At 59.5% G+C, this 137,254-nt stretch overlaps 25 non-coding genes across 25 annotated transcripts; 11 read left to right on the top strand and 14 right to left on the bottom strand.

Moving 5' to 3' along the window:
* Window positions 1-39,038: 39,038 nt before the first annotated feature.
* TRNAN-GUU (transfer RNA asparagine (anticodon GUU)) lies at window positions 39,039-39,112 on the bottom strand. Its single transcript has one exon. It is a non-coding gene; the product is annotated as a tRNA-Asn (tRNA).
* A 1,551-nt stretch (window positions 39,113-40,663) lies between these two features.
* On the bottom strand, window positions 40,664-40,737 carry TRNAN-GUU (transfer RNA asparagine (anticodon GUU)). The gene has a single exon. It is a non-coding gene; the product is annotated as a tRNA-Asn (tRNA).
* A 1,560-nt stretch (window positions 40,738-42,297) lies between these two features.
* Window positions 42,298-42,371, bottom strand: TRNAN-GUU (transfer RNA asparagine (anticodon GUU)). The gene has a single exon. It is a non-coding gene; the product is annotated as a tRNA-Asn (tRNA).
* A 105-nt stretch (window positions 42,372-42,476) lies between these two features.
* Window positions 42,477-42,548, top strand: TRNAM-CAU (transfer RNA methionine (anticodon CAU)). Its single transcript has one exon. It is a non-coding gene; the product is annotated as a tRNA-Met (tRNA).
* A 1,383-nt stretch (window positions 42,549-43,931) lies between these two features.
* TRNAN-GUU (transfer RNA asparagine (anticodon GUU)) lies at window positions 43,932-44,005 on the bottom strand. Its single transcript has one exon. It is a non-coding gene; the product is annotated as a tRNA-Asn (tRNA).
* Window positions 44,006-44,110: 105 nt separating this feature from the next.
* Window positions 44,111-44,182, top strand: TRNAM-CAU (transfer RNA methionine (anticodon CAU)). Its single transcript has one exon. It is a non-coding gene; the product is annotated as a tRNA-Met (tRNA).
* Window positions 44,183-45,565: 1,383 nt separating this feature from the next.
* On the bottom strand, window positions 45,566-45,639 carry TRNAN-GUU (transfer RNA asparagine (anticodon GUU)). Its single transcript has one exon. It is a non-coding gene; the product is annotated as a tRNA-Asn (tRNA).
* Window positions 45,640-45,744: 105 nt separating this feature from the next.
* TRNAM-CAU (transfer RNA methionine (anticodon CAU)) lies at window positions 45,745-45,816 on the top strand. Its single transcript has one exon. It is a non-coding gene; the product is annotated as a tRNA-Met (tRNA).
* A 1,383-nt stretch (window positions 45,817-47,199) lies between these two features.
* On the bottom strand, window positions 47,200-47,273 carry TRNAN-GUU (transfer RNA asparagine (anticodon GUU)). Its single transcript has one exon. It is a non-coding gene; the product is annotated as a tRNA-Asn (tRNA).
* A 105-nt stretch (window positions 47,274-47,378) lies between these two features.
* Window positions 47,379-47,450, top strand: TRNAM-CAU (transfer RNA methionine (anticodon CAU)). Its single transcript has one exon. It is a non-coding gene; the product is annotated as a tRNA-Met (tRNA).
* Window positions 47,451-48,833: 1,383 nt separating this feature from the next.
* On the bottom strand, window positions 48,834-48,907 carry TRNAN-GUU (transfer RNA asparagine (anticodon GUU)). The gene has a single exon. It is a non-coding gene; the product is annotated as a tRNA-Asn (tRNA).
* Window positions 48,908-49,012: 105 nt separating this feature from the next.
* Window positions 49,013-49,084, top strand: TRNAM-CAU (transfer RNA methionine (anticodon CAU)). The gene has a single exon. It is a non-coding gene; the product is annotated as a tRNA-Met (tRNA).
* A 1,562-nt stretch (window positions 49,085-50,646) lies between these two features.
* TRNAM-CAU (transfer RNA methionine (anticodon CAU)) lies at window positions 50,647-50,718 on the top strand. The gene has a single exon. It is a non-coding gene; the product is annotated as a tRNA-Met (tRNA).
* Window positions 50,719-52,101: 1,383 nt separating this feature from the next.
* On the bottom strand, window positions 52,102-52,175 carry TRNAN-GUU (transfer RNA asparagine (anticodon GUU)). Its single transcript has one exon. It is a non-coding gene; the product is annotated as a tRNA-Asn (tRNA).
* A 105-nt stretch (window positions 52,176-52,280) lies between these two features.
* TRNAM-CAU (transfer RNA methionine (anticodon CAU)) lies at window positions 52,281-52,352 on the top strand. The gene has a single exon. It is a non-coding gene; the product is annotated as a tRNA-Met (tRNA).
* Window positions 52,353-53,735: 1,383 nt separating this feature from the next.
* TRNAN-GUU (transfer RNA asparagine (anticodon GUU)) lies at window positions 53,736-53,809 on the bottom strand. The gene has a single exon. It is a non-coding gene; the product is annotated as a tRNA-Asn (tRNA).
* A 105-nt stretch (window positions 53,810-53,914) lies between these two features.
* On the top strand, window positions 53,915-53,986 carry TRNAM-CAU (transfer RNA methionine (anticodon CAU)). The gene has a single exon. It is a non-coding gene; the product is annotated as a tRNA-Met (tRNA).
* Window positions 53,987-56,958: 2,972 nt separating this feature from the next.
* TRNAN-GUU (transfer RNA asparagine (anticodon GUU)) lies at window positions 56,959-57,032 on the bottom strand. The gene has a single exon. It is a non-coding gene; the product is annotated as a tRNA-Asn (tRNA).
* A 105-nt stretch (window positions 57,033-57,137) lies between these two features.
* Window positions 57,138-57,209, top strand: TRNAM-CAU (transfer RNA methionine (anticodon CAU)). Its single transcript has one exon. It is a non-coding gene; the product is annotated as a tRNA-Met (tRNA).
* A 17,800-nt stretch (window positions 57,210-75,009) lies between these two features.
* On the bottom strand, window positions 75,010-75,083 carry TRNAN-GUU (transfer RNA asparagine (anticodon GUU)). Its single transcript has one exon. It is a non-coding gene; the product is annotated as a tRNA-Asn (tRNA).
* An 18,813-nt stretch (window positions 75,084-93,896) lies between these two features.
* TRNAN-GUU (transfer RNA asparagine (anticodon GUU)) lies at window positions 93,897-93,970 on the bottom strand. Its single transcript has one exon. It is a non-coding gene; the product is annotated as a tRNA-Asn (tRNA).
* Window positions 93,971-94,075: 105 nt separating this feature from the next.
* Window positions 94,076-94,147, top strand: TRNAM-CAU (transfer RNA methionine (anticodon CAU)). Its single transcript has one exon. It is a non-coding gene; the product is annotated as a tRNA-Met (tRNA).
* A 1,374-nt stretch (window positions 94,148-95,521) lies between these two features.
* On the bottom strand, window positions 95,522-95,595 carry TRNAN-GUU (transfer RNA asparagine (anticodon GUU)). Its single transcript has one exon. It is a non-coding gene; the product is annotated as a tRNA-Asn (tRNA).
* A 1,730-nt stretch (window positions 95,596-97,325) lies between these two features.
* Window positions 97,326-97,397, top strand: TRNAM-CAU (transfer RNA methionine (anticodon CAU)). Its single transcript has one exon. It is a non-coding gene; the product is annotated as a tRNA-Met (tRNA).
* Window positions 97,398-98,771: 1,374 nt separating this feature from the next.
* TRNAN-GUU (transfer RNA asparagine (anticodon GUU)) lies at window positions 98,772-98,845 on the bottom strand. The gene has a single exon. It is a non-coding gene; the product is annotated as a tRNA-Asn (tRNA).
* Between the last annotated feature and the right edge of the window lie 38,409 nt (window positions 98,846-137,254).

Here is a 137,254-nt window from a genome sequence, read left to right as displayed (position 1 = left end):
GAGTTGCTGGGAGTGGCTGGCTGCCGTGGTTCACACAGCCTATGGGAGGGAATGGCTCCGGCCTGGCAGGATGGACCAGGCTGAGGAGCGTTGCCTGGCTTGGGCATTTCATGCCAGTGCTACCTGCCATGCCCTTGCCCTCCCTCCCACCAGGTTCCATAATCAGCCTGGCCTCTTATTGCCACAGGGAGCACCTCCAGGGTCAGCCTCCAGCCACTGCAGCTCGCTCCCTCGGCCTGTGACACCTCCCTGAACCTTACCGGCACCGCTCTACAGACTGAGGTGCATGTTCTGGGAGTGAGGTGTTGTGTCATCGTCTGCCCTGGAACTCTGGGTGCCTTAAATGCTCTGCTGCTGGGCTCACAGCCTGACACCCACAGCCTCCGACAAGCCCACAGAGCCCTGTGTGCGCCAGCCTGTGGCTTCCTTCTTCCCTCCAGAGCTGAGTTTCCCCCAGGCAGGCTTTTCGCAGGAGTACGAGGTGCAGGCTTCCTGTCTCCTCCTTGCTGGCAGGGCCCATCCCACTTAGCTCTGACTCCTGCACTCCCCACACCGCCAGCCCCCTGCCCTGAAGGACCCGAGCAAGGCCAAGTAAGTCTTCTAGTAAAATATTACAGCTTCAAAAGAGAAGCAATGTTTTGGTAAGAGAGTGAAGGAGAGAGGTACAGATTGGCCTTTCTCACCCTCGTTGTCTGAAGAAACAGTTCAGCATTCAGTAACTAAAGGGTTCACCCTGGAAAGTGGGTGACCAGGAAGTGTTGGCAGGTAGCCAGGAGAACCAATGGGAAGACCGTGTTAGAGTTGGCTTGAAAGGGAATCTGCCTGCTGCTTTTCCTTTGGGCATTCAAACCAAGAACTGGGGGGAAGGGAGATGAATACCCATGCCTAGAAATGGACTAGACTTTGGAAGTACAAACATGTGAGTAGATAGGGAATGTTTATAGTTCTACACAATTTTCTTTGTTTTGGTGTTTAGTTAACCCCCCCTTACGCTGTAACTAAAACTGAATCCCAGGGAAGCAATTCTCTGTGTTTTAATCTATTCTTTTCTCAGCTGCTCTATAACACCTAGCAATGAAGTATCCTTTATCAAGAATATCTTTTTGTTTTGTTAATAAGAACACCCTTTTAAAGACTAGGATCTGATTCTTGTGTCCTGGAAAGTAACAGGAGGTGGGTGAGTGCATGACTAAGACTGAGAGGTCAGCTATCAGAGATTATTGGGTTTTCTTCAAGCTTGCTAGTGGTAGCAGAGCTTGGGATACCCCTCTGAAGAAGTTCCCAGGAGCCAGCATCCCACACCGGCAGCTCCTCATAGTTGTGCCATCCTCAGCTGTGGCATCTCCTGTCTGGGATCGGATCTCTCTGCTTGGGAAGAGGGAGGACGTGGCTTTGGAGGTCACTGGGGGGCCTGGTGCTGTGCAGAGGCAGCAGTTGGGCCCCACACACACTCCCCACATCAGTAGGAGCCATGGGGAAGCAGAGCACAACAGAGCAAGTGCATTTGTCCAGTGCTGTCTGACTCCGCCATGGCTCCTGCCACACAGAGAATAGAGGGGGCATGACTGCTGCCTCCATGTGGTGCCAGCCCCCCAGTGATCCCCAAAGCTGCATCCTAGGGTACAAGATGCCACGCAGGGAGAGGGCGGGGTGATGGTGGGAAAGAGCAGGGCATGGGGCAGTAATGGACAGGAAGTCCCAGGCCAGATTGTGCAATTGCTCCAGCTGAGGATGGCCCATGGGCTGGGGACAGTGCTGCTGAACACGATCTGGGGGTTATCCAAGATCACAAATGGGCATATGAGTCAACAAGGTAATACAGCTGCAAAAAAGGGTTTGTCTAAACAGGGCTCTGGCTTGTCAGATCTGGCCGGTGCCTGTCCTCCTCCACCAGTCTCAGCTGACGGACTCTGTTGGGTTCTGGCTGCCACACTGTAGGGAAGATGTGGGCCAGGTGGAGCGAGTCCAGGGGAGAGTCACAAAAATGATAAAAGGTGTAAAATACCTGACCCATGAGAACGCCATAGACAGTCTTGAGAAAAGAAAAGGTAGGGAGGGCCGATAACAGGCCTTCACGTGTGTTACGGGCTCTTCTAAAGGGGCTGATGATCACTTCTCTCTATGTCCACTGAAGTTGGACAATGTGTGAGGGACTTTACCTGCACCGAGGGAGATTTAGGGGAACTTTCTGTCCCTAAGGGCAGTTAAGCTCTGGAAGAGGCTCCCAAAGGAGGCTGTGGAATCGCTGTCGCTGGAGGCGTTTAAAAAGAGGCTGGGCAGACACCTGTGAGGAATGGTCCAGGGTGACGTGCTCCCCTCACAGCTCAGACTTGAAGATTTCAGGGGGTTTCTTGACGCCCTGCCCCTCCAGGGCTCTGTGCTTTCTGCCTCGCTGCTCTGAACGAACTCCCCGAAAACATCCATTGAGCTGCCTCATCATCCCTTCCCTCCGTAGCACTCCCCGTCTCCATGACGCCTGCAAAGCCAGGAGAACCCTGGGGCTGATGGTGTGATGAGACCACTGCCTCTCCTGGAGACGATGACTCCTTGTGCTGCCCTCCCAGGCAGTCTGGGCGCTGAACTTCTCTTCACTGCTCAGGTGCCCAGCACAGGGCGGTTCTCCTCATGGCGCAGCAAACGGCTTGGCTGGGGCTGTGACAGACCGGACTGTGTCTGGGCACAGCTGAGGGCTTCCACTCAGGGCGAATTGCTCAACTTCGGGGCTCCCTACAGTCCCCAGACTGGTTACCTCTCCAAACAGGCCACAAACCAGTCCCACAGAGTGCTTCAGCTGCCTGCCTGAAGCCTCACGAGCAAAACCCCTCCGAAACCCCAGCAATATCCGTGCCCCAGATGGCCCCGGGCCTCATACACCGGTGGGGGGGTCTTAGCACCCAATCCCACCTACCCCGAACAAGTACTGTCCGGTTCCAAGAAACCAGCCACAGATCCCTGGTCAATTTACCCTCTGGACCTTACCCACAAATCATGCTGAGCCAATCCTTTAGCATCTAACATCTAAAGGTTTATTATTACAATAAAGAAAAGCATGAGAGTAAGGTTGTTAAAGGATAGTACATTACATGCATCAAATTTCCCGGTTCTCGATGCAGCCTCTAGCAGAGATGTTACAGCTGCTGGCTTACAAGTCCTTGCTGCGCATCCTAGGGTCAGGATGGGCACACAGTTCTTCCTGGCTCTTCGATCCCTGCACTGCTGCCTCTGGGATGAAGTGCTGAGCTGAGTACCAAGATGGAGTCGACCACATGGCCTATTTATCCCTCCTTCCTGGTCTCTTCTTGGCTACAGCAGGTCACCTGGCCCATGGCTTATCCCTGTGTTCCCTGCTGGTAGCCACTAGGTATGAGTCACCACTCTTGAGGTGTGTCCTTGGCCTAAAGAGGGCTATTGTTCCAGAGCTTTACTCGTTAGCATATCCATAGGCTGAGCTGCTTTGCCCATAGTTCAACCACATACAGAGAAACATTTGGTATCCACACAAAATACATGCTTATAACTTCACATACCAACATTATACAATCACATGAATAGCATATATGGAATCAGAAGAAAGTAGGCTTCTACTGGACACCTCACGTGGCCCCCCTTTGTGCCACTTTTGGGGCCAACACCCCCACATGGGTGCAGCAGTGATCTGGCTGCTCCCCTCAACATCCAGTAACATGACTGGGGGCAGGGAGGAAAAGTTGCTTTCCTCTCCCCCACATTGTTTCCTAAAAATCCCCCCTCACTTTCTGTGTCTAGCGTCAGGAGTGAAAGCAACTTAAAATTCTTACAGGTACTGTGGTACCACACCTCCCTTTGTGGAGGTCAAGGCAAGAGCTTGAATCACAGAATCATAGAATAATAGGACTGGAAGGGACCTCAAGAGGTCATCGAGTCCAGCCTCCCGCCCTCAAGGCAGGACCAAGCTCAGTCTACACCATCCCTGACAGATGTCTATCTAACCTGTTCTTAAATAACTCCAGAGAGGGAGATTCCACCACCTCCCTTGGCAATTTATTGCAATATTTGACCACCCTGACGGTTAGGAATTTTTTCCTAATGTCCAATCTAAACCTCCCCTGCTGCACTTTAAGCCCATTACTCCTCGTCCTGTCCTCAGAAACCAAGAGGAACAAATTTTCTCCTTCCTCCTTGTGACACCCTTTTAGATATTTGAAAACCGCTATCATGTCCCCCCTTAATCTTCTTTTTTCCAAACTAAACAAGCCCAGTTCATGAAGCCTGGCTTCATAGGTCATGTTCTCTAAACCTTTAATCATTCTTGTCGCTCTTCTCTGTACCCTTTCCAATTTCTCCACCTCTTTCTTGAAATGTGGCGCCCAGAACTGGACACAGTACTCCAGCTGAGGCCTAACTAGTGCAGAGTAGAGCGGCAGAATGACTTCACGAGTTTTGCTTACAACACACCTGTTGATACAACCTAGAATCATATTTGCTTTTTTTGCAACAGCATCACACTGTTGACTCATATTCAACTTGTGGTCCACTGTGACCCCTAGATCTCTTTCCACCATGCTCCTTCCTAGACAGTCGCTTCCCATCTTGTATGTATGGAACTGATTGTTCCTTCCTAAGTGGAGCACTTTGCATTTCTCTTTATTAAACCTCATCCTGTTTACCTCTGACCATTTCCCTAACTTGCTAAGGTCATTTTGAATTATGTCCCTCTCCTCCAAAGAAGTTGCAACCCCACCCAGTTTGGTATCATCTGCAAACTTAATAAGCGTACTCTCTATCCCAATATCTACATCATTGATGAAGATATTGAACAGTACGGGTCCCAAAACAGACCCTTGAGGAACTCCACTTGTTATCCCTTTCCAGCAGGATTTAGAACCGTTAACAACAACTCTCTGACTACGGTTATCCAACCAATTATGCACCCACCTCATCGTGGCCCTATCGAAGTTATATTTGCCTAGTTTATCAATAAGAATATCATGCGAGACCGTATGAAATGCATTACTAAAGTCTAGGTATATGACATCCACCGCTTCTCCCTTATCCACAAGGCTCGTTATCCTATCAAAGAAAGCTATCAGATTAGTTTGGCATGACTTGTTCTTCACAAACCCATGCTGGCTATTCCCTATCACTTTATTACCTTCCAAGTGTTTGCATATGATTTCCTTAATTACCTGCTCCATTATCTTCCCTGGGACAGACGTTAAACTGACCGGTCTGTAATTTCCTGGGTTGTTCTTATTCCCCTTTTTATAGATGGGCACAATATTTGCCCTTTTCCAGTCTTCTGGAATCTCCCCTGTCTGCCATGATTTTTCAAAAATCATAGCTAAAGGCTCAGATAGCTCCTCTATCAGCTCCTTGAGTATCCTGGGATGCATTTCATCAGGACCTGGTGAACAGTGGGATGGGGAATGTGGGAGTATGGGGAGCTCAGGGCGGGGGATGAGGAGTGTGAAGATGTGGGGGAGCTCAGGGCAGGGGGTGGGGAGTGTGGGAGGATGGGGAGCTCAGGGCAGGGGTATGGTAGAGCTCAGGACAGGGGGCTGGGGAGTGTATGGGTGTGGGGAGCTCAGGGCAGGGAGTCCAGGAGTGAGGGGGGGCGCAGTGCAGGGATTGTGGTGCAGGAGTCAGGGGTAGGTGGTGAGGGGTGTTTGGAGGCTCAGGGCAGGGGACTGGGAGTGCAGCCACTACACTACTTGGCCACCAGATCCCTGGAGTACACTGTGGCTGTGCAGCCCAGCGTGCTGACAGCACCCAAAGCCCCGCCCCCAGCCCGCCAGGCTTAGTGGGGCACCCCAGAGCGGCTTCCTATCGCCCTTGTCTAGCACAACATGGACAGTTGGTTCCCACTACCGTGATCTCCTAGGAGACTGAGACACCATTCTGCCAGGACGGCCCAAGCTGCTGAGGGAAATTGCCCCTCACCATCCCGTCTGTCCAGGTCCCTCTGCCTCTGGGTTTGTTCTTCAAGGGCCAGACGCGTGGGGCTGGGACTGTCCTTGTTCTGTGTTTGCAGAGTGCCCAGCAGAATGGCTCCTGCTTCACCCCTGGCCTAGAAATAACCAGACCAGGCAGTTTGGGGAGGGAAGAACCAGGGAAGGGAAGGTTTGGGGCCGGGGGCTAAGAGGCGGGGCTGGGAGGCAGGGCTGGGGTGGAGATGCAGATGGAGGGAGTTGGGGTGGAGGCTGGAAGAAATGGAACTCAAGGAGCTGGAAGGGTTGGTGAAGGATGGAGTAAAGGGAGGGGGGCCAGTCTACAGGACATGGAGGTGCCAGCCACAGGAGGGAGGAAGAGACGTTTGTTTGACAGGACCCCAGGGATTTGGGAGCGAGGAACAGTGGGAGGGGAGTGGGAAACATTTGGGGAGAGGAACCTTTGGGAGACCTGGTGGTGAGGAGGGCGGCAGTCAATGGGAGAGGAGACAAAAAGGAGCAGGTGCTGCCTGGGTCCAAGGAGGTGGGGAGAGATGGGATCTGGGTGTCACGAGTACCAGAGTTAGCTGCACCTCCGTCCTCCTCCCTACCTGGTATCTCTGCCCCCTCCCTCCCGAACTTTCCTTCTGCATGTCTCTGGGCCTCTCTGTCAGTGCCAGAGGGGATCCCTCCCCCCCCCCATGGCTGGATTCTTCCCTTCCCGAGACATGCAGTCACCATCTCAGTGGGGTGGGAGCCCTTTGATGCTTCGCCTGCGTGTTCCCAGCCGAGAAGGGGCGGCTAATCCCGCAGAAGCAGAGCCCTGCACTTTTGAGTACCTGGACCCAGGGTTTTGCTGCTTTATAGCGGGTGGGGTTAAAATAACGGAACGTCTCTTGTCCCACCAATCCCCCAGGACTCACCCCTCTTCTCTGCATTGCCCGTGTCCAAGGGGCATTGCCCGTGTCCAAGGGGCTGTCCCGTAGCCTATGTCAGTGTGAAAAGCATTAAAGGACCCTGCCCCAGAGGGAGAGCGTCTCTGGGGGCGTTGTCCCGGGATGACTGCAGTGCTTTGTCCACACCAGAGTAGTGAGAGGCAGCCGCAGCCAGGGTTGCCAGATGGTCAATAAAAATACCAGTCATACTTGCCATTGCATCACAACCTAGAGTACATCTTATTTAGAAAATTGAGATATTTTCTCAATTTATCTCCTGGACAGAAAGCTCAAATACTGGACTGTCCGGTTCAAACGGGACACCTGGCAACCCTAGCCGCAGCCCCTGCCCGGAAAAGCTCCCAAGCTAAGCACCTGGGGGATTTAGGAGCACCAAGCTGTGGGCACAAAGCACAGTCACACACTTGTGCTCCCAACTCCCTTAGGGCTTTGAAAATGCTCCCCTTAGACGAGTTAGAATCAGTGTCCCCGTTTCACAGACGGGAGCTGAGGCCCACTCAGGGGAGTGGCAGGGCCAAGGGCTCTGCAGCAGACCTGGGACTTGAACCTCAGTCTCCCAGAAGTTCCACAACCAGCCCGCTCTGCTTTGCTAAAGGAGCAGGCGGGACTGTTTGTGCAGGAGGAGGAGCCGGGCTGGCTGGCTGGCTGGGTGGGGCAGGCCACAGCAGGGCTCAGCCCTTGGCCTGGCTGAGAGCGAGGAGAGGCCTGCAGGCTGAGGGGCAGTGTGACGGACCGGGCCGTGTCTGGGCACAGCTGAGGGCGTCTGCTCAGGGCGAATTGCTCAACTGCGGGGCTCCTTACAGCCCCCAGACTGGTGACCTCTCCACACAGGCCACAAACCAGTCCCACAGAGCGCTTCAGCTGCCTGCCTGAAGCCTCACGAGCAAAACCCCTCCGGCACCCCAGCAATATCCATGCCCCCGATGGCCCCGGGCCTCATACACCGGTGGGGGTCCTAGCAGCCAATCCCACCTACCCCGAACAAGTTCTGTCTGGTCCCAAGAAACCAGCCACAGATCCCTGGTCAATTTACCCTCTGGATCTTACCCACAAATCATGCTGAGCCAATCCTTTAGCATCTAACACCTAAAGGTTTATTATTACAATAAAGAAAAGCATGAGAGTAAGGTTGTTAAAGGAATAGTATGTTACATGCACCGAATCTCCCAGTTCTCGATGCAGCCTCTAGCAGAGATGTTACAGCTGCTGGTTTAAGAGTTCTTGTTGCACATCCTAGGGTCAGGATGGGTTCACAGGTCTTCCAGGCTCTTCGATCCCTGCAATGCTGCCTCTGGGATGAAGTGGTGAGCTGAGAACCAAGATGGCATCGACCACATGGCCTATTTATCCCTCCTTCCTGGCCTCTTCTTGGCTGCAGGAGATCACCTGGTCCTCAGCCTCTCTCTGCTGGCCGCTCTTAGGTGTCCGCCCTCATGCTTTAGGTGTGTCCTTGGCCCATTCAGTGCCATTGTCCCACAGGGCCTCGCTAATTAGCATGTCCACAGGCCGGGCTCTGCCCAATGCTCAACCACATGCAGAGAAATATTCAGGATCCACACAGACTACAGATTCCTAACTACACACACAGACGTTATACAACCACATAAATAGCTTACATAGGACTATCAGATAATAAGCTTCTATTCAGCACCCCACATGGCCCCCTTTTCTACCATTTTCTGGGGCCAACACCCCCACCTATGGGTGCAGCAGTGATCTGGCTGCTCCCCTCAAGATCCAGTAATGTGACAGGCAGTGACTGGAGGAGCTGCCTGGGCATAGACTGTAACCCAGGGGCCCACAGTGCAGCAATCATCAGCAGTGTCTGTGTCTCCCCAGCCCCCATTCAGAGCTGAGTACAGGTACCTCCCCAGCCCCCTCCCCACCCCCGTCTCCTGCTCACAGCAGGTCAATAGGGTTCTCCCATTCTTGGGCCTCTGGTTCCCATGCAGCTGCTCCCAACAGGAGTCCCTTGCAGCCCGGCAGGCTGGGGCAGGCCCCATCTCTCCAGCACCAAGGTGATGACGGATACAGACACCAGGAGGAGCGAGACGAGGGTGCAGCCAATGGCCTAGCGGGCAGGAGATGTGGCCGGCCCTGCAAATGGAAAGGACCTGGTGACAGTCGGGTGCAAAGTGGCAAATGGCTCTGCAGTGCCAGCACTAGGCACAGAGCAGCTGCCGTGTAGAGACCTTGGGTGAGTGCCCAGAGGGCTAGATCTACAGGGGATCATGCTGCAGGGGGCATGTTCCCCCGACAGGAGGCCGAAGTGACAGAGGCTGTTGGGGACTCTCCTCCCTTTGCCCAGGTGGTGTTGGAGGAGCAGGGAAGGACCCAGGTTTGCTCAGGCTGCACCAGGACTTGGTGCAAAGGCCTGACAGGAGCCAGCAACGGACACAGCAGCCCAGACCCTCTCGCCTCTCCCCAGTATGGCTGGCAGCTCACAGGGGCGACCCCGCCCTGGGCACGAGGCCTTGGCACCGGCTGTGGGCTCAGGAGGGGGCGGACATGGGACATAAGCGATGCCGAAGGGAGGGGTGTGGGCATTAGAGGCCACTACCATTGCCCCGCCCCCTTCCCCGCACCTACCCCTGCCCCTGTTCTGAGGCCACGCCCCCACTCATTCCACTCCCCCCTCCCTCTGCTGCTTGGGCTCCCCCACCCTCACTCAGGTTCGCTGGCCTGAGGCTGGGGTTACGGTGCAGGATGGCTGGGGAGTGGGGCGCGGGAGAGGCTGCGGGTTGCAGGCTCTGGGACAGGTTCAGGGCAGCGATGGGAGTTTGGGTGCAGACTCAGAGGCAGTTAACTGTGGGAGGAGGATCCAACAGGAGGCTGGGGGAGGAGGATCCAACAGGAGGATCCAACAGAAGTGTGGTCCCCAACTGGTTTTTCTGGGGGTCAGTGGCCCTGGAGACAAAAAAGGTTCCTCATCCCTGCCTTTAAGAAAGAAAACTTTGAAACCCTTTGTGGTAGACAGAAATTAACATTTGACCTTATTTAAAATGAAGTTTCCTAAAGTTAAAACACCTAATCTGTGTAAACATTCAAATTAAACCAGTCACCCAAGCTCCAGCACTAGCACAATGGCGCCGCGTGATGATGCAATGGACGGTGCGCACCCAGGCTCCTCCCCTCAGCTCTCTTCTGCACCCAACCGCCCCGTCCCAGACCCCAAACTCCTCGGTAGAAATGTGGCCCTTGACCACTTGCCAAAATGCCCCCCCCCCATTAAAAATTATTGACAAAGCCTGATCCAAATGTTTTTTGAAACGTTATTTAATCCGAATTTAAATACATTCTATACAATTGGGAGGGTTGGGGGGAGGGGGACGCAGCTGCTGGCTCCTCAGCTCCTTGTGCTCTCACTGGCTGTCTTCCTGCTGCAAGGGAAGCAGAATCCGTCACATTCATCCCTGGGGACTCAGGGGTACTGGGCCCCCCCAGCATTTCCACCCTCCTCCCCCCTGCGCTGAGACTTGTTCTGCTCTCTGGTCACCCCCCGTCAGGCCCGCAGGGTGAGCTTCTGACCCACCCAGCAGGGACGTGGGGTGGGGGCAGCATGAGGAAAGGGGCGGGGGACTCCCTGAGGGGATGGGAAGGAGACCCTGGCCCTGTCCCGCTCTCCTGCATCTGCTCCGGCTGCTCACCATGTATCCCAGGAGCTGATGGGCCTGCCCATGCAGGGCGTGGGCCAGGACCAGCCCGGCCTGGCTGGGGCGCCTCAGGGGGGAGCGGGCAGCGAGCAGAGCCTTGTCTAAAAAGCAGTTCTCCTGCTCTGGCGTGAAGAGCTGCCCAAAGACCTGAAATCAAGAGCACGGGAGGTTTCAGCTGACGGCCCAGAGCCCGGCCCCAACTCCTGGGGCTAAAACAGCTTCCTCCTTCTGCAAACTCCCTTCCAGACCCTGCACCCAGACGCTCTCCTCACCCTGCACCCCAACCCCTGCCCCAGGTCACACCTTCCTCCTGCCCCCAAGACCCTCCCAGACCTCACCCCCCTCCGCACAACAGAGCAGCCCTAGGCCACTGGCCAACATCTTGGAGCGACCTCCATCAAAAAGTGTTGCCCCCCCCCAGCCCTGCTTCCCCTTCTACGGGAGATCCGGGGCAAGGTGCGGCGCTGCCCCTAGGAAGCGCCGCCCCTTTGAAATGCCGGGACAGCATCACAAAGGGGCAGCGCCGCCCTGTCCACGGCTCGAATAGTCGAGGGAAAATGCATCGACCATTCGATCAGCGACTCCCCGCTCCCACCCCGCGTCCTACCCGCACGAGGGCCCCAGCCAGCCCCACCCCCGAGCCCTGCCCTGCCCTGGCAGCGCGTCCTTACCTCTCCCACCCGCACGGTGTTGCTGTGCGCCAGGACCCATCTCTCCTTATAGTAGTGCCTGCACCACAGGTCCTCTGCCTGGTGGATGTTGAGGCCTGCAAGAGACAAACCAGGGTGATTCTGCTGGCAGGTCTGAGCCCTTCCCCTCCCACGGGTCCCTGCAGGCATCCCTGGGCAAATGGAGGGGCACAGGGGGCAGAAGGGGAACACAGAGGGACGCATCCCCCCTTGGGCCAGTCTGGGGGAAAAGGGCTGGGTCCCCTCCCCCCGCCGCCGGCACCCTCAGGGTGTCCCTGGGGCCCAGGTCCCGGCTGGGTTCCTTACCCCTGTGGTGCAGGAGGAGTCGGTACAGGCTGTGCACCCCCTTCCGGGCCAGCCGGCTGACGTCTTCGGATGGGTCCGAAATAAAAAGGCCCAGCTGGGCCACGTGGTGACCCATCCTCGGCCAGTCGGCGGAGTTCTGAGGGGAGAGAAGAGGGGGGGTCCCTCAGCATCCTGGGGCTGCACGTCCCATGCTAACGGCCGCCGAGGCGGTTCTGAGCTCGGGGACGGACAGAGACACCTCCCGGGGCGGGGCGGGGCGGGGCGGGGCGGGGCCGGCCTTGCGAGGAGACAACCCTGAGCAATGGCCCCGACTGAAGGGTCACTCCGGGGGTGGAACAAGGGGATCCACTGACGGCCACTCCCCAGTCTGGGGCCCAGGTGCCCCCGGAAAGGCCCAGGGTCGCCCCTCCCCGGGGAAAGGAGAACGCGGCCCATTCCCGGCCCATTCCCAGCTCTGCCTCCCGGGGACGCTCCCAGCCCCGCGCCCTGCAGCCCCAGACCCCCCGGCTCCGAGGTCACTTACCTCAAACCCCGGGAGGGTGGTGGCGACTCCCAGCAGGGCCGTGGTGCTGCCAAGGGCCCTGGCTCGCCCCTGGGGCAGGCGGGACTCCAGCCACGGGCTCAGGTGCTGGGGGGGAAAGAGGCAGGTCAGGACCCATAGGGAGGCGCCGGTTCTGGGCAGCGCCTGGGGCTCCTCTCAGACTGTGCCCCCCCCCCCAGCCACTGACACAGCTCCTCTCTCGGCCCCCCGAGGAAGCAGGGACAATGGCCCCGTCCCCCCCACGGGGCTCACCTCCATGATCAGCTGCAGCCTGGCGGTGTCTGGGGACTCGGCGAGGAGGCTTGCCAGTAGGGCAACGGGAGGTCGACGGGAGGGGCCCGGATGAACTGCTGCAAGACAAGGGGGAGCCCTGGGTCAGAGGGGGGTTGGGGAATCCAGGCCACCCGCTGGCTCCGGGGTGCAGCCTTGAGCAGGGTCTGAGCCGCCTCGCAGAGCAGGGAGGAGCCCAGGCTGGGCATGGAAGGGACGGGCCCCCAGGGAGAGCAACGGGAAACCTGGAGGGAAGGATCCAAACCTGCAGCTTCTTCTCTCCCTCTGCCCCCACCCCCACTCCTCTCTGGAGCTCCAGCCCAGCCCGGGAGCAGGGCCCGGAGGGACGTACCTGTGTGTGGATGGGCTCCTGCTGCCAGTCCCCAGACACAGTCTGTCCCACGGCCGCCCTCAGCAGGGGGCTCAGGAGCTGGGCCTGTAGGGGAGGCTGCAAGGTGCTGGCGGGAGAGAGGGGCAGAGACTGTTAATTCAGCAGCAGGGCTGTGTCCAGACTCAGGGTTTTTTTCGGGAAAAGTAGCCTTTTTCCGAAAAAACATCACCTGCGTCTAGACTGCAGTCGCGTTCTTTCGAAATTAAATCGAAAGAACGCGGCTTTTCTTTCCACGGCGGTAAACCTCATTTCACGAGGAAGAACGCCTTCTTTGGAAAGTGCTTCTTTCGAACGAAGGCGTTCTTGAATGGAACTAGGGCTTCTTCGAAAGAGAGCATCCAGACTCACTGGGTGCTCTCTTTCGAAAGAGGCTTGCAGTCTAGACATAGCCCAGGAGACAGAGACTTTCCCACTCCCTGGTCAGGGGATCTGCTCTGGGGGGGAGTCGGCGGGGGGGGGGGGGGTCGGTACCTGAGGCTGCAGGCGGCGTTGAGGCAGTCGGCCAAGACCAGTGGGGGGGGGGAGTCCTCCATGATCTCCTGTGAGACCCAAGGAGACAAAGGGGCGTGTGAGGCTGGGGCCCCCAAGAGACGCTCACACGGCCAGCGCCCCCACCCAGCAGGATCCAACCCCACTGCCTCCCGCTGGCCTGTAGCCCCCCTGCCCGGCACAGGGCCCCTCCCAGCACCCCCCTCCCAAACCGGGACCAGCTCAATCCTTGTCCCCAGGCCGTCTCCTGCCCCTCACTGCCCTGGTGACCAGCCTCTGAACCTCCTCATCCCTGCTCCCCAGGCGCATCCTCAGCAGCCCGCTCTGCTAACCTTCCAGCTCCCCCCCCCATGGCCCGGGGAGACCCCTCCCTGTTCCGAATCCCCCTCCCTGTCCAGCACCCCAGACCTGCCCCATTTCTGTGTCTCTCCCTCCTCCAGCATCCCCACCCACCCTCCCCATGTCCACCTTCCCCTCCCCCTCCAGCACTCCTGGCCCCACCCATCCCATTTCCAGCACCTCCACCCGCCGCCATGGCCCAGGCAGACCCCTGTCCACCCCACGTATCCCCTCCCCTCCTCCCGGCCGCCGCGACTCGCTCACCACGATCCTGGCCATCATGGTGTCCTTGCAGCAGCGCGGCGCCAGGGTGTCCTCGCCCCTTTGGAGGGCGGCGAGGCAGGCGGGGGGGACGGCCAGGAGGAACCGCTGCAGGGCGGCTGGGCTCTGCACCCCAGAGAGAGTCTGTGAGCCTGGGGCCTGCCTGCCCCCCACGGACAGCTGCAGGGCTCAGGCCTCCCAGGAGTGGAGGTGGGAGCTGCCGGTTGTCCAAGCACCCACACTCCCCCCCCAACTGCTTCCTCAGGCTTGTGGGGGCCCAGCTGGTGCATGACAAGAGACCTCAGCTTGGGGGGCCCAGGTCATGCAGGAGAAGGGGCCCCAGGGGGATCCCCAGGGACAAGCCCCTCCCGGAGGGGGGGACGTGCTGGGAAGGGGCCGGACAATCTCGGGTCCCCCCCGTGTGGAGAAGGTTCCTACCGTGTCCCGGGTGTGGAGCTGCTCTTCAATATCATAGATGGCCCCTTCCTCCACCCGGGAGTCCATCCGCTCCTGGCAGAGCTCCGCCGAGGCGCAGGGGGGCTCTGTGCGGGAGGGAAGGGACCAGGGTGACTCCAGCGGCCAGCAGGGGTCACGCGCCCCCATGTCAGGGACCCAGGGCAGCTTGGGCCCCACACGCCCCTCGCAGGGACCCATCCCCCTTCCACCCTCACATCTGCCAACGCCCTCAGCAGAGCCCCCGCCAGGAACAAGAGAGCCAAGCAGCAGCTCCCGCCCCCATCCATTGCCCTGGCTGCGGGGCAGACACTGGGGCTGCCCCCCCGTGTACTGGGTGAGCCCCTGGGCCCAGCATGTTCACGGCCCCTCACCTGGGTCTGAGCGGCTGCAGGAGGTGGCCCGGCTGCAGCTGGAGGCCCAGGCGCTGCTGCTCACTGAGCTGGACCCACAGCTGCAGGGGCTGGTGCGGAGAGGCTGGGGGCTCCCGGAGACTGGCAGGTCCCCGGGGGCCGGGCAGGGCGATGCCCCCTGGTGGTAATGGGGGCTGGGCTCCTGGGGCAGGTGTTTCTCTCCACAGAGGAGGCCCCAGAGCCACCCTACCCGGCTGCCCCGCTGGGCTGGGTCCCGCCTTCCCAGCCGCCTCTGGAGCCAGGTCCGGAGGGGCCTGGCCGGTGGGCGAGTCGCCCCGAGCTGGTGGGATTCAGCTTCCCCGCCCGCGGGGACGGAGGAGCTGCTTCCCACCGGCCCTGGGGCCATCTTCAGGGCTTTCCGGAACCACAGCCTGATGTGTTTGGCCATGCTGCAAATGAGGGGAGCAAAGGGGAGCTTGGGGCGCAGCCTGCAGAGCGAAATGCAGGGGTTCCAGCTCCCCAGAGCGACTGCCCCCAGCCCCCAAATGGCCCCTTGCTTATCGGCTCGGTCTTGCACAGGCACTTCTGGCCCTTGACCGAGGGCTGGGCCTGCCTGGAACCCAGCCGGCCCCGGGCGGGATCCAAACCCCTGGGGGCTCTTACCTTCTGCAAAACGCTGTCCGGATGTGGAACTCACAGAGGACAAAGCAACTGTGAGCAGGAGACGCACCAGAGCTAAAGCAACCGGGGGTCTCCAAAGTCCCCTGGGCCCGCCCCCCCCTTTTCTCAGCCTGAGATGTGGGTTCCTCTGTGAGGTCACCACCTCCCCACCTGCCCTTTGCCTGATCTGCTGAGGGCTGCCCAAAGCCCCTGTGAGGTCACTGCCCTCCCCACCTCACCCTGCCAGGCAAATGTCCTGCCTCTGGCCACCCCTCTGGGAAGTTGGAGCCATTCCTAGGGGTCCCCCCCACTCCCTGACTGGGCATCCTGCAGCCAGCAGCTCCAGTAGCCCCATAGGCTGCTCCCTGCCCTACGCTGCAGGCTTCTTGCACAAGAACTGTTTCACACCGGAGTTCTTGCGCAAAAGGTCTCGTGCAAGAGCACCTCCACCCTGCCATGTGCTTTTGCACAAGAGTGTCCATGGCATTGTGAACGCTTTCTCGTGCAAGAAAGCTCTGATGACCATTTTAGCCATAAAAGTGTCTTGCTCAAGAAGCCCCTGGTGCCCGTCCACGCTGCCTTCTTGCACAACAGCTCTTGCACAAAAGGGGCTTATTCCTCGTGGGGAGAGGAATAACTCCTGTGCAAGAAGCCCTCTTTTCTGATGCTTTACTGCAAATTTACTTGCACAAGAATTCACGTGCAGTGTAGACGCGCCACAAGTTTTTGCACAAGAACAGCTGTTCTTGAGCAAAATGCCTGCAGTGCAGACGTGGCCTTGGTGTCACCCAGCACTGGACTTCCTGGCCAGGAGCAAGAGTTAGAGCCTCCCACTCGCCCCGCTGCCTCTCACGGGCTCCCGTCCGGCCCCAGCCCTGGGCTTTGCCCTAGCGCATCCCAGCAAGGCCTCTGGCCTGCACTAGACCCATTGACATGTGGAGACTCCACCACTGCCCTGGGGCGCTTTTGTCTATGGGACTCGGACTCACAGCTGAGCATGGAGCCCGATTTTAGTTCGAACTAGCGGGGTAGTGTAGACATACCCCCTGAGACTCACTGGTGCTGGCTCACCCCCTGTCCTGCTCGTGGCTCCGTTGTCCTCCTCCCCACAGCCCCCCCCCCAGCTCTAAATGCTGCTCACATCAGTTCCCCTTCCCCGTGGCCAGGCCCTGCAGGGCTCTGGGGGCTGGTTTGCTGCCCTCAGCCCTGCAGTAGCCTGCTCCCCAGTTTGCAGCCCCTCCCATCATGCGTGGGGTCTCCTGGTACCGGAGGGAGGACGGGGGCAGACCAGGAAGGTTAATTTGATGTTGCAGCGGCAGGAAGAGGAGGGGTGGCGCAGAGGAGCTGTCAGTACATTATCCCAATACGCCATCCCAGTGCAGGCGTCGCACTCAGCTCTACCTGCAGAGGAGTCTCTATCTGCGCTGAGCAGAAAGGGGGTCTAGGACACACACACAAGTAGCCCCAGAACCACGCAGGAGCAGAGTCGTTCTGCGAAAGGGAGAGGTTTATTGGGTCTGCGAGGGCGGCCGTAGACGGGTGTCGTGTGTGTGCCACTCATCTCCGTCTGGGCAGCGGCACCGGTCGGGCTCACAACTGGGCACAGGACCCGACCACGGCACCATCGATCTCCAGTGTATCGATCTGCTGGAAGCCGCGGCAGAGCTGAATTGCAGAACGGCTGCCCATTGGCAAAGACCTTGAAATGCTGGTTCCTGCAGCCGATGGAGAGGAACCCACTCCTCCTGGGGGGAGGAGCAGCCAAGAGAGGGACCCACTCAGACCGGTCTGGCAGCGTGACGTAGTGGAACCAGCGCTGCCTAGGTAGGGTTTTACCTCCCCCCAGTCTGCTTCTGAGACTGAGTTTCCCCCTCTGCCCCATGGGCTAACAACAAGGCACTTTACAAACATTCTCTGTGTCATCGGCATTGTATGAAGGGGGAAACTGAGGCATGGAGCGGCATCTGATTTATATAGCTCAACCCAGTCCCCACCCCTCTCGGTCTGCAGGAAAAGAAGCCAAGTGCTCTTGTTCCCACTACTCCTCCATTCCCCTGCTTCCACCTGATGTCAAATACACAAAGCTCACTACTTCTTCTTTCCTGCACTTAAGCCAAGCAGATCAGGATGGGGAGGAGACATGAGGGAGCCCCCAGGCTCTTGCTCTCTCTCGCACATACACACACATATATTACTTTAGAAAATGCCAGGTGTGAGCTAGAGGAGAATCTCCATTAACTGTTAGCACTATAGGGCATATGATACATACATAAAGCATTTACAGTCCATCCAGCAGAGGGCAACAATACACCCCGCACACATGTAGCTCCCCCTCCTTTTCCAAATGCCCCAAGATTTAAACTACTGGAGACTACCCATTAGCTGCTAGTTGTATAGGAACTATGGGTATGTCTACACTACAAAGTTAATTCGAACTAACAGCCGTTAGTTGGAATTAACTTTCATAGGTGCTACACATACAAACCGCTAGTTTGGACTAGCCGTTAATACAAACCGTTAATTCGAACTAGGTAAACTTCATTCTACCAGGAGTAACGCCAAATTCGAATTCAGTAGTTGGAATTAAGGGCTGTGTAGCCACTTAATTCAAAGTAGCTGGAGCCCAGCCCTCCCCAGGTTCCCCTGGTGGCTGCTCTGGGCCAAACCAGGAAAACTCCTCTCCTCTCCCCAGCCCTGGGGCCCTTAAAGGGGTAGACTCTGGCCAGACGGCACTTGCCAGAGCCAGCCCTGCCAGCAGTCTCTGCCCCGAGCCAGCGGCTGCAGGATGAGCCAGGCAGCCAGTGCCAGCGAGCCGTCCCCCCGCCCAGTCCCCCAGCACCCAGGGGCCAGCCAGGGGCCGTAGATGGCGTGCACCCTCCTGGTCTAGTGTGGAGGTCATGGACCTCATTGAGGTTTGGGGGCAGGGCCCCAGCGTCCATGATCTCTGTACTAGGAGGAGGAACGTGGCCGTCTACGGGCGCATAGCGGCCGCCATGGCCCGAAAGGGACACAGGCCACCCAGGAGCAGGCGAATCCTGGTGTTCTGGCTGTGGGGGAAAAAGACAGCCACAAGATGGCGTTTGGAGTCACACGGGCGAGTCGCCTGTCCAAGCGGGACCGAGTCCCTTCCAAAGAGAAACCATGGCAGCCATGCAAGTCCAAGGCTGCACAGGAAACCTCTGGAGCTGCGACTGGGGCTCAGTTCGCGCGGCCACGCTTCCCAGGGGAGGCATGAGACAGGCCCAGAGGTCTGCGCAGCAAACAGGCCCGCAGGAGGGAGGCGGCTAAGAACCCGCGCGGCTCGTGCGTTTCTCCCTCTCAGCTGGCGTAGAGGCGGGAGGGGAACGACACCTGCCCGGCTGGAGCTTTCGCGCTTGGGCTCGGGGCTTAAGCCCCGAGGCCGAGGCCCCGGCGCGGTTGCTGGGAGACGGGCTCCTGTGGCACGGCACGGCCCCTGAACCTTGCCGGCCACAAGGTGACCTCACCGAGGCCGAGAGGGATGGCTTGGAGGTGGCAAAAGGGAGTCCGCTAGCAAGCGCCAGGAGGCCGAGCGTAGCCACGTCCCTGGGTGGGCTCAAAACACCATCCTTTCGGTTAACAGCCGAACACGCTGACCCATTGCGCCACAGAGTCCTCGAAGGGGTTTCCGAAACGCTGCCTAGCAGCCTGCTCCTCTGCCTGGCCGTGCCAGTGCAGCCCAGGTGCTAGAGTGGATTGCGGGCAGTCTAGCCCAAAGGGAGCAGAGTGGTGCAGCGGAAGTGTGCTGGGCCCATAACCCAGAGGTCGATGGATCGAAACCATCCTCTGCTACGTGTGGGCCGGCCTCTTTTGACTCGGCGCCTTCACTCCAGGCTGCAAGTAGCTAAAGGCCAGGCCAGGATGCCGCCTGCGGGGAAGCTCTCGGCAGCCCCCCGCTTCCTGTGTGGGAGGCACGGAGGCCTCCTCTTCTGTCCTCAGGCAACAGGGCTTCCTCCTGCCCTTTTCCCACCCACAAGGGCCGCCGGGACCCGCTCAGGGAGCGCGCCAGGGAGGCTCTCCAGACGCTCGTGGAACAAAGCACTTCTTGACCACGCTACCCAGAGCCTTCATTCAGGCCTAGACCAAACGCCTAGACAAAGAGCTGCCACAGCATCAACACTGGCCTTGCTCTACTACTCCCAGGCACGCCAAACCCCTCACAAAGAGAACTTCTGCCTTCGCCATACTGCTCAACAACAGGACACGCGAGCAATTCCCTCCGACGCGCCGCTTCTCCCGCATCGCCACCACCCACGCTCTTTAGGCACACGCCGGCTGACCAAAACCCATCTCATCCCATCAAAAGCTTCTGCCCAGCCCAAGAGGACCAGCTACGTTCCCGGCTCAATTCATCCCTTACAGTCAGAGCCAAAAATCACCAGCTGACGGTCCTTCGGAATCCTCAATGGAAAGGGGGAGAGGGAATTGTGGGAGCACTCGCCACGTTCTCGGTTGAGGCTTGCAGCAGTCATGGAAGAGAGAGCTGGCTTCAGTCAAGTCTCGGGAGTACGGCCACGGCTTGGACGGGTCCTTCAGTCCTTGGCTCAGAGCTTCGGTTGGTAGCCCACATCCTCCCGAGGTAAAAAAGCAGGAGGGCTTTCCTTCCAGGGCCTTTTGCATCTTCTGCCGTGGGAGCACCTGAAAGTAAAACAGCTGCGGCAGGCGTACGCCATGGCCACCAGGGGCGGCGCCGCAGCAGGGGCTGCCACCTGCCCCTACTTCCCTGCCCTCGACCGACTCTTGGGGGGCGGGGCGGTCCGTGCCAGCCCGGGAGGCAGCGAGCCGGGACTGGAGGGCCCTGACCTGGGCACACCGGAGGGGCCACCACAAGGAGTTCCAGCACTGGAGTCGGCAGGGTCATCCAGGGAGACCGTACCGGGGAAGTAGTTCCAATTAAGTAGTTCGGGGGAGGAGGCGGGAGGGAGACCAGGGACCGCGCACGTGGGCCATGCCTCCCACGGATCACACAGACACCTGTGCACGTGCAAGCACATGCCATGCCACGCTCCAGCTGCGTGACACCCAGGGGCCGTGGCCCAATAGGCACATGCATGTCTGAAGAGACCTGACATGCTCCTGACCCTGGGGCGGTACCACAACTTCACGAGTTTTGCTTACAACACACCTGTTGATACAACCTAGAATCATATTTGCTTTTTTTGCAACAGCATCACACTGTTGACTCATATTCAACTTGTGGTCCACTATGACCCCTAGATCCCTTTCCACCATGCTCCTTCCTAGACAGTCGCATCCCATCTTGTATGTATGGAACTGATTGTTCCTTCCTAAGTGGAGCACTTTGCATTTCTCTTTATTAAACCTCATCCTGTTTACCTCTGACCATTTCCCTAACTTGCTAAGGTCATTTTGAATTATGTCCCTCTCCTCCAAAGAAGTTGCAACCCCACCCAGTTTGGTATCATCTGCAAACTTAATAAGCGTACTCTCTATCCCAATATCTACATCATTGATGAAGATATTGAACAGTACGGGTCCCAAAACAGACCCTTGAGGAACTCCACTTGTTATCCCTTTCCAGCAGGATTTAGAACCGTTAACAACAACTCTCTGACTACGGTTATCCAGCCAATTATGCACCCACCTTATCGTGGCCCTATCTAAGTTATATTTGCCTAGTTTATCAATAAGAATATCATGCGAGACCGTATCAAATGCCTTACTAAAGTCTAGGTATATGACATCCACCGCTTCTCCCTTATCCACAAGGCTCGTTATCCTATCAAAGAAAGCTATCAGATTAGTTTGGCATGACTTGTTCTTCACAAACCCATGCTGGCTATTCCCTATCACTTTATTACCTTCCAAGTGTTTGCATATGATTTCCTTAATTACCTGCTCCATTATCTTCCCTGGGACAGACGTTAAACTGACCGGTCTGTAGTTTCCTGGGTTGTTCTTATTCCCCTTTTTATAGATGGGCACAATATTTGCCCTTTTCCAGTCTTCTGGAATCTCCCCTGTCTGCCATGATTTTTCAAAAATCATAGCTAAAGGCTCAGATAGCTCCTCTATCAGCTCCTTGAGTATCCTGGGATGCATTTCATCAGGACCTGGTGAACAGTGGGATGGGGAATGTGGGAGTATGGGGAGCTCAGGGCGGGGGATGAGGAGTGTGAGGATGTGGGGGAGCTCAGGGCAGGGGGTGGGGAGTGTGGGAGGATGGGGAGCTCAGGGAAGGGGTATGGTGGAGCTCAGGACAGGGGGCTGGGGAGTGTATGGGTGTGGGGAGCTCAGGGCAGGGAGTCCAGGAGTGAGGGGGGGCGTAGTGCAGGGATTGTGGTGCAGGAGTCAGGGGTAGGTGGGGGGGGGGTGTTTGGAGGCTCAGGGCAGGGGACTGGGAGTGCAGCCACTATACTACTTGGCCACCAGATCCCTGGAGTACACTGTGGCTGTGCAGCCCAGCGTGCTGACAGCACCCAAAGCCCCGCCCCCAGCCCGCCAGGCTTAGTGGGGCACCCCAGAGCGGCTTCCTATCGCCCTTGTCTAGCACAACATGGACAGTTGGTTCCCACTACCGTGATCTCCTGGGAGACTGAGACACCATTCTGCCAGGACGGCCCAAGCTGCTGAGGGAAATTGTCCCTCACCATCCCGTCTGTCCAGGTCCCTCTGCCTCTGGGTTTGTTCTTCAAGGGCCAGACGCGTGGGGCTGAGACTGTCCTTGTTCTGTGTTTGCAGAGTGCCCAGCAGAATGGCTACTGCTTCACCCCTGGCCTAGAAATAACCAGAACAGGCAGTTTGGGGAGGGAAGAACCAGGGAAGGGAAGGTTTGGGGCCGGGGGCTAAGAGGCGGGGCTGGGAGGCAGGGCTGGGGTGGAGATGCAGATGTAGGGAGTTGGGGTGGAGGCTGGAAGAAATGGAACTCAAGGAGCTGGAAGGGTTGGTGAAGGATGGAGTAAAGGGAGGGGGGCCAGGCTACAGGACATGGAGGTGCCAGCCACAGGAGGGAGGAAGAGACGTTTGTTTGACAGGACCCCAGGGATTTGGGAGCGAGGAACAGTGGGAGGGGAGTGGGAAACATTTGGGGAGAGGAACCTTTGGGAGACCTGGTGGTGAGGAGGGCGGCAGTCAATGGGAGAGGAGACAAAAAGGAGCAGGTGCTGCCTGGGTCCAAGGAGGTGGGGAGAGATGGGGTCTGGGTGTCACGAGTACCAGAGTTAGCTGCACCTCCGTCCTACTCCCTACCTGGTATCTCTGCCCCCTCCCTCCCGAACTTTCCTTCTGCATGTCTCTGGGCCTCTCTGTCAGTGCCAGAGGGGATCCCTTCCCCCCCCCCCCATGGCTGGATTCTTCCCTTCCCGAGACATGCAGTCACCATCTCAGTGGGGTGGGAGCCCTTTGATGCTTCGCCTGCGTGTTCCCAGCCGAGAAGGGGCGGCTAATCCCGCAGAAGCAGAGCCCTGCACTTTTGAGTACCTGGACCCAGGGTTTTGCTGCTTTATAGCGGGTGGGGTTAAAATAACGGAACGTCTCTTGTCCCACCAATCCCCCAGGACTCACCCCTCTTCTCTGCATTGCGCAGCGTCCGGGGGATACCGCCCCGCGGGGACACTCATGCCCGTGTCCAAGGGGCTGTCCCGTAGCCTATGTCAGTGTGAAAAGCATTAAAGGACCCTGCCCCAGAGGGAGAGCGTCTCTGGGGGCGTTGTCCCCGGATGACTGCAGTGCTTTGTCCACACCAGAGTAGTGAGAGGCAGCCGCAGCCAGGGTTGCCAGATGGTCAATAAAAATACCAGTCATACTTGCCATTGCATCACAACCTAGAGTACATCTTATTTAGAAAACTGAGATATTTTCTCAATTTATCTCCTGGACAGAAAGCTCAAATACTGGACTGTCCGGTTCAAACGGGACACCTGGCAACCCTAGCCGCAGCCCCTGCCCGGAAAAGCTCCCAAGCTAAGCACCTGGGGGATTTAGGAGCACCAAGCAGTGGGCACAAAGCACAGTCACACACTTGTGCTCCCAACTCCCTTAGGGCTTTGAAAATGCTCCCCTTAGACGAGTTAGAATCAGTGTCCCCGTTTCACAGACGGGAGCTGAGGCCCACTCAGGGGAGTGGCAGGGCCAAGGGCTCTGCAGCAGACCTGGGACTTGAACCTCAGTCTCCCAGAAGTTCCACAACCAGCCCGCTCTGCTTTGCTAAAGGAGCAGGCAGGACTGTTTGTGCAGGAGGAGGAGCTGGGCTGGCTGGCTGGCTGGGGCAGGCCACAGCAGGGCTCAGCCCTTGGCCTGGCTGAGAGCGAGGAGAGGCCTGCAGGCTGAGGGGCAGTGTGACGGACCGGGCCGTGTCTGGGCACAGCTGAGGGCGTCTGCTCAGGGCGAATTGCTCAAATCCGGGGCTCCTTACAGCCCCCAGACTGGTGACCTCTCCACACAGGCCACAAACCAGTCCCACAGAGCGCTTCAGCTGCCTGCCTGAAGCCTCACGAGCAAAACCCCTCCGGCACCCCAGCAATATCCATGCCCCCGATGGCCCCGGGCCTCATACACCGGTGGGGGTCCTAGCACCCAATCCCACCTACCCCGAACAAGTTCTGTCTGGTCCCAAGAAACCAGCCACAGATCCCTGGTCAATTTACCCTCTGGATCTTACCCACAAATCATGCTGAGCCAATCCTTTAGCATCTAACACCTAAAGGTTTATTATTACAATAAAGAAAAGCATGAGAGTAAGGTTGTTAAAGGAATAGTATGTTACATGCACCGAATCTCCCAGTTCTCGATGCAGCCTCTAGCAGAGATGTTACAGCTGCTGGTTTAAGAGTTCTTGTTGCACATCCTAGGGTCAGGATGGGTTCACAGGTCTTCCAGGCTCTTCGATCCCTGCAATGCTGCCTCTGGGATGAAGTGCTGAGCTGAGAACCAAGATGGCATCGACCACATGGCCTATTTATCCCTCCTTCCTGGCCTCTTCTTGGCTGCAGGAGATCACCTGGTCCTCAGCCTCTCTCTGCTGGCCGCTCTTAGGTGTCCGCCCTCATGCTTTAGGTGTGTCCTTGGCCCATTCAGTGCCATTGTCCCACAGGGCCTCGCTAATTAGCATGTCCACAGGCCGGGCTCTGCCCAATGCTCAACCACATGCAGAGAAATATTCAGGATCCACACAGACTACAGATTCCTAACTACACACACAGACGTTATACAAGCACATAAATAGCTTACATAGGACTATCAGATAATAAGCTTCTATTCAGCACCCCACATGGCCCCCTTTTCTACCATTTTCTGGGGCCAACACCCCCACCTATGGGTGCAGCAGTGATCTGGCTGCTCCCCTCAAGATCCAGTAATGTGACAGGCAGTGACTGGAGGAGCTGCCTGGGCATAGACTGTAACCCAGGGGCCCACAGTGCAGCAATCATCAGCAGTGTCTGTGTCTCCCCAGCCCCCATTCAGAGCTGAGTACAGGTACCTCCCCAGCCCCCTCCCCACCCCCGTCTCCTGCTCACAGCAGGTCAATAGGGTTCTCCCATTCTTGGGCCTCTGGTTCCCATGCAGCTGCTCCCAACAGGAGTCCCTTGCAGCCCGGCAGGCTGGGGCAGGCCCCATCTCTCCAGCACCAAGGTGATGACGGATACAGACTCCAGGAGGAGCGAGACGAGGGTGCAGCCAATGGCCTAGCGGGCAGGAGATGTGGCCGGCCCTGCAAATGGAAAGGACCTGGTGACAGTCGGGTGCAAAGTGGCAAATGGCTCTGCAGTGCCAGCACTAGGCACAGAGCAGCTGCCGTGTAGAGACCTTGGGTGAGTGCCCAGAGGGCTAGATCTACAGGGGATCATGCTGCAGGGGGCATGTTCCCCCGACAGGAGGCCGAAGTGACAGAGGCTGTTGGGGACTCTCCTCCCTTTGCCCAGGTGGTGTTGGAGGAGCAGGGAAGGACCCAGGTTTGCTCAGGCTGCACCAGGACTTGGTGCAAAGGCCTGACAGGAGCCAGCAACGGACACAGCAGCCCAGACCCTCTCGCCTCTCCCCAGTATGGCTGGCAGCTCACAGGGGCGACCCCGCCCTGGGCACGAGGCCTTGGCACCGGCTGTGGGCTCAGGAGGGGGCGGACATGGGACATAAGCGATGCCGAAGGGAGGGGTGTGGGCATTAGAGGCCACTACCATTGCTCCGCCCCCTTCCCCGCACCTACCCCTGCCCCTGTTCTGAGGCCACGCCCCCACTCATTCCACTCCCCCCTCCCTCTGCTGCTTGGGCTCCCCCACCCTCACTCAGGTTCGCTGGCCTGAGGCTGGGGTTACGGTGCAGGATGGCTGGGGAGTGGGGCGCGGGAGAGGCTGCGGGTTGCAGGCTCTGGGACAGGTTCAGGGCAGCGATGGGAGTTTGGGTGCAGACTCAGAGGCAGTTAACTGTGGGAGGAGGATCCAACAGGAGGCTGGGGTTTGGGGTGGGGGGTGTCTACCCCAGCTGCCTGAGAGATACTAGACTGACTCTGGTTTCCTTGTGTCTCCCCGGCTGGGCTCTCACTCCCACTTCTCCTCTCAGGGTCCCTGCCGGCTCCCCTGCTCTATCTGAATGCGTCCCTGGCGCCTCCAACCCCCCCCCCCAAGCCTCACGAATGTGGCCCCGACTGAGACATCTCACTCCCCTGGCACTCCAGCCCCAGCACAGATTAACTCTCCTGGGTTCCAGGGAGAGTGGCATTTGCGGGTCCCTCTCAATCTGAGGGGGGGCCAAAAATGAGGGATCCCCGAACCTCAGTCCTCCCTGTCCCTTCCCCTCACCTCAGTGAGGCTTGTGGGTTTTGGAAGAAGGGTTTTTGTATTTTGCTTTTCTCGTGTGTGGTCCCCAACTGGTTTTTCTGGGGGTCAGTGGCCCTGGAGACAAAAAAGGTTCCTCATCCCTGCCTTTAAGAAAGAAAACTTTGAAACCCTTTGTGGTAGACAGAAATTAACATTTGACCTTATTTAAAATGAAGTTTCCTAAAGTTAAAACACCTAATCTGTGTAAACATTCAAATTAAACCAGTCACCCAAGCTCCAGCACTAGCACAATGGCGCCGCGTGATGATGCAATGGACGGTGCGCACCCAGGCTCCTCCCCTCAGCTCTCTTCTGCACCCAACCGCCCCGTCCCAGACCCCAAACTCCTCGGTAGAAATGTGGCCCTTGACCACTTGCCAAAATGCCCCCCCCCCCATTAAAAATTATTGACAAAGCCTGATCCAAATGTTTTTTGAAACGTTATTTAATCCGAATTGAAATACATTCTATACAATTGGGAGGGTTGGGGGGAGGGGGACGCAGCTGCTGGCTCCTCAGCTCCTTGTGCTCTCACTGGCTGTCTTCCTGCTGCAAGGGAAGCAGAATCCGTCACATTCATCCCTGGGGACTCAGGGGTACTGGGCCCCCCCAGCATTTCCACCCTCCTCCCCCCTGCGCTGAGACTTGTTCTGCTCTCTGGTCACCCCCCGTCAGGCCCGCAGGGTGAGCTTCTGACCCACCCAGGAGGGACGTGGGGTGGGGGCAGCATGAGGAAAGGGGCGGGGGACTCCCTGAGGGGATGGGAAGGAGACCCTGGCCCTGCCCCGCTCTCCTGCATCTGCTCCGGCTGCTCACCATGTATCCCAGGAGCTGATGGGCCTGCCCATGCAGGGCGTGGGCCAGGACCAGCCCGGCCTGGCTGGGGCGCCTCAGGGGGGAGCGGGCAGCGAGCAGAGCCTTGTCTAAAAAGCAGTTCTCCTGCTCTGGCGTGAAGAGCTGCCCAAAGACCTGAAATCAAGAGCACGGGAGGTTTCAGCTGACGGCCCAGAGCCCGGCCCCAACTCCTGGGGCTAAAACAGCTTCCTCCTTCTGCAAACTCCCTTCCAGACCCTGCACCCAGACGCTCTCCTCACCCTGCACCCTAACCCCTGCCCCAGGTCACACCTTCCTCCTGCCCCCAAGACCCTCCCAGACCTCACCCCCCTCCGCACAACAGAGCAGCCCTAGGCCACTGGCCAACATCTTGGAGCGACCTCCATCAAAAAGTGTTGCCCCCCCCCCCGCCCTGCTTCCCCTCCTACGGGAGATCCGGGGCAAGGTGCGGCGCTGCCCCTAGGAAGCGCCGCCCCTTTGAAAAGCCGGGACAGCGTCACAAAGGGGCAGCGCCGCCCTGTCCACGGCTCGAATAGTCGAGGGAAAATGCATCGACCATTCGATCAGCGACTCCCCGCTCCCACCCCGCGTCCTACCCGCACGAGGGCCCCAGCCAGCCCCACCCCCGAGCCCTGCCCTGCCCTGGCAGCGCGTCCTTACCTCTCCCACCCGCACGGTGTTGCTGTGCGCCAGGACCCATCTCTCCTTATAGTAGTGCCTGCACCACAGGTCCTCTGCCTGGTGGATGTTGAGGCCTGCAAGAGACAAACCAGGGTGATTCTGCTGGCAGGTCTGAGCCCTTCCCCTCCCACGGGTCCCTGCAGGCATCCCTGGGCAAATGGAGGGGCACAGGGGGCAGAAGGGGAACACAGAGGGACGCATCCCCCCTTGGGCCAGTCTGGGGGAAAAGGGCTGGGTCCCCTCCCCCCGCCGCCGGCACCCTCAGGGTGTCCCTGGGGCCCAGGTCCCGGCTGGGTTCCTTACCCCTGTGGTGCAGGAGGAGTCGGTACAGGCTGTGCACCCCCTTCCGGGCCAGCCGGCTGACGTCTTCGGATGGGTCCGAAATAAAAAGGCCCAGCTGGGCCACGTGGTGACCCATCCTCGGCCAGTCGGCGGAGTTCTGAGGGGAGAGAAGAGGGGGGGTCCCTCAGCATCCTGGGGCTGCACGTCCCATGCTAACGGCCGCCGAGGCGGTTCTGAGCTCGGGGACGGACAGAGACACCTCCCGGGGCGGGGCGGGGCGGGGCGGGGCCGGCCTTGCGAGGAGACAACCCTGAGCAATGGCCCCGACTGAAGGGTCACTCCGGGGGTGGAACAAGGGGATCCACTGACGGCCACTCCCCAGTCTGGGGCCCAGGTGCCCCCCGGAAAGGCCCAGGGTCGCCCCTCCCCGGGGAAAGGAGAACGCGGCCCATTCCCGGCCCATTCCCAGCTCTGCCTCCCGGGGACGCTTCCAGCCCCGCGCCCTGCAGCCCCAGACCCCCCGGCTCCGAGGTCACTTACCTCAAACCCCGGGAGGGTGGTGGCGACTCCCAGCAGGGCCGTGGTGCTGCCAAGGGCCCTGGCTCGCTCCTGGGGCAGGCGGGACTCCAGCCACGGGCTCAGGTGCTGGGGGGGAAAGAGGCAGGTCAGGACCCGTAGGGAGGCGCCGGTTCTGGGCAGAGCCTGGGGCTCCTCTCAGACTGTGCCCCCCCCCCCACCCCCAGCCACTGACACAGCTCCTCTCTCGGCCCCCCGAGGAAGCAGGGACAATGGCCCCGTCCCCCCCACGGGGCTCACCTCCATGATCAGCTGCAGCCTGGCGGTGTCTGGGGACTCGGCGAGGAGGCTTGCCAGTAGGGCCTGGAGGTCGACGGGAAGGGCCCGGATGAACTGCTGCAAGACAAGGGGGAGCCCTGGGTCAGAGGGGGGTTGGGGAATCCAGGCCACCCGCTGGCCCCGGGGTGCAGCCTTGAGCAGGGTCTGAGCCGCCTCGCAGAGCAGGGAGGAGCCCAGGCTGGGCATGGAAGGGACGGGCCCCCAGGGAGAGCAACGGGAAACCTGGAGGGAAGGATCCAAACCTGCAGCTTCTTCTCTCCCTCTGCCCCCACCCCCACTCCTCTCTGGAGCTCCAGCCCAGCCCGGGAGCAGGGCCCGGAGGGACGTACCTGTGTGTGGATGGGCTCCTGCTGCCAGTCCCCAGACACAGTCTGTCCCACGGCCGCCCTCAGCAGGGGGCTCAGGAGCTGGGCCTGTAGGGGAGGCTGCAAGGTGCTGGCAGGAGAGAGGGGCAGAGACTGTTCATTCAGCAGCAGGGCTGTGTCCAGACTCAGGGGGTTTTTCGGGAAAAGTAGCCTTTTTCCGAAAAAACATCACCTGCGTCTAGACTGCAGTCGCGTTCTTTCGAAATTAAATCGAAAGAACGCGGCTTTTCTTTCCACGGCGGTAAACCTCATTTCACGAGGAAGAACGCCTTCTTTGGAAAGTGCTTCTTTCGAACGAAGGCGTTCTTGAATGGAACTAGGGCTTCTTCGAAAGAGAGCATCCAGACTCACTGGGTGCTCTCTTTCGAAAGAGGCTTGCAGTCTAGACATAGCCCAGGAGACAGAGACTTTCCCACTCCCTGGTCAGGGGATCTGCTCTGGGGGGGAGTCGGCGGGGGGGGGGGGGTCGGTACCTGAGGCTGCAGGCGGCGTTGAGGCAGTCGGCCAAGACCAGTGGGGGGGGGGAGTCCTCCATGATCTCCTGTGAGACCCAAGGAGACAAAGGGGCGTGTGAGGCTGGGGCCCCCAAGAGACGCTCACACGGCCAGCGCCCCCACCCAGCAGGATCCAACCCCACTGCCTCCCGCTGGCCTGTAGCCCCCCTGCCCGGCACAGGGCCCCTCCCAGCACCCCCCTCCCAAACCGGGACCAGCTCAATCCTTGTCCCCAGGCCGTCTCCTGCCCCTCACTGCCCTGGTGACCAGCCTCTGAACCTCCTCCTCCCTGCTCCCCAGGCGCATCCTCAGCAGCCCGCTCTGCTAACCTTCCAGCTCCCCCCCCCCATGGCCCGGGGAGACCCCTCCCTGTTCCGAATCCCCCTCCCTGTCCAGCACCCCAGACCTGCCCCATTTCTGTGTCCCTCCCTCCTCCAGCATCCCCACCCACCCTCCCCATGTCCACCTCCCCCTCCCCCTCCAGCACTCCTGGCCCCACCCATCCAATTTCCAGCACCCCCACCCGCCGCCATGGTCCAGGCAGACCCCTGTCCACCCCACGTATCCCCTCCCCTCCTCCCGGCCGCCGCGACTCGCTCACCACGATCCTGGCCATCATGGTGTCCTTGCAGCAGCGCGGCGCCAGGGTGTCCTCGCCCCTTTGGAGGGCGGCGAGGCAGGCGGGGGGGACGGCCAGGAGGAACCGCTGCAGGGCGGCTGGGCTCTGCACCCCAGAGAGAGTCTGTGAGCCTGGGGCCTGCCTGCCCCCCACGGACAGCTGCAGGGCTCAGGCCTCCCAGGAGTGGAGGTGGGAGCTGCCGGTTGTCCAAGCACCCACACTCCCCCCCCAACTGCTTCCTCAGGCTTGTGGGGGCCCAGCTGGTGCATGACAAGAGACCTCAGCTTGGGGGGCCCAGGTCATGCAGGAGAAGGGGCCCCAGGGGGATCCCCAGGGACAAGCCCCTCCCGGAGGGGGGGACGTGCTGGGAAGGGGCCGGACAATCTCGGGTCCCCCCCGTGTGGAGAAGGTTCCTACCGTGTCCCGGGTGTGGAGCTGCTCTTCAATATCATAGATGGCCCCTTCCTCCACCCGGGAGTCCATCCGCTCCTGGCAGAGCTCCGCCGAGGCGCAGGGGGGCTCTGTGCGGGAGGGAAGGGACCAGGGTGACTCCAGCGGCCAGCAGGGGTCACGCGCCCCCATGTCAGGGACCCAGGGCAGGTTTGGCCCCACACGCCCCTCGCAGGGACCCATCCCCCTTCCACCCTCACATCTGCCAACGCCCTCAGCAGAGCCCCCGCCAGGAACAAGAGAGCCAAGCAGCAGCTCCTGCCCCCATCCATTGCCCTGGCTGCGGGGCAGACACTGGGGCTGCCCCCCCGTGTACTGGGTGAGCCCCTGGGCCCAGCATGTTCACGGCCCCTCACCTGGGTCTGAGCGGCTGCAGGAGGTGGCCCGGCTGCAGCTGGAGGCCCAGGCGCTGCTGCTCACTGAGCTGGACCCACAGCTGCAGGGGCTGGTGCGGAGAGGCTGGGGGCTCCCGGAGACTGGCAGGTCCCCGGGGGCCGGGCAGGGCGATGCCCCCTGGTGGTAATGGGGGCTGGGCTCCTGGGGCAGGTGTTTCTCTCCACAGAGGAGGCCCCAGAGCCACCCTACCCGGCTGCCCCGCTGGGCTGGGTCCCGCCTTCCCAGCCGCCTCTGGAGCCAGGTCCGGAGGGGCCTGGCCGGTGGGCGAGTCGCCCCGAGGTGGTGGGATTCAGCTTCCCCGCCCGCGGGGACGGAGGAGCTGCTTCCCACCGGCCCTGGGGCCATCTTCAGGGCTTTCCGGAACCACAGCCTGATGTGTTTGGCCATGCTGCAAATGAGGGGAGCAAAGGGGAGCTTGGGGCGCAGCCTGCAGAGCGAAATCCAGGGGTTCCAGCTCCCCAGAGCGACTGCCCCCAGCCCCCAAATGGCCCCTTGCTTATCGGCTCGGTCTTGCACAGGCACTGCAGGGACCTGAGTCTCCTGCCCATCAACAGCCCCTGCTCGGCCAATCAGGGGAGAGTCTAAGGTGTGGGGGGGGTGGAGCGTTCTCCCCAAAGACACCGGCATAGACCTGGTCCAGCCCCACCTCCCCAGTCCCCACAATGGGGGCTGCATCCCCCGCCCCACGGCTCCTGCAAACCACCCCCCCTCCTTCAGCTAGTCTGTTGGGTCACAAGCTGGGGGGGCAGCAGGGGAAGGTCACAGAAGAGGCAAGAACAGAGCAGAAATGTGGGCGGGATGGAGGAAAAGGGAAACCAACCAGGAGAAAGCCCCAGTGGCGCTAAGGACACAGCCCAGGTGAGGAATCACCTTCTGGCCCTTGACCGAGGGCTGGGCCTGCCTGGAACCCAGCCGGCCCCGGGCGGGATCCAAACCCCTGGGGGCTCTTACCTTCTGCAAAACGCTGTCCGGATGTGGAACTCACAGAGGACAAAGCAACTGTGAGCAGGAGACGCACCAGAGCTAAAGCAACCGGGGGTCTCCAAAGTCCCCTGGGCCCGCCCCCCCCTTTTCTCAGCCTGAGATGTGGGTTCCTCTGTGAGGTCACCACCTCCCCACCTGCCCTTTGCCTGATCTGCTGAGGGCTGCCCAAAGCCCCTGTGAGGTCACTGCCCCCCCCACCTCACCCTGCCAGGCAAATGTCCTGCCTCTGGCCACCCCTCTGGGAAGTTGGAGCCATTCCTAGGGGTCCCCCCCACTCCCTGACTGGGCATCCTGCAGCCAGCAGCTCCAGTAGCCCCATAGGCTGCTCCCTGCCCTACACTGCAGGCTCCTTGCACAAGAACTGTTTCACACCGGAGTTCTTGCGCAAAAGGTCTCGTGCAAGAGCACCTCCACCCTGCCATGTGCTTTTGCACAAGAGTGTCCATGGCATTGTGAACGCTTTCTCGTGCAAGAAAGCTCTGATGACCATTTTAGCCATAAAAGTGTCTTGCTCAAGAAGCCCCTGGTGCCCGTCCACGCTGCCTTCTTGCACAACAGCTCTTGCACAAAAGGGGCTTATTCCTCGTGGGGAGAGGAATAACTCCTGTGCAAGAAGCCCTCTTTTCTGATGCTTTACTGCAAATTTACTTGCACAAGAATTCACGTGCAGTGTAGACGCGCCACAAGTTTTTGCACAAGAACAGTTGTTCTTGAGCAAAATGCCTGCAGTGCAGACGTGGCCTTGGTGTCACCCAGCACTGGACTTCCTGGCCAGGAGCAAGAGTTAGAGCCTCCCACTCGCCCCGCTGCCTCTCACGGGCTCCCGTCCGGCCCCAGCCCTGGGCTTTGCCCTAGCGCATCCCAGCAAGGCCTCTGGCCTGCACTAGACCCATTGACATGTGGAGACTCCACCACTGCCCTGGGGCGCTTTTGTCTATGGGACTCGGACTCACAGCTGAGCATGGAGCCTGATTTCTCCCAGGACTTGGGCTCTTTCCTGGCCAGGCCCTGGAACTGGTTCCACCTTTGTCTGCCAGGGACCGATACTGTCTCTCCAGGGAGGCCCTGCAGTGCAGGCACCTTCCTTTCCCCCCTCGGGAGCAGTCATTGTTCTGCACCCCACAAAGCAGGGGTTCGCACTAGCCGGCTTTTAAAAATGGCGGCGCCGGCTTTATGCTAATGAAGCCCGGGAAATTCAAATCCCGGGCTTCATTAGCAAGTTCGGTATGCATACATTACCCCCCTAGTTCGAACTAGCGGGGTAGTGTAGACATACCCCCTGAGACTCTCTGGTGCTGGCTCACCCCCTGTCCTGCTCGTGGCTCCGTTGTCCTCCTCCCCGCAGCCCCCCCCAGCTCTAAATGCTGCTCACATCAGTTCCCCTTCCCCGTGGCCAGGCCCTGCAGGGCTCTGGGGGCTGGTTTGCTGCCCTCAGCCCTGCAGTAGCCTGCTCCCCAGTTTGCAGCCCCTCCCATCATGCGTGGGGTCTCCTGGTACCGGAGGGAGGACGGGGGCAGACCAGGAAGGTTAATTTGATGTTGCAGCGGCAGGAAGAGGAGGGGTGGCGCAGAGGAGCTGTCAGTACATTATCCCAATACGCCATCCCAGTGCAGGCGTCGCACTCAGCTCTACCTGCAGAGGAGTCTCTATCTGCGCTGAGCAGAAAGGGGGTCTAGGACACACACACAAGTAGCCCCAGAACCACGCAGGAGCAGAGTCGTTCTGCGAAAGGGAGAGGTTTATTGGGTCTGCGAGGGCGGCCGTAGGGGGGTGTCGTGTGTGTGCCACTCATCACCGTCTGGGCAGCGGCACCGGTCGGGCTCAGAACTGGGCACAGGACCCGACCACGGCACCATCGATCTCCAGTGTATCGATCTGCTGGAAGCCGCGGCAGAGCTGAATTGCAGAACGGCTGCCCATTGGCAAAGACCTTGAAATGCTGGTTCCTGCAGCCGATGGAGAGGAACCCACTCCTCCTGGGGGGAGGAGCAGCCAAGAGAGGGAACCACTCAGACCGGTCTGGCAGCGTGACGTAGTGGAACCAGCGCTGCCTAGGTAGGGTTTTACCTCCCCCCAGTCTGCTTCTGAGACCGAGTTTCCCCCTCTGCCCCATGGGCTAACAACAAGGCACTTTACAAACATTCTCTGTGTCATCGGCATTGTATGAAGGGGGAAACTGAGGCATGGAGCGGCATCTGATTTATATAGCTCAAGCCAGTCCCCACCCCTCTCGGTCTGCAGGAAAAGAAGCCAAGTGCTCTTGTTCCCACCAGTCCTCCATTCCCCTGCTTCCACCTGATGTCAAATACACAAAGCTCACTACTTCTTCTTTCCTGCACTTAAGCCAAGCAGATCAGGATGGGGAGGAGACATGAGGGAGCCCCCAGGCTCTTGCTCTTTCTCGCACATACACACACATATATTACTTTAGAAAATGCCAGGTGTGAGCTAGAGGAGAATCTCCATTAACTGTTAGCACTATAGGGCATATGATACATACATAAAGCATTTACAGTCCATCCAGCAGAGGGCAACAATACACCCCGCACACATGTAGCTCCCCCTCCTTTTCCAAATGCCCCAAGATTTAAACTACTGGAGACTACCCATTAGCTGCTAGTTGTATAGGAACTATGGGTATGTCTACACTACAAAGTTAATTCGAACTAACAGCCGTTAGTTGGAAGTAACTTTCATAGGTGCTACACATACAAACCGCTAGTTTGGACTTAATTCGAACTAGGTAAACTTCATTCTACCAGGAGTAACGCCAAATTCGAATTCAGTAGTTGGAATTAAGGGCTGTGTAGCCACTTAATTCGGAGTAGCTGGAGCCCAGCCCTCCCCAGGTTGCCCTGGTGGCTGCTCTGGGCCAAAGCAGGAAAACTCCTCTCCTCTCCCCAGCCCTGGGGCCCTTAAAGGGGTAGACTCTGGCCAGACGGCACTTGCCAGAGCCAGCCCTGCCAGCAGTCTCTGCCCCGAACCAGGGGCTGCAGGATGAGCCAGGCAGCCAGTGCCAGCGAGCCGTCCCCCCGCCCAGTCCCCCAGCACCCAGGGGCCAGCCAGGGGCCGTAGATGGCGCGCACCCTCCTGGTCTAGTGTGGAGGTCATGGACCTCATTGAGGTTTGGGGGCAGGGCCCCAGCGTCCCTGATCTCTGTACTAGGAGGAGGAACGTGGCCGTCTACGGGCGCATAGCGGCCGCCATGGCCCGAAAGGGACACAGGCCACCCAGGAGCAGGCGAATCCTGGTGTTCTGGCTGTGGGGGAAAAAGACAGCCACAAGATGGCGTTTGGAGTCACACGGGCGAGTCGCCTGTCCAAGCGGGACCGAGTCCCTTCCAAAGAGAAACCATGGCAGCCATGCAAGTCCAAGGCTGCACAGGAAACCTCAGGAGCTGCGACTGGGGCTCAGTTCGCGCGGCCACGCTTCCCAGGGGAGGCATGAGACAGGCCCAGAGGTCTGCGCAGCAAACAGGCCCGCAGGAGGGAGGCGGCTAAGAACCCGCGCGGCTCGTGCGTTTCTCCCTCTCAGCTGGCGTAGAGGCGGGAGGGGAACGACACCTGCCCGGCTGGAGCTTTCGCGCTTGGGCTCGGGGCTTAAGCCCTGAGGCCGAGGCCCCGGCGCGGTGGCGGGGAGACGGGCTCCTGTGGCACGGCACGGCCCCTGAACCTTGCCGGCCACAAGGTGACCTCACCGAGGCCGAGAGGGATGGCTTGGAGGTGGCAAAAGGGAGCCCGCTAGCAAGCGCCAGGAGGCCGAGCGTAGCCACGTCCCTGGGTGGGCTCGAACCACCATCCTTTCGGTTAACAGCCGAACGCGCTGACCCATTGCGCCACAGAAAACTCGAAGGGCTTTCCGAAACGCTGCCTAGCAGCCTGCTCCTCTGCCTGGCCGTGCCAGTGCAGCCCAGGTGCTAGAGTGGATTGCGGGCAGTCTAGCCCAAAGGGAGCAGAGTGGCGCAGCGGAAGGGTGCTGGGCCCATAACCCAGAGGTCGATGGATCGAAACCATCCTCTGCTACGTGTGGGCCGGCCTCTTTTGACTCGGCGCCTTCACTCCAGGCTGCAAGTAGCTAAAGGCCAGGCCAGGATGCCGCCTGCGGGGAAGCTCTCGGCAGCCCCCCGCTTCCTGTGTGGGAGGCACGGAGGCCTCCTCTTCTGTCCTCAGGCAACAGGGCTTCCTCCTGCCCTTTTCCCACCCACAAGGGCCGCCGGGACCCGCTCAGGGAGCGCGCCAGGGAGGCTCTCCAGACGCTCGTGGAACAAAGCACTTCTGGACCACGCTACCCAGAGCCTTCATTCAGGCCTAGACAAAACGCCTAGACAAAGAGCTGCCACAGCATCAACACTGGCCTTGCTCTACTACTCCGAGGCACGCCAAACCCCTCACAAAGAGAACTTCTGCCTTCGCCATACTGCTCAACAACAGGACACGCGAGCAATTCCCTCCGACGCGCCGCTTCTCCCGCATCGCCACCACCCACGCTCTTTAGGCACACGCCGGCTGACCAAAACCCATCTCATCCCATCAAAAGCTTCTGCCCAGCCCAAGAGGACCAGCTACGTTCCCGGCTCAATTCATCCCTTACAGTCAGAGCCAAAAATCACCAGCTGACGGTCCTTCAGAATCCTCAATGGAAAGGGGGAGAGGGAATTGTGGCAGCACTCGCCACGGTCTCGGTTGAGGCTTGCAGCAGTCATGGAAGAGAGAGCTGGCTTCGGTCAAGTCTCGGGAGTACGGCCACGGCTTGGACGGGTCCTTCAGTCCTTGGCTCAGAGCTTCGGTTGGTAGCCCACATCCTCCCGAGGTAAAAAAGCAGGAGGGCTTTCCTTCCAGGGCCTTTTGCATCTTCTGCCGTGGGAGGCGAATCCTGGTGTTCTGGCTGTGGGGGAAAAAGACAGCCACAAGATGGCGTTTGGAGTCACACGGGCGAGTCGCCTGTCCAAGCGGGACCGAGTCCCTTCCAAAGAGAAACCAGGGCAGCCATGCAAGTCCAAGGCTGCACAGGAAACCTCAGGAGCTGCGACTGGGGCTCAGTTCGCGCGGCCACGCTTCCCAGGGGAGGCATGAGACAGGCCCAGAGGTCTGCGCAGCAAACAGGCCCGCAGGAGGGAGGCGGCTAAGAACCCGCGCGGCTCGTGCGTTTCTCCCTCTCAGCTGGCGTAGAGGCGGGAGGGGAGCGACACCTGCCCGGCTGGAGCTTTCGCGCTTGGGCTCGGGGCTTAAGCCCCGAGGCCGAGGCCCCGGCGCGGTTGCTGGGAGACGGGCTCCTGTGGCACGGCACGGCCCCTGAACCTTGCCGGCCACAAGGTGACCTCACCGAGGCCGAGAGGGATGGCTTGGAGGTGGCAAAAGGGAGCCCGCTAGCAAGCGCCAGGAGGCCGAGCGTAGCCACGTCCCTGGGTGGGCTCGAACCACCATCCTTTCGGTTAACAGCCGAACGCACTGACCCATTGCGCCACAGAGACCTCGAAGGGGCTTCCGAAACGCTGCCTAGCAGCCTGCTCCTCTGCCTGGCCGTGCCAGTGCAGCCCAGGTGCTAGAGTGGATTGCGGGCAGTCTAGCCCCAAGGGAGCAGAGTGGTGCAGCGGAAGCGTGCTGGGCCCATAACCCAGAGGTCGATGGATCGAAACCATCCTCTGCTACGTGTGGGCCGGCCTCTTTTGACTCCGCGCCTTCACTCCAGGCTGCAAGTAGCTAAAGGCCAGGCCAGGATGCCGCCTGCGGGGAAGCTCTCGGCAGCCCCCCGCTTCCTGTGTGGGAGGCACGGAGGCCTCCTCTTCTGTCCTCAGGCAACAGGGCTTCCTCCTGCCCTTTTCCCACCCACAAGGGCCGCCGGGACCCGCTCAGGGAGCGCGCCAGGGAGGCTCTCCAGACGCTCGTGGAACAAAGCACTTCTGGACCACGCTACCCAGAGCCTTCATTCAGGCCTAGACAAAACGCCTAGACAAAGAGCTGCCACAGCATCAACACTGGCCTTGCTCTACTACTCCCAGGCACGCCAAACCCCTCACAAAGAGAACTTCTGCCTTCGCCATACTGCTCAACAACAGGACACGCGAGCAATTCCCTCCGACGCGCCGCTTCTCCCGCATCGCCACCACCCACGCTCTTTAGGCACACGCCGGCTGACCAAAACCCATCTCATCCCATCAAAAGCTTCTGCCCAGCCCAAGAGGACCAGCTACGTTCCCGGCTCAATTCATCCCTTACAGTCAGAGCCAAAAATCACCAGCTGACGGTCCTTCAGAATCCTCAATGGAAAGGGGGAGAGGGAATTGTGGCAGCACTCGCCACGGTCTCGGTTGAGGCTTGCAGCAGTCATGGAAGAGAGAGCTGGCTTCGGTCAAGTCTCGGGAGTACGGCCACGGCTTGGACGGGTCCTTCAGTCCTTGGCTCAGAGCTTCGGTTGGTAGCCCACATCCTCCCGAGGTAAAAAAGCAGGAGGGCTTTCCTTCCAGGGCCTTTTGCATCTTCTGCCGTGGGAGGCGAATCCTGGTGTTCTGGCTGTGGGGGAAAAAGACAGCCACAAGATGGCGTTTGGAGTCACACGGGCGAGTCGCCTGTCCAAGCGGGACCGAGTCCCTTCCAAAGAGAAACCAGGGCAGCCATGCAAGTCCAAGGCTGCACAGGAAACCTCAGGAGCTGCGACTGGGGCTCAGTTCGCGCGGCCACGCTTCCCAGGGGAGGCATGAGACAGGCCCAGAGGTCTGCGCAGCAAACAGGCCCGCAGGAGGGAGGCGGCTAAGAACCCGCGCGGCTCGTGCGTTTCTCCCTCTCAGCTGGCGTAGAGGCGGGAGGGGAGCGACACCTGCCCGGCTGGAGCTTTCGCGCTTGGGCTCGGGGCTTAAGCCCCGAGGCCGAGGCCCCGGCGCGGTTGCTGGGAGACGGGCTCCTGTGGCACGGCACGGCCCCTGAACCTTGCCGGCCACAAGGTGACCTCACCGAGGCCGAGAGGGATGGCTTGGAGGTGGCAAAAGGGAGCCCGCTAGCAAGCGCCAGGAGGCCGAGCGTAGCCACGTCCCTGGGTGGGCTCGAACCACCATCCTTTCGGTTAACAGCCGAACGCGCTGACCCATTGCGCCACAGAGACCTCGAAGGGGCTTCCGAAACGCTGCCTAGCAGCCTGCTCCTCTGCCTGGCCGTGCCAGTGCAGCCCAGGTGCTAGAGTGGATTGCGGGCAGTCTAGCCCCAAGGGAGCAGAGTGGTGCAGCGGAAGCGTGCTGGGCCCATAACCCAGAGGTCGATGGATCGAAACCATCCTCTGCTACGTGTGGGCCGGCCTCTTTTGACTCCGCGCCTTCACTCCAGGCTGCAAGTAGCTAAAGGCCAGGCCAGGATGCCGCCTGCGGGGAAGCTCTCGGCAGCCCCCCGCTTCCTGTGTGGGAGGCACGGAGGCCTCCTCTTCTGTCCTCAGGCAACAGGGCTTCCTCCTGCCCTTTTCCCACCCACAAGGGCCGCCGGGACCCGCTCAGGGAGCGCGCCAGGGAGGCTCTCCAGACGCTCGTGGAACAAAGCACTTCTGGACCACGCTACCCAGAGCCTTCATTCAGGCCTAGACAAAACGCCTAGACAAAGAGCTGCCACAGCATCAACACTGGCCTTGCTCTACTACTCCCAGGCACGCCAAACCCCTCACAAAGAGAACTTCTGCCTTCGCCATACTGCTCAACAACAGGACACGCGAGCAATTCCCTCCGACGCGCCGCTTCTCCCGCATCGCCACCACCCACGCTCTTTAGGCACACGCCGGCTGACCAAAACCCATCTCATCCCATCAAAAGCTTCTGCCCAGCCCAAGAGGACCAGCTACGTTCCCGGCTCAATTCATCCCTTACAGTCAGAGCCAAAAATCACCAGCTGACGGTCCTTCAGAATCCTCAATGGAAAGGGGGAGAGGGAATTGTGGCAGCACTCGCCACGGTCTCGGTTGAGGCTTGCAGCAGTCATGGAAGAGAGAGCTGGCTTCGGTCAAGTCTCGGGAGTACGGCCACGGCTTGGACGGGTCCTTCAGTCCTTGGCTCAGAGCTTCGGTTGGTAGCCCACATCCTCCCGAGGTAAAAAAGCAGGAGGGCTTTCCTTCCAGGGCCTTTTGCATCTTCTGCCGTGGGAGGCGAATCCTGGTGTTCTGGCTGTGGGGGAAAAAGACAGCCACAAGATGGCGTTTGGAGTCACACGGGCGAGTCGCCTGTCCAAGCGGGACCGAGTCCCTTCCAAAGAGAAACCACGGCAGCCATGCAAGTCCAAGGCTGCACAGGAAACCTCAGGAGCTGCGACTGGGGCTCAGTTCGCGCGGCCACGCTTCCCAGGGGAGGCATGAGACAGGCCCAGAGGTCTGCGCAGCAAACAGGCCCGCAGGAGGGAGGCGGCTAAGAACCCGCGCGGCTCGTGCGTTTCTCCCTCTCAGCTGGCGTAGAGGCGGGAGGGGAGCGACACCTGCCCGGCTGGAGCTTTCGCGCTTGGGCTCGGGGCTTAAGCCCCGAGGCCGAGGCCCCGGCGCGGTTGCTGGGAGACGGGCTCCTGTGGCACGGCACGGCCCCTGAACCTTGCCGGCCACAAGGTGACCTCACCGAGGCCGAGAGGGATGGCTTGGAGGTGGCAAAAGGGAGCCCGCTAGCAAGCGCCAGGAGGCCGAGCGTAGCCACGTCCCTGGGTGGGCTCGAACCACCATCCTTTCGGTTAACAGCCGAACACGCTGACCCATTGCGCCACAGAGACCTCGAAGGGGCTTCCGAAACGCTGCCTAGCAGCCTGCTCCTCTGCCTGGCCGTGCCAGTGCAGCCCAGGTGCTAGAGTGGATTGCGGGCAGTCTAGCCCCAAGGGAGCAGAGTGGCGCAGCAGAAGCGTGCTGGGCCCATAACCCAGAGTTCGATGGATCGAAACCATCCTCTGCTACGTGTGGGCCGGCCTCTTTTGACTCCGCGCCTTCACTCCAGGCTGCAAGTAGCTAAAGGCCAGGCCAGGATGCCGCCTGCGGGGAAGCTCTCGGCAGCCCCCCGCTTCCTGTGTGGGAGGCACGGAGGCCTCCTCTTCTGTCCTCAGGCAACAGGGCTTCCTCCTGCCCTTTTCCCACCCACAAGGGCCGCCGGGACCCGCTCAGGGAGCGCGCCAGGGAGGCTCTCCAGACGCTCGTGGAACAAAGCACTTCTGGACCACGCTACCCAGAGCCTTCATTCAGGCCTAGACAAAACGCCTAGACAAAGAGCTGCCACAGCATCAACACTGGCCTTGCTCTACTACTCCCAGGCACGCCAAACCCCTCACAAAGAGAACTTCTGCCTTCGCCATACTGCTCAACAACAGGACACGCGAGCAATTCCCTCCGACGCGCCGCTTCTCCCGCATCGCCACCACCCACGCTCTTTAGGCACACGCCGGCTGACCAAAACCCATCTCATCCCATCAAAAGCTTCTGCCCAGCCCAAGAGGACCAGCTACGTTCCCGGCTCAATTCATCCCTTACAGTCAGAGCCAAAAATCACCAGCTGACGGTCCTTCAGAATCCTCAATGGAAAGGGGGAGAGGGAATAGTGGCAGCACGGGCAGCACTCGCCACGGTCTCGGTTGAGGCTTGCAGCAGTCATGGAAGAGAGAGCTGGCTTCGGTCAAGTCTCGGGAGTACGGCCACGGCTTGGACGGGTCCTTCAGTCCTTGGCTCAGAGCTTCGGTTGGTAGCCCACATCCTCCCGAGGTAAAAAAGCAGGAGGGCTTTCCTTCCAGGGCCTTTTGCATCTTCTGCCGTGGGAGGCGAATCCTGGTGTTCTGGCTGTGGGGGAAAAAGACAGCCACAAGATGGCGTTTGGAGTCACACGGGCGAGTCGCCTGTCCAAGCGGGACCGAGTCCCTTCCAAAGAGAAACCATGGCAGCCATGCAAGTCCAAGGCTGCACAGGAAACCTCAGGAGCTGCGACTGGGGCTCAGTTCGCGCGGCCACGCTTCCCAGGGGAGGCATGAGACAGGCCCAGAGGTCTGCGCAGCAAACAGGCCCGCAGGAGGGAGGCGGCTAAGAACCCGCGCGGCTCGTGCGTTTCTCCCTCTCAGCTGGCGTAGAGGCGGGAGGGGAGCGACACCTGCCCGGCTGGAGCTTTCGCGCTTGGGCTCGGGGCTTAAGCCCCGAGGCCGAGGCCCCGGCGCGGTTGCTGGGAGACGGGCTCCTGTGGCACGGCACGGCCCCTGAACCTTGCCGGCCACAAGGTGACCTCACCGAGGCCGAGAGGGATGGCTTGGAGGTGGCAAAAGGGAGCCCGCTAGCAAGCGCCAGGAGGCCGAGCGTAGCCACGTCCCTGGGTGGGCTCGAACCACCATCCTTTCGGTTAACAGCCGAACGCGCTGACCCATTGCGCCACAGAGACCTCGAAGGGGCTTCCGAAACGCTGCCTAGCAGCCTGCTCCTCTGCCTGGCCGTGCCAGTGCAGCCCAGGTGCTAGAGTGGATTGCGGGCAGTCTAGCCCCAAGGGAGCAGAGTGGCGCAGCGGAAGCGTGCTGGGCCCATAACCCAGAGGTCGATGGATCGAAACCATCCTCTGCTACGTGTGGGCCGGCCTCTTTTGACTCCGCGCCTTCACTCCAGGCTGCAAGTAGCTAAAGGCCAGGCCAGGATGCCGCCTGCGGGGAAGCTCTCGGCAGCCCCCCGCTTCCTGTGTGGGAGGCACGGAGGCCTCCTCTTCTGTCCTCAGGCAACAGGGCTTCCTCCTGCCCTTTTCCCACCCACAAGGGCCGCCGGGACCCGCTCAGGGAGCGCGCCAGGGAGGCTCTCCAGACGCTCGTGGAACAAAGCACTTCTGGACCACGCTACCCAGAGCCTTCATTCAGGCCTAGACAAAACGCCTAGACAAAGAGCTGCCACAGCATCAACACTGGCCTTGCTCTACTACTCCCAGGCACGCCAAACCCCTCACAAAGAGAACTTCTGCCTTCGCCATACTGCTCAACAACAGGACACGCGAGCAATTCCCTCCGACGCGCCGCTTCTCCCGCATCGCCACCACCCACGCTCTTTAGGCACACGCCGGCTGACCAAAACCCATCTCATCCCATCAAAAGCTTCTGCCCAGCCCAAGAGGACCAGCTACGTTCCCGGCTCAATTCATCCCTTACAGTCAGAGCCAAAAATCACCAGCTGACGGTCCTTCAGAATCCTCAATGGAAAGGGGGAGAGGGAATTGTGGGAGCACGGGCAGCACTCGCCACGGTCTCGGTTGAGGCTTGCAGCAGTCATGGAAGAGAGAGCTGGCTTCGGTCAAGTCTCGGGAGTACGGCCACGGCTTGGACGGGTCCTTCAGTCCTTGGCTCAGAGCTTCGGTTGGTAGCCCACATCCTCCCGAGGTAAAAAAGCAGGAGGGCTTTCCTTCCAGGGCCTTTTGCATCTTCTGCCGTGGGAGGCGAATCCTGGTGTTCTGGCTGTGGGGGAAAAAGACAGCCACAAGATGGCGTTTGGAGTCACACGGGCGAGTCGCCTGTCCAAGCGGGACCGAGTCCCTTCCAAAGAGAAACCATGGCAGCCATGCAAGTCCAAGGCTGCACAGGAAACCTCAGGAGCTGCGACTGGGGCTCAGTTCGCGCGGCCACGCTTCCCAGGGGAGGCATGAGACAGGCCCAGAGGTCTGCGCAGCAAACAGGCCCGCAGGAGGGAGGCGGCTAAGAACCCGCGCGGCTCGTGCGTTTCTCCCTCTCAGCTGGCGTAGAGGCGGGAGGGGAACGACACCTGCCCGGCTGGAGCTTTCGCGCTTGGGCTCCGGGCTTAAGCCCCGAGGCCGAGGCCCCGGCGCGGTTGCTGGGAGACGGGCTCCTGTGGCACGGCACGGCCCCTGAACCTTGCCGGCCACAAGGTGACCTCACCGAGGCCGAGAGGGATGGCTTGGAGGTGGCAAAAGGGAGCCCGCTAGCAAGCGCCAGGAGGCCGAGCGTAGCCACGTCCCTGGGTGGGCTCGAACCACCATCCTTTCGGTTAACAGCCGAACGCGCTGACCCATTGCGCCACAGAGACCTCGAAGGGGCTTCCGAAACGCTGCCTAGCAGCCTGCTCCTCTGCCTGGCCGTGCCAGTGCAGCCCAGGTGCTAGAGTGGATTGCGGGCAGTCTAGCCCCAAGGGAGCAGAGTGGCGCAGCGGAAGCGTGCTGGGCCCATAACCCAGAGGTCGATGGATCGAAACCATCCTCTGCTACGTGTGGGCCGGCCTCTTTTGACTCCGCGCCTTCACTCCAGGCTGCAAGTAGCTAAAGGCCAGGCCAGGATGCCGCCTGCGGGGAAGCTCTCGGCAGCCCCCCGCTTCCTGTGTGGGAGGCACGGAGGCCTCCTCTTCTGTCCTCAGGCAACAGGGCTTCCTCCTGCCCTTTTCCCACCCACAAGGGCCGCCGGGACCCGCTCAGGGAGCGCGCCAGGGAGGCTCTCCAGACGCTCGTGGAACAAAGCACTTCTGGACCACGCTACCCAGAGCCTTCATTCAGGCCTAGACAAAACGCCTAGACAAAGAGCTGCCACAGCATCAACACTGGCCTTGCTCTACTACTCCCAGGCACGCCAAACCCCTCACAAAGAGAACTTCTGCCTTCGCCATACTGCTCAACAACAGGACACGCGAGCAATTCCCTCCGACGCGCCGCTTCTCCCGCATCGCCACCACCCACGCTCTTTAGGCACACGCCGGCTGACCAAAACCCATCTCATCCCATCAAAAGCTTCTGCCCAGCCCAAGAGGACCAGCTACGTTCCCGGCTCAATTCATCCCTTACAGTCAGAGCCAAAAATCACCAGCTGACGGTCCTTCAGAATCCTCAATGGAAAGGGGGAGAGGGAATTGTGGGAGCACGGGCAGCACTCGCCACGGTCTCGGTTGAGGCTTGCAGCAGTCATGGAAGAGAGAGCTGGCTTCGGTCAAGTCTCGGGAGTACGGCCACGGCTTGGACGGGTCCTTCAGTCCTTGGCTCAGAGCTTCGGTTGGTAGCCCACATCCTCCCGAGGTAAAAAAGCAGGAGGGCTTTCCTTCCAGGGCCTTTTGCATCTTCTGCCGTGGGAGGCGAATCCTGGTGTTCTGGCTGTGGGGGAAAAAGACAGCCACAAGATGGCGTTTGGAGTCACACGGGCGAGTCGCCTGTCCAAGCGGGACCGAGTCCCTTCCAAAGAGAAACCATGGCAGCCATGCAAGTCCAAGGCTGCACAGGAAACCTCAGGAGCTGCGACTGGGGCTCAGTTCGCGCGGCCACGCTTCCCAGGGGAGGCATGAGACAGGCCCAGAGGTCTGCGCAGCAAACAGGCCCGCAGGAGGGAGGCGGCTAAGAACCCGCGCGGCTCGTGCGTTTCTCCCTCTCAGCTGGCGTAGAGGCGGGAGGGGAACGACACCTGCCCGGCTGGAGCTTTCGCGCTTGGGCTCCGGGCTTAAGCCCCGAGGCCGAGGCCCCGGCGCGGTTGCTGGGAGACGGGCTCCTGTGGCACGGCACGGCCCCTGAACCTTGCCGGCCACAAGGTGACCTCACCGAGGCCGAGAGGGATGGCTTGGAGGTGGCAAAAGGGAGCCCGCTAGCAAGCGCCAGGAGGCCGAGCGTAGCCACGTCCCTGGGTGGGCTCGAACCACCATCCTTTCGGTTAACAGCCGAACGCGCTGACCCATTGCGCCACAGAGACCTCGAAGGGGCTTCCGAAACGCTGCCTAGCAGCCTGCTCCTCTGCCTGGCCGTGCCAGTGCAGCCCAGGTGCTAGAGTGGATTGCGGGCAGTCTAGCCCCAAGGGAGCAGAGTGGCGCAGCGGAAGCGTGCTGGGCCCATAACCCAGAGGTCGATGGATCGAAACCATCCTCTGCTACGTGTGGGCCGGCCTCTTTTGACTCCGCGCCTTCACTCCAGGCTGCAAGTAGCTAAAGGCCAGGCCAGGATGCCGCCTGCGGGGAAGCTCTCGGCAGCCCCCCGCTTCCTGTGTGGGAGGCACGGAGGCCTCCTCTTCTGTCCTCAGGCAACAGGGCTTCCTCCTGCCCTTTTCCCACCCACAAGGGCCGCCGGGACCCGCTCAGGGAGCGCGCCAGGGAGGCTCTCCAGACGCTCGTGGAACAAAGCACTTCTGGACCACGCTACCCAGAGCCTTCATTCAGGCCTAGACAAAACGCCTAGACAAAGAGCTGCCACAGCATCAACACTGGCCTTGCTCTACTACTCCCAGGCACGCCAAACCCCTCACAAAGAGAACTTCTGCCTTCGCCATACTGCTCAACAACAGGACACGCGAGCAATTCCCTCCGACGCGCCGCTTCTCCCGCATCGCCACCACCCACGCTCTTTAGGCACACGCCGGCTGACCAAAACCCATCTCATCCCATCAAAAGCTTCTGCCCAGCCCAAGAGGACCAGCTACGTTCCCGGCTCAATTCATCCCTTACAGTCAGAGCCAAAAATCACCAGCTGACGGTCCTTCAGAATCCTCAATGGAAAGGGGGAGAGGGAATTGTGGGAGCACGGGCAGCACTCGCCACGGTCTCGGTTGAGGCTTGCAGCAGTCATGGAAGAGAGAGCTGGCTTCGGTCAAGTCTCGGGAGTACGGCCACGGCTTGGACGGGTCCTTCAGTCCTTGGCTCAGAGCTTCGGTTGGTAGCCCACATCCTCCCGAGGTAAAAAAGCAGGAGGGCTTTCCTTCCAGGGCCTTTTGCATCTTCTGCCGTGGGAGGCGAATCCTGGTGTTCTGGCTGTGGGGGAAAAAGACAGCCACAAGATGGCGTTTGGAGTCACACGGGCGAGTCGCCTGTCCAAGCGGGACCGAGTCCCTTCCAAAGAGAAACCATGGCAGCCATGCAAGTCCAAGGCTGCACAGGAAACCTCAGGAGCTGCGACTGGGGCTCAGTTCGCGCGGCCACGCTTCCCAGGGGAGGCATGAGACAGGCCCAGAGGTCTGCGCAGCAAACAGGCCCGCAGGAGGGAGGCGGCTAAGAACCCGCGCGGCTCGTGCGTTTCTCCCTCTCAGCTGGCGTAGAGGCGGGAGGGGAACGACACCTGCCCGGCTGGAGCTTTCGCGCTTGGGCTCCGGGCTTAAGCCCCGAGGCCGAGGCCCCGGCGCGGTTGCTGGGAGACGGGCTCCTGTGGCACGGCACGGCCCCTGAACCTTGCCGGCCACAAGGTGACCTCACCGAGGCCGAGAGGGATGGCTTGGAGGTGGCAAAAGGGAGCCCGCTAGCAAGCGCCAGGAGGCCGAGCGTAGCCACGTCCCTGGGTGGGCTCGAACCACCATCCTTTCGGTTAACAGCCGAACGCGCTGACCCATTGCGCCACAGAGACCTCGAAGGGGCTTCCGAAACGCTGCCTAGCAGCCTGCTCCTCTGCCTGGCCGTGCCAGTGCAGCCCAGGTGCTAGAGTGGATTGCGGGCAGTCTAGCCCCAAGGGAGCAGAGTGGCGCAGCGGAAGCGTGCTGGGCCCATAACCCAGAGGTCGATGGATCGAAACCATCCTCTGCTACGTGTGGGCCGGCCTCTTTTGACTCCGCGCCTTCACTCCAGGCTGCAAGTAGCTAAAGGCCAGGCCAGGATGCCGCCTGCGGGGAAGCTCTCGGCAGCCCCCCGCTTCCTGTGTGGGAGGCACGGAGGCCTCCTCTTCTGTCCTCAGGCAACAGGGCTTCCTCCTGCCCTTTTCCCACCCACAAGGGCCGCCGGGACCCGCTCAGGGAGCGCGCCAGGGAGGCTCTCCAGACGCTCGTGGAACAAAGCACTTCTGGACCACGCTACCCAGAGCCTTCATTCAGGCCTAGACAAAACGCCTAGACAAAGAGCTGCCACAGCATCAACACTGGCCTTGCTCTACTACTCCCAGGCACGCCAAACCCCTCACAAAGAGAACTTCTGCCTTCGCCATACTGCTCAACAACAGGACACGCGAGCAATTCCCTCCGACGCGCCGCTTCTCCCGCATCGCCACCACCCACGCTCTTTAGGCACACGCCGGCTGACCAAAACCCATCTCATCCCATCAAAAGCTTCTGCCCAGCCCAAGAGGACCAGCTACGTTCCCGGCTCAATTCATCCCTTACAGTCAGAGCCAAAAATCACCAGCTGACGGTCCTTCAGAATCCTCAATGGAAAGGGGGAGAGGGAATTGTGGGAGCACGGGCAGCACTCGCCACGGTCTCGGTTGAGGCTTGCAGCAGTCATGGAAGAGAGAGCTGGCTTCGGTCAAGTCTCGGGAGTACGGCCACGGCTTGGACGGGTCCTTCAGTCCTTGGCTCAGAGCTTCGGTTGGTAGCCCACATCCTCCCGAGGTAAAAAAGCAGGAGGGCTTTCCTTCCAGGGCCTTTTGCATCTTCTGCCGTGGGAGGCGAATCCTGGTGTTCTGGCTGTGGGGGAAAAAGACAGCCACAAGATGGCGTTTGGAGTCACACGGGCGAGTCGCCTGTCCAAGCGGGACCGAGTCCCTTCCAAAGAGAAACCATGGCAGCCATGCAAGTCCAAGGCTGCACAGGAAACCTCAGGAGCTGCGACTGGGGCTCAGTTCGCGCGGCCACGCTTCCCAGGGGAGGCATGAGACAGGCCCAGAGGTCTGCGCAGCAAACAGGCCCGCAGGAGGGAGGCGGCTAAGAACCCGCGCGGCTCGTGCGTTTCTCCCTCTCAGCTGGCGTAGAGGCGGGAGGGGAACGACACCTGCCCGGCTGGAGCTTTCGCGCTTGGGCTCGGGGCTTAAGCCCCGAGGCCGAGGCCCCGGCGCGGTTGCTGGGAGACGGGCTCCTGTGGCACGGCACGGCCCCTGAACCTTGCCGGCCACAAGGTGACCTCACCGAGGCCGAGAGGGATGGCTTGGAGGTGGCAAAAGGGAGCCCGCTAGCAAGCGCCAGGAGGCCGAGCGTAGCCACGTCCCTGGGTGGGCTCGAACCACCATCCTTTCGGTTAACAGCCGAACGCGCTGACCCATTGCGCCACAGAGACCTCGAAGGGGCTTCCGAAACGCTGCCTAGCAGCCTGCTCCTCTGCCTGGCCGTGCCAGTGCAGCCCAGGTGCTAGAGTGGATTGCGGGCAGTCTAGCCCCAAGGGAGCAGAGTGGCGCAGCGGAAGCGTGCTGGGCCCATAACCCAGAGGTCGATGGATCGAAACCATCCTCTGCTACGTGTGGGCCGGCCTCTTTTGACTCCGCGCCTTCACTCCAGGCTGCAAGTAGCTAAAGGCCAGGCCAGGATGCCGCCTGCGGGGAAGCTCTCGGCAGCCCCCCGCTTCCTGTGTGGGAGGCACGGAGGCCTCCTCTTCTGTCCTCAGGCAACAGGGCTTCCTCCTGCCCTTTTCCCACCCACAAGGGCCGCCGGGACCCGCTCAGGGAGCGCGCCAGGGAGGCTCTCCAGACGCTCGTGGAACAAAGCACTTCTGGACCACGCTACCCAGAGCCTTCATTCAGGCCTAGACAAAACGCCTAGACAAAGAGCTGCCACAGCATCAACACTGGCCTTGCTCTACTACTCCCAGGCACGCCAAACCCCTCACAAAGAGAACTTCTGCCTTCGCCATACTGCTCAACAACAGGACACGCGAGCAATTCCCTCCGACGCGCCGCTTCTCCCGCATCGCCACCACCCACGCTCTTTAGGCACACGCCGGCTGACCAAAACCCATCTCATCCCATCAAAAGCTTCTGCCCAGCCCAAGAGGACCAGCTACGTTCCCGGCTCAATTCATCCCTTACAGTCAGAGCCAAAAATCACCAGCTGACGGTCCTTCAGAATCCTCAATGGAAAGGGGGAGAGGGAATTGTGGGAGCACGGGCAGCACTCGCCACGGTCTCGGTTGAGGCTTGCAGCAGTCATGGAAGAGAGAGCTGGCTTCGGTCAAGTCTCGGGAGTACGGCCACGGCTTGGACGGGTCCTTCAGTCCTTGGCTCAGAGCTTCGGTTGGTAGCCCACATCCTCCCGAGGTAAAAAAGCAGGAGGGCTTTCCTTCCAGGGCCTTTTGCATCTTCTGCCGTGGGAGGCGAATCCTGGTGTTCTGGCTGTGGGGGAAAAAGACAGCCACAAGATGGCGTTTGGAGTCACACGGGCGAGTCGCCTGTCCAAGCGGGACCGAGTCCCTTCCAAAGAGAAACCATGGCAGCCATGCAAGTCCAAGGCTGCACAGGAAACCTCAGGAGCTGCGACTGGGGCTCAGTTCGCGCGGCCACGCTTCCCAGGGGAGGCATGAGACAGGCCCAGAGGTCTGCGCAGCAAACAGGCCCGCAGGAGGGAGGCGGCTAAGAACCCGCGCGGCTCGTGCGTTTCTCCCTCTCAGCTGGCGTAGAGGCGGGAGGGGAACGACACCTGCCCGGCTGGAGCTTTCGCGCTTGGGCTCCGGGCTTAAGCCCCGAGGCCGAGGCCCCGGCGCGGTTGCTGGGAGACGGGCTCCTGTGGCACGGCACGGCCCCTGAACCTTGCCGGCCACAAGGTGACCTCACCGAGGCCGAGAGGGATGGCTTGGAGGTGGCAAAAGGGAGCCCGCTAGCAAGCGCCAGGAGGCCGAGCGTAGCCACGTCCCTGGGTGGGCTCGAACCACCATCCTTTCAGCTAACAGCCGAACGCGCTGACCCATTGCGCCACAGAGACCTCGAAGGGGCTTCCGAAACGCTGCCTAGCAGCCTGCTCCTCTGCCTGGCCGTGCCAGTGCAGCCCAGGTGCTAGAGTGGATTGCGGGCAGTCTAGCCCCAAGGGAGCAGAGTGGCGCAGCGGAAGCGTGCTGGGCCCATAACCCAGAGGTCGATGGATCGAAACCATCCTCTGCTACGTGTGGGCCGGCCTCTTTTGACTCCGCGCCTTCACTCCAGGCTGCAAGTAGCTAAAGGCCAGGCCAGGATGCCGCCTGCGGGGAAGCTCTCGGCAGCCCCCCGCTTCCTGTGTGGGAGGCACGGAGGCCTCCTCTTCTGTCCTCAGGCAACAGGGCTTCCTCCTGCCCTTTTCCCACCCACAAGGGCCGCCGGGACCCGCTCAGGGAGCGCGCCAGGGAGGCTCTCCAGACGCTCGTGGAACAAAGCACTTCTGGACCACGCTACCCAGAGCCTTCATTCAGGCCTAGACAAAACGCCTAGACAAAGAGCTGCCACAGCATCAACACTGGCCTTGCTCTACTACTCCCAGGCACGCCAAACCCCTCACAAAGAGAACTTCTGCCTTCGCCATACTGCTCAACAACAGGACACGCGAGCAATTCCCTCCGACGCGCCGCTTCTCCCGCATCGCCACCACCCACGCTCTTTAGGCACACGCCGGCTGACCAAAACCCATCTCATCCCATCAAAAGCTTCTGCCCAGCCCAAGAGGACCAGCTACGTTCCCGGCTCAATTCATCCCTTACAGTCAGAGCCAAAAATCACCAGCTGACGGTCCTTCAGAATCCTCAATGGAAAGGGGGAGAGGGAATTGTGGGAGCACGGGCAGCACTCGCCACGGTCTCGGTTGAGGCTTGCAGCAGTCATGGAAGAGAGAGCTGGCTTCGGTCAAGTCTCGGGAGTACGGCCACGGCTTGGACGGGTCCTTCAGTCCTTGGCTCAGAGCTTCGGTTGGTAGCCCACATCCTCCCGAGGTAAAAAAGCAGGAGGGCTTTCCTTCCAGGGCCTTTTGCATCTTCTGCCGTGGGAGGCGAATCCTGGTGTTCTGGCTGTGGGGGAAAAAGACAGCCACAAGATGGCGTTTGGAGTCACACGGGCGAGTCGCCTGTCCAAGCGGGACCGAGTCCCTTCCAAAGAGAAACCATGGCAGCCATGCAAGTCCAAGGCTGCACAGGAAACCTCAGGAGCTGCGACTGGGGCTCAGTTCGCGCGGCCACGCTTCCCAGGGGAGGCATGAGACAGGCCCAGAGGTCTGCGCAGCAAACAGGCCCGCAGGAGGGAGGCGGCTAAGAACCCGCGCGGCTCGTGCGTTTCTCCCTCTCAGCTGGCGTAGAGGCGGGAGGGGAGCGACACCTGCCCGGCTGGAGCTTTCGCGCTTGGGCTCGGGGCTTAAGCCCCGAGGCCGAGGCCCCGGCGCGGTTGCTGGGAGACGGGCTCCTGTGGCACGGCACGGCCCCTGAACCTTGCCGGCCACAAGGTGACCTCACCGAGGCCGAGAGGGATGGCTTGGAGGTGGCAAAAGGGAGCCCGCTAGCAAGCGCCAGGAGGCCAAGCGTAGCCACGTCCCTGGGTGGGCTCGAACCACCATCCTTTCGGTTAACAGCCGAACGCGCTGACCCATTGCGCCACAGAGACCTCGAAGGGCTTTCCGAAACGCTGCCTAGCAGCCTGCTCCTCTGCCTGGCCGTGCCAGTGCAGCCCAGGTGCTAGAGTGGATTGCGGGCAGTCTAGCCCCAAGGGAGCAGAGTGGCGCAGCGGAAGCGTGCTGGGCCCATAACCCAGAGGTCGATGGATCGAAACCATCCTCTGCTACGTGTGGGCCGGCCTCTTTTGACTCCGCGCCTTCACTCCAGGCTGCAAGTAGCTAAAGGCCAGGCCAGGATGCCGCCTGCGGGGAAGCTCTCGGCAGCCCCCCGCTTCCTGTGTGGGAGGCACGGAGGCCTCCTCTTCTGTCCTCAGGCAACAGGGCTTCCTCCTGCCCTTTTCCCACCCACAAGGGCCGCCGGGACCCGCTCAGGGAGCGCGCCAGGGAGGCTCTCCAGACGCTCGTGGAACAAAGCACTTCTGGACCACGCTACCCAGAGCCTTCATTCAGGCCTAGACAAAACGCCTAGACAAAGAGCTGCCACAGCATCAACACTGGCCTTGCTCTACTACTCCCAGGCACGCCAAACCCCTCACAAAGAGAACTTCTGCCTTCGCCATACTGCTCAACAACAGGACACGCGAGCAATTCCCTCCGACGCGCCGCTTCTCCCGCATCGCCACCACCCACGCTCTTTAGGCACACGCCGGCTGACCAAAACCCATCTCATCCCATCAAAAGCTTCTGCCCAGCCCAAGAGGACCAGCTACGTTCCCGGCTCAATTCATCCCTTACAGTCAGAGCCAAAAATCACCAGCTGACGGTCCTTCAGAATCCTCAATGGAAAGGGGGAGAGGGAATTGTGGGAGCACGGGCAGCACTCGCCACGGTCTCGGTTGAGGCTTGCAGCAGTCATGGAAGAGAGAGCTGGCTTCGGTCAAGTCTCGGGAGTACGGCCACGGCTTGGACGGGTCCTTCAGTCCTTGGCTCAGAGCTTCGGTTGGTAGCCCACATCCTCCCGAGGTAAAAAAGCAGGAGGGCTTTCCTTCCAGGGCCTTTTGCATCTTCTGCCGTGGGAGGCGAATCCTGGTGTTCTGGCTGTGGGGGAAAAAGACAGCCACAAGATGGCGTTTGGAGTCACACGGGCGAGTCGCCTGTCCAAGCGGGACCGAGTCCCTTCCAAAGAGAAACCATGGCAGCCATGCAAGTCCAAGGCTGCACAGGGAACCTCAGGAGCTGCGACTGGGGCTCAGTTCGCGCGGCCACGCTTCCCAGGGGAGGCATGAGACAGGCCCAGAGGTCTGCGCAGCAAACAGGCCCGCAGGAGGGAGGCGGCTAAGAACCCGCGCGGCTCGTGCGTTTCTCCCTCTCAGCTGGCGTAGAGGCGGGAGGGGAGCGACACCTGCCCGGCTGGAGCTTTCGCGCTTGGGCTCGGGGCTTAAGCCCCGAGGCCGAGGCCCCGGCGCGGTTGCTGGGAGACGGGCTCCTGTGGCACGGCACGGCCCCTGAACCTTGCCGGCCACAAGGTGACCTCACCGAGGCCGAGAGGGATGGCTTGGAGGTGGCAAAAGGGAGCCCGCTAGCAAGCGCCAGGAGGCCAAGCGTAGCCACGTCCCTGGGTGGGCTCGAACCACCATCCTTTCGGTTAACAGCCGAACGCGCTGACCCATTGCGCCACAGAGACCTCGAAGGGGCTTCCGAAACGCTGCCTAGCAGCCTGCTCCTCTGCCTGGCCGTGCCAGTGCAGCCCAGGTGCTAGAGTGGATTGCGGGCAGTCTAGCCCCAAGGGAGCAGAGTGGCGCAGCGGAAGCGTGCTGGGCCCATAACCCAGAGGTCGATGGATCGAAACCATCCTCTGCTACGTGTGGGCCGGCCTCTTTTGACTCCGCGCCTTCACTCCAGGCTGCAAGTAGCTAAAGGCCAGGCCAGGATGCCGCCTGCGGGGAAGCTCTCGGCAGCCCCCCGCTTCCTGTGTGGGAGGCACGGAGGCCTCCTCTTCTGTCCTCAGGCAACAGGGCTTCCTCCTGCCCTTTTCCCACCCACAAGGGCCGCCGGGACCCGCTCAGGGAGCGCGCCAGGGAGGCTCTCCAGACGCTCGTGGAACAAAGCACTTCTGGACCACGCTACCCAGAGCCTTCATTCAGGCCTAGACAAAACGCCTAGACAAAGAGCTGCCACAGCATCAACACTGGCCTTGCTCTACTACTCCGAGGCACGCCAAACCCCTCACAAAGAGAACTTCTGCCTTCGCCATACTGCTCAACAACAGGACACGCGAGCAATTCCCTCCGACGCGCCGCTTCTCCCGCATCGCCACCACCCACGCTCTTTAGGCACACGCCGGCTGACCAAAACCCATCTCATCCCATCAAAAGCTTCTGCCCAGCCCAAGAGGACCAGCTACGTTCCCGGCTCAATTCATCCCTTACAGTCAGAGCCAAAAATCACCAGCTGACGGTCCTTCAGAATCCTCAATGGAAAGGGGGAGAGGGAATTGTGGGAGCACTCGCCACGGTCTCGGTTGAGGCTTGCAGCAGTCATGGAAGAGAGAGCTGGCTTCGGTCAAGTCTCGGGAGTACGGCCACGGCTTGGACGGGTCCTTCAGTCCTTGGCTCAGAGCTTCGGTTGGTAGCCCACATCCTCCCGAGGTAAAAAAGCAGGAGGGCTTTCCTTCCAGGGCCTTTTGCATCTTCTGCCGTGGGAGGCGAATCCTGGTGTTCTGGCTGTGGGGGAAAAAGACAGCCACAAGATGGCGTTTGGAGTCACACGGGCGAGTCGCCTGTCCAAGCGGGACCGAGTCCCTTCCAAAGAGAAACCATGGCAGCCATGCAAGTCCAAGGCTGCACAGGGAACCTCAGGAGCTGCGACTGGGGCTCAGTTCGCGCGGCCACGCTTCCCAGGGGAGGCATGAGACAGGCCCAGAGGTCTGCGCAGCAAACAGGCCCGCAGGAGGGAGGCGGCTAAGAACCCGCGCGGCTCGTGCGTTTCTCCCTCTCAGCTGGCGTAGAGGCGGGAGGGGAACGACACCTGCCCGGCTGGAGCTTTCGCGCTTGGGCTCCGGGCTTAAGCCCTGAGGCCGAGGCCCCGGCGCGGTTGCTGGGAGACGGGCTCCTGTGGCACGGCACAGCCCCTGAACCTTGCCGGCCACAAGGTGACCTCACCGAGGCCGAGAGGGATGGCTTGGAGGTGGCAAAAGGGAGCCCGCTAGCAAGCGCCAGGAGGCCGAGCGTAGCCACGTCCCTGGGTGGGCTCGAACCACCATCCTTTCGGTTAACAGCCAAACGCGCTGACCCATTCCGCCACAGAGACCTCGAAGGGGCTTCCGAAACGCTGCCTAGCAGCCTGCTCCTCTGCCTGGCCGTGCCAGTGCAGCCCAGGTGCTAGAGTGGATTGCGGGCAGTCTAGCCCCAAGGGAGCAGAGTGGCGCAGCGGAAGCGTGCCGGGCCCATAACCCAGAGGTCGATGGATCAAAACCATCCTCTGCTACGTGTGGGCCAGCCTCTTTTGACTCCGCGCCTTCACTCCAGGCTGCAAGTAGCTAAAGGCCAGGCCAGGATGCCGCCTGCGGGGAAGCTCTCGGCAGCCCCCCGCTTCCTGTGTGGGAGGCACGGAGGCCTCCTCTTCTGTCCTCAGGCAACAGGGCTTCCTCCTGCCCTTTTCCCACCCACAAGGGCCGCCGGGACCCGCTCAGGGAGCGCGCCAGGGAGGCTCTCCAGACGCTCGTGGAACAAAGCACTTCTGGACCACGCTACCCAGAGCCTTCATTCAGGCCTAGACAAAACGCCTAGACAAAGAGCTGCCACAGCATCAACACTGGCCTTGCTCTACTACTCCGAGGCACGCCAAACCCCTCACAAAGAGAACTTCTGCCTTCGCCATACTGCTCAACAACAGGACACGCGAGCAATTCCCTCCGACGCGCCGCTTCTCCCGCATCGCCACCACCCACGCTCTTTAGGCACACGCCGGCTGACCAAAACCCATCTCATCCCATCAAAAGCTTCTGCCCAGCCCAAGAGGACCAGCTACGTTCCCGGCTCAATTCATCCCTTACAGTCAGAGCCAAAAATCACCAGCTGACGGTCCTTCAGAATCCTCAATGGAAAGGGGGAGAGGGAATTGTGGGAGCACTCGCCACGGTCTCGGTTGAGGCTTGCAGCAGTCATGGAAGAGAGAGCTGGCTTCGGTCAAGTCTCGGGAGTACGGCCACGGCTTGGACGGGTCCTTCAGTCCTTGGCTCAGAGCTTCGGTTGGTAGCCCACATCCTCCCGAGGTAAAAAAGCAGGAGGGCTTTCCTTCCAGGGCCTTTTGCATCTTCTGCCGTGGGAGGCGAATCCTGGTGTTCTGGCTGTGGGGGAAAAAGACAGCCACAAGATGGCGTTTGGAGTCACACGGGCGAGTCGCCTGTCCAAGCGGGACCGAGTCCCTTCCAAAGAGAAACCATGGCAGCCATGCAAGTCCAAGGCTGCACAGGAAACCTCAGGAGCTGCGACTGGGGCTCAGTTCGCGCGGCCACGCTTCCCAGGGGAGGCATGAGACAGGCCCAGAGGTCTGCGCAGCAAACAGGCCCGCAGGAGGGAGGCGGCTAAGAACCCGCGCGGCTCGTGCGTTTCTCCCTCTCAGCTGGCGTAGAGGCGGGAGGGGAACGACACCTGCCCGGCTTAAGCCCTGAGGCCGAGGCCCCGGCGCGATTGCTGGGAGACAGGCTCCTGTGGCACGGCACGGCCCCTGAACCTTGCCGGCCACAAGGTGACCTCACCGAGGCCGAGAGGGATGGCTTGGAGGTGGCAAAAGGGAGCCCGCTAGCAAGCGCCAGGAGGCCGAGCGTAGCCACGTCCCCGGGTGGGCTCGAACCACCATCCTTTCGGTTAACAGCCGAACGCGCTGACCCATTGCGCCACAGAGACATCGAAGGGCTTTCCGAAACGCTGCCTAGCAGCCTGCTCCTCTGCCTGGCCGTGCCAGTGCAGCCCAGGTGCTAGAGTGGATTGCGGGCAGTCTAGCCCCAAGGGAGCAGAGTGGCGCAGCGGAAGCGTGCTGGGCCCATAACCCAGAGGTCGATGGATCGAAACCATCCTCTGCTACGTGTGGGCTGGCCTCTTTTGACTCCGCGCCTTCACTCCAGGCTGCAAGTAGCTAAAGGCCAGGCCAGGATGCCGCCTGCGGGGAAGCTCTCGGCAGCCCCCCGCTTCCTGTGTGGGAGGCACGGAGGCCTCCTCTTCTGTCCTCAGGCAACAGGGCTTCCTCCTGCCCTTTTCCCACCCACAAGGGCCGCCGGGACCCGCTCAGGGAGCGCGCCAGGGAGGCTCTCCAGACGCTCGTGGAACAAAGCACTTCTGGACCACGCTACCCAGAGCCTTCATTCAGGCCTAGACAAAACGCCTAGACAAAGAGCTGCCACAGCATCAACACTGGCCTTGCTCTACTACTCCCAGGCACGCCAAACCCCTCACAAAGAGAACTTCTGCCTTCGCCATACTGCTCAACAACAGGACACGCGAGCAATTCCCTCCGACGCGCCGCTTCTCCCGCATCGCCACCACCCACGCTCTTTAGGCACACGCCGGCTGACCAAAACCCATCTCATCCCATCAAAAGCTTCTGCCCAGCCCAAGAGGACCAGCTACGTTCCCGGCTCAATTCATCCCTTACAGTCAGAGCCAAAAATCACCAGCTGACGGTCCTTCAGAATCCTCAATGGAAAGGGGGAGAGGGAATTGTGGGAGCACGGGCAGCACTCGCCACGTTCTCGGTTGAGGCTTGCAGCAGTCATGGAAGAGAGAGCTGGCTTCGGTCAAGTCTCGGGAGTACGGCCACGGCTTGGACGGGTCCTTCAGTCCTTGGCTCAGAGCTTCGGTTGGTAGCCCACATCCTCCCGAGGTAAAAAAGCAGGAGGGCTTTCCTTCCAGGGCCTTTTGCATCTTCTGCCGTGGGAGCACCTGAAAGTAAAACAGCTGCGGCAGGCGTACGCCATGGCCACCAGGGGCGGCGCCGCAGTAGGGGCTGCCACCTGCCCCTACTTCCCTGCCCTCGACCGACTCTTGGGGGGCGGGGCGGTCCGTGCCAGCCCGGGAGGCAGCGAGCCGGGACTGGAGGGCCCTGACCTGGGCACACCGGAGGGGCCACCACAAGGAATTCCAGCACTGGAGTCGGCAGGGTCATCCAGGGAGACCATACCGGGGAAGTAGTTCCAATTAAGTAGTTCGGGGGAGGAGGCGGGAGGGAGACCAGGGACCGCGCACGTGGGCCATGCCTCCCACGGATCACACAGACACCTGTGCACGTGCAAGTACATGCCATGCCACGCTCCAGCTGCGTGACACCCAGGGGCCGTGGCCCAATAGGCACATGCATGTCTGAAGAGACCTGACATGCTCCTGACCCTGGGGCGGTACCACAACTTCACGAGTTTTGCTTACAACACACCTGTTGATACAACCTAGAATCATATTTGCTTTTTTTGCAACAGCATCACACTGTTGACTCATATTCAACTTGTGGTCCACTGTGACCCCTAGATCTCTTTCCACCATGCTCCTTCCTAGACAGTCGCATCCCATCTTGTATGTATGGAACTGATTGTTCCTTCCTAAGTGGAGCACTTTGCATTTCTCTTTATTAAACCTCATCCTGTTTACCTCTGACCATTTCCCTAACTTGCTAAGGTCATTTTGAATTATGTCCCTCTCCTCCAAAGAAGTTGCAACCCCACCCAGTTTGGTATCATCTGCAAACTTAATAAGCGTACTCTCTATCCCAATATCTACATCATTGATGAAGATATTGAACAGTACGGGTCCCAAAACAGACCCTTGAGGAACTCCACTTGTTATCCCTTTCCAGCAGGATTTAGAACCGTTAACAACAACTCTCTGACTACGGTTATCCAACCAATTATGCACCCACCTTATCGTGGCCCTATCTAAGTTATATTTGCCTAGTTTATCAATAAGAATATCATGCGAGACCGTATCAAATGCCTTACTAAAGTCTAGGTATATGACATCCACCGCTTCTCCCTTATCCACAAGGCTCGTTATCCTATCAAAGAAAGCTATCAGATTAGTTTGGCATGACTTGTTCTTCACAAACCCATGCTGGCTATTCCCTATCACTTTATTACCTTCCAAGTGTTTGCATATGATTTCCTTAATTACCTGCTCCATTATCTTCCCTGGGACAGACGTTAAACTGACCGGTCTGTAGTTTCCTGGGTTGTTCTTATTCCCCTTTTTATAGATGGGCACAATATTTGCCCTTTTCCAGTCTTCTGGAATCTCCCCTGTCTGCCATGATTTTTCAAAAATCATAGCTAAAGGCTCAGATAGCTCCTCTATCAGCTCCTTGAGTATCCTGGGATGCATTTCATCAGGAGCTGGTGACTTGCTGACATCTAACTTTCCTAAGTGATTTTTAACTTGTTCTTTGTGTATCCTATCTTCTAAACTTACCCTCTCTCTGCTTGTATTCACTACGTTAGGCACACCTCCAGACTTCTCGGTGAAGACCGAAACAAAGAAGTCATTGAGCATCTCTGCCATTTCCAAGTTTCCTGTTACTGCTTCTCCCTCCTCACTAAGCAGTGGGCCTACCCTGTCCTTGGTCTTCCTCTTGCTTTTAATGTATTTATAAAAGGTCTTCTTGTTTCCCTTTATGCCTGTAGCTAGTTTGATCTCATTTCGTGCCTTTGCCTTTCTAATCTTGCCCCTGCATTCCCGTGTTGCTTGCCTATATTCATCCTTTGTTAGTTGTCCTAGTTTCCATTTTTTATACGACTCCTTTTTTATTTTGAGATCATGCAAGATCTCCTTGTTAAGCCAAGCTGGTCTTTTGCCATATTTTCTATCTTTCCTACACAGCGGAATTGTTTGCTTTTGGGCCCTTAACAACGTCCCTTTGAAATACTTCCAACTCTCCTCAGTTGTTTTTCCCTTCAGTCTTGCTTCCCATGGGACCTTACCTACAAGTTCTCTGAGCTTATCAAAATCTGCCTTCCTGAAATCCATTAGCTCAATTGTGCTGGTCTCCCTTCTACCTTTCCTTAAGATCATGAACTCTATTATTTCGTGATCACTGTCCCCTATACTGTCTTCCACTTTCAAGTTCTCAACTAGTTGCTCCCTATTTCTTAAAACCAAATCCAGAACAGCTTCTCCTCTGGTAGCTTTTTCAACCTTCTGAAACAGAAAGTTGTCTCCAATGCAGTCCAGAAACTTCTTGGATAGCCTGCGCCCCGCTGTGTTAGTTTCCCAACATATGTCTGGATAGTTGAAGTCCCCCATCACCACCAAATCTTGGGCTTTGGCTAGTTTTGTTAATTGTTTAAAAAAGGCCTCATCCACCTCTTCCACCTGGCTAGGTGGCCTGTAGTAGACTCCTAGCATGATATCACCCTCGTTTTTTACCCCTTTTAGCTTAACCCAGAGACTGTCTACACAGCTATCTCCTACGTTCATCTCCACTTCAGTCCAAGTGTGTACATTTTTAATATACAAGGCAACCCCTCCTCCCTTTTTTCCCTGTCTGTCCTTCCTGAGCAAGCCGTACCCTTCCATACCAACATTCCAATCGTGCGTCCCATCCCACCAGGTTTCTGTAATACCAATGATATCAAAGTTGTATTTATTGGTTAGCAATTCCAGTTCTTCCTGCTTATTACCCATACTTCTTGGATTTGTATATAGGCATCTAAGATAGTGATTTGATCTTGCCTCCCTGTTGTGCCCTGACCCTCCTTGCTCCTTCCCATTATAGGCCGTAATCCCCCCCATTTCCAACCCATCTCTCAGTCCCGCACATTCAGCACTTACCTGTGGGCTTTGCTCACCTGTCCCCGTCGAACCTAGTTTAAAGCCCTCCTCACAAGGTTAGCCGGCCTGTGTCCAAACTGAATGACAGGAAATTACCTGTGAGAAATTTGAATGTGTGGAATCCAGGGAGCTCAGGGCTGGGGTGTGTGGGTGTGGGGAGCTCAGGTTAGGGGGATGGAGTGTGAGGATGTGGGGGAGCTCAGGGCAGGGGGGTGGGAAGTCTGTAGATGTGGGGGAGCTCAGAGCAGTGGGATGGGGAATGTGGGAGTATGGGGAGCTCAGGGCGGGGGATGAGGAGTGTGAGGATGTGGGGGAGCTCAGGGCAGGGGGTGGGGAGTGTGGGAGGATGGGGAGCTCAGGGCAGGGGTATGGTGGAGCTCAGGACAGGGGGCTGGAGAGTGTATGGGTGTGGAGAGCTCAGGGCAGGGAGTCCAGGAGTGAGGGGGGGCGCAGTGCAGGGATTGTGGTGCAGGAGTCAGGGGTAGGTGGTGGGGGGTGTTTGGAGGCTCAGGGCAGGGGACTGGGAGTGCAGCCACTACACTACTTGGCCACCAGATCCCTGGAGTACACTGTGGCTGTGCAGCCCAGCGTGCTGACAGCACCCAAAGCCCCGCCCCCAGCCCGCCAGGCTTAGTGGGGCACCCCAGAGCGGCTTCCTATCGCCCTTGTCTAGCACAACATGGACAGTTGGTTCCCACTACCGTGATCTCCTAGGAGACTGAGACACCATTCTGCCAGGACGGCCCAAGCTGCTGAGGGAAATTGCCCCTCACCATCCCGTCTGTCCAGGTCCCTCTGCCTCTGGGTTTGTTCTTCAAGGGCCAGATGTGTGGGGCTGGGACTGTCCTTGTTCTGTGTTTGCAGAGTGCCCAGCAGAATGGCTCCTGCTTCACCCCTGGCCTAGAAATAAGCAGAACAGGCAGTTTGGGGAGGGAAGAACCAGGGAAGGGAAGGTTTGGGGCCGGGGGCTAAGAGGCGGGGCTGGGAGGCAGGGCTGGGGTGGAGATGCAGATGTAGGGAGTTGGGGTGGAGGCTGGAAGAAATGGAACTCAAGGAGCTGGAAGGGTTGGTGAAGGATGGAGTAAAGGGAGGGGGGCCAGGCTACAGGACATGGAGGTGCCAGCCACAGGAGGGAGGGAGAGACGTTTGTTTGACAGGACCCCAGGGATTTGGGAGCGAGGAACAGTGGGAGGGGAGTGGGAAACATTTGGGGAGAGGAACCTTTGGGAGACCTGGTGGTGAGGAGGGCGGCAGTCAATGGGAGAGGAGACAAAAAGGAGCAGGTGCTGCCTGGGTCCAAGGAGGTGGGGAGAGATGGGGTCTGGGTGTCACGAGTACCAGAGTTAGCTGCACCTCCGTCCTCCTCCCTACCTGGTATCTCTGCCCCCTCCCTCCCGAACTTTCCTTCTGCATGTCTCTGGGCCTCTCCGTCAGTGCCAGAGGGGATCCCTCCCCCCCCCCCCCCCATGGCTGGATTCTTCCCTTCCCGAGACATGCAGTCACCATCTCAGTGGGGTGGGAGCCCTTTGATGCTTCGCCTGCGTGTTCCCAGCCGAGAAGGGGCGGCTAATCCCGCAGAAGCAGAGCCCTGCACTTTTGAGTACCTGGACCCAGGGTTTTGCTGCTTTATAGCGGGTGGGGTTAAAATAACGGAACGTCTCTTGTCCCACCAATCCCCCAGGACTCACCCCTCTTCTCTGCATTGCGCAGCGTCCGGGGGATACCGCCCCGCGGGGACACTCATGCCCGTGTCCAAGGGGCTGTCCCGTAGCCTATGTCAGTGTGAAAAGCATTAAAGGACCCTGCCCCAGAGGGAGAGCGTCTCTGGGGGCGTTGTCCCGGGATGACTGCAGTGCTTTGTCCACACCAGAGTAGTGAGAGGCGGCCGCAGCCAGGGTTGCCAGATGGTCAATAAAAATACCAGACGTACTTGCCATTGCATCACAACCTAGAGTACATCTTATTTAGAAAACTGAGATATTTTCTCAATTTATCTCCTGGACAGAAAGCTCAAATACTGGACTGTCCGGTTCAAACGGGACACCTGGCAACCCTAGCCGCAGCCCCTGCCCGGAAAAGCTCCCAAGCTAAGCACCTGGGGGATTTAGGAGCACCAAGCAGTGGGCACAAAGCACAGTCACACACTTGTGCTCCCAACTCCCTTAGGGCTTTGAAAATGCTCCCCTTAGACGAGTTAGAATCAGTGTCCCCGTTTCACACACGGGGGCTGAGGCCCACTCAGGGGAGTGGCAGGGCCAAGGGCTCTGCAGCAGACCTGGGACTTGAACCTCAGTCTCCCAGAAGTTCCACAACCAGCCCGCTCTGCTTTGCTAAAGGAGCAGGCGGGACTGTTTGTGCAGGAGGAGGAGCTGGGCTGGCTGGCTGGCTGGGGCAGGCCACAGCACGGCTCAGCCCTTGGCCTGGCTGAGAGCGAGGAGAGGCCTGCAGGCTGAGGGGCAGTGTGACGGACCGGGCCGTGTCTGGGCACAGCTGAGGGCGTCTGCTCAGGGCGAATTGCTCAAATCCGGGGCTCCTTACAGCCCCCAGACTGGTGACCTCTCCACACAGGCCACAAACCAGTCCCACAGAGCGCTTCAGCTGCCTGCCTGAAGCCTCACGAGCAAAACCCCTCCGGCACCCCAGCAATATCCATGCCCCCGATGGCCCCGGGCCTCATACACCGGTGGGGGTCCTAGCACCCAATCCCACCTACCCCGAACAAGTTCTGTCTGGTCCCAAGAAACCAGCCACAGATCCCTGGTCAATTTACCCTCTGGATCTTACCCACAAATCATGCTGAGCCAATCCTTTAGCATCTAACACCTAAAGGTTTATTATTACAATAAAGAAAAGCATGAGAGTAAGGTTGTTAAAGGAATAGTATGTTACATGCACCGAATCTCCCAGTTCTCGATGCAGCCTCTAGCAGAGATGTTACAGCTGCTGGTTTAAGAGTTCTTGTTGCACATCCTAGGGTCAGGATGGGTTCACAGGTCTCTCGGGCTCTTCGATCCCTGCAATGCTGCCTCTGGGATGAAGTGCTGAGCTGAGAACCAAGATGGCATCGACCACATGGCCTATTTATCCCTCCTTCCTGGCCTCTTCTTGGCTGCAGGAGATCACCTGGTCCTCAGCCTCTCTCTGCTGGCCGCTCTTAGGTGTCCGCCCTCATGCTTTAGGTGTGTCCTTGGCCCATTCAGTGCCATTGTCCCACAGGGCCTCGCTAATTAGCATGTCCACAGGCCGGGCTCTGCCCAATGCTCAACCACATGCAGAGAAATATTCAGGATCCACACAGACTACAGATTCCTAACTACACACACAGACGTTATACAACCACATAAATAGCTTACATAGGACTATCAGATAATAAGCTTCTATTCAGCACCCCACATGGCCCCCTTTTCTACCATTTTCTGGGGCCAACACCCCCACCTATGGGTGCAGCAGTGATCTGGCTGCTCCCCTCAAGATCCAGTAATGTGACAGGCAGTGACTGGAGGAGCTGCCTGGGCATAGACTGTAACCCAGGGGCCCACAGTGCAGCAATCATCAGCAGTGTCTGTGTCTCCCCAGCCCCCATTCAGAGCTGAGTACAGGTACCTCCCCAGCCCCCTCCCCACCCCCGTCTCCTGCTCACAGCAGGTCAATAGGGTTCTCCCATTCTTGGGCCTCTGGTTCCCATGCAGCTGCTCCCAACAGGAGTCCCTTGCAGCCCGGCAGGCTGGGGCAGGCCCCATCTCTCCAGCACCAAGGTGATGACGGATACAGACACCAGGAGGAGCGAGACGAGGGTGCAGCCAATGGCCTAGCGGGCAGGAGATGTGGCCGGCCCTGCAAATGGAAAGGACCTGGTGACAGTCGGGTGCAAAGTGGCAAATGGCTCTGCAGTGCCAGCACTAGGCACAGAGCAGCTGCCGTGTAGAGACCTTGGGTGAGTGCCCAGAGGGCTAGATCTACAGGGGATCATGCTGCAGGGGGCATGTTCCCCCGACAGGAGGCCGAAGTGACAGAGGCTGTTGGGGACTCTCCTCCCTTTGCCCAGGTGGTGTTGGAGGAGCAGGGAAGGACCCAGGTTTGCTCAGGCTGCACCAGGACTTGGTGCAAAGGCCTGACAGGAGCCAGCAACGGACACAGCAGCCCAGACCCTCTCGCCTCTCCCCAGTATGGCTGGCAGCTCACAGGGGCGACCCCGCCCTGGGCACGAGGCCTTGGCACCGGCTGTGGGCTCAGGAGGGGGCGGACATGGGACATAAGCGATGCCGAAGGGAGGGGTGTGGGCATTAGAGGCCACTACCATTGCCCCGCCCCCTTCCCCGCACCTACCCCTGCCCCTGTTCTGAGGCCACGCCCCCACTCATTCCACTCCCCCCTCCCTCTGCTGCTTGGGCTCCCCCACCCTCACTCAGGTTCGCTGGCCTGAGGCTGGGGTTACGGTGCAGGATGGCTGGGGAGTGGGGCGCGGGAGAGGCTGCGGGTTGCAGGCTCTGGGACAGGTTCAGGGCAGCGATGGGAGTTTGGGTGCAGACTCAGAGGCAGTTAACTGTGGGAGGAGGATCCAACAGGAGGCTGGGGTTTGGGGTGGGGGGTGTCTACCCCAGCTGCCTGAGAGATACTAGACTGACTCTGGTTTCCTTGTGTCTCCCCGGCAGGGCTCTCACTCCCACTTCTCCTCTCAGGGTCCCTGCCGGCTCCCCTGCTCTATCTGAATGCGTCCCTGGCGCCTCCAACCCCCCCCAAGCCTCACGAATGTGGCCCCGACTGAGACATCTCACTCCCCTGGCACTCCAGCCCCAGCACAGATTAACTCTCCTGGGTTCCAGGGAGAGTGGCATTTGCGGGTCCCTCTCAATCTGAGGGGGGGCCAAAAATGAGGGATCCCCGAACCTCAGTCCTCCCTGTCCCTTCCCCTCACCTCAGTGAGGCTTGTGGGTTTTGGAAGAAGGGTTTTTGTATTTTGCTTTTCTCGTGTGTGGTCCCCAACTGGTTTTTCTGGGGGTCAGTGGCCCTGGAGACAAAAAAGGTTCCTCATCCCTGCCTTTAAGAAAGAAAACTTTGAAACCCTTTGTGGTAGACAGAAATTAACATTTGACCTTATTGAAAATGAAGTTTCCTAAAGTTAAAACACCTAATCTGTGTAAACATTCAAATTAAACCAGTCACCCAAGCTCCAGCACTAGCACAATGGCGCCGCGTGATGATGCAATGGACGGTGCGCACCCAGGCTCCTCCCCTCAGCTCTCTTCTGCACCCAACCGCCCCGTCCCAGACCCCAAACTCCTCGGTAGAAATGTGGCCCTTGACCACTTGCCAAAATGCCCCCCCCCATTAAAAATTATTGACAAAGCCTGATCCAAATGTTTTTTGAAACGTTATTTAATCCGAATTTAAATACATTCTATACAATTGGGAGGGTTGGGGGGAGGGGGACGCAGCTGCTGGCTCCTCAGCTCCTTGTGCTCTCACTGGCTGTCTTCCTGCTGCAAGGGAAGCAGAATCCGTCACATTCATCCCTGGGGACTCAGGGGTACTGGGCCCCCCCAGCATTTCCACCCTCCTCCCCCCTGCGCTGAGACTTGTTCTGCTCTCTGGTCACCCCCCGTCAGGCCCGCAGGGTGAGCTTCTGACCCACCCAGCAGGGACGTGGGGTGGGGGCAGCATGAGGAAAGGGGCGGGGGACTCCCTGAGGGGATGGGAAGGAGACCCTGGCCCTGCCCCGCTCTCCTGCATCTGCTCCGGCTGCTCACCATGTATCCCAGGAGCTGATGGGCCTGCCCATGCAGGGCGTGGGCCAGGACCAGCCCGGCCTGGCTGGGGCGCCTCAGGGGGGAGCGGGCAGCGAGCAGAGCCTTGTCTAAAAAGCAGTTCTCCTGCTCTGGCGTGAAGAGCTGCCCAAAGACCTGAAATCAAGAGCACGGGAGGTTTCAGCTGACGGCCCAGAGCCCGGCCCCAACTCCTGGGGCTAAAACAGCTTCCTCCTTCTGCAAACTCCCTTCCAGACCCTGCACCCAGACGCTCTCCTCACCCTGCACCCTAACCCCTGCCCCAGGTCACACCTTCCTCCTGCCCCCAAGACCCTCCCAGACCTCACCCCCCTCCGCACAACAGAGCAGCCCTAGGCCACTGGCCAACATCTTGGAGCGACCTCCATCAAAAAGTGTTGCCCCCCGTCCCGCCCTGCTTCCCCTTCTACGGGAGATCCGGGGCAAGGTGCGGCGCTGCCCCTAGGAAGCGCCGCCCCTTTGAAACGCCGGGACAGCGTCACAAAGGGGCAGCGCCGCCCTGTCCATGGCTCGAATAGTCGAGGGAAAATGCATCGACCATTCGATCAGCGACTCCCCGCTCCCACCCCGCGTCCTACCCGCACGAGGGCCCCAGCCAGCCCCACCCCCGAGCCCTGCCCTGCCCTGGCAGCGCGTCCTTACCTCTCCCACCCGCACGGTGTTGCTGTGCGCCAGGACCCATCTCTCCTTATAGTAGTGCCTGCACCACAGGTCCTCTGCCTGGTGGATGTTGAGGCCTGCAAGAGACAAACCAGGGTGATTCTGCTGGCAGGTCTGAGCCCTTCCCCTCCCACGGGTCCCTGCAGGCATCCCTGGGCAAATGGAGGGGCACAGGGGGCAGAAGGGGAACACAGAGGGACGCATCCCCCCTTGGGCCAGTCTGGGGGAAAAGGGCTGGGTCCCCTCCCCCCGCCGCCGGCACCCTCAGGGTGTCCCTGGGGCCCAGGTCCCGGCTGGGTTCCTTACCCCTGTGGTGCAGGAGGAGTCGGTACAGGCTGTGCACCCCCTTCCGGGCCAGCCGGCTGACGTCTTCGGATGGGTCCGAAATAAAAAGGCCCAGCTGGGCCACGTGGTGACCCATCCTCGGCCAGTCGGCGGAGTTCTGAGGGGAGAGAAGAGGGGGGGTCCCTCAGCATCCTGGGGCTGCACGTCCCATGCTAACGGCCGCCGAGGCGGTTCTGAGCTCGGGGACGGACAGAGACACCTCCCGGGGTGGGGCGGGGCGGGGCGGGGCCGGCCTTGCGAGGAGACAACCCTGAGCAATGGCCCCGACTGAAGGGTCACTCCGGGGGTGGAACAAGGGGATCCACTGACGGCCACTCCCCAGTCTGGGGCCCAGGTGCCCCCCGGAAAGGCCCAGGGTCGCCCCTCCCCGGGGAAAGGAGAACGCGGCCCATTCCCGGCCCATTCCCAGCTCTGCCTCCCGGGGACGCTCCCAGCCCCGCGCCCTGCAGCCCCAGACCCCCCGGCTCCGAGGTCACTTACCTCAAACCCCGGGAGGGTGGTGGCGACTCCCAGCAGGGCCGTGGTGCTGCCAAGGGCCCTGGCTCGCTCCTGGGGCAGGCGGGACTCCAGCCACGGGCTCAGGTGCTGGGGGGGAAAGAGGCAGGTCAGGACCCGTAGGGAGGCGCCGGTTCTGGGCAGAGCCTGGGGCTCCTCTCAGACTGTGCCCCCCCCCCCCCAGCCACTGACACAGCTCCTCTCTCGGCCCCCCGAGGAAGCAGGGACAATGGCCCCGTCCCCCCCACGGGGCTCACCTCCATGATCAGCTGCAGCCTGGCGGTGTCTGGGGACTCGGCGAGGAGGCTTGCCAGTAGGGCCTGGAGGTCGACGGGAAGGGCCCGGATGAACTGCTGCAAGACAAGGGGGAGCCCTGGGTCAGAGGGGGGTTGGGGAATCCAGGCCACCCGCTGGCCCCGGGGTGCAGCCTTGAGCAGGGTCTGAGACGCCTCGCAGAGCAGGGAGGAGCCCAGGCTGGGCATGGAAGGGACGGGCCCCCAGGGAGAGCAACGGGAAACCTGGAGGGAAGGATCCAAACCTGCAGCTTCTTCTCTCCCTCTGCCCCCACCCCCACTCCTCTCTGGAGCTCCAGCCCAGCCCGGGAGCAGGGCCCGGAGGGACGTACCTGTGTGTGGATGGGCTCCTGCTGCCAGTCCCCAGACACAGTCTGTCCCACGGCCGCCCTCAGCAGGGGGCTCAGGAGCTGGGCCTGTAGGGGAGGCTGCAAGGTGCTGGCAGGAGAGAGGGGCAGAGACTGTTCATTCAGCAGCAGGGCTGTGTCCAGACTCAGGGGGTTTTTCGGGAAAAGTAGCCTTTTCCCGAAAAAACATCACCTGCGTCTAGACTGCAGTCGCGTTCTTTCGAAATTAAATCGAAAGAACGCGGCTTTTCTTTCCACGGCGGTAAACCTCATTTCACGAGGAAGAACGCCTTCTTTGGAAAGTGCTTCTTTCGAACGAAGGCGTTCTTGAATGGAACTAGGGCTTCTTCGAAAGAGAGCATCCAGACTCACTGGGTGCTCTCTTTCGAAAGAGGCTTGCAGTCTAGACATAGCCCAGGAGACAGAGACTTTCCCACTCCCTGGTCAGGGGATCTGCTCTGGGGGGGAGTCGGCGGGGGGGGGGTCGGTACCTGAGGCTGCAGGCGGCGTTGAGGCAGTCGGCCAAGACCAGTGGGGTGGGGGAGTCCTCCATGATCTCCTGTGAGACCCAAGGAGACAAAGGGGCGTGTGAGGCTGGGGCCCCCAAGAGACGCTCACACGGCCAGCGCCCCCACCCAGCAGGATCCAACCCCACTGCCTCCCGCTGGCCTGTAGCCCCCCTGCCCGGCACAGGGCCCCTCCCAGCACCCCCCTCCCAAACCGGGACCAGCTCAATCCTTGTCCCCAGGCCGTCTCCTGCCCCTCACTGCCCTGGTGACCAGCCTCTGAAGCTCCTCATCCCTGCTCCCCAGGCGCATCCTCAGCAGCCCGCTCTGCTAACCTTCCAGCTCCCCCCCCCCATGGCCCGGGGAGACCCCTCCCTGTTCCGAATCCCCCTCCCTGTCCAGCACCCCAGACCTGCCCCATTTCTGTGTCCCTTCCTCCTCCAGCATCCCCACCCACCCTCCCCATGTCCACCTCCCCCTCCCCCTCCAGCACTCCTGGCCCCACCCATCCCATTTCCAGCACCCCCACCCGCCGCCATGGCCCAGGCAGACCCCTGTCCACCCCACGTATCCCCTCCCCTCCTCCCGGCCGCCGCGACTCGCTCACCACGATCCTGGCCATCATGGTGTCCTTGCAGCAGCGCGGCGCCAGGGTGTCCTCGCCCCTTTGGAGGGCGGCGAGGCAGGCGGGGGGGACGGCCAGGAGGAACCGCTGCAGGGCGGCTGGGCTCTGCACCCCAGAGAGAGTCTGTGAGCCTGGGGCCTGCCTGCCCCCCACGGACAGCTGCAGGGCTCAGGCCTCCCAGGAGTGGAGGTGGGAGCTGCCGGTTGTCCAAGCACCCACACTCCCCCCCCAACTGCTTCCTCAGGCTTGTGGGGGCCCAGCTGGTGCATGACAAGAGACCTCAGCTTGGGGGGCCCAGGTCATGCAGGAGAAGGGGCCCCAGGGGGATCCCCAGGGACAAGCCCCTCCCGGAGGGGGGGACGTGCTGGGAAGGGGCCGGACAATCTCGGGTCCCCCCCGTGTGGAGAAGGTTCCTACCGTGTCCCGGGTGTGGAGCTGCTCTTCAATATCATAGATGGCCCCTTCCTCCACCCGGGAGTCCATCCGCTCCTGGCAGAGCTCCGCCGAGGCGCAGGGGGGCTCTGTGCGGGAGGGAAGGGACCAGGGTGACTCCAGCGGCCAGCAGGGGTCACGCGCCCCCATGTCAGGGACCCAGGGCAGCTTGGGCCCCACACGCCCCTCGCAGGGACCCATCCCCCTTCCACCCTCACATCTGCCAACGCCCTCAGCAGAGCCCCCGCCAGGAACAAGAGAGCCAAGCAGCAGCTCCCGCCCCCATCCATTGCCCTGGCTGCGGGGCAGACACTGGGGCTGCCCCCCCGTGTACTGGGTGAGCCCCTGGGCCCAGCATGTTCACGGCCCCTCACCTGGGTCTGAGCGGCTGCAGGAGGTGGCCCGGCTGCAGCTGGAGGCCCAGGCGCTGCTGCTCACTGAGCTGGACCCACAGCTGCAGGGGCTGGTGCGGAGAGGCTGGGGGCTCCCGGAGACTGGCAGGTCCCCGGGGGCCGGGCAGGGCGATGCCCCCTGGTGGTAATGGGGGCTGGGCTCCTGGGGCAGGTGTTTCTCTCCACAGAGGAGGCCCCAGAGCCACCCTACCCGGCTGCCCCGCTGGGCTGGGTCCCGCCTTCCCAGCCGCCTCTGGAGCCAGGTCCGGAGGGGCCTGGCCGGTGGGCGAGTCGCCCCGAGCTGGTGGGATTCAGCTTCCCCGCCCGCGGGGACGGAGGAGCTGCTTCCCACCGGCCCTGGGGCCATCTTCAGGGCTTTCCGGAACCACAGCCTGATGTGTTTGGCCATGCTGCAAATGAGGGGAGCAAAGGGGAGCTTGGGGCGCAGCCTGCAGAGCGAAATCCAGGGGTTCCAGCTCCCCAGAGCGACTGCCCCCAGCCCCCAAATGGCCCCTTGCTTATCGGCTCGGTCTTGCACAGGCACTTCTGGCCCTTGACCGAGGGCTGGGCCTGCCTGGAACCCAGCCGGCCCCGGGCGGGATCCAAACCCCTGGGGGCTCTTACCTTCTGCAAAACGCTGTCCGGATGTGGAACTCACAGAGGACAAAGCAACTGTGAGCAGGAGACGCACCAGAGCTAAAGCAACCGGGGGTCTCCAAAGTCCCCTGGGCCCGCCCCCCCCTTTTCTCAGCCTGAGATGTGGGTTCCTCTGTGAGGTCACCACCTCCCCACCTGCCCTTTGCCTGATCTGCTGAGGGCTGCCCAAAGCCCCTGTGAGGTCACTGCCCCCCCCCACCTCACCCTGCCAGTCAAATGTCCTGCCTCTGGCCACCCCTCTGGGAAGTTGGAGCCATTCCTAGGGGTCCCCCCCACTCCCTGACTGGGCATCCTGCAGCCAGCAGCTCCAGTAGCCCCATAGGCTGCTCCCTGCCCTACACTGCAGGCTTCTTGCACAAGAACTGTTTCACACCGGAGTTCTTGCGCAAAAGGTCTCGTGCAAGAGCACCTCCACCCTGCCATGTGCTTTTGCACAAGAGTGTCCATGGCACTGTGAACGCTTTCTCGTGCAAGAAAGCTCTGATGACCATTTTAGCCATAAAAGTGTCTTGCTCAAGAAGCCCCTGGTGCCCGTCCACGCTGCCTTCTTGCACAACAGCTCTTGCACAAAAGGGGCTTATTCCTCGTGGGGAGAGGAATAACTCCTGTGCAAGAAGCCCTCTTTTCTGATGCTTTACTGCAAATTTACTTGCACAAGAATTCACGTGCAGTGTAGACGCGCCACAAGTTTTTGCACAAGAACAGTTGTTCTTGAGCAAAATGCCTGCAGTGCAGACGTGGCCTTGGTGTCACCCAGCACTGGACTTCCTGGCCAGGAGCAAGAGTTAGAGCCTCCCACTCGCCCCGCTGCCTCTCACGGGCTCCCGTCCGGCCCCAGCCCTGGGCTTTGCCCTAGCGCATCCCAGCAAGGCCTCTGGCCTGCACTAGACCCATTGACATGTGGAGAATCCACCACTGCCCTGGGGCGCTTTGGTCTATGGGACTCGGACTCACAGCTGAGCATGGAGCCTGATTTTAGTTCGAACCAGCGGGGTAGTGTAGACATACCCCCTGAGACTTACTGGTGCTGGCTCACCCCCTGTCCTGCTCGTGGCTCCGTTGTCCTCCTCCCCACAGCCCCCCCCAGCTCTAAATGCTGCTCACATCAGTTCCCCTTCCCCGTGGCCAGGCCCTGCAGGGCTCTGGGGGCTGGTTTGCTGCCCTCAGCCCTGCAGTAGCCTGCTCCCCAGTTTGCAGCCCCTCCCATCATGCGTGGGGTCTCCTGGTACCGGAGGGAGGACGGGGGCAGACCAGGAAGGTTAATTTGATGTTGCAGCGGCGGGAAGAGGAGGGGTGGCGCAGAGGAGCTGTCAGTACATTATCCCAATACGCCATCCCAGTGCAGGCGTCGCACTCAGCTCTACCTGCAGAGGAGTCTCTATCTGCGCTGAGCAGAAAGGGGGTCTAGGACACACACACAAGTAGCCCCAGAACCACGCAGGAGCAGAGTCGTTCTGCGAAAGGGAGAGGTTTATTTGGTCTGCGAGGGCGGCCGTAGGGGGGTGTCGTGTGTGTGCCACTCATCTCCGTCTGGGCAGCGGCACCGGTCGGGCTCAGAACTGGGCACAGGACCCGACCACGGCACCATCGATCTCCAGTGTATCGATCTGCTGGAAGCCGCGGCAGAGCTGAATTGCAGAACGGCTGCCCATTGGCAAAGACCTTGAAATGCTGGTTCCTGCAGCCGATGGAGAGGAACCCACTCCTCCTGGGGGGAGGAGCAGCCAAGAGAGGGACCCACTCAGACCGGTCTGGCAGCGTGACGTAGTGGAACCAGCGCTGCCTAGGTAGGGTTTTACCTCCCCCCAGTCTGCTTCTGAGACCGAGTTTCCCCCTCTGCCCCATGGGCTAACAACAAGGCACTTTACAAACATTCTCTGTGTCATCGGCATTGTATGAAGGGGGAAACTGAGGCATGGAGCGGCATCTGATTTATATAGCTCAAGCCAGTCCCCACCCCTCTCGGTCTGCAGGAAAAGAAGCCAAGTGCTCTTGTTCCCACCAGTCCCACAGGACTCCTCATTGCTTTTGTTCCCACCAGTCCTCCATTCCCCTGCTTCCACCTGATGTCAAATACACAAAGCTCACGACTTCTTCTTTCCTGCACTTAAGCCAAGCAGATCAGGATGGGGAGGAGACATGAGGGAGCCCCCAGGCTCTTGCTCTTTCTCGCACATACACACACATATATTACTTTAGAAAATGCCAGGTGTGAGCTAGAGGAGAATCTCCATTAACTGTTAGCACTATAGGGCATATGATACATACATAAAGCATTTACAGTCCATCCAGCAGAGGGCAACAATACACCCCGCACACATGTAGCTCCCCCTCCTTTTCCAAATGCCCCAAGATTTAAACTACTGGAGACTACCCATTAGCTGCTAGTTGTATAGGAACTATGGGTATGTCTACACTACAAAGTTAATTCGAACTAACAGCCGTTAGTTGGAAGTAACTTTCATAGGTGCTACACATACAAACTGCTAGTTTGGACTTAATTCGAACTAGGTAAACTTCATTCTACCAGGAGTAACGCCAAATTCGAATTCAGTAGTTGGAATTAAGGGCTGTGTAGCCACTTAATTCGAAGTAGCTGGAGGCCAGCCCTCCCCAGGTTCCCCTGGTGGCTGCTCTGGGCCAAACCAGGAAAACTCCTCTCCTCTCCCCAGCCCTGGGGCCCTTAAAGGGGTAGACTCTGGCCAGACGGCACTTGCCAGAGCCAGCCCTGCCAGCAGTCTCTGCCCCGAACCAGGGGCTGCAGGATGAGCCAGGCAGCCAGTGCCAGCGAGCCGTCCCCCCGCCCAGTCCCCCAGCACCCAGGGGCCAGCCAGGGGCCGTAGATGGTGCGCACCCTCCTGGTCTAGTGTGGAGGTCATGGACCTCATTGAGGTTTGGGGGCAGGGCCCCAGCGTCCATGATCTCTGTACTAGGAGGAGGAACGTGGCCGTCTACGGGCGCATAGCGGCCGCCATGGCCCGAAAGGGACACAGGCCACCCAGGAGCAGGCGAATCCTGGTGTTCTGGCTGTGGGGGAAAAAGACAGCCACAAGATGGCGTTTGGAGTCACACGGGCGAGTCGCCTGTCCAAGCGGGACCGAGTCCCTTCCAAAGAGAAACCATGGCAGCCATGCAAGTCCAAGGCTGCACAGGAAACCTCGGGAGCTGCGACTGGGGCTCAGTTCGCGCGGCCACGCTTCCCAGGGGAGGTATGAGACAGGCCCAGAGGTCTGCGCAGCAAACAGGCCCGCAGGAGGGAGGCGGCTAAGAACCCGCGCGGCTCGTGCGTTTCTCCCTCTCAGCTGGCGTAGAGGCGGGAGGGGAGCGACACCTGCCCGGCTGGAGCTTTCGCGCTTGGGCTCGGGGCTTAAGCCCTGAGGCCGAGGCCCCGGCGCGCTTGCTGGGAGACGGGCTCCCGTGGCACGGCACGGCCCCTGAACCTTGCCGGCCACAAGGTGACCTCACCGAGGCCGAGAGGGATGGCTTGGAGGTGGCAAAAGGGAGCCCGCTAGCAAGCGCCAGGAGGCCAAGCGTAGCCACGTCCCCGGGTGGGCTCGAACCACCATCCTTTCGGTTAACAGCCGAACGCGCTGACCCATTGCGCCACAGAGACCTCAAAGGGGTTTCCGAAACGCTGCCCAGCAGCCTGCTCCTCTGCCTGGCCGTGCCAGTGCAGCCCAGGTGCTAGAGTGGATTGCGGGCAGTCTAGCCCAAAGGGAGCAGAGTGGCACAGCGGAAGCGTGCTGGGCCCATAACCCAGAGGTCGATGGATCGAAACCATTCTCTGCTGCGTGTGGGCCGGCCTCTTTTGACTCCGCGCCTTCACTCCAGGCTGCAAGTAGCTAAAGGCCAGGCCAGGATGCCGCCTGCGGGGAAGCTCTCGGCAGCCCCCCGCTTCCTGTGTGGGAGTCACGGAGGCCTCCTCTTCTGTCCTCAGGCAACAGGGCTTCCTCCTGCCCTTTTCCCACCCACAAGGGCCGCCGGGACCCGCTCAGGGAGCGCGCCAGGGAGGCTCTCCAGACGCTCGTGGAACAAAGCACTTCTGGACCACGCTACCCAGAGCCTTCATTCAGGCCTAGACAAAACGCCTAGACAAAGAGCTGCCACAGCATCAACACTGGCCTTGCTCTACTACTCCGAGGCACGCCAAACCCCTCACAAAGAGAACTTCTGCCTTCGCCATACTGCTCAACAACAGGACACGCGAGCAATTCCCTCCGACGCGCCGCTTCTCCCGCATCGCCACCACCCACGCTCTTTAGGCACACGCCGGCTGACCAAAACCCATCTCATCCCATCAAAAGCTTCTGCCCAGCCCAAGAGGACCAGCTACGTTCCCGGCTCAATTCATCCCTTACAGTCAGAGCCAAAAATCACCAGCTGACGGTCCTTCAGAATCCTCAATGGAAAGGGGGAGAGGGAATTGTGGGAGCACGGGCAGCACTCGCCACGTTCTCGGTTGAGGCTTGCAGCAGTCATGGAAGAGAGAGCTGGCTTCGGTCAAGTCTCGGGAGTACGGCCACGGCTTGGACGGGTCCTTCAGTCCTTGGCTCAGAGCTTCGGTTGGTAGCCCACATCCTCCCGTGGTAAAAAAGCAGGAGGGCTTTCCTTCCAGGGCCTTTTGCATCTTCTGCCGTGGGAGCACCTGAAAGTAAAACAGCTGCGGCAGGCGTACGCCATGGCCACCAGGGGCGGCGCAGCAGCAGGGGCTGCCACCTGCCCCTACTTCCCTGCCCTCGACCGACTCTTGGGGGGCGGGGCGGTCCGTGCCAGCCCGGGAGGCAGCGAGCCGGGACTGGAGGGCCCTGACCTGGGCACACCGGAGGGGCCACCACAAGGAGTTCCAGCACTGGAGTCGGCAGGGTCATCCAGGGAGACCGTACCGGGGAAGTAGTTCCAATTAAGTAGTTCGGGGGAGGAGGCGGGAGGGAGACCAGGGACCGCGCACGTGGGCCATGCCTCCCACGGATCACACAGACACCTGTGCACGTGCAAGCACATGCCATGCCACTCTCCAGCTGCGTGACACCCAGGGGCCGTGGCCCAATAGGCACATGCATGTCTGAAGAGACCTGACATGCTCCTGACCCTGGGGCGGTACCACAACTTCACGAGTTTTGCTTACAACACACCTGTTGATACAACCTAGAATCATATTTGCTTTTTTTGCAACAGCATCACACTGTTGACTCATATTCAACTTGTGGTCCACTGTGACCCCTAGATCTCTTTCCACCATGCTCCTTCCTAGACAGTCGCATCCCATCTTGTATGTATGGAACTGATTGTTCCTTCCTAAGTGGAGCACTTTGCATTTCTCTTTATTAAACCTCATCCTGTTTACCTCTGACCATTTCCCTAACTTGCTAAGGTCATTTTGAATTATGTCCCTCTCCTCCAAAGAAGTTGCAACCCCACCCAGTTTGGTATCATCTGCAAACTTAATAAGCGTACTCTCTATCCCAATATCTACATCATTGATGAAGATATTGAACAGTACGGGTCCCAAAACAGACCCTTGAGGAACTCCACTTGTTATCCCTTTCCAGCAGGATTTAGAACTGTTAACAACAACTCTCTGACTACGGTTATCCAACCAATTATGCACCCACCTTATCGTGGCCCTATCTAAGTTATATTTGCCTATTTTATCAATAAGAATATCATGCGAGACCGTATCAAATGCCTTACTAAAGTCTAGGTATATGACATCCACCGCTTCTCCCTTATCCACAAGGCTCGTTATCCTATCAAAGAAAGCTATCAGATTAGTTTGGCATGACTTGTTCTTCACAAACCCATGCTGGCTATTCCCTATCACTTTATTACCTTCCAAGTGTTTGCATATGATTTCCTTAATTACCTGCTCCATTATCTTCCCTGGGACAGACGTTAAACTGACCGGTCTGTAGTTTCCTGGGTTGTTCTTATTCCCCTTTTTATAGATGGGCACAATATTTGCCCTTTTCCAGTCTTCTGGAATCTCCCCTGTCTGCCATGATTTTTCAAAAATCATAGCTAAAGGCTCAGATAGCTCCTCTATCAGCTCCTTGAGTATCCTGGGATGCATTTCATCAGGAGCTGGTGACTTGCTGACATCTAACTTTCCTAAGTGATTTTTAACTTGTTCTTTGTGTATCCTATCTTCTAAACTTACCCTCTCTCTGCTTGTATTCACTACGTTAGGCACACCTCCAGACTTCTCGGTGAAGACCGAAACAAAGAAGTCATTGAGCATCTCTGCCATTTCCAAGTTTCCTGTTACTGCTTCTCCCTCCTCACTAAGCAGTGGGCCTACCCTGTCCTTGGTCTTCCTCTTGCTTTTAATGTATTTATAAAAGGTCTTCTTGTTTCCCTTTATGCCTGTAGCTAGTTTGATCTCATTTTGTGCCTTTGCCTTTCTAATCTTGCCCCTGCATTCCCGTGTTGCTTGCCTATATTCATCCTTTGTTAGTTGTCCTAGTTTCCATTTTTTATACGACTCCTTTTTTATTTTGAGATCATGCAAGATCTCCTTGTTAAGCCAAGCTGGTCTTTTGCCATATTTTCTATCTTTCCTACACAGCGGAATTGTTTGCTTTTGGGCCCTTAACAACGTCCCTTTGAAATACTTCCAACTCTCCTCAGTTGTTTTTCCCTTCAGTCTTGCTTCCCATGGGACCTTACCTACAAGTTCTCTGAACTTATCAAAATCTGCCTTCCTGAAATCCATTAGCTCAATTGTGCTGGTCTCCCTTCTACCTTTCCTTAAGATCATGAACTCTATTATTTCGTGGTCACTGTCCCCTATACTGTCTTCCACTTTCAAGTTCTCAACTAGTTGCTCCCTATTTCTTAAAACCAAATCCAGAACAGCTTCTCCTCTGGTAGCTTTTTCAACCTTCTGAAACAGAAAGTTGTCTCCAATGCAGTCCAGAAACTTCTTGGATAGCCTGCGCCCCGCTGTGTTAGTTTCCCAACATATGTCTGGATAGTTGAAGTCCCCCATCACCACCAAATCTTGGGCTTTGGCTAGTTTTGTTAATTGTTTAAAAAAGGCCTCATCCACCTCTTCCACCTGGCTAGGTGGCCTGTAGTAGACTCCTAGCATGATATCACCCTCGTTTTTTACCCCTTTTAGCTTAACCCAGAGACTGTCTACACAGCTATCTCCTACGTTCATCTCCACTTCAGTCCAAGTGTGTACATTTTTAATATACAAGGCAACCCCTCCTCCCTTTTTTCCCTGTCTGTCCTTCCTGAGCAAGCCGTACCCTTCCATACCAACATTCCAATCGTGCGTCCCATCCCACCAGGTTTCTGTAATACCAATGATATCAAAGTTGTATTTATTGGTTAGCAATTCCAGTTCTTCCTGCTTATTACCCATACTTCTTGGATTTGTATATAGGCATCTAAGATAGTGATTTGATCTTGCCTCCCTGTTGTGCCCTGACCCTCCTTGCTCCTTCCCATTATAGGCCGTAATCCCCCCCATTTCCAACCCATCTCTCAGTCCCGCACATTCAGCACTTACCTGTGGGCTTTGCTCACCTGTCCCCGTCGAACCTAGTTTAAAGCCCTCCTCACAAGGTTAGCCGGCCTGTGTCCAAACTGAATGACAGGAAATTACCTGTGAGAAATTTGAATGTGTGGAATCCAGGGAGCTCAGGGCTGGGGTGTGTGGGTGTGGGGAGCTCAGGTTAGGGGGATGGAGTGTGAGGATGTGGGGGAGCTCAGGGCAGGGGGGTGGGAAGTCTGTAGATGTGGGGGAGCTCAAAGCAGTGGGATGGGGAATGTGGGAGTATGGGGAGCTCAGGGCGGGGGATGAGGAGTGTGAGGATGTGGGGGAGCTCAGGGCAGGGGGTGGGGAGTGTGGGAGGATGGGGAGCTCAGGGCAGGGGTATGGTGGAGCTCAGGACAGGGGGCTGGAGAGTGTATGGGTGTGGAGAGCTCAGGGCAGGGAGTCCAGGAGTGAGGGGGGGCGCAGTGCAGGGATTGTGGTGCAGGAGTCAGGGGTAGGTGGTGGGGGGTGTTTGGAGGCTCAGGGCAGGGGACTGGGAGTGCAGCCACTACACTACTTGGCCACCAGATCCCTGGAGTACACTGTGGCTGTGCAGCCCAGCGTGCTGACAGCACCCAAAGCCCCCCCCCAGCCTGCCAGGCTTAGTGGGGCACCCCAGAGCGGCTTCCTATCGCCCTTGTCTAGCACAACATGGACAGTTGGTTCCCACTACCGTGATCTCCTAGGAGACTGAGACACCATTCTGCCAGGACGGCCCAAGCTGCTGAGGGAAATTGCCCCTCACCATCCCATCTGTCCAGGTCCCTCTGCCTCTGGGTTTGTTCTTCAAGGGCCAGACGCGTGGGGCTGGGACTGTCCTTGTTCTGTGTTTGCAGAGTGCCCAGCAGAATGGCTCCTGCTTCACCCCTGGCCTAGAAATAAGCAGAACAGGCAGTTTGGGGAGGGAAGAACCAGGGAAGGGAAGGTTTGGGGCCGGGGGCTAAGAGGCGGGGCTGGGAGGCAGGGCTGGGGTGGAGATGCAGATGTAGGGAGTTGGGGTGGAGGCTGGAAGAAATGGAACTCAAGGAGCTGGAACGGTTGGTGAAGGATGGAGTAAAGGGAGGGGGGCCAGGCTACAGGACATGGAGGTGCCAGCCACAGGAGGGAGGAAGAGACGTTTGTTTGACAGGACCCCAGGGATTTGGGAGCGAGGAACAGTGGGAGGGGAGTGGGAAACATTTGGGGAGAGGAACCTTTGGGAGACCTGGTGCTGAGGAGGGCGGCAGTCAATGGGAGAGGAGACAAAAAGGAGCAGGTGCTGCCTGGGTCCAAGGAGGTGGGGAGAGATGGGGTCTGGGTGTCACGAGTACCAGAGTTAGCTGCACCTCCGTCCTCCTCCCTACCTGGTATCTCTGCCCCCTCCCTCCCGAACTTTCCTTCTGCATGTCTCTGGGCCTCTCTGTCAGTGCCAGAGGGGATCCCTCCCCCCCCCCCCCCCATGGCTGGATTCTTCCCTTCCCGAGACATGCAGTCACCATCTCAGTGGGGTGGGAGCCCTTTGATGCTTCGCCTGCGTGTTCCCAGCCGAGAAGGGGCGGCTAATCCCGCAGAAGCAGAGCCCTGCACTTTTGAGTACCTGGACCCAGGGTTTTGCTGCTTTATAGCGGGTGGGGTTAAAATAACGGAACGTCTCTTGTCCCACCAATCCCCCAGGACTCACCCCTCTTCTCTGCATTGCGCAGCGTCCGGGGGATACCGCCCCGCGGGGACACTCATGCCCGTGTCCAAGGGGCTGTCCCGTAGCCTATGTCAGTGTGAAAAGCATTAAAGGACCCTGCCCCAGAGGGAGAGCGTCTCTGGGGGCGTTGTCCCGGGATGACTGCAGTGCTTTGTCCACACCAGAGTAGTGAGAGGCAGCCGCAGCCAGGGTTGCCAGATGGTCAATAAAAATACCAGTCATACTTGCCATTGCATCACAACCTAGAGTACATCTTATTTAGAAAACTGAGATATTTTCTCAATTTATCTCCTGGACAGAAAGCTCAAATACTGGACTGTCCGGTTCAAACGGGACACCTGGCAACCCTAGCCGCAGCCCCTGCCCGGAAAAGCTCCCAAGCTAAGCACCTGGGGGATTTAGGAGCACCAAGCAGTGGGCACAAAGCACAGTCACACACTTGTGCTCCCAACTCCCTTAGGGCTTTGAAAATGCTCCCCTTAGACGAGTTAGAATCAGTGTCCCCGTTTCACAGACGGGAGCTGAGGCCCACTCAGGGGAGTGGCAGGGCCAAGGGCTCTGCAGCAGACCTGGGACTTGAACCTCAGTCTCCCAGAAGTTCCACAACCAGCCCGCTCTGCTTTGCTAAAGGAGCAGGCGGGACTGTTTGTGCAGGAGGAGGAGCTGGGCTGGCTGGCTGGGTGGGGCAGGCCACAGCAGGGCTCAGCCCTTGGCCTGGCTGAGAGCGAGGAGAGGCCTGCAGGCTGAGGGGCAGTGTGACGGACCGGGCCGTGTCTGGGCACAGCTGAGGGCGTCTGCTCAGGGCGAATTGCTCAACTTCGGGGCTCCTTACAGCCCCCAGACTGGTGACCTCTCCACACAGGCCACAAACCAGTCCCACAGAGCACTTCAGCTGCCTGCCTGAAGCCTCACGAGCAAAACCCCTCCGGCACCCCAGCAATATCCATGCCCCCGATGGCCCCGGGCCTCATACACCGGTGGGGGTCCTAGCACCCAATCCCACCTACCCCGAACAAGTTCTGTCTGGTCCCAAGAAACCAGCCACAGATCCCTGGTCAATTTACCCTCTGGATCTTACCCACAAATCATGCTGAGCCAATCCTTTAGCATCTAACACCTAAAGGTTTATTATTACAATAAAGAAAAGCATGAGAGTAAGGTTGTTAAAGGAATAGTATGTTACATGCACCGAATCTCCCAGTTCTCGATGCAGCCTCTAGCAGAGATGTTACAGCTGCTGGTTTAAGAGTTCTTGTTGCACATCCTAGGGTCAGGATGGGTTCACAGGTCTCTCGGGCTCTTCGATCCCTGCAATGCTGCCTCTGGGATGAAGTGCTGAGCTGAGAACCAAGATGGCATCGACCACATGGCCTATTTATCCCTCCTTCCTGGCCTCTTCTTGGCTGCAGGAGATCACCTGGTCCTCAGCCTCTCTCTGCTGGCCGCTCTTAGGTGTCCGCCCTCATGCTTTAGGTGTGTCCTTGGCCCATTCAGTGCCATTGTCCCACAGGGCCTCGCTAATTAGCATGTCCACAGGCCGGGCTCTGCCCAATGCTCAACCACATGCAGAGAAATATTCAGGATCCACACAGACTACAGATTCCTAACTACACACACAGACGTTATACAACCACATAAATAGCTTACATAGGACTATCAGATAATAAGCTTCTATTCAGCACCCCACATGGCCCCCTTTTCTACCATTTTCTGGGGCCAACACCCCCACCTATGGGTGCAGCAGTGATCTGGCTGCTCCCCTCAAGATCCAGTAATGTGACAGGCAGGGTATGTCTACACTAGAAAGTTAGTTCGAACTAACGGACGTTAGTTCGAACTAACTTTCCTATGCGCTACACTAGCGCTCCGTTAGTTCGAACTTAATTCGAACTAACGGAGCGCTTAGTTCGAACTAGGTAAACCTCATTTTACGAGGACTAACGCCTAGTTCGAACTAGCTAGTTCGAACTAAGGGCTGTGTAGCCCTTTAGTTAGAACTAGTGGGAGGCTAAGGCTTCCCAGGTTTCCCTGGTGGCCACTCTGGCCAACACCAGGGAAACTCTATTGCCCCCCTCCCGGCCTCGGAGCCCTTAAAGGGCCACGGGCTGGCTACTCACTTTGTGCCAGTTGCAAGGCTGCAAGCACCCGTGCCTGCACAGCCTGCACCTGCCACAGGATGAGCCAGCCATCCGAGGGCTCCCAGCCCTCCACTGCTCCCCACGACCAGCCTGGCGGCTCCCGGGAGCCTGCCCGGGGGCGCAAAAGTTAGTTCGAACTAGCACTGTAGTGTAGACGTACCCGCAGTGACTGGAGGAGCTGCCTGGGCATAGACTGTAACCCAGGGGCCCACAGTGCAGCAATCATCAGCAGTGTCTGTGTCTCCCCAGCCCCCATTCAGAGCTGAGTACAGGTACCTCCCCAGCCCCCTCCCCACCCCCGTCTCCTGCTCACAGCAGGTCAATGGGGTTCTCCCATTCTTGGGCCTCTGGTTCCCATGCAGCTGCTCCCAACAGGAGTCCCTTGCAGCCCGGCAGGCTGGGGCAGGCCCCATCTCTCCAGCACCAAGGTGATGACGGATACAGACACCAGCAGGAGCGAGACGAGGGTGCAGCCAATGGCCTAGCGGGCAGGAGATGTGGCCGGCCCTGCAAATGGAAAGGACCTGGTGACAGTCGGGTGCAAAGTGGCAAATGGCTCTGCAGTGCCAGCACTAGGCACAGAGCAGCTGCCGTGTAGAGACCTTGGGTGAGTGCCCAGAGGGCTAGATCTACAGGGGATCATGCTGCAGGGGGCATGTTCCCCCGACAGGAGGCCGAAGTGACAGAGGCTGTTGGGGACTCTCCTCCCTTTGCCCAGGTGGTGTTGGAGGAGCAGGGAAGGACCCAGGTTTGCTCAGGCTGCACCAGGACTTGGTGCAAAGGCCTGACAGGAGCCAGCAACGGACACAGCAGCCCAGACCCTCTCGCCTCTCCCCAGTATGGCTGGCAGCTCACAGGGGCGACCCCGCCCTGGGCACGAGGCCTTGGCACCGGCTTTGGGCTCAGGAGGGGGCGGACATGGGACATAAGCGATGCCGAAGGGAGGGGTGTGGGCATTAGAGGCCACTACCATTGCCCCGCCCCCTTCCCCGCACCTACCCCTGCCCCTGTTCTGAGGCCACGCCCCCACTCATTCCACTCCCCCCTCCCTCTGCTGCTTGGGCTCCCCCACCCTCACTCAGGTTCGCTGGCCTGAGGCTGGGGTTACGGTGCAGGATGGCTGGGGAGTGGGGCGCGGGAGAGGCTGCGGGTTGCAGGCTCTGGGACAGGTTCAGGGCAGCGATGGGAGTTTGGGTGCAGACTCAGAGGCAGTTAACTGTGGGAGGAGGATCCAACAGGAGGCTGGGGTTTGGGGTGGGGGGTGTCTACCCCAGCTGCCTGAGAGATACTAGACTGACTCTGGTTTCCTTGTGTCTCCCCGGCTGGGCTCTCACTCCCACTTCTCCTCTCAGGGTCCCTGCCGGCTCCCCTGCTCTATCTGAATGCGTCCCTGGCGCCTCCAACCCCCCCCAAGCCTCACGAATGTGGCCCCGACTGAGACATCTCACTCCCCTGGCACTCCAGCCCCAGCACAGATTAACTCTCCTGGGTTCCAGGGAGAGTGGCATTTGCGGGTCCCACTCAATCTGAGGGGGGGCCAAAAATGAGGGATCCCCGAACCTCAGTCCTCCCTGTCCCTCCCCCTCACCTCAGTGAGGCTTGTGGGTTTTGGAAGAAGGGTTTTTGTATTTTGCTTTTCTCGTGTGTGGTCCCCAACTGGTTTTTCTGGGGGTCAGTGGCCCTGGAGACAAAAAAGGTTCCTCATCCCTGCCTTTAAGAAAGAAAACTTTGAAACCCTTTGTGGTAGACAGAAATTAACATTTGACCTTATTGAAAATGAAGTTTCCTAAAGTTAAAACACCTAATCTGTGTAAACATTCAAATTAAACCAGTCACCCAAGCTCCAGCACTAGCACAATGGCGCCGCGTGATGATGCAATGGACGGTGCGCACCCAGGCTCCTCCCCTCAGCTCTCTTCTGCACCCAACCGCCCCGTCCCAGACCCCAAACTCCTCGGTAGATATGTGGCCCTTGACCACTTGCCAAAATGCCCCCCCCCCCATTAAAAATTATTGACAAAGCCTGATCCAAATGTTTTTTGAAACGTTATTTAATCCGAATTGAAATACATTCTATACAATTGGGAGGGTTGGGGGGAGGGGGACGCAGCTGCTGGCTCCTCAGCTCCTTGTGCTCTCACTGGCTGTCTTCCTGCTGCAAGGGAAGCAGAATCCGTCACATTCATCCCTGGGGACTCAGGGGTACTGGGCCCCCCCAGCATTTCCACCCTCCTCCCCCCTGCGCTGAGACTTGTTCTGCTCTCTGGTCACCCCCCGTCAGGCCCGCAGGGTGAGCTTCTGACCCACCCAGCAGGGACGTGGGGTGGGGGCAGCATGAGGAAAGGGGCGGGGGACTCCCTGAGGGGATGGGAAGGAGACCCTGGCCCTGCCCCGCTCTCCTGCATCTGCTCCGGCTGCTCACCATGTATCCCAGGAGCTGATGGGCCTGCCCATGCAGGGCGTGGGCCAGGACCAGCCCGGCCTGGCTGGGGCGCCTCAGGGGGGAGCGGGCAGCGAGCAGAGCCTTGTCTAAAAAGCAGTTCTCCTGCTCTGGCGTGAAGAGCTGCCCAAAGACCTGAAATCAAGAGCACGGGAGGTTTCAGCTGACGGCCCAGAGCCCGGCCCCAACTCCTGGGGCTAAAACAGCTTCCTCCTTCTGCAAACTCCCTTCCAGACCCTGCACCCAGACGCTCTCCTCACCCTGCACCCCAACCCCTGCCCCAGGTCACACCTTCCTCCTGCCCCCAAGACCCTCCCAGACCTCACCCCCCTCCGCACAACAGAGCAGCCCTAGGCCACTGGCCAACATCTTGGAGCGACCTCCATCAAAAAGTGTTGCCCCCCCCCGCCCTGCTTCCCCTCCTACGGGAGATCCGGGGCAAGGTGCGGCGCTGCCCCTAGGAAGCGCCGCCCCTTTGAAACGCCGGGACAGCGTCACAAAGGGGCAGCGCCGCCCTGTCCACGGCTCGAATAGTCGAGGGAAAATGCATCGACCATTCGATCAGCGACTCCCCGCTTCCCACCCCGCGTCCTACCCGCACGAGGGCCCCAGCCAGCCCCACCCCCGAGCCCTGCCCTGCCCTGGCAGCGCGTCCTTACCTCTCCCACCCGCACGGTGTTGCTGTGCGCCAGGACCCATCTCTCCTTATAGTAGTGCCTGCACCACAGGTCCTCTGCCTGGTGGATGTTGAGGCCTGCAAGAGACAAACCAGGGTGATTCTGCTGGCAGGTCTGAGCCCTTCCCCTCCCACGGGTCCCTGCAGGCATCCCTGGGCAAATGGAGGGGCACAGGGGGCAGAAGGGGAACACAGAGGGACGCATCCCCCCTTGGGCCAGTCTGGGGGAAAAGGGCTGGGTCCCCTCCCCCCGCCGCCGGCACCCTCAGGGTGTCCCTGGGGCCCAGGTCCCGGCTGGGTTCCTTACCCCTGTGGTGCAGGAGGAGTCGGTACAGGCTGTGCACCCCCTTCCGGGCCAGCCGGCTGACGTCTTCGGATGGGTCCGAAATAAAAAGGCCCAGCTGGGCCACGTGGTGACCCATCCTCGGCCAGTCGGCGGAGTTCTGAGGGGAGAGAAGAGGGGGGGTCCCTCAGCATCCTGGGGCTGCACGTCCCATGCTAACGGCCGCCGAGGCGGTTCTGAGCTCGGGGACGGACAGAGACACCTCCCGGGGCGGGGCGGGGCGGGGCGGGGCCGGCCTTGCGAGGAGACAACCCTGAGCAATGGCCCCGACTGAAGGGTCACTCCGGGGGTGGAACAAGGGGATCCACTGACGGCCACTCCCCAGTCTGGGGCCCAGGTGCCCCCCGGAAAGGCCCAGGGTCGCCCCTCCCCGGGGAAAGGAGAACGCGGCCCATTCCCGGCCCATTCCCAGCTCTGCCTCCCGGGGACGCTCCCAGCCCCGCGCCCTGCAGCCCCAGACCCCCCGGCTCCGAGGTCACTTACCTCAAACCCCGGGAGGGTGGTGGCGACTCCCAGCAGGGCCGTGGTGCTGCCAAGGGCCCTGGCTCGCTCCTGGGGCAGGCGGGACTCCAGCCACGGGCTCAGGTGCTGGGGGGGAAAGAGGCAGGTCAGGACCCGTAGGGAGGCGCCGGTTCTGGGCAGAGCCTGGGGCTCCTCTCAGACTGTGCCCCCCCCCCCCCAGCCACTGACACAGCTCCTCTCTCGGCCCCCCGAGGAAGCAGGGACAATGGCCCCGTCCCCCCCACGGGGCTCACCTCCATGATCAGCTGCAGCCTGGCGGTGTCTGGGGACTCGGCGAGGAGGCTTGCCAGTAGGGCCTGGAGGTCGACGGGAAGGGCCCGGATGAACTGCTGCAAGACAAGGGGGAGCCCTGGGTCAGAGGGGGGTTGGGGAATCCAGGCCACCCGCTGGCTCCGGGGTGCAGCCTTGAGCAGGGTCTGAGCCGCCTCGCAGAGCAGGGAGGAGCCCAGGCTGGGCATGGAAGGGACGGGCCCCCAGGGAGAGCAACGGGAAACCTGGAGGGAAGGATCCAAACCTGCAGCTTCTTCTCTCCCTCTGCCCCCACCCCCACTCCTCTCTGGAGCTCCAGCCCAGCCCGGGAGCAGGGCCCGGAGGGACGTACCTGTGTGTGGATGGGCTCCTGCTGCCAGTCCCCAGACACAGTCTGTCCCACGGCCGCCCTCAGCAGGGGGCTCAGGAGCTGGGCCTGTAGGGGAGGCTGCAAGGTGCTGGCAGGAGAGAGGGGCAGAGACTGTTCATTCAGCAGCAGGGCTGTGTCCAGACTCAGGGGGTTTTTCGGGAAAAGTAGCCTTTTTCCGAAAAAACATCACCTGCGTCTAGACTGCAGTCGCGTTCTTTCGAAATTAAATCGAAAGAACGCGGCTTTTCTTTCCACGGCGGTAAACCTCATTTCACGAGGAAGAACGCCTTCTTTGGAAAGTGCTTCTTTCGAACGAAGGCGTTCTTGAATGGAACTAGGGCTTCTTCGAAAGAGAGCATCCAGACTCACTGGGTGCTCTCTTTCGAAAGAGGCTTGCAGTCTAGACATAGCCCAGGAGACAGAGACTTTCCCACTCCCTGGTCAGGGGATCTGCTCTGGGGGGGAGTCGGCGGGGGGGGTCGGTACCTGAGGCTGCAGGCGGCGTTGAGGCAGTCGGCCAAGACCAGTGGGGGGGGGGAGTCCTCCATGATCTCCTGTGAGACCCAAGGAGACAAAGGGGCGTGTGAGGCTGGGGCCCCCAAGAGACGCTCACACGGCCAGCGCCCCCACCCAGCAGGATCCAACCCCACTGCCTCCCGCTGGCCTGTAGCCCCCCTGCCCGGCACAGGGCCCCTCCCAGCACCCCCCTCCCAAACCGGGACCAGCTCAATCCTTGTCCCCAGGCCGTCTCCTGCCCCTCACTGCCCTGGTGACCAGCCTCTGAACCTCCTCATCCCTGCTCCCCAGGCGCATCCTCAGCAGCCCGCTCTGCTAACCTTCCAGCTCCCCCCCCCATGGCCCGGGGAGACCCCTCCCTGTTCCGAATCCCCCTCCCTGTCCAGCACCCCAGACCTGCCCCATTTCTGTGTCCCTCCCTCCTCCAGCATCCCCACCCACCCTCCCCATGTCCACCTCCCCCTCCCCCTCCCCCTCCAGCACTCCTGGCCCCACCCATCCCATTTCCAGCACCCCCACCCGCCGCCATGGCCCAGGCAGACCCCTGTCCACCCCACGTATCCCCTCCCCTCCTCCCGGCCGCCGCGACTCGCTCACCACGATCCTGGCCATCATGGTGTCCTTGCAGCAGCGCGGCGCCAGGGTGTCCTCGCCCCTTTGGAGGGCGGCGAGGCAGGCGGGGGGGACGGCCAGGAGGAACCGCTGCAGGGCGGCTGGGCTCTGCACCCCAGAGAGAGTCTGTGAGCCTGGGGCCTGCCTGCCCCCCACGGACAGCTGCAGGGCTCAGGCCTCCCAGGAGTGGAGGTGGGAGCTGCCGGTTGTCCAAGCACCCACACTCCCCCCCCAACTGCTTCCTCAGGCTTGTGGGGGCCCAGCTGGTGCATGACAAGAGACCTCAGCTTGGGGGGCCCAGGTCATGCAGGAGAAGGGGCCCCAGGGGGATCCCCAGGGACAAGCCCCTCCCGGAGGGGGGGACGTGCTGGGAAGGGGCCGGACAATCTCGGGTCCCCCCCGTGTGGAGAAGGTTCCTACCGTGTCCCGGGTGTGGAGCTGCTCTTCAATATCATAGATGGCCCCTTCCTCCACCCGGGAGTCCATCCGCTCCTGGCAGAGCTCCGCCGAGGCGCAGGGGGGCTCTGTGCGGGAGGGAAGGGACCAGGGTGACTCCAGCGGCCAGCAGGGGTCACGCGCCCCCATGTCAGGGACCCAGGGCAGCTTGGGCCCCACACGCCCCTCGCAGGGACCCATCCCCCTTCCACCCTCACATCTGCCAACGCCCTCAGCAGAGCCCCCGCCAGGAACAAGAGAGCCAAGCAGCAGCTCCCGCCCCCATCCATTGCCCTGGCTGCGGGGCAGACACTGGGGCTGCCCCCCCGTGTACTGGGTGAGCCCCTGGGCCCAGCATGTTCACGGCCCCTCACCTGGGTCTGAGCGGCTGCAGGAGGTGGCCCGGCTGCAGCTGGAGGCCCAGGCGCTGCTGCTCACTGAGCTGGACCCACAGCTGCAGGGGCTGGTGCGGAGAGGCTGGGGGCTCCCGGAGACTGGCAGGTCCCCGGGGGCCGGGCAGGGCGATGCCCCCTGGTGGTAATGGGGGCTGGGCTCCTGGGGCAGGTGTTTCTCTCCACAGAGGAGGCCCCAGAGCCACCCTACCCGGCTGCCCCGCTGGGCTGGGTCCCGCCTTCCCAGCCGCCTCTGGAGCCAGGTCCGGAGGGGCCTGGCCGGTGGGCGAGTCGCCCCGAGCTGGTGGGATTCAGCTTCCCCGCCCGCGGGGACGGAGGAGCTGCTTCCCACCGGCCCTGGGGCCATCTTCAGGGCTTTCCGGAACCACAGCCTGATGTGTTTGGCCATGCTGCAAATGAGGGGAGCAAAGGGGAGCTTGGGGCGCAGCCTGCAGAGCGAAATCCAGGGGTTCCAGCTCCCCAGAGCGACTGCCCCCAGCCCCCAAATGGCCCCTTGCTTATCGGCTCGGTCTTGCACAGGCACTGCAAGGACCTGAGTCTCCTGCCCATCAACAGCCCCTGCTCGGCCAATCAGGGGAGAGTCTAAGGTGTGGGGGGGGGGGGGTGGAGCGTTCTCCCCAAAGACACCGGCATAGACCTGGTCCAGCCCCACCTCCCCAGTCCCCACAATGGGGGCTGCATCCCCCGCCCCACGGCTCCTGCAAACCACCCCCCCTCCTTCAGCTAGTCTGTTGGGTCACAAGCTGGGGGGGCAGCAGGGGAAGGTCACAGAAGAGGCAAGAACAGAGCAGAAATGTGGGCGGGATGGAGGAAAAGGGAAACCAACCAGGAGAAAGCCCCAGTGGCGCTAAGGACACAGCCCAGGTGAGGAATCACCTTCTGGCCCTTGACCGAGGGCTGGGCCTGCCTGGAACCCAGCCGGCCCCGGGCGGGATCCAAACCCCTGGGGGCTCTTACCTTCTGCAAAACGCTGTCCGGATGTGGAACTCACAGAGGACAAAGCAACTGTGAGCAGGAGACGCACCAGAGCTAAAGCAACCGGGGGTCTCCAAAGTCCCCTGGGCCCGCCCCCCCCTTTTCTCAGCCTGAGATGTGGGTTCCTCTGTGAGGTCACCACCTCCCCACCTGCCCTTTGCCTGATCTGCTGAGGGCTGCCCAAAGCCCCTGTGAGGTCACTGCCCCCCCACCTCACCCTGCCAGGCAAATGTCCTGCCTCTGGCCACCCCTCTGGGAAGTTGGAGCCATTCCTAGGGGTCCCCCCCACTCCCTGACTGGGCATCCTGCAGCCAGCAGCTCCAGTAGCCCCATAGGCTGCTCCCTGCCCTACACTGCAGGCTTCTTGCACAAGAACTGTTTCACACCGGAGTTCTTGCGCAAAAGGTCTCGTGCAAGAGCACCTCCACCCTGCCATGTGCTTTTGCACAAGAGTGTCCATGGCATTGTGAACGCTTTCTCGTGCAAGAAAGCTCTGATGACCATTTTAGCCATAAAAGTGTCTTGCTCAAGAAGCCCCTGGTGCCCGTCCACGCTGCCTTCTTGCACAACAGCTCTTGCACAAAAGGGGCTTATTCCTCGTGGGGAGAGGAATAACTCCTGTGCAAGAAGCCCTCTTTTCTGATGCTTTACTGCAAATTTACTTGCACAAGAATTCACGTGCAGTGTAGACGCGCCACAAGTTTTTGCACAAGAACAGCTGTTCTTGAGCAAAATGCCTGCAGTGCAGACGTGGCCTTGGTGTCACCAAGCACTGGACTTCCTGGCCAGGAGCAAGAGTTAGAGCCTCCCACTTGCCCCGCTGCCTCTCACGGGCTCCCGTCCGGCCCCAGCCCTGGGCTTTGCCCTAGCGCATCCCAGCAAGGCCTCTGGCCTGCACTAGACCCATTGACATGTGGAGACTCCACCACTGCCCTGGGGCGCTTTTGTCTATGGGACTCGGACTCACAGCTGAGCATGGAGCCCGATTTTAGTTCGAACTAGCGGGGTAGTGTAGACATACCCCCTGAGACTCACTGGTGCTGGCTCACCCCCTGTCCTGCTCGTGGCTCCGTTGTCCTCCTCCCCACAGCCCCCCCCAGCTCTAAATGCTGCTCACATCAGTTCCCCTTCCCCGTGGCCAGGCCCTGCAGGGCTCTGGGGGCTGGTTTGCTGCCCTCAGCCCTGCAGTAGCCTGCTCCCCAGTTTGCAGCCCCTCCCATCATGCGTGGGGTCTCCTGGTACCGGAGGGAGGACGGGGGCAGACCAGGAAGGTTAATTTGATGTTGCAGCGGCAGGAAGAGGAGGGGTGGCGCAGAGGAGCTGTCAGTACATTATCCCAATACGCCATCCCTGTGCAGGCGTCGCACTCAGCTCTACCTGCAGAGGAGTCTCTATCTGCGCTGAGCAGAAAGGGGGTCTAGGACACACACACAAGTAGCCCCAGAACCACGCAGGAGCAGAGTCGTTCTGCGAAAGGGAGAGGTTTATTGGGTCTGCGAGGGCGGCCGTAGGGGGGTGTCGTGTGTGTGCCACTCATCTCCGTCTGGGCAGCGGCACCGGTCGGGCTCACAACTGGGCACAGGACCCGACCACGGCACCATCGATCTCCAGTGTATCGATCTGCTGGAAGCCGCGGCAGAGCTGAATTGCAGAACGGCTGCCCATTGGCAAAGACCTTGAAATGCTGGTTCCTGCAGCCGATGGAGAGGAACCCACTCCTCCTGGGGGGAGGAGCAGCCAAGAGAGGGACCCACTCAGACCGGTCTGGCAGCGTGACGTAGTGGAACCAGCGCTGCCTAGGTAGGGTTTTACCTCCCCCCAGTCTGCTTCTGAGACCGAGTTTCCCCCTCTGCCCCATGGGCTAACAACAAGGCACTTTACAAACATTCTCTGTGTCATCGGCATTGTATGAAGGGGGAAACTGAGGCATGGAGCGGCATCTGATTTATATAGCTCAAGCCAGTCCCCACCCCTCTCGGTCTGCAGGAAAAGAAGCCAAGTGCTCTTGTTCCCACCAGTCCTCCATTCCCCTGCTTCCACCTGATGTCAAATACACAAAGCTCACTACTTCTTCTTTCCTGCACTTAAGCCAAGCAGATCAGGATGGGGAGGAGACATGAGGGAGCCCCCAGGCTCTTGCTCTTTCTCGCACATACACACACATATATTACTTTAGAAAATGCCAGGTGTGAGCTAGAGGAGAATCTCCATTAACTGTTAGCACTATAGGGCATATGATACATACATAAAGCATTTACAGTCCATCCAGCAGAGGGCAACAATACACCCCGCACACATGTAGCTCCCCCTCCTTTTCCAAATGCCCCAAGATTTAAACTACTGGAGACTACCCATTAGCTGCTAGTTGTATAGGAACTATGGGTATGTCTACACTACAAAGTTAATTCGAACTAACAGCCGTTAGTTGGAATTAACTTTCATAGGTGCTACACATACAAACCGCTAGTTTGGACTTAATTCGAACTAGGTAAACCTCATTCTACCAGGAGTAACGCCAAATTCGAATTCAGTAGTTGGAATTAAGGGCTGTGTAGCCACTTAATTCGAAGTAGCTGGAGGCCAGCACTCCCCAGGTTCCCCTGGTGGCTGCTCTGGGCCAAACCAGGAAAACTCCTCTCCTCTCCCCAGCCCTGGGGCCCTTAAAGGGGTAGACTCTGGCCAGACGGCACTTGCCAGAGCCAGCCCTGCCAGCAGTCTCTGCCCCGAGCCAGCGGCTGCAGGATGAGCCAGGCAGCCAGTGCCAGCGAGCCGTCCCCCCGCCCAGTCCCCCAGCACCCAGGGGCCAGCCAGGGGCCGTAGATGGCGCGCACCCTCCTGGTCTAGTGTGGAGGTCATGGACCTCATTGAGGTTTGGGGGCAGGGCCCCAGCGTCCATGATCTCTGTACTAGGAGGAGGAACGTGGCCGTCTACGGGCGCATAGCGGCCGCCATGGCCCGAAAGGGACACAGGCCACCCAGGAGCAGGCGAATCCTGGTGTTCTGGCTGTGGGGGAAAAAGACAGCCACAAGATGGCGTTTGGAGTCACACGGGCGAGTCGCCTGTCCAAGCGGGACCGAGTCCCTTCCAAAGAGAAACCATGGCAGCCATGCAAGTCCAAGGCTGCACAGGAAACCTCAGGAGCTGCGACTGGGGCTCAGTTCGCGCGGCCACGCTTCCCAGGGGAGGCATGAGACAGGCCCAGAGGTCTGCGCAGCAAACAGGCCCGCAGGAGGGAGGCGGCTAAGAACCCGCGCGGCTCGTGCGTTTCTCCCTCTCAGCTGGCGTAGAGGCGGGAGGGGAACGACACCTGCCCGGCTGGAGCTTTCGCGCTTGGGCTCGGGGCTTAACCCCCGAGGCCGAGGCCCCGGCGCAGTTGCTGGGAGACGGGCTCCTGTGGCACGGCACGGCCCCTGAACCTTGCTGGCCACAAGGTGACCTCACCGAGGCCGAGAGGGATGGCTTGGAGGTGGCAAAAGGGAGCCCGCTAGCAAGCGCCAGGAGGCCGAGCGTAGCCACGTCCCCGGGTGGGCTCGAACCACCATCCTTTCGGTTAACAGCCGAACGCGCTGACCCATTGCGCCACAGAGACCTCGAAGGGCTTTCCGAAACGCTGCCTAGCAGCCTGCTCCTCTGCCTGGCCGTGCCAGTGCAGCCCAGGTGCTAGAGTGGATTGCGGGCAGTCTAGCCCCAAGGGAGCAGAGTGGCGCAGCGGAAGCGTGCTGGGCCCATAACCCAGAGGTCGATGGATCGAAACCATCCTCTGCTACGTGTGGGCCGGCCTCTTTTGACTCCGCGCCTTCACTCCAGGCTGCAAGTAGCTAAAGGCCAGGCCAGGATGCCGCCTGCGGGGAAGCTCTCGGCAGCCCCCCGCTTCCTGTGTGGGAGGCACGGAGGCCTCCTCTTCTGTCCTCAGGCAACAGGGCTTCCTCCTGCCCTTTTCCCACCCACAAGGGCCGCCGGGACCCGCTCAGGGAGCGCGCCAGGGAGGCTCTCCAGACGCTCGTGGAACAAAGCACTTCTGGACCACGCTACCCAGAGCCTTCATTCAGGCCTAGACAAAACGCCTAGACAGAGAGCTGCCACAGCATCAACACTGGCCTTGCTCTACTACTCCCAGGCACGCCAAACCCCTCACAAAGAGAACTTCTGCCTTCGCCATACTGCTCAACAACAGGACACGCGAGCAATTCCCTCCGACGCGCCGCTTCTCCCGCATCGCCACCACCCACGCTCTTTAGGCACACGCCGGCTGACCAAAACCCATCTCATCCCATCAAAAGCTTCTGCCCAGCCCAAGAGGACCAGCTACGTTCCCGGCTCAATTCATCCCTTACAGTCAGAGCCAAAAATCACCAGCTGACGGTCCTTCAGAATCCTCAATGGAAAGGGGGAGAGGGAATTGTGGGAGCACTCGCCACGTTCTCGGTTGAGGCTTGCAGCAGTCATGGAAGAGAGAGCTGGCTTCGGTCAAGTCTCGGGAGTACGGCCACGGCTTGGACGGGTCCTTCAGTCCTTGGCTCAGAGCTTCGGTTGGTAGCCCACATCCTCCCGAGGTAAAAAAGCAGGAGGGCTTTCCTTCCAGGGCCTTTTGCATCTTCTGCCGTGGGAGGCGAATCCTGGTGTTCTGGCTGTGGGGGAAAAAGACAGCCACAAGATGGCGTTTGGAGTCACACGGGCGAGTCGCCTGTCCAAGCGGGACCGAGTCCCTTCCAAAGAGAAACCATGGCAGCCATGCAAGTCCAAGGCTGCACAGGAAACCTCAGGAGCTGCGACTGGGGCTCAGTTCGCGCGGCCACGCTTCCCAGGGGAGGCATGAGACAGGCCCAGAGGTCTGCGCAGCAAACAGGCCCGCAGGAGGGAGGCGGCTAAGAACCCGCGCGGCTCGTGCGTTTCTCCCTCTCAGCTGGCGTAGAGGCGGGAGGGGAGCGACACCTGCCCGGCTGGAGCTTTCGCGCTTGGGCTCGGGGCTTAAGCCCCGAGGCCGAGGCCCCGGCGCGGTTGCTGGGAGACGGGCTCCTGTGGCACGGCACGGCCCCTGAACCTTGCTGGCCACAAGGTGACCTCACCGAGGCCGAGAGGGATGGCTTGGAGGTGGCAAAAGGGAGCCCGCTAGCAAGCGCCAGGAGGCCGAGCGTAGCCACGTCCCTGGGTGGGCTCGAACCACCATCCTTTCGGTTAACAGCCGAACGCGCTGACCCATTGCGCCACAGAGACCTCGAAGGGCTTTCCGAAACGCTGCCTAGCAGCCTGCTCCTCTGCCTGGCCGTGCCAGTGCAGCCCAGGTGCTAGAGTGGATTGCGGGCAGTCTAGCCCCAAGGGAGCAGAGTGGCGCAGCGGAAGCGTGCTGGGCCCATAACCCAGAAGTTGAGGGATCAAAACCATCCTCTGCTACGTGTGGGCCGGCCTCTTTTGACTCCGCGCCTTCACTCCAGGCTGCAAGTAGCTAAAGGCCAGGCCAGGATGCCGCCTGCGGGGAAGCTCTCGGCAGCCCCCCGCTTCCTGTGTGGGAGGCACGGAGGCCTCCTCTTCTGTCCTCAGGCAACAGGGCTTCCTCCTGCCCTTTTCCCACCCACAAGGGCCGCCGGGACCCGCTCAGGGAGCGCGCCAGGGAGGCTCTCCAGACGCTCGTGGAACAAAGCACTTCTGGACCACGCTACCCAGAGCCTTCATTCAGGCCTAGACAAAACGCCTAGACAAAGAGCTGCCACAGCATCAACACTGGCCTTGCTCTACTACTCCCAGGCACGCCAAACCCCTCACAAAGAGAACTTCTGCCTTCGCCATACTGCTCAACAACAGGACACGCGAGCAATTCCCTCCGACGCGCCGCTTCTCCCGCATCGCCACCACCCACGCTCTTTAGGCACACGCCGGCTGACCAAAACCCATCTCATCCCATCAAAAGCTTCTGCCCAGCCCAAGAGGACCAGCTACGTTCCCGGCTCAACTCATCCCTTACAGTCAGAGCCAAAAATCACCAGCTGACGGTCCTTCAGAATCCTCAATGGAAAGGGGGAGAGGGAATTGTGGGAGCACTCGCCACGTTCTCGGTTGAGGCTTGCAGCAATCATGGAAGAGAGAGCTGGCTTCGGTCAAGTCTCGGGAGTACGGCCACGGCTTGGACGGGTCCTTCAGTCCTTGGCTCAGAGCTTCGGTTGGTAGCCCACATCCTCCCGAGGTAAAAAAGCAGGAGGGCTTTCCTTCCAGGGCCTTTTGCATCTTCTGCCGTGGGAGGCGAATCCTGGTGTTCTGGCTGTGGGGGAAAAAGACAGCCACAAGATGGCGTTTGGAGTCACACGGGCGAGTCGCCTGTCCAAGCGGGACCGAGTCCCTTCCAAAGAGAAACCATGGCAGCCATGCAAGTCCAAGGCTGCACAGGAAACCTCAGGAGCTGCGACTGGGGCTCAGTTCGCGCGGCCACGCTTCCCAGGGGAGGCATGAGACAGGCCCAGAGGTCTGCGCAGCAAACAGGCCCGCAGGAGGGAGGCGGCTAAGAACCCGCGCGGCTCGTGCGTTTCTCCCTCTCAGCTGGCGTAGAGGAGGGAGGGGAACGACACCTGCCCGGCTGGAGCTTTCGCGCTTGGGCTCGGGGCTTAAGCCCTGAGGCCGAGGCCCCGGCGCGGTTGCTGGGAGACGGGCTCCCGTGGCACGGCACGGCCCCTGAACCTTGCCGGCCACAAGGTGACCTCACCGAGGCCGAGAGGGATGGCTTGGAGGTGGCAAAAGGGAGCCCGCTAGCAAGCGCCAGGAGGCCGAGCGTAGCCACGTCCCTGGGTGGGCTCAAACCACCATCCTTTCAGTTAACAGCCAAACGCGCTGACCCATTGCGCCACAGAGACCTCGAAGGGCTTTCCGAAACGCTGCCTAGCAGGCTGCTCCTCTGCCTGGCCGTGCCAGTGCAGCCCAGGTGCTAGAGTGGATTGCGGGCAGTCTAGCCACAAGGGAGCAGAGTGGCGCAGCGGAAGCGTGCTGGGCCCATAACCCAGAGGTCGATGGATCGAAACCATCCTCTGCTACGTGTGGGCCGGCCTCTTTTGACTCCGCGCCTTCACTCCAGGCTGCAAGTAGCTAAAGGCCAGGCCAGGATGCCGCCTGCGGGGAAGCTCTCGGCAGCCCCCCGCTTCCTGTGTGGGAGGCACGGAGGCCTCCTCTTCTGTCCTCAGGCAACAGGGCTTCCTCCTGCCCTTTTCCCACCCACAAGGGCCGCCGGGACCCGCTCAGGGAGCGCGCCAGGGAGGCTCTCCAGACGCTCGTGGAACAAAGCACTTCTGGACCACGCTACCCAGAGCCTTCATTCAGGCCTAGACAAAACGCCTAGACAAAGAGCTGCCACAGCATCAACACTGGCCTTGCTCTACTACTCCCAGGCACGCCAAACCCCTCACAAAGAGAACTTCTGCCTTCGCCATACTGCTCAACAACAGGACACGCGAGCAATTCCCTCCGACGCGCCGCTTCTCCCGCATCGCCACCACCCACGCTCTTTAGGCACACGCCGGCTGACCAAAACCCATCTCATCCCATCAAAAGCTTCTGCCCAGCCCAAGAGGACCAGCTACGTTCCCGGCTCAATTCATCCCTTACAGTCAGAGCCAAAAATCACCAGCTGACGGTCCTTCAGAATCCTCAATGGAAAGGGGGAGAGGGAATTGTGGGAGCACTCGCCACGTTCTCGGTTGAGGCTTGCAGCAGTCATGGAAGAGAGAGCTGGCTTCGGTCAAGTCTCGGGAGTACGGCCACGGCTTGGACGGGTCCTTCAGTCCTTGGCTCAGAGCTTCGGTTGGTAGCCCACATCCTCCCGAGGTAAAAAAGCAGGAGGGCTTTCCTTCCAGGGCCTTTTGCATCTTCTGCCGTGGGAGGCGAATCCTGGTGTTCTGGCTGTGGGGGAAAAAGACAGCCACAAGATGGCGTTTGGAGTCACACGGGCGAGTCGCCTGTCCAAGCGGGACCGAGTCCCTTCCAAAGAGAAACCATGGCAGCCATGCAAGTCCAAGGCTGCACAGGAAACCTCAGGAGCTGCGACTGGGGCTCAGTTCGCGCGGCCACGCTTCCCAGGGGAGGCATGAGACAGGCCCAGAGGTCTGCGCAGCAAACAGGCCCGCAGGAGGGAGGCGGCTAAGAACCCGCGCGGCTCGTGCGTTTCTCCCTCTCAGCTGGCGTAGAGGCGGGAGGGGAACGACACCTGCCCGGCTGGAGCTTTTGCGCTTGGGCTCGGGGCTTAAGCCCCGAGGCCGAGGCCCCGGCGCGGTTGCTGGGAGACGGGCTCCTGTGGCACGGCACGGCCCCTGAACCTTGCCGGCCACAAGGTGACCTCACCGAGGCCGAGAGGGATGGCTTGGAGGTGGCAAAAGGGAGCCCGCTAGCAAGCGCCAGGAGGCCGAGCGTAGCCACGTCCCCGGGTGGGCTCGAACCACCATCCTTTCGGTTAACAGCCGAACGCGCTGACCCATTGCGCCACAGAGACCTCGAAGGGCTTTCCGAAACGCTGCCTAGCAGCCTGCTCCTCTGCCTGCAACCCCACCCAGTTTGGTATCATCTGCACTTTCACTTTATTACCTTCCAAGTGTTTGCATATGATTTCCTTAATTACCTGCTCCATTATCTTCCCTGGGACAGACGTTAAACTGACCGGTCTGTAGTTTCCTGGGTTGTTCTTATTCCCCTTTTTATAGATGGGCACAATATTTGCCCTTTTCCAGTCTTCTGGAATCTCCCCTGTCTGCCATGATTTTTCAAAAATCATAGCTAAAGGCTCAGATAGCTCCTCTATCAGCTCCTTGAGTATCCTGGGATGCATTTCATCAGGAGCTGGTGACTTGCTGACATCTAACTTTCCTAAGTGATTTTTAACTTGTTCTTTGTGTATCCTATCTTCTAAACTTACCCTCTCTCTGCTTGTATTCACTACGTTAGGCACACCTCCAGACTTCTCGGTGAAGACCGAAACAAAGAAGTCATTGAGCATCTCTGCCATTTCCAAGTTTCCTGTTACTGCTTCTCCCTCCTCACTAAGCAGTGGGCCTACCCTGTCCTTGGTCTTCCTCTTGCTTTTAATGTATTTATAAAAGGTCTTCTTGTTTCCCTTTATGCCTGTAGCTAGTTTGATCTCATTTTGTGCCTTTGCCTTTCTAATCTTGCCCCTGCATTCCCGTGTTGCTTGCCTATATTCATCCTTTGTTAGTTGTCCTAGTTTCCATTTTTTATACGACTCCTTTTTTATTTTGAGATCATGCAAGATCTCCTTGTTAAGCCAAGCTGGTCTTTTGCCATATTTTCTATCTTTCCTACACAGCGGAATTGTTTGCTTTTGGGCCCTTAACAACGTCCCTTTGAAATACTTCCAACTCTCCTCAGTTGTTTTTCCCTTCAGTCTTGCTTCCCATGGGACCTTACCTACAAGTTCTCTGAGCTTATCAAAATCTGCCTTCCTGAAATCCATTAGCTCAATTGTGCTGGTCTCCCTTCTACCTTTCCTTAAGATCATGAACTCTATTATTTCGTGGTCACTGTCCCCTATACTGTCTTCCACTTTCAAGTTCTCAACTAGTTGCTCCCTATTTCTTAAAACCAAATCCAGAACAGCTTCTCCTCTGGTAGCTTTTTCAACCTTCTGAAACAGAAAGTTGTCTCCAATGCAGTCCAGAAACTTCTTGGATAGCCTGCGCCCCGCTGTGTTAGTTTCCCAACATATGTCTGGATAGTTGAAGTCCCCCATCACCACCAAATCTTGGGCTTTGGCTAGTTTTGTTAATTGTTTAAAAAAGGCCTCATCCACCTCTTCCACCTGGCTAGGTGGCCTGTAGTAGACTCCTAGCATGATATCACCCTCGTTTTTTACCCCTTTTAGCTTAACCCAGAGACTGTCTACACAGCTATCTCCTACGTTCATCTCCACTTCAGTCCAAGTGTGTACATTTTTAATATACAAGGCAACCCCTCCTCCCTTTTTTCCCTGTCTGTCCTTCCTGAGCAAGCCGTACCCTTCCATACCAACATTCCAATCGTGCGTCCCATCCCACCAGGTTTCTGTAATACCAATGATATCAAAGTTGTATTTATTGGTTAGCAATTCCAGTTCTTCCTGCTTATTACCCATACTTCTTGGATTTGTATATAGGCATCTAAGATACTGATTTGATCTTGCCTCCCTGTTGTGCCCTGACCCTCCTTGCTCCTTCCCATTATAGGCCGTAATCCCCCCCATTTCCAACCCATCTCTCAGTCCCGCACATTCAGCACTTACCTGTGGGCTTTGCTCACCTGTCCCCGTCAAACCTAGTTTAAAGCCCTCCTCACAAGGTTAGCCGGCCTGTGTCCAAACTGAATGACAGGAAATTACCTGTGAGAAATTTGAATGTGTGGAATCCAGGGAGCTCAGGGCTGGGGTGTGTGGGTGTGGGGAGCTCAGGTTAGGGGGATGGAGTGTGAGGATGTGGGGGAGCTCAGGGCAGGGGGGTGGGAAGTTTGTAGATGTGGGGGAGCTCAGAGCAGTGGGATGGGGAATGTGGGAGTATGGGGAGCTCAGGGCGGGGGATGAGGAGTGTGAGGATGTGGGGGAGCTCAGGGCAGGGGGTGGGGAGTGTGGGAGGATGGGGAGCTCAGGGCAGGGGTATGGTGGAGCTCAGGACAGGGGGCTGGAGAGTGTATGGGTGTGGAGAGCTCAGGGCAGGGAGTCCAGGAGTGAGGGGGGGCGCAGTGCAGGGATTGTGGTGCAGGAGTCAGGGGTAGGTGGTGGGGGGTGTTTGGAGGCTCAGGGCAGGGGACTGGGAGTGCAGCCACTACACTACTTGGCCACCAGATCCCTGGAGTACACTGTGGCTGTGCAGCCCAGCGTGCTGACAGCACCCAAAGCCCCGCCCCCAGCCCGCCAGGCTTAGTGGGGCACCCCAGAGCGGCTTCCTATCGCCCTTGTCTAGCACAACATGGACAGTTGGTTCCCAATACCGTGATCTCCTAGGAGACTGAGACACCATTCTGCCAGGACGGCCCAAGCTGCTGAGGGAAATTGCCCCTCACCATCCCGTCTGTCCAGGTCCCTCTGCCTCTGGGTTTGTTCTTCAAGGGCCAGACGCGTGGGGCTGGGACTGTCCTTGTTCTGTGTTTGCAGAGCGCCCAGCAGAATGGCTCCTGCTTCACCCCTGGCCTAGAAATAACCAGAACAGGCAGTTTGGGGAGGGAAGAACCAGGGAAGGGAAGGTTTGGGGCCGGGGGCTAAGAGGCGGGGCTGGGAGGCAGGGCTGGGGTGGAGATGCAGATGGAGGGAGTTGGGGTGGAGGCTGGAAGAAATGGAACTCAAGGAGCTGGAAGGGTTGGTGAAGAATGGAGTAAAGGGAGGGGGGCCAGGCTACAGGACATGGAGGTGCCAGCCACAGGAGGGAGGAAGAGACGTTTGTTTGACAGGACCCCAGGGATTTGGGAGCGAGGAACAGTGGGAGGGGAGTGGGAAACATTTGGGGAGAGGAACCTTTGGGAGACCTGGTGGTGAGGAGGGCGGCAGTCAATGGGAGAGGAGACAAAAAGGAGCAGGTGCTGCCTGGGTCCAAGGAGGTGGGGAGAGATGGGGTCTGGGTGTCACGAGTACCAGAGTTAGCTGCACCTCCGTCCTCCTCCCTACCTGGTATCTCTGCCCCCTCCCTCCCGAACTTTCCTTCTGCATGTCTCTGGGCCTCTCCGTCAGTGCCAGAGGGGATCCCTCCCCCCCCCCATGGCTGGATTCTTCCCTTCCCGAGACATGCAGTCACCATCTCAGTGGGGTGGGAGCCCTTTGATGCTTCGCCTGCGTGTTCCCAGCCGAGAAGGGGCGGCTAATCCCGCAGAAGCAGAGCCCTGCACTTTTGAGTACCTGGACCCAGGGTTTTGCTGCTTTATAGCGGGTGGGGTTAAAATAACGGAACGTCTCTTGTCCCACCAATCCCCCAGGACTCACCCCTCTTCTCTGCATTGCGCAGCGTCCGGGGGATACCGCCCCGCGGGGACACTCATGCCCGTGTCCAAGGGGCTGTCCCGTAGCCTATGTCAGTGTGAAAAGCATTAAAGGACCCTGCCCCAGAGGGAGAGCGTCTCTGGGGGCGTTGTCCCGGGATGACTGCAGTGCTTTGTCCACACCAGAGTAGTGAGAGGCGGCCGCAGCCAGGGTTGCCAGATGGTCAATAAAAATACCAGACATACTTGCCATTGCATCACAACCTAGAGTACATCTTATTTAGAAAACTGAGATATTTTCTCAATTTATCTCCTGGACAGAAAGCTCAAATACTGGACTGTCCGGTTCAAACGGGACACCTGGCAACCCTAGCCGCAGCCCCTGCCCGGAAAAGCTCCCAAGCTAAGCACCTGGGGGGTTTAGGAGCACCAAGCAGTGGGCACAAAGCACAGTCACACACTTGTGCTCCCAACTCCCTTAGGGCTTTGAAAATGCTCCCCTTAGACGAGTTAGAATCAGTGTCCCCGTTTCACAGACGGGAGCTGAGGCCCACTCAGGGGAGTGGCAGGGACAAGGGCTCTGCAGCAGACCTGGGACTTGAACCTCAGTCTCCCAGAAGTTCCACAACCAGCCCGCTCTGCTTTGCTAAAGGAGCAGGCGGGACTGTTTGTGCAGGAGGAGGAGCTGGGCTGGCTGGCTGGCTGGCTGGGGCAGGCCACAGCAGGGCTCAGCCCTTGGCCTGGCTGAGAGCGAGGAGAGGCCTGCAGGCTGAGGGGCAGTGTGACGGACTGGGCCGTGTCTGGGCACAGCTGAGGGCGTCTGCTCAGGGCGAATTGCTCAACTTCGGGGCTCCTTACAGCCCCCAGACTGGTGACCTCTCCACACAGGCCACAAACCAGTCCCACAGAGCGCTTCAGCTGCCTGCCTGAAGCCTCACGAGCAAAACCCCTCCGGCACCCCAGCAATATCCATGCCCCCGATGGCCCCGGGCCTCATACACCGGTGGGGGTCCTAGCACCCAATCCCACCTACCCCGAACAAGTTCTGTCTGGTCCCAAGAAACCAGCCACAGATCCCTGGTCAATTTACCCTCTGGATCTTACCCACAAATCATGCTGAGCCAATCCTTTAGCATCTAACACCTAAAGGTTTATTATTACAATAAAGAAAAGCATGAGAGTAAGGTTGTTAAAGGAATAGTATGTTACATGCACCGAATCTCCCAGTTCTCGATGCAGCCTCTAGCAGAGATGTTACAGCTGCTGGTTTAAGAGTTCTTGTTGCACATCCTAGGGTCAGGATGGGTTCACAGGTCTTCCAGGCTCTTCGATCCCTGCAATGCTGCCTCTGGGATGAAGTGCTGAGCTGAGAACCAAGATGGCATCGACCACATGGCCTATTTATCCCTCCTTCCTGGCCTCTTCTTGGCTGCAGGAGATCACCTGGTCCTCAGCCTCTCTCTGCTGGCCGCTCTTAGGTGTCCGCCCTCATGCTTTAGGTGTGTCCTTGGCCCATTCAGTGCCATTGTCCCACAGGGCCTCGCTAATTAGCATGTCCACAGGCCGGGCTCTACCCAATGCTCAACCACATGCAGAGAAATATTCAGGATCCACACAGACTACAGATTCCTAACTACACACACAGACGTTATACAACCACATAAATAGCTTACATAGGACTATCAGATAATAAGCTTCTATTCAGCACCCCACATGGCCCCCTTTTCTACCATTTTCTGGGGCCAACACCCCCACCTATGGGTGCAGCAGTGATCTGGCTGCTCCCCTCAAGATCCAGTAATGTGACAGGCAGTGACTGGAGGAGCTGCCTGGGCATAGACTGTAACCCAGGGGCCCACAGTGCAGCAATCATCAGCAGTGTCTGTGTCTCCCCAGCCCCCATTCAGAGCTGAGTACAGGTACCTCCCCAGCCCCCTCCCCACCCCCGTCTCCTGCTCACAGCAGGTCAATAGGGTTCTCCCGTTCTTGGGCCTCTGGTTCCCATGCAGCTGCTCCCAACAGGAGTCCCTTGCAGCCCGGCAGGCTGGGGCAGGCCCCATCTCTCCAGCACCAAGGTGATGACGGATACAGACACCAGGAGGAGCGAGACGAGGGTGCAGCCAATGGCCTAGCGGGCAGGAGATGTGGCCGGCCCTGCAAATGGAAAGGACCTGGTGACAGTCGGGTGCAAAGTGGCAAATGGCTCTGCAGTGCCAGCACTAGGCACAGAGCAGCTGCCGTGTAGAGACCTTGGGTGAGTGCCCAGAGGGCTAGATCTACAGGGGATCATGCTGCAGGGGGCATGTTCCCCCGACAGGAGGCCGAAGTGACAGAGGCTGTTGGGGACTCTCCTCCCTTTGCCCAGGTGGTGTTGGAGGAGCAGGGAAGGACCCAGGTTTGCTCAGGCTGCACCAGGACTTGGTGCAAAGGCCTGACAGGAGCCAGCAACGGACACAGCAGCCCAGACCCTCTCGCCTCTCCCCAGTATGGCTGGCAGCTCACAGGGGCGACCCCGCCCTGGGCACGAGGCCTTGGCACCGGCTGTGGGCTCAGGAGGGGGCGGACATGGGACATAAGCGATGCCGAAGGGAGGGGTGTGGGCATTAGAGGCCACTACCATTGCCCCGCTGCCTTCCCCGCACCTACCCCTGCCCCTGTTCTGAGGCCACGCCCCCACTCATTCCACTCCCCCCTCCCTCTGCTGCTTGGGCTCCCCCACCCTCACTCAGGTTCGCTGGCCTGAGGCTGGGGTTACGGTGCAGGATGGCTGGGGAGTGGGGCGCGGGAGAGGCTGCGGGTTGCAGGCTCTGGGACAGGTTCAGGGCAGCGATGGGAGTTTGGGTGCAGACTCAGAGGCAGTTAACTGTGGGAGGAGGATCCAACAGGAGGCTGGGGTTTGGGGTGGGGGGTGTCTACCCCAGCTGCCTGAGAGATACTAGACTGACTCTGGTTTCCTTGTGTCTCCCCGGCTGGGCTCTCACTCCCACTTCTCCTCTCAGGGTCCCTGCCGGCTCCCCTGCTCTATCTGAATGCGTCCCTGGCGCCTCCAACCCCCCCCAAGCCTCACGAATGTGGCCCCGACTGAGACATCTCACTCCCCTGGCACTCCAGCCCCAGCACAGATTAACTCTCCTGGGTTCCAGGGAGAGTGGCATTTGCGGGTCCCTCTCAATCTGAGGGGGGGCCAAAAATGAGGGATCCCCGAACCTCAGTCCTCCCTGTCCCTTCCCCTCACCTCAGTGAGGCTTGTGGGTTTTGGAAGAAGGGTTTTTGTATTTTGCTTTTCTCGTGTGTGGTCCCCAACTGGTTTTTCTGGGGGTCAGTGGCCCTGGAGACAAAAAAGGTTCCTCATCCCTGCCTTTAAGAAAGAAAACTTTGAAACCCTTTGTGGTAGACAGAAATTAACATTTGACCTTATTGAAAATGAAGTTTCCTAAAGTTAAAACACCTAATCTGTGTAAACATTCAAATTAAACCAGTCACCCAAGCTCCAGCACTAGCACAATGGCGCCGCGTGATGATGCAATGGACGGTGCGCACCCAGGCTCCTCCCCTCAGCTCTCTTCTGCACCCAACCGCCCCGTCCCAGACCCCAAACTCCTCGGTAGAAATGTGGCCCTTGACCACTTGCCAAAATGCCCCCCCCCCCATTAAAAATTATTGACAAAGCCTGATCCAAATGTTTTTTGAAATGTTATTTAATCCGAATTTAAATACATTCTATACAATTGGGAGGGCTGGGGGGAGGGGGACGCAGCTGCTGGCTCCTCAGCTCCTTGTGCTCTCACTGGCTGTCTTCCTGCTGCAAGGGAAGCAGAATCCGTCACATTCATCCCTGGGGACTCAGGGGTACTGGGCCCCCCCAGCATTTCCACCCTCCTCCCCCCTGCGCTGAGACTTGTTCTGCTCTCTGGTCACCCCCCGTCAGGCCTGCAGGGTGAGCTTCTGACCCACCCAGCAGGGACGTGGGGTGGGGGCAGCATGAGGAAAGGGGCGGGGGACTCCCTGAGGGGATGGGAAGGAGACCCTGGCCCTGCCCCACTCTCCTGCATCTGCTCCGGCTGCTCACCATGTATCCCAGGAGCTGATGGGCCTGCCCATGCAGGGCGTGGGCCAGGACCAGCCCGGCCTGGCTGGGGCGCCTCAGGGGGGAGCGGGCAGCGAGCAGAGCCTTGTCTAAAAAGCAGTTCTCCTGCTCTGGCGTGAAGAGCTGCCCAAAGACCTGAAATCAAGAGCACGGGAGGTTTCAGCTGACGGCCCAGAGCCCGGCCCCAACTCCTGGGGCTAAAACAGCTTCCTCCTTCTGCAAACTCCCTTCCAGACCCTGCACCCAGACGCTCTCCTCACCCTGCACCCCAACCCCTGCCCCAGGTCACACCTTCCTCCTGCCCCCAAGACCCTCCCAGACCTCACCCCCCTCCGCACAACAGAGCAGCCCTAGGCCACTGGCCAACATCTTGGAGCGACCTCCATCAAAAAGTGTTGCCCCCCCCCGCCCTGCTTCCCCTCCTACGGGAGATCCGGGGCAAGGTGCGGCGCTGCCCCTAGGAAGCGCCGCCCCTTTGAAACGCCGGGACAGCGTCACAAAGGGGCAGCGCCGCCCTGTCCACGGCTCGAATAGTCGAGGGAAAATGCATCGACCATTCGATCAGCGACTCCCCGCTCCCACCCCGCGTCCTACCCGCACGAGGGCCCCAGCCAGCCCCACCCCCGAGCCCTGCCCTGCCCTGGCAGCGCGTCCTTACCTCTCCCACCCGCACGGTGTTGCTGTGCGCCAGGACCCATCTCTCCTTATAGTAGTGCCTGCACCACAGGTCCTCTGCCTGGTGGATGTTGAGGCCTGCAAGAGACAAACCAGGGTGATTCTGCTGGCAGGTCTGAGCCCTTCCCCTCCCACGGGTCCCTGCAGGCATCCCTGGGCAAATGGAGGGGCACAGGGGGCAGAAGGGGAACACAGAGGGACGCATCCCCCCTTGGGCCAGTCTGGGGGAAAAGGGCTGGGTCCCCTCCCCCCGCCGCCGGCACCCTCAGGGTGTCCCTGGGGCCCAGGTCCCGGCTGGGTTCCTTACCCCTGTGGTGCAGGAGGAGTCGGTACAGGCTGTGCACCCCCTTCCGGGCCAGCCGGCTGACGTCTTCGGATGGGTCCGAAATAAAAAGGCCCAGCTGGGCCACGTGGTGACCCATCCTCGGCCAGTCGGCGGAGTTCTGAGGGGAGAGAAGAGGGGGGGTCCCTCAGCATCCTGGGGCTGCACGTCCCATGCTAACGGCCGCCGAGGCGGTTCTGAGCTCGGGGACGGACAGAGACACCTCCCGGGGCGGGGCGGGGCGGGGCGGGGCCGGCCTTGCGAGGAGACAACCCTGAGCAATGGCCCCGACTGAAGGGTCACTCCGGGGGTGGAACAAGGGGATCCACTGACGGCCACTCCCCAGTCTGGGGCCCAGGTGCCCCCCGGAAAGGCCCAGGGTCGCCCCTCCCCGGGGAAAGGAGAACGCGGCCCATTCCCGGCCCATTCCCAGCTCTGCCTCCCGGGGACGCTCCCAGCCCCGCGCCCTGCAGCCCCAGACCCCCCGGCTCCGAGGTCACTTACCTCAAACCCCGGGAGGGTGGTGGCGACTCCCAGCAGGGCCGTGGTGCTGCCAAGGGCCCTGGCTCGCTCCTGGGGCAGGCGGGACTCCAGCCACGGGCTCAGGTGCTGGGGGGGAAAGAGGCAGGTCAGGACCCGTAGGGAGGCGCCGGTTCTGGGCAGAGCCTGGGGCTCCTCTCAGACTGTGCCCCCCCCCCAGCCACTGACACAGCTCCTCTCTCGGCCCCCCGAGGAAGCAGGGACAATGGCCCCGTCCCCCCCACGGGGCTCACCTCCATGATCAGCTGCAGCCTGGCGGTGTCTGGGGACTCGGCGAGGAGGCTTGCCAGTAGGGCCTGGAGGTCGACGGGAGGGGCCCGGATGAACTGCTGCAAGACAAGGGGGAGCTCTGGGTCAGAGGGGGGTTGGGGAATCCAGGCCACCCGCTGGCCCCGGGGTGCAGCCTTGAGCAGGGTCTGAGCCGCCTCGCAGAGCAGGGAGGAGCCCAGGCTGGGCATGGAAGGGACGGGCCCCCAGGGAGAGCAACGGGAAACCTGGAGGGAAGGATCCAAACCTGCAGCTTCTTCTCTCCCTCTGCCCCCACCCCCACTCCTCTCTGGAGCTCCAGCCCAGCCCGGGAGCAGGGCCCGGAGGGACGTACCTGTGTGTGGATGGGCTCCTGCTGCCAGTCCCCAGACACAGTCTGTCCCACGGCCGCCCTCAGCAGGGGGCTCAGGAGCTGGGCCTGTAGGGGAGGCTGCAAGGTGCTGGCAGGAGAGAGGGGCAGAGACTGTTCATTCAGCAGCAGGGCTGTGTCCAGACTCAGGGGGGTTTTCGGGAAAAGTAGCCTTTTTCCGAAAAAACATCACCTGCGTCTAGACTGCAGTCGCGTTCTTTCGAAATTAAATCGAAAGAACGCGGCTTTTCTTTCCACGGCGGTAAACCTCATTTCACGAGGAAGAACGCCTTCTTTGGAAAGTGCTTCTTTCGAACGAAGGCGTTCTTGAATGGAACTAGGGCTTCTTCGAAAGAGAGCATCCAGACTCACTGGGTGCTCTCTTTCGAAAGAGGCTTGCAGTCTAGACATAGCCCAGGAGACAGAGACTTTCCCACTCCCTGGTCAGGGGATCTGCTCTGGGGGGGAGTCGGCGGGGGGGGGGGGTCGGTACCTGAGGCTGCAGGCGGCGTTGAGGCAGTCGGCCAAGACCAGTGGGGGGGGGGAGTCCTCCATGATCTCCTGTGAGACCCAAGGAGACAAAGGGGCGTGTGAGGCTGGGGCCCCCAAGAGACGCTCACACGGCCAGCGCCCCCACCCAGCAGGATCCAACCCCACTGCCTCCCGCTGCCCTGTAGACCCCCTGCCCGGCACAGGGCCCCTCCCAGCACCCCCCTCTCAAACCGGGACCAGCTCAATCCTTGTCCCCAGGCCGTCTCCTGCCCCTCACTGCCCTGGTGACCAGCCTCTGAAGCTCCTCATCCCTGCTCCCCAGGCGCATCCTCAGCAGCCCGCTCTGCTAACCTTCCAGCTCCCCCCCCATGGCCCGGGGAGACCCCTCCCTGTTCCGAATCCCCCTCCCTGTCCAGCACCCCAGAGCTGCCCCATTTCTGTGTCCCTCCCTCCTCCAGCATCCCCACCCACCCTCCCCATGTCCACCTCCCCCTCCCCCTCCAGCACTCCTGGCCCCACCCATCCCATTTCCAGCACCCCCACCCGCCGCCATGGCCCAGGCAGACCCCTGTCCACCCCACGTATCCCCTCCCCTCCTCCCGGCCGCCGCGACTCGCTCACCACGATCCTGGCCATCATGGTGTCCTTGCAGCAGCGCGGCGCCAGGGTGTCCTCGCCCCTTTGGAGGGCGGCGAGGCAGGCGGGGGGGACGGCCAGGAGGAACCGCTGCAGGGCGGCTGGGCTCTGCACCCCAGAGAGAGTCTGTGAGCCTGGGGCCTGCCTGCCCCCCACGGACAGCTGCAGGGCTCAGGCCTCCCAGGAGTGGAGGTGGGAGCTGCCGGTTGTCCAAGCACCCACACTCCCCCCCCAACTGCTTCCTCAGGCTTGTGGGGGCCCAGCTGGTGCATGACAAGAGACCTCAGCTTGGGGGGCCCAGGTCATGCAGGAGAAGGGGCCCCAGGGGGATCCCCAGGGACAAGCCCTTCCCGGAGGGGGGGACGTGCTGGGAAGGGGCCGGACAATCTCGGGTCCCCCCCGTGTGGAGAAGGTTCCTACCGTGTCCCGGGTGTGGAGCTGCTCTTCAATATCATAGATGGCCCCTTCCTCCACCCGGGAGTCCATCCGCTCCTGGCAGAGCTCCGCCGAGGCGCAGGGGGGCTCTGTGCGGGAGGGAAGGGACCAGGGTGACTCCAGCGGCCAGCAGGGGTCACGCGCCCCCATGTCAGGGACCCAGGGCAGCTTGGGCCCCACACGCCCCTCGCAGGGACCCATCCCCCTTCCACCCTCACATCTGCCAACGCCCTCAGCAGAGCCCCCGCCAGGAACAAGAGAGCCAAGCAGCAGCTCCCGCCCCCATCCATTGCCCTGGCTGCGGGGCAGACACTGGGGCTGCCCCCCCGTGTACTGGGTGAGCCCCTGGGCCCAGCATGTTCACGGCCCCTCACCTGGGTCTGAGCGGCTGCAGGAGGTGGCCCGGCTGCAGCTGGAGGCCCAGGCGCTGCTGCTCACTGAGCTGGACCCACAGCTGCAGGGGCTGGTGCGGAGAGGCTGGGGGCTCCCGGAGACTGGCAGGTCCCCGGGGGCCGGGCAGGGCGATGCCCCCTGGTGGTAATGGGGGCTGGGCTCCTGGGGCAGGTGTTTCTCTCCACAGAGGAGGCCCCAGAGCCACCCTACCCGGCTGCCCCGCTGGGCTGGGTCCCGCCTTCCCAGCCGCCTCTGGAGCCAGGTCCGGAGGGGCCTGGCCGGTGGGCGAGTCGCCCCGAGCTGGTGGGATTCAGCTTCCCCGCCCGCGGGGACGGAGGAGCTGCTTCCCACCGGCCCTGGGGCCATCTTCAGGGCTTTCCGGAACCACAGCCTGATGTGTTTGGCCATGCTGCAAATGAGGGGAGCAAAGGGGAGCTTGGGGCGCAGCCTGCAGAGCGAAATCCAGGGGTTCCAGCTCCCCAGAGCGACTGCCCCCAGCCCCCAAATGGCCCCTTGCTTATCGGCTCGGTCTTGCACAGGCACTGCAAGGACCTGAGTCTCCTGCCCATCAACAGCCCCTGCTCGGCCAATCAGGGGAGAGTCTAAGGTGTGTGGGGGGGGGGTGGAGCGTTCTCCCCAAAGACACCGGCATGGACCTGGTCCAGCCCCACCTCCCCAGTCCCCACAATGGGGGCTGCATCCCCCGCCCCACGGCTCCTGCAAACCACCCCCCCTCCTTCAGCTAGTCTGTTGGGTCACAAGCTGGGGGGGCAGCAGGGGAAGGTCACAGAAGAGGCAAGAACAGAGCAGAAATGTGGGCGGGATGGAGGAAAAGGGAAACCAACCAGGAGAAAGCCCCAGTGGCGCTAAGGACACAGCCCAGGTGAGGAATCACCTTCTGGCCCTTGACCGAGGGCTGGGCCTGCCTGGAACCCAGCCGGCCCCGGGCGGGATCCAAACCCCTGGGGGCTCTTACCTTCTGCAAAACGCTGTCCGGATGTGGAACTCACAGAGGACAAAGCAACTGTGAGCAGGAGACGCACCAGAGCTAAAGCAACCGGGGGTCTCCAAAGTCCCCTGGGCCCGCCCCCCCCTTTTCTCAGCCTGAGATGTGGGCTCCTCTGTGAGGTCACCACCTCCCCACCTGCCCTTTGCCTGATCTGCTGAGGGCTGCCCAAAGCCCCTGTGAGGTCACTGCCCCCCCCCACCTCACCCTGCCAGGCAAATGTCCTGCCTCTGGCCACCCCTCTGGGAAGTTGGAGCCATTCCTAGGGGTCCCCCCCACTCCCTGACTGGGCATCCTGCAGCCAGCAGCTCCAGTAGCCCCATAGGCTGCTCCCTGCCCTACACTGCAGGCTTCTTGCACAAGAACTGTTTCACACCGGAGTTCTTGCGCAAAAGGTCTCGTGCAAGAGCACCTCCACCCTGCCATGTGCTTTTGCACAAGAGTGTCCATGGCATTGTGAACGCTTTCTCGTGCAAGAAAGCTCTGATGACCATTTTAGCCATAAAAGTGTCTTGCTCAAGAAGCCCCTGGTGCCCGTCCACGCTGCCTTCTTGCACAACAGCTCTTGCACAAAAGGGGCTTATTCCTCGTGGGGAGAGGAATAACTCCTGTGCAAGAAGCCCTCTTTTCTGATGCTTTACTGCAAATTTACTTGCACAAGAATTCACGTGCAGTGTAGACGCGCCACAAGTTATTGCACAAGAACAGTTGTTCTTGAGCAAAATGCCTGCAGTGCAGACGTGGCCTTGGTGTCACCCAGCACTGGACTTCCTGGCCAGGAGCAAGAGTTAGAGCCTCCCACTCGCCCCGCTGCCTCTCACGGGCTCCCGTCCGGCTCCAGCCCTGGGCTTTGCCCTAGCGCATCCCAGTAAGGCCTCTGGCCTGCACTAGACCCATTGACATGTGGAGAATCCACCACTGCCCTGGGCCGCTTTTGTCTATGGGACTCGGACTCACAGCTGAGCATGGAGCCTGATTTCTCCCAGGACTTGGGCTCTTTCCTGGCCAGGCCCTGGAACTGGTTCCACCTTTGTCTGCCAGGGACCGATACTGTCTCTCCAGGGAGGCCCTGCAGTGCAGGCACCTTCCTTTCCCCCCTCGGGAGCAGTCATTGTTCTGCACCCCACAAAGCAGTGGGGGGCTCCTGGCTGCCCCAGCTCCAATCTCTGAGCTTCTCTCTCAACGGGGGCCAGGCCTGGAGGCTCTAGGCCCCCTGGGTATGTATTTCTACACTACTCCGCTAGTTGGAACTAGGGGGGTAATGTATGCATACCGAACTTGCTAATGAAGCCCGGGATTTGAATTTCCCGGGCTTCATTAGCATAAAGCCGGCGCCGCCATTTTTAAAAGCCGGCTAGTGCGAACCCCGTGCCGCGCGGCTACACGCGGCACGGGCTAGATAGTTCGAACTACGTAGCCATTCCGAACTATCTGTACTCCTCGTTCCACGGCTCGGGGTTCGCACTAGCCGGCTTTTAAAAATGGCGGCGCCGGCTTTATGCTAATGAAGCCCGGGAAATTCAAATCCCGGGCTTCATTAGCAAAGACTCTGGCCAGACGGCACTTGCCAGAGCCAGCCCTGCCAGCAGTCTCTGCCCCGAACCAGGGGCTGCAGGATGAGCCAGGCAGCCAGTGCCAGCGAGCCGTCCCCCTGCCCAGTCCCCCAGCACCCAGGGGCCATCCAGGGGCCGTAGATGGCGCGCACCCTCCTGGTCTAGTGTGGAGGTCATGGACCTCATTGAGGTTTGGGGGCAGGCCCCCAGCGTCCATGATCTCTGTACTAGGAGGAGGAACGTGGCCGTCTACGGGCGCATAGCGGCCGCCATGGCCCGAAAGGGACACAGGCCACCCAGGAGCAGGTGCACCTGAAAGTAAAACAGCTGCGGCAGGCGTACGCCATGGCCACCAGGGGCGGCGCCGCAGCAGGGGCTGCCACCTGCCCCTACTTCCCTGCCCTCGACCGACTCTTGGGGGGCGGGGCGGTCCGTGCCAGCCCGGGAGGCAGCGAGCCGGGACTGGAGGGCCCTGACCTGGGCACACCAGAGGGGCCACCACAAGGAGTTCCAGCACTGGAGTCGGCAGGGTCATCCAGGGAGACCGTACCGGGGAAGTAGTTCCAATTAAGGAGTTCGGGGGAGGAGGCGGGAGGGAGACCAGGGACCGCGCACGTGGGCCATGCCTCCCACGGATCACACAGACACCTGTGCACGTGCAAGCACATGCCATGCCACGCTCCAGCTGCGTGACACCCAGGGGCCGTGGCCCAATAGGCACATGCATGTCTGAAGAGACCTGACATGCTCCTGACCCTGGGGCGGGACCCAGCAGGATGCTTTCCCTCCACACGTCTCCTCTACATGGAGGCAGGGGACATCTCCCCCCCCCCCGCCCGCCCACCGCCCCGGCCACACTATACATGGCACAGGGACATGGGTGCAGTCTTGGGGCAGCTCCCCGTCCCGGGGAGAGCCAGACATCCTGACCATGGCCTCTGTACAAGCACAGCGGCTCTGACGGTGCAGGGCATGGTCGCCCTCACGTTGCGGGGCGGGGGGAGGGGGCTGGGCATCATCTACTGTGTCCCCAGGGAGAAGTGACCACTCTCTTTCTCTACAGCTGTACCAGCTGCTCGTGCAGGGCGCACCACCCCACCCGGGACATGCTCCCGCACCCATGGCCTGCTCCGGTCCGCCACCACAGAGCAGGAGTACTGGGACCAGCACCTGGGGTCCTTGCGAGCCCTGCACCACACCGTCAAGGCCTGGATGTGGGAAGACCTGCAGCTCCGCCAGGAGCAGCTGGCTGAGGACCGAGCCAGAAATGCAAATCTGCAGGCCCTGCTGCAGAGCATGGTGCCCTGTGCTGATCCTGCACCTGCTGCCCCCCAACAACTGTCCCTCCTCCCACTCCTGCCCCCCTCCCACCTCTTCCTCCTCAACCCCCACACCCTCCTCCTCCTCAATGTCCACACCCCCCACCTCAACCTCTGCACCCTCCACCCCATCCCCCCGGGGACGCCGAGGCCCCCTCCCTTGCCGTGCTGGGAGGCGGTTGGCCCGGCGTCACCCCCACCCCGATCCCTGAGTTTCCCCTCCCCCTCTTTCCCCTTCCAGCTCCCTCCTCACAGTTTTCCCCCTCCCCTCTCCCACACTCTCTCCTGCCCTTTCCTGCCTCCTTTCCCCCGTCTCCCCACAGTTTTATTTCCCCTCCCCAGTTTTGTTAAATAAAGAGAGTTTGTATTTTTGAACACACGTGTCCTTTATTTTTTTTTACATCAGGAAGGGGGGCTAGGGAGGGGTAAGTGGAAGAAGGTGAGGGAGGAATGGGGCATGAGCCCCCGATGGGGAGGACTAGGGTGGCTCTGCAGGCTCCTTGGGTGGAAGCTCTCCTGCAGGGCCTCCTGGATCCTGACAGTCCCCCGATTGAATTCAAATTAGCTTTTAGGTCTAGATACACTAGTTCAAATTAGCTTAGTTCGAATTAACTAATTCGAATTCAGTTAGTTCGAATTCGTGCTGTAGTGTAGACATACCCATTAATGACACACTCTTGCAGTTCTGATGCCATGCAACAGAGGGCAACAGACTGCACCGAAAACGTTGCGTATGAAAAAAAAGCTGATTGAAGTTATTCTACAATATTTTACCAACATTTTTAAAGCACAAATCGTTTAATTTCAGTTAAATCTTTGCCCTCAAACACTTCACGTGCAATGATCTTGGGCATTCCACACAATCATTTAGCATTGAAAGGCGATCTTTTCCTGTGCTTTGCGGTGACAATTTGGATTTGGGCATCCAAATCCAAACTGGCAGGAAAATGTCTATTTGAAACTAAACCTCACACAAGCCATTTGTGCTTCTAACTGACCGTTCTGTCTCCTTTCATTTGCAAAAAACTCAAAACAAAGGAAAATGTCACATAGAAGCCCAGGTGGGATGATACGTCTGGTGCCTCCTGCCACAGCAACCCCCCGCCCAGTGAGTGCAGAGGAGGCAATAACTCACTGGCTGCCGGGTTACGACAGGGGCAGGGAATTCCAGAAGAAACTCGCCCAGCAGAAGGGTTTGGCATTCCCCCTCGGAAAGAGCCACTTTCCTGCCCTGAAAAGACATTTCCAGGCTCAGTCATGCTGGGCGAAGCCCAGGAAAGGGGCATGGAGACAAAGCATCTCATTGGACAAGCCCGCCCCCCCCCTGTTGTGTCATCATATTTCCTTTGGCATCCGTTGCCATGTGTGACGGACCGGACCGGACCGGGCCGTGTCTGGGCACAGCTGAGGGCATCCGCTCAGGGCGAATTGCTCAAATTCGGGGCTCCTTACAGCCCCCAGACTGGTGACCTTTCCAAACAGGCCACAAACCAGTCCCACGGAGCGCTTCAGCAGCCTGCCTGAAGCCTCCCGAGCAAAACCCCTCCGACACCCCAGCAATATCCGTGCCCCAGATGGCCCCGGGCCTCATACACCGGTGAGGTCACTCGTCAGGTCGGGCCAGTGAACTACGAGATCTATCAACCGGATCGGAAGAAGAAAACCCAAATATTTCATGTAAATTTCCTGAAGCACTGGCGAGAACGGGAGGCCCTGATGATTACCCCCTAGCCAGCGGAGCCCACTCTAGGGCCGGAAATACCTGATCTGGGGGAGGAAAGAGAGCCACAGCTGGGAAACACCCTCTCTGCAACCCAGGTGAAACAAGCACATTGTCTCATAGGGTATGTGGAATGAGGAGTAACGGTAGTTCGAACTAGGAAGCCTAGTTCGAACTACCTAGTTCGTGCCCCGTGTAGCCGCGCTGCACGGGGTTCGAACCAGCGGGCTTTTAAAAATGGCGGCGCCCCGCTTATGCAAATGAAGCCCGGGAAATTCAAATCCCGGGCTTCATCTGCAAGTGCGGTATGCCTACATTACCCTCCTAGTTCGAACTAGGAGGGTAGTGTAGACATACCCAGAGAGACATTTCGAAAGACCTTCACAACCCAACCCGGCCATACTGGGGTAATAACACATAACATTTGGACCCCTCCAGGCCAAGTGGTACGAGAAGGTACTCGGCCTCTCCCCCCCGCCAGATGCGGAAGGTAGTCGAGGAGGAAGTCCAGTCGATGCTGCAACTGGGAGTGATAGAGCGCTCCCAGAGCGAGTGGCGTAGCCCAATCGTCTTGGTGCCGAAGCCAGATGGCAGTGTCCGCTTCTGCATCGATTTCAGACGAGTAAATGAAATTTCAAAATTTGACGCCTACCCCATGCCGCGAACAGACGCACTGTTAGAACGCTTGGGGAGAGCCGACTTTATAACCACCCTAGATCTTACAGAGGGATATTGGCAGATCCCCCTGGACTCCGAATCGAGAGAAAAAACTGCCTTTTCAACTCCCCCGGGATTGTTCCATTTTATAAGGATGCCATTCGGACTCCATGGGGCCCCTGCAACATTTCAGCGAATGATGGACCGCTTGCTATCCCCGCATACGGCGTATGCCGCCGCGTTCCTAGATGATGTGGTAATTTACAGCCAAGATTGGGAGGAACATCTGGAGCGGGTAGCGGCCGTAATGCGGACATTGCGGGATGCCGGCCTGACCACCAATCCCACGAAATGTAAACTTGGCTGGCAGGAAACCACCTACCTCGGGTACCAGCTGGGGTGGGGCCTAGTCCGGCCTCTAGTAGGGAAGGTGGAGGCGGTCCAAAACTACCCGGCACCCAACTCCAAGAAGAAAGTAAGACAGTTTTTAGGGTTGGCAGGCTACTATCGCCGTTTTGTGCCACACTTTGCAACTTGAGCCGCGCCTCTCACGGCGCTCCTCAAGAAAGACAGTCCTCAAAGGATCAGGTGGTCGCCGGAATGCAAGACAGCTTTTCAGGACCTAAAAGCCGCTGTGTGCAGCGAGCCAGTTCTGTTCAGCCCCGATTTCTCCCGGCCCTTCATTGTCCAGACGGACGCGTCAGACTGCGGACTGGGGGCAGTACTGTCCCAGGAAATTGAGGGAGAAGAACACCCAGTGCTGTATATCAGCCGAAAACTATTTCCTCGAGAGCCCCGCTACGCCGCAATTGAGAAGGAGGCCCTAGCGATAAAGTGGGCCATCGAGGCGCTGCGGTATTACCTCCTTGGAGACTCTTTTATTCTTTTTACAGACCATGCACCCCTACAATGGCTCCATCAGATGCGGGATACCAACAGTCGCATCATGAGATGGTACCTGTCCCTCCAACCGTATGTATTCACAGTGAAACACCGAGCAGGGAGGGACAATGTCGATGCCCTGTCCCGCAGGGAGGAAGAGCAGAATCCCGGTCCCGGAGATTGGGAGCTGGACTTAAGGGGGGAGGAGTGTAGGGGGGTGGAATGGCCACCCACTGAGCCGGAGGCGGAGGAACCCCTCTGGGAGCCATTTTGGGCCCAGCCTAGCCCCGCCCCCTCACCTGACCGGAAGTCAAAGGGCGGGACTAGGACTATAAGAAGGCTGCCTGGGAGCTCAGTCAGGGCCCAGCCCAAAGTTATAGTGAGGAGGCTGCTGTCAGGCAGCCCCATCATTGGGGAGCTTCACAGATCCCATCGAGCCCTTGTGGGGGATGAGCCGGGGGCAGAGCCAGGATTGTGCACTGGGAGCAGGGTGGGCTCAACCCCCCTTGCAGCAGCAAGCGCCCCGCGATCTGCAGGGTGGGAGGCGAGTCCCAGTCCCCGCGATGGCCATGGTGCGAATCCTGAGCAGCGCCACTCGCCTTCCACAGGCATCTGTGGGGACTGGAAGAACCATTTCACAGCGGCGCAGAGCAAGGCCTTCGACGGGATCTACCGGGACCGCATGGGAGGCCTCCTGGGGGCGTTCCCCTGGGATGCGCCCTGGGATTGAACAGTGGGAATAAAGCATCCAGGAGACCACGAGGAGCCAGGGCTGAGTTGCTGGGAGTGGCTGGCTGCCGTGGTTCACACAGCCTATGGGAGGGAATGGCTCCGGCCTGGCAGGATGGACCAGGCTGAGGAGCGTTGCCTGGCTTGGGCATTTCATGCCAGTGCTACCTGCCATGCCCTTGCCCTCCCTCCCACCAGGTTCCATAATCAGCCTGGCCTCTTATTGCCACAGGGAGCACCTCCAGGGTCAGCCTCCAGCCACTGCAGCTCGCTCCCTCGGCCTGTGACACCTCCCTGAACCTTACCGGCACCGCTCTACAGACTGAGGTGCATGTTCTGGGAGTGAGGTGTTGTGTCATCGTCTGCCCTGGAACTCTGGGTGCCTTAAATGCTCTGCTGCTGGGCTCACAGCCTGACACCCATAGCCTCCGACAAGCCCACAGAGCCCTGTGTGCGCCAGCCTGTGGCTTCCTTCTTCCCTCCAGAGCTGAGTTTCCCCCAGGCAGGCTTTTCGCAGGAGTACGAGGTGCAGGCTTCCTGTCTCCTCCTTGCTGGCAGGGCCCATCCCACTTAGCTCTGACTCCTGCACTCCCCACACCGCCAGCCCCCTGCCCTGAAGGACCCGAGCAAGGCCAAGTAAGTCTTCTAGTAAAATATTACAGCTTCAAAAGAGAAGCAATGTTTTGGTAAGAGAGTGAAGGAGAGAGGTACAGATTGGCCTTTCTCACCCTCGTTGTCTGAAGAAACAGTTCAGCATTCAGTAACTAAAGGGTTCACCCTGGAAAGTGGGTGACCAGGAAGTGTTGGCAGGTAGCCAGGAGAACCAATGGGAAGACCGTGTTAGAGTTGGCTTGAAAGGGAATCTGCCTGCTGCTTTTCCTTTGGGCATTCAAACCAAGAACTGGGGGGAAGGGAGATGAATACCCATGCCTAGAAATGGACTAGACTTTGGAAGTACAAACATGTGAGTAGATAGGGAATGTTTATAGTTCTACACAATTTTCTTTGTTTTGGTGTTTAGTTAACCCCCCCTTACGCTGTAACTAAAACTGAATCCCAGGGAAGCAATTCTCTGTGTTTTAATCTATTCTTTTCTCAGCTGCTCTATAACACCTAGCAATGAAGTATCCTTTATCAAGAATATCTTTTTGTTTTGTGAATAAGAACACCCTTTTAAAGACTAGGATCTGATTCTTGTGTCCTGGAAAGTAATAGGAGGTGGGTGAGTGCATGACTAAGACTGAGAGGTCAGCTATCAGAGATTATTGGGTTTTCTTCAAGCTTGCTAGGGATACCCCTCTGAAGAAGTTCCCAGGAGCCAGCATCCCACACCGGCAGCTCCTCATAGTTGTGCCATCCTCAGCTGTGGCATCTCCTGTCTGGGATCGGATCTCTCTGCTTGGGAAGAGGGAGGACGTGGCTTTGGAGGTCACTGGGGGGCCTGGTGCTGTGCAGAGGCAGCAGTCGGGCCCCACACACACTCCCCACATCAGTAGGAGCCATGGGGAAGCAGAGCACAACAGAGCAAGTGCATTTGTCCAGTGCTGTCTGACTCCGCCATAGCTCCTGCCACACAGAGAATAGAGGGGGCATGACTGCTGCCTCCATGTGGTGCCAGCCCCCCAGTGATCCCCAAAGCTGCATCCTAGGGTACAAGATGCCACGCAGGGAGAGGGCGGGGTGATGGTGGGAAAGAGCAGGGCATGGGGCAGTAATGGACAGGAAGTCCCAGGCCAGATTGTGCAATTGCTCCAGCTGAGGATGGCCCATGGGCTGGGGACAGTGCTGCTGAACACGATCTGGGGGTTATCCAAGATCACAAATGGGCATATGAGTCAACAAGGTAATACAGCTGCAAAAAAGGGTTTGTCTAAACAGGGCTCTGGCTTGTCAGATCTGGCCGGTGCCTGTCCTCCTCCACCAGTCTCAGCTGACGGACTCTGTTGGGTTCTGGCTGCCACACTGTAGGGAAGATGTGGGCCAGGTGGAGCGAGTCCAGGGGAGAGTCACAAAAATGATAAAAGGTGTAAAATACCTGACCCATGAGAACGCCATAGACAGTCTTGAGAAAAGAAAAGGTAGGGAGGGCCGATAACAGGCCTTCACGTGTGTTACGGGCTCTTCTAAAGGGGCTGATGATCACTTGTCTCTATGTCCACTGAAGTTGGACAATGTGTGAGGGACTTTACCTGCACCGAGGGAGATTTAGGGGAACTTTCTGTCCCTAAGGGCAGTTAAGCTCTGGAAGAGGCTCCCAAAGGAGGCTGTGGAATCGCTGTCGCTGGAGGCGTTTAAAAAGAGGCTGGGCAGACACCTGTGAGGAATGGTCCAGGGTGACGTGCTCCCCTCACAGCTCAGACTTGAAGATTTCAGGGGGTTTCTTGACGCCCTGCCCCTCCAGGGCTCTGTGCTTTCTGCCTCGCTGCTCTGAACGAACTCCCCGAAAACATCCATTGAGCTGCCTCATCATCCCTTCCCTCCGTAGCACTCCCCGTCTCCATGACGCCTGCAAAGCCAGGAGAACCCTGGGGCTGATGGTGTGATGAGACCACTGCCTCTCCTGGAGACGATGACTCCTTGTGCTGCCCTCCCAGGCAGTCTGGGCGCTGAACTTCTCTTCACTGATCAGGTGCCCAGCACAGGGCGGTTCTCCTCAGGGCGCAGCAAACGGCTTGGCTGGGGCTGTGACAGACCGGACTGTGTCTGGGCACAGCTGAGGGCTTCCGCTCAGGGCGAATTGCTCAACTTCGGGGCTCCTTACAGTCCCCAGACTGGTTACCTCTCCAAACAGGCCACAAACCAGTCTCACAGAGTGCTTCAGCTGCCTGCCTGAAGCCTCACGAGCAAAACCCCTCCGAAACCCCAGCAATATCCATGCCCCAGATGGCCCCGGGCCTCATACACCGGTGGGGGGGTCTTAGCACCCAATCCCACCTACCCCGAACAAGTACTGTCCGGTTCCAAGAAACCAGCCACAGATCCCTGGTCAATTTACCCTCTGGACCTTACCCACAAATCATGCTGAGCCAATCCTTTAGCATCTAACATCTAAAGGTTTATTATTACAATAAAGAAAAGCATGAGAGTAAGGTTGTTAAAGGATAGTACATTACATGCATCAAATTTCCCGGTTCTCGATGCAGCCTCTAGCAGAGATGTTACAGCTGCTGGCTTACAAGTCCTTGTTGCGCATCCTAGGGTCAGGATGGGCACACAGTTCTTCCTGGCTCTTCGATCCCTGCACTGCTGCCTCTGGGATGAAGTGCTGAGCTGAGTACCAAGATGGAGTCGACCACATGGCCTATTTATCCCTCCTTCCTGGTCTCTTCCTGGCTACAGCAGGTCACCTGGCCCATGGCTTATCCCTGTGTTCCCTGCTGGTAGCCACTAGGTATGAGTCACCACTCTTGAGGTGTGTCCTTGGCCTAAAGAGGGCTATTGTTCCAGAGCTTTACTCGTTAGCATATCCATAGGCTGAGCTGCTTTGCCCATAGTTCAACCACATACAGAGAAACATTTGGTATCCACACAAAATACATGCTTATAACTTCACATACCAACATTATACAATCACATGAATAGCATATATGGAATCAGAAGAAAGTAGGCTTCTACTGGACACCTCACGTGGCCCCCCTTTGTGCCACTTTTGGGGCCAACACCCCCACATGGGTGCAGCAGTGATCTGGCTGCTCCCCTCAACATCCAGTAACATGACTGGGGGCAGGGAGGAAAAGTTGCTTTCCTCTCCCCCACTTTGTTTCCTAAAAATCCCCCCTCACTTTCTGTGTCTAGCGTCAGGAGTGAAAGCAACTTAAAATTCTTACAGGTACTGTGGTACCACACCTCCCTTTGTGGAGGTCAAGGCAAGAGCTTGAATCACAGAATCATAGAATAATAGGACTGGAAGGGACCTCAAGAGGTCATCGAGTCCAGCCTCCCGCCCTCAAGGCAGGACCAAGCTCAGTCTACACCATCCCTGACAGATGTCTATCTAACCTGTTCTTAAATAACTCCAGAGAGGGAGATTCCACCACCTCCCTTGGCAATTTATTGCAATATTTGACCACCCTGACGGGTAGGAATTTTTTCCTAATGTCCAATCTAAACCTCCCCTGCTGCACTTTAAGCCCATTACTCCTTGTCCTGTCCTCAGAAACCAAGAGGAACAAATTTTCTCCTTCCTCCTTGTGACACCCTTTTAGATATTTGAAAACCGCTCTCATGTCCCCCCTTAATCTTCTTTTTTCCAAACTAAACAAGCCCAGTTCATGAAGCCTGGCTTCATAGGTCATGTTCTCTAAACCTTTAATTATTCTTGTCGCTCTTCTCTGTACCCTTTCCAATTTCTCCACCTCTTTCTTGAAATGTGGCGCCCAGAACTGGACACAGTACTCCAGCTGAGGCCTAACTAGTGCAGAGTAGAGCGGCAGAATGACTTCACGAGTTTTGCTTACAACACACCTGTTGATACAACCTAGAATCATATTTGCTTTTTTTGCAACAGCATCACACTGTTGACTCATATTCAACTTGTGGTCCACTATGACCCCTAGATCTCTTTCCACCATGCTCCTTCCTAGACAGTCGCATCCCATCTTGTATGTATGGAACTGATTGTTCCTTCCTAAGTGGAGCACTTTGCATTTCTCTTTATTAAACCGCATCCTGTTTACCTCTGACCATTTCCCTAACTTGCTAAGGTCATTTTGAATTATGTCCCTCTCCTCCAAAGAAGTTGCAACCCCACCCAGTTTGGTATCATCTGCAAACTTAATAAGCGTACTCTCTATCCCAATATCTACATCATTGATGAAGATATTGAACAGTACGGGTCCCAAAACAGACCCTTGAGGAACTCCACTTGTTATCCCTTTCCAGCAGGATTTAGAACCGTTAACAACAACTCTCTGACTACGGTTACCCAGCCAATTATGCACCCACCTTATTGTGGCCCTATCGAAGTTATATTTGCCTAGTTTATCAATAAGAATATCATGCGAGACCATATCAAATGCCTTACTAAAGTCTAGGTATATGACATCCACCGCTTCTCCCTTATCCACAAGGCTCATTATCCTATCAAAGAAAGCTATCAGATTAGTTTGGCATGACTTGTTCTTCACAAACCCATGCTGGCTATTCCCTATCACTTTATTACCTTCCAAGTGTTTGCATATGATTTCCTTAATTACCTGCTCCATTATCTTCCCTGGGACAGACGTTAAACTGACAGGTCTGTAGTTTCCTGGGTTGTTCTTATTCCCCTTTTTATAGATGGGCACAATATTTGCCCTTTTCCAGTCTTCTGGAATCTCCCCTGTCTGCCATGATTTTTCAAAAATCATAGCTAAAGGCTCAGATAGCTCCTCTATCAGCTCCTTGAGTATCCTGGGATGCATTTCATCAGGAGCTGGTGACTTGCTGACATCTAACTTTCCTAAGTGATTTTTAACTTGTTCTTTGTGTATCCTATCTTCTAAACTTACCCTCTCTCTGCTTGTATTCACTACGTTAGGCACACCTCCAGACTTCTCGGTGAAGACCGAAACAAAGAAGTCATTGAGCATCTCTGACATTTCCAAGTTTCCTGTTACTGCTTCTCCCTCCTCACTAAGCAGTGGGCCTACCCTGTCCTTGGTCTTCCTCTTGCTTTTAATGTATTTATAAAAGGTCTTCTTGTTTCCCTTTATGCCTGTAGCTAGTTTGATCTCATTTTGTGCCTTTGCCTTTCTAATCTTGCCCCTGCATTCCCGTGTTGCTTGCCTATATTCATCCTTTGTTAGTTGTCCTAGTTTCCATTTTTTATACGACTCCTTTTTTATTTTGAGATCATGCAAGATCTCCTTGTTAAGCCAAGCTGGTCTTTTGCCATATTTTCTATCTTTCCTACACAGCGGAATTGTTTGCTTTTGGGCCCTTAACAACGTCCCTTTGAAATACTTCCAACTCTCCTCAGTTGTTTTTCCCTTCAGTCTTGCTTCCCATGGGACCTTACCTACAAGTTCTCTGAACTTATCAAAATCTGCCTTCCTGAAATCCATTAGCTCAATTGTGCTGGTCTCCCTTCTACCTTTCCTTAAGATCATGAACTCTATTATTTCGTGATCACTGTCCCCTATACTGTCTTCCACTTTCAAGTTCTCAACTAGTTCCTCCCTATTTCTTAAAACCAAATCCAGAACAGCTTCTCCTCTGGTAGCTTTTTCAACCTTCTGAAACAGAAAGTTGTCTCCAATGCAGTCCAGAAACTTCTTGGATAGCCTGCGCCCCGCTGTGTTAGTTTCCCAACATATGTCTGGATAGTTGAAGTCCCCCATCACCACCAAATCTTGGGCTTTGGCTAGTTTTGTTAATTGTTTAAAAAAGGCCTCATCCACCTCTTCCACCTGGCTAGGTGGCCTGTAGTAGACTCCTAGCATGATATCACCCTCGTTTTTTACCCCTTTTAGCTTCACCCAGAGACTGTCTACACAGCTATCTCCTACGTTCATCTCCACTTCAGTCCAAGTGTGTACATTTTTAATATACAAGGCAACCCCTCCTCCCTTTTTTCCCTGTCTGTCCTTCCTGAGCAAGCTGTACCCTTCCATACCAACATTCCAATCGTGCGTCCCATCCCACCAGGTTTCTGTAATACCAATGATATCAAAGTTGTATTTATTGGTTAGCAATTCCAGTTCTTCCTGCTTATTACCCATACTTCTTGGATTTGTGTATAGGCATCTAAGATACTGATTTGATCTTGCCTCCCTGTTGTGCCCTGACCCTCCTTGCTCCTTCCCATTATAGGCCGTAATCCCCCCCATTTCCAACCCATCTCTCAGTCCCGCACATTCAGCACTTACCTGTGGGCTTCGCTCACCTGTCCCCGTCGAACCTAGTTTAAAGCCCTCCTCACAAGGTTAGTCGGTCTGTGTCCAAACTGAATGACAGGAAATTACCTGTGAGAAATTTGAATGTGTGGAATCCAGGGAGCTCAGGGCTGGGGTGTGTGGGTGTGGGGAGCTCAGGTTAGGGGGATGGAGTGTGAGGATGTGGGGGAGCTCAGGGCAGGGGGGTGGGAAGTCTGTAGATGTGGGGGAGCTCAGAGCAGTGGGATGGGGAATGTGGGAGTATGGGGAGCTCAGGGCGGGGGATGAGGAGTGTGAGGATGTGGGGGAGCTCAGGGCAGGGGGTGGGGAGTGTGGGAGGATGGGGAGCTCAGGGCAGGGGTATGGTGGAGCTCAGGACAGGGGGCTGGGGAGTGTATGGGTGTGGGGAGCTCAGGGCAGGGAGTCCAGGAGTGAGGGGGGGCGCAGTGCAGGGATTGTGGTGCAGGAGTCAGGGGTAGGTGGGGGGGTGTTTGGAGGCTCAGGGCAGGGGACTGGGAGTGCAGCCACTACACTACTTGGCCACCAGATCCCTGGAGTACACTGTGGCTGTGCAGCCCAGCGTGCTGACAGCACCCAAAGCCCCGCCCCCAGCCCGCCAGGCTTAGTGGGGCACCCCAGAGCGGCTTCCTATCGCCCTTGTCTAGCACAACATGGACAGTTGGTTCCCACTACCGTGATCTCCTAGGAGACTGAGACACCATTCTGCCAGGACGGCCCAAGCTGCTGAGGGAAATTGCCCCTCACCATCCCGTCTGTCCAGGTCCCTCTGCCTCTGGGTTTGTTCTTCAAGGGCCAGACGCGTGGGGCTGGGACTGTCCTTGTTCTGTGTTTGCAGAGTGCCCAGCAGAATGGCTCCTGCTTCACCCCTGGCCTAGAAATAACCAGAACAGGCAGTTTGGGGAGGGAAGAACCAGGGAAGGGAAGGTTTGGGGCCGGGGGCTAAGAGGCGGGGCTGGGAGGCAGGGCTGGGGTGGAGATGCAGATGGAGGGAGTTGGGGTGGAGGCTGGAAGAAATGGAAGTCAAGGAGCTGGAAGGGTTGGTGAAGGATGGAGTAAAGGGAGGGGGGCCAGGCTACAGGACATGGAGGTGCCAGCCACAGGAGGGAGGAAGAGACGTTTGTTTGACAGGACCCCAGGGATTTGGGAGCGAGGAACAGTGGGAGGGGAGTGGGAAACATTTGGGGAGAGGAACCTTTGGGAGACCTGGTGGTGAGGAGGGTGGCAGTCAATGGGAGAGGAGACAAAAAGGAGCAGGTGCTGCCTGGGTCCAAGGAGGTGGGGAGAGATGGGGTCTGGGTGTCACGAGTACCAGAGTTAGCTGCACCTCCGTCCTCCTCCCTACCTGGTATCTCTGCCCCCTCCCTCCCGAACTTTCCTTCTGCATGTCTCTGGGCCTCTCTGTCAGTGCCAGAGGGGATCCCTCCCCCCCCCCATGGCTGGATTCTTCCCTTCCCGAGACATGCAGTCACCATCTCAGTGGGGTGGGAGCCCTTTGATGCTTCGCCTGCGTGTTCCCAGCCGAGAAGGGGCGGCTAATCCCGCAGAAGCAGAGCCCTGCACTTTTGAGTACCTGGACCCAGGGTTTTGCTGCTTTATAGCGGGTGGGGTTAAAATAACGGAACGTCTCTTGTCCCACCAATCCCCCAGGACTCACCCCTCTTCTCTGCATTGCGCAGCGTCCGGGGGATACCGCCCCGCGGGGACACTCATGCCCGTGTCCAAGGGGCTGTCCCGTAGCCTATGTCAGTGTGAAAAGCATTAAAGGACCCTGCCCCAGAGGGAGAGCGTCTCTGGGGGCGTTGTCCCGGGATGACTGCAGTGCTTTGTCCACACCAGAGTAGTGAGAGGCAGCCGCAGCCAGGGTTGCCAGATGGTCAATAAAAATACCAGACATACTTGCCATTGCATCACAACCTAGAGTACATCTTATTTAGAAAACTGAGATATTTTCTCAATTTATCTCCTGGACAGAAAGCTCAAATACTGGACTGTCCGGTTCAAACGGGACACCTGGCAACCCTAGCCGCAGCCCCTGCCCGGAAAAGCTCCCAAGCTAAGCACCTGGGGGATTTAGGAGCACCAAGCAGTGGGCACAAAGCACAGTCACACACTTGTGCTCCCAACTCCCTTAGGGCTTTGAAAATTCTCCCCTTAGACGAGTTAGAATCAGTGTCCCCGTTTCACACACGGGGGCTGAGGCCCACTCAGGGGAGTGGCAGGGCCAAGGGCTCTGCAGCAGACCTGGGACTTGAACCTCAGTCTCCCAGAAGTTCCACAACCAGCCCGCTCTGCTTTGCTAAAGGAGCAGGCGGGACTGTTTGTGCAGGAGGAGGAGCTGGGCTGGCTGGCTGGCTGGGGCAGGCCACAGCAGGGCTCAGCCCTTGGCCTGGCTGAGAGCGAGGAGAGGCCTGCAGGCTGAGGGGCAGTGTGACGGACTGGGCCGTGTCTGGGCACAGCTGAGGGCGTCTGCTCAGGGCGAATTGCTCAAATCCGGGGCTCCTTACAGCCCCCAGACTGGTGACCTCTCCACACAGGCCACAAACCAGTCCCACAGAGCGCTTCAGCTGCCTGCCTGAAGCCTCACGAGCAAAACCCCTCCGGCACCCCAGCAATATCCATGCCCCCGATGGCCCCGGGCCTCATACACCGGTGGGGGTCCTAGCACCCAATCCCACCTACCCCGAACAAGTTCTGTCTGGTCCCAAGAAACCAGCCACAGATCCCTGGTCAATTTACCCTCTGGACCTTACCCACAAATCATGCTGAGCCAATCCTTTAGTATCTAACACCTAAAGGTTTATTATTACAATAAAGAAAAGCATGAGAGTAAGGTTGTTAAAGGAATAGTATGTTACATGCACCGAATGTCCCAGTTCTCGATGCAGCCTCTAGCAGAGATGTTACAGCTGCTGGTTTAAGAGTTCTTGTTGCACATCCTAGGGTCAGGATGGGTTCACAGGTCTCTCGGGCTCTTCGATCCCTGCAATGCTGCCTCTGGGATGAAGTGCTGAGCTGAGAACCAAGATGGCATCGACCACATAGCCTATTTATCCCTCCTTCCTGGCCTCTTCTTGGCTGCAGGAGATCACCTGGTCCTCAGCCTCTCTCTGCTGGCCGCTCTTAGGTGTCCGCCCTCATGCTTTAGGTGTGTCCTTGGCCCATTCAGTGCCATTGTCCCACAGGGCCTCGCTAATTAGCATGTCCACAGGCCGGGCTCTGCCCAATGCTCAACCACATGCAGAGAAATATTCAGGATCCACACAGACTACAGATTCCTAACTACACACACAGACGTTATACAACCACATAAATAGCTTACATAGGACTATCAGATAATAAGCTTCTATTCAGCACCCCACATGGCCCCCTTTTCTACCATTTTCTGGGGCCAACACCCCCACCTATGGGTGCAGCAGTGATCTGGCTGCTCCCCTCAAGATCCAGTAATGTGACAGGCAGTGACTGGAGGAGCTGCCTGGGCATAGACTGTAACCCAGGGGCCCACAGTGCAGCAATCATCAGCAGTGTCTGTGTCTCCCCAGCCCCCATTCAGAGCTGAGTACAGGTACCTCCCCAGCCCCCTCCCCACCCCCGTCTCCTGCTCACAGCAGGTCAATAGGGTTCTCCCATTCTTGGGCCTCTGGTTCCCATGCAGCTGCTCCCAACAGGAGTCCCTTGCAGCCCGGCAGGCTGGGGCAGGCCCCATCTCTCCAGCACCAAGGTGATGACGGATACAGACACCAGCAGGAGCGAGACGAGGGTGCAGCCAATGGCCTAGCGGGCAGGAGATGTGGCCGGCCCTGCAAATGGAAAGGACCTGGTGACAGTCGGGTGCAAAGTGGCAAATGGCTCTGCAGTGCCAGCACTAGGCACAGAGCAGCTGCCGTGTAGAGACCTTGGGTGAGTGCCCAGAGGGCTAGATCTACAGGGGATCATGCTGCAGGGGGCATGTTCCCCCGACAGGAGGCCGAAGTGACAGAGGCTGTTGGGGACTCTCCTCCCTTTGCCCAGGTGGTGTTGGAGGAGCAGGGAAGGACCCAGGTTTGCTCAGGCTGCACCAGGACTTGGTGCAAAGGCCTGACAGGAGCCAGCAACGGACACAGCAGCCCAGACCCTCTCGCCTCTCCCCAGTATGGCTGGCAGCTCACAGGGGCGACCCCGCCCTGGGCACGAGGCCTTGGCACCGGCTGTGGGCTCAGGAGGGGGCGGACATGGGACATAAGCGATGCCGAAGGGAGGGGTGTGGGCATTAGAGGCCACTACCATTGCCCCGCCCCCTTCCCCGCACCTACCCCTGCCCCTGTTCTGAGGCCACGCCCCCACTCATTCCACTCCCCCCTCCCTCTGCTGCTTGGGCTCCCCCACCCTCACTCAGGTTCGCTGGCCTGAGGCTGGGGTTACGGTGCAGGATGGCTGGGGAGTGGGGCGCGGGAGAGGCTGCGGGTTGCAGGCTCTGGGACAGGTTCAGGGCAGCGATGGGAGTTTGGGTGCAGACTCAGAGGCAGTTAACTGTGGGAGGAGGATCCAACAGGAGGCTGGGGTTTGGGGTGGGGGGTGTCTACCCCAGCTGCCTGAGAGATACTAGACTGACTCTGGTTTCCTTGTGTCTCCCCGGCTGGGCTCTCACTCCCACTTCTCCTCTCAGGGTCCCTGCCGGCTCCCCTGCTCTATCTGAATGCGTCCCTGGCGCCTCCAACCCCCCCCAAGCCTCACGAATGTGGCCCCGACTGAGACATCTCACTCCCCTGGCACTCCAGCCCCAGCACAGATTAACTCTCCTGGGTTCCAGGGAGAGTGGCATTTGCGGGTCCCTCTCAATCTGAGGGGGGGCCAAAAATGAGGGATCCCCGAACCTCAGTCCTCCCTGTCCCTTCCCCTCACCTCAGTGAGGCTTGTGGGTTTCGGAAGAAGGGTTTTTGTATTTTGCTTTTCTCGTGTGTGGTCCCCAACTGGTTTTTCTGGGGGTCAGTGGCCCTGGAGACAAAAAAGGTTCCTCATCCCTGCCTTTAAGAAAGAAAACTTTGAAACCCTTTGTGGTAGACAGAAATTAACATTTGACCTTATTGAAAATGAAGTTTCCTAAAGTTAAAACACCTAATCTGTGTAAACATTCAAATTAAACCAGTCACCCAAGCTCCAGCACTAGCACAATGGCGCCGCGTGATGATGCAATGGACGGTGCGCACCCAGGCTCCTCCCCTCAGCTCTCTTCTGCACCCAACCGCCCCGTCCCAGACCCCAAACTCCTCGGTAGAAATGTGGCCCTTGACCACTTGCCAAAATGCCCCCCCCCCATTAAAAATTATTGACAAAGCCTGATCCAAATGGTTTTTGAAACGTTATTTAATCCGAATTTAAATACATTCTATACAATTGGGAGGGTTGGGGGGAGGGGGACGCAGCTGCTGGCTCCTCAGCTCCTTGTGCTCTCACTGGCTGTCTTCCTGCTGCAAGGGAAGCAGAATCCGTCACATTCATCCCTGGGGACTCAGGGGTACTGGGCCCCCCCAGCATTTCCACCCTCCTCCCCCCTGCGCTGAGACTTGTTCTGCTCTCTGGTCACCCCCCGTCAGGCCCGCAGGGTGAGCTTCTGACCCACCCAGCAGGGACGTGGGGTGGGGGCAGCATGAGGAAAGGGGCGGGGGACTCCCTGAGGGGATGGGAAGAAGACCCTGGCCCTGCCCCGCTCTCCTGCATCTGCTCCGGCTGCTCACCATGTATCCCAGGAGCTGATGGGCCTGCCCATGCAGGGCGTGGGCCAGGACCAGCCCGGCCTGGCTGGGGCGCCTCAGGGGGGAGCGGGCAGCGAGCAGAGCCTTGTCTAAAAAGCAGTTCTCCTGCTCTGGCGTGAAGAGCTGCCCAAAGACCTGAAATCAAGAGCACGGGAGGTTTCAGCTGACGGCCCAGAGCCCGGCCCCAACTCCTGGGGCTAAAACAGCTTCCTCCTTCTGCAAACTCCCTTCCAGACCCTGCACCCAGACGCTCTCCTCACCCTGCACCCCAACCCCTGCCCCAGGTCACACCTTCCTCCTGCCCCCAAGACCCTCCCAGACCTCACCCCCCTCCGCACAACAGAGCAGCCCTAGGCCACTGGCCAACATCTTGGAGCGACCTCCATCAAAAAGTGTTGCCCCCCCCCGCCCTGCTTCCCCTCCTACGGGAGATCCGGGGCAAGGTGCGGCGCTGCCCCTAGGAAGCGCCGCCCCTTTGAAACGCCGGGACAGCGTCACAAAGGGGCAGCGCCGCCCTGTCCACGGCTCGAATAGTCGAGGGAAAATGCATCGACCATTCGATCAGCGACTCCCCGCTTCCCACCCCGCGTCCTACCCGCACGAGGGCCCCAGCCAGCCCCACCCCCGAGCCCTGCCCTGCCCTGGCAGCGCGTCCTTACCTCTCCCACCCGCACGGTGTTGCTGTGCGCCAGGACCCATCTCTCCTTATAGTAGTGCCTGCACCACAGGTCCTCTGCCTGGTGGATGTTGAGGCCTGCAAGAGACAAACCAGGGTGATTCTGCTGGCAGGTCTGAGCCCTTCCCCTCCCACGGGTCCCTGCAGGCATCCCTGGGCAAATGGAGGGGCACAGGGGGCAGAAGGGGAACACAGAGGGACGCATCCCCCCTTGGGCCAGTCTGGGGGAAAAGGGCTGGGTCCCCTCCCCCCGCCGCCGGCACCCTCAGGGTGTCCCTGGGGCCCAGGTCCCGGCTGGGTTCCTTACCCCTGTGGTGCAGGAGGAGTCGGTACAGGCTGTGCACCCCCTTCCGGGCCAGCCGGCTGACGTCTTCGGATGGGTCCGAAATAAAAAGGCCCAGCTGGGCCACGTGGTGACCCATCCTCGGCCAGTCGGCGGAGTTCTGAGGGGAGAGAAGAGGGGGGGTCCCTCAGCATCCTGGGGCTGCACGTCCCATGCTAACGGCCGCCGAGGCGGTTCTGAGCTCGGGGACGGACAGAGACACCTCCCGGGGCGGGGCGGGGCGGGGCGGGGCCGGCCTTGCGAGGAGACAACCCTGAGCAATGGCCCCGACTGAAGGGTCACTCCGGGGGTGGAACAAGGGGATCCACTGACGGCCACTCCCCAGTCTGGGGCTCAGGTGCCCCCCGGAAAGGCCCAGGGTCGCCCCTCCCCGGGGAAAGGAGAACGCGGCCCATTCCCGGCCCATTCCCAGCTCTGCCTCCCGGGGACGCTCCCAGCCCCGCGCCCTGCAGCCCCAGACCCCCCGGCTCCGAGGTCACTTACCTCAAACCCCGGGAGGGTGGTGGCGACTCCCAGCAGGGCCGTGGTGCTGCCAAGGGCCCTGGCTCGCTCCTGGGGCAGGCGGGACTCCAGCCACGGGCTCAGGTGCTGGGGGGGAAAGAGGCAGGTCAGGACCCGTAGGGAGGCGCCGGTTCTGGGCAGAGCCTGGGGCTCCTCTCAGACTGTGCCCCCCCCCCCAGCCACTGACACAGCTCCTCTCTCGGCCCCCCGAGGAAGCAGGGACAATGGCCCCGTCCCCCCCACGGGGCTCACCTCCATGATCAGCTGCAGCCTGGCGGTGTCTGGGGACTCGGCGAGGAGGCTTGCCAGTAGGGCCTGGAGGTCGACGGGATGGGCCCGGATGAACTGCTGCAAGACAAGGGGGAGCCCTGGGTCAGAGGGGGGTTGGGGAATCCAGGCCACCCGCTGGCCCCGGGGTGCAGCCTTGAGCAGGGTCTGAGCCGCCTCGCAGAGCAGGGAGGAGCCCAGGCTGGGCATGGAAGGGACGGGCCCCCAGGGAGAGCAACGGGAAACCTGGAGGGAAGGATCCAAACCTGCAGCTTCTTCTCTCCCTCTGCCCCCACCCCCACTCCTCTCTGGAGCTCCAGCCCAGCCCGGGAGCAGGGCCCGGAGGGACGTACCTGTGTGTGGATGGGCTCCTGCTGCCAGTCCCCAGACACAGTCTGTCCCACGGCCGCCCTCAGCAGGGGGCTCAGGAGCTGGGCCTGTAGGGGAGGCTGCAAGGTGCTGGCAGGAGAGAGGGGCAGAGACTGTTCATTCAGCAGCAGGGCTGTGTCCAGACTCAGGGGGTTTTTCGGGAAAAGTAGCCTTTTTCCGAAAAAACATCACCTGCGTCTAGACTGCAGTCGCGTTCTTTCGAAATTAAATCGAAAGAACGCGGCTTTTCTTTCCACGGCGGTAAACCTCATTTCACGAGGAAGAACGCCTTCTTTGGAAAGTGCTTCTTTCGAACGAAGGCGTTCTTGAATGGAACTAGGGCTTCTTCGAAAGAGAGCATCCAGACTCACTGGGTGCTCTCTTTCGAAAGAGGCTTGCAGTCTAGACATAGCCCAGGAGACAGAGACTTTCCCACTCCCTGGTCAGGGGATCTGCTCTGGGGGGGAGTCGGCGGGGGGGGGTCGGTACCTGAGGCTGCAGGCGGCGTTGAGGCAGTCGGCCAAGACCAGTGCGGGGGGGGAGTCCTCCATGATCTCCTGTGAGACCCAAGGAGACAAAGGGGCGTGTGAGGCTGGGGCCCCCAAGAGACGCTCACACGGCCAGCGCCCCCACCCAGCAGGATCCAACCCCACTGCCTCCCGCTGGCCTGTAGCCCCCCTGCCCGGCACAGGGCCCCTCCCAGCACCCCCCTCCCAAACCGGGACCAGCTCAATCCTTGTCCCCAGGCCGTCTCCTGCCCCTCACTGCCCTGGTGACCAGCCTCTGAACCTCCTCATCCCTGCTCCCCAGGCGCATCCTCAGCAGCCCGCTCTGCTAACCTTCCAGCTCCCCCCCCCCCATGGCCCGGGGAGACCCCTCCCTGTTCCGAATCCCCCTCCCTGTCCAGCACCCCAGAGCTGCCCCATTTCTGTGTCCCTCCCTCCTCCAGCATCCCCACCCACCCTCCCCATGTCCACCTCCCCCTCCCCCTCCAGCACTCCTGGCCCCACCCATCCCATTTCCAGCACCCCCACCCGCCGCCATGGCCCAGGCAGACCCCTGTCCACCCCACGTATCCCCTCCCCTCCTCCCGGCCGCCGCGACTCGCTCACCACGATCCTGGCCATCATGGTGTCCTTGCAGCAGCGCGGCGCCAGGGTGTCCTCGCCCCTTTGGAGGGCGGCGAGGCAGGCGGGGGGGACGGCCAGGAGGAACCGCTGCAGGGCGGCTGGGCTCTGCACCCCAGAGAGAGTCTGTGAGCCTGGGGCCTGCCTGCCCCCCACGGACAGCTGCAGGGCTCAGGCCTCCCAGGAGTGGAGGTGGGAGCTGCCGGTTGTCCAAGCACCCACACTCCCCCCCCAACTGCTTCCTCAGGCTTGTGGGGGCCCAGCTGGTGCATGACAAGAGACCTCAGCTTGGGGGGCCCAGGTCATGCAGGAGAAGGGGCCCCAGGGGGATCCCCAGGGACAAGCCCCTCCCGGAGGGGGGGACGTGCTGGGAAGGGGCCGGACAATCTCGGGTCCCCCCCCCCCCGTGTGGAGAAGGTTCCTACCGTGTCCCGGGTGTGGAGCTGCTCTTCAATATCATAGATGGCCCCTTCCTCCACCCGGGAGTCCATCCGCTCCTGGCAGAGCTCCGCCGAGGCGCAGGGGGGCTCTGTGCGGGAGGGAAGGGACCAGGGTGACTCCAGCGGCCAGCAGGGGTCACGCGCCCCCATGTCAGGGACCCAGGGCAGGTTGGGCCCCACACGCCCCTCGCAGGGACCCATCCCCCTTTCACCCTCACATCTGCCAACGCCCTCAGCAGAGCCCCCGCCAGGAACAAGAGAGCCAAGCAGCAGCTCCCGCCCCCATCCATTGCCCTGGCTGCGGGGCAGACACTGGGGCTGCCCCCCCGTGTACTGGGTGAGCCCCTGGGCCCAGCATGTTCACGGCCCCTCACCTGGGTCTGAGCGGCTGCAGGAGGTGGCCCGGCTGCAGCTGGAGGCCCAGGCGCTGCTGCTCACTGAGCTGGACCCACAGCTGCAGGGGCTGGTGCGGAGAGGCTGGGGGCTCCCGGAGACTGGCAGGTCCCCGGGGGCCGGGCCGGGCGATGCCCCCTGGTGGTAATGGGGTCTGGGCTCCTGGGGCAGGTGTTTCTCTCCACAGAGGAGGCCCCAGAGCCACCCTACCCGGCTGCCCCGCTGGGCTGGGTCCCGCCTTCCCAGCCGCCTCTGGAGCCAGGTCCGGAGGGGCCTGGCCGGTGGGCGAGTCGCCCCGAGCTGGTGGGATTCAGCTTCCCCGCCCGCGGGGACGGAGGAGCTGCTTCCCACCGGCCCTGGGGCCATCTTCAGGGCTTTGCGGAACCACAGCCTGATGTGTTTGGCCATGCTGCAAATGAGGGGAGCAAAGGGGAGCTTGGGGCGCAGCCTGCAGAGCGAAATGCAGGGGTTCCAGCTCCCCAGAGCGACTGCCCCCAGCCCCCAAATGGCCCCTTGCTTATCGGCTCGGTCTTGCACAGGCACTTCTGGCCCTTGACCGAGGGCTGGGCCTGCCTGGAACCCAGCCGGCCCCGGGCGGGATCCAAACCCCTGGGGGCTCTTACCTTCTGCAAAACGCTGTCCGGATGTGGAACTCACAGAGGACAAAGCAACTGTGAGCAGGAGACGCACCAGAGCTAAAGCAACCGGGGGTCTCCAAAGTCCCCTGGGCCCGCCCCCCCCCTTTTCTCAGCCTGAGATGTGGGTTCCTCTGTGAGGTCACCACCTCCCCACCTGCCCTTTGCCTGATCTGCTGAGGGCTGCCCAAAGCCCCTGTGAGGTCACTGCCCCCCCACCTCACCCTGCCAGGCAAATGTCCTGCCTCTGGCCACCCCTCTGGGAAGTTGGAGCCATTCCTAGGGGTCCCCCCCACTCCCTGACTGGGCATCCTGCAGCCAGCAGCTCCAGTAGCCCCATAGGCTGCTCCCTGCCCTACACTGCAGGCTTCTTGCACAAGAACTGTTTCACACCGGAGTTCTTGCGCAAAAGGTCTCGTGCAAGAGCACCTCCACCCTGCCATGTGCTTTTGCACAAGAGTGTCCATGGCATTGTGAACGCTTTCTCGTGCAAGAAAGCTCTGATGACCATTTTAGCCATAAAAGTGTCTTGCTCAAGAAGCCCCTGGTGCCCGTCCACGCTGCCTTCTTGCACAACAGCTCTTGCACAAAAGGGGCTTATTCCTCGTGGGGAGAGGAATAACTCCTGTGCAAGAAGCCCTCTTTTCTGATGCTTTACTGCAAATTTACTTGCACAAGAATTCACGTGCAGTGTAGACGCGCCACAAGTTTTTGCACAAGAACAGTTGTTCTTGAGCAAAATGCCTGCAGTGCAGACGTGGCCTTGGTGTCACCCAGCACTGGACTTCCTGGCCAGGAGCAAGAGTTAGAGCCTCCCACTCGCCCCGCTGCCTCTCACGGGCTCCCGTCCGGCCCCAGCCCTGGGCTTTGCCCTAGCGCATCCCAGCAAGGCCTCTGGCCTGCACTAGACCCATTGACATGTGGAGAATCCACCACTGCCCTGGGCCGCTTTTGTCTATGGGACTCGGACTCACAGCTGAGCATGGAGCCTGATTTCTCCCAGGACTTGGGCTCTTTCCTGGCCAGGCCCTGGAACTGGTTCCACCTTTGTCTGCCAGGGACCGATACTGTCTCTCCAGGGAGGCCCTGCAGTGCAGGCACCTTCCTTTCCCCCCTCGGGAGCAGTCATTGTTCTGCACCCCACAAAGCAGTGGGGGGCTCCTGGCTGCCCCAGCTCCAATCTCTGAGCTTCTCTCTCAACGGGGGCCAGGCCTGGAGGCTCTAGTCCCCCTGGGTATGTATTTCTACACTACCCCGCTAGTTGGAACTAGGGGGGTAATGTATGCATACCGAACTTGCTAATGAAGCCCGGGATTTGAATTTCCCGGGCTTCATTAGCATAAAGCCGGCGCCGCCATTTTTAAAAGCCGGCTAGTGCGAACCCCGTGCCGCGCGGCTACACGCGGCACGGGCTAGATAGTTCGAACTACGTAGCCATTCCAAACTATCTGTACTCCTCGTTCCACGGCACGGGGTACGCACTAGCCGGCTTTTAAAAATGGCAGCGCCGGCTTTATGCTAATGAAGCCCG

The sequence above is a fragment of the Pelodiscus sinensis genome, chromosome 25, assembly GCF_049634645.1.
Source record: "Pelodiscus sinensis isolate JC-2024 chromosome 25, ASM4963464v1, whole genome shotgun sequence".
NCBI lineage: Eukaryota > Metazoa > Chordata > Testudines > Trionychidae > Pelodiscus > Pelodiscus sinensis.
The sequence above is the reverse complement of the archived record's forward strand: the minus strand, read 5'-3'. Positions and strand labels throughout refer to the sequence as shown.